General features: G+C 44.2%; 1 long non-coding RNA gene across 1 annotated transcript; it reads left to right on the top strand.

The window, feature by feature from the left end:
* Positions 1-60,000: 60,000 nt before the first annotated feature.
* On the top strand, positions 60,001-60,858 carry LOC143809744 (uncharacterized). Its single transcript, XR_013222431.1, has 3 exons — positions 60,001-60,148; positions 60,553-60,621; positions 60,729-60,858. It is a non-coding gene; the product is annotated as an uncharacterized LOC143809744 (long non-coding RNA).
* Positions 60,859-144,179: the final 83,321 nt, after the last annotated feature.

Raw genomic sequence — 144,179 nt, forward strand, 5'->3', positions numbered from 1 at the left:
ACCACTACCATCATTACCAGCTGACAATGAACGCCCACGACGACCTCTTGCACCAGACTTCCTCATTGTTTTAAAATCTTAACCAAAGTAACTTTATTTGTTGCTGTCAAACAACTTACACGGTGAGCTATAACTTCAGTATGATTTCAATATCCCTTAACAGGTTGGTGAGACCACAAGGAAAATCAGGCACAATGTTACACACTCTGTTTTCTGTGGCACCAAATTACAGAGATGACACACACGCAGGACTGTCACTCAAGCACTAATGTCAATATTAATCTCCCACCTAATTTATTTAATTTTTTTTTTCAGGGAGACTTTAGAAACCAAATAATATTAAAAAAAAACAAAAAAAAAGGCTTTCTATGGCCCACTGAATGAGAGATGGCACGCACAGGAGTGGCACACAAGCCCTGACTGAGGCCAATATTTTTCTCCCACTGATTGATGTAGTGTTTTTGTGTTGAGGTAGATTTTAGAACACAAATGAAGGAAAAAAATAAATAGGCTTTCTATGGCCCACAATTAGAGAGAGAGAGGTGGCACACCCAGGAGTCAAGACTGGCGCACAAGCTGAAAGGGCAATATTACTCTCCCACTGTTTTTTTATGTTTTTTTTTTTTTTTTTCAGGGAGACTTTAGAAACCAAATAATATTAAAAAAAAAAAAAAAAAAAAAGGCTTTCTATGGCCCACTGAATGAGAGATGACACGCACAGGAGTGGCACACAAGCCCTGACTGAGGCCAATATTTTTCTCCCACTGATTGATGTAGTGTTTTTGTGTTGAGGTAGATTTTAGAACACAAATGAAGGAAAAAAATAAATAGGCTTTCTATGGCCCACAATTAGAGAGAGAGAGGTGGCACACCCAGGAGTCAAGACTGGCACACAAGCTGAAAGGGCAATATTACTCTCCCACTGTTTTTTTAAGTTTTTTTTTTTTTATTTTCAGGGAGACTTTAGAAACCAAATAATATTAAAAAAAAAACAAAAAAAAAGGCTTTCTATGGCCCACTGAATGAGAGATGACACGCACAGGAGTGGCACACAAGCCCTGACTGAGGCCAATATTTTTCTCCCACTGATTGATGTAGTGTTTTTGTGTTGAGGTAGATTTTAAAACACAAATGAAGGAAAAAATAAATAGGCTTTCTATGGCCCACAATTAGAGAGAGAGAGGTGGCACACTCAGGAGTCAAGACTGGCGCACAAGCTGAAAGGGCAATATTACTCTCCCACTGTTTTTTTAATTTTTTTATTTTTTATTTTCAGGGAGACTTTAGAAACCAAATAATATTAAAAAAAAACAAAAAAAAAAGGCTTTCTATGGCCCACTGAATGAGAGATGACACGCACAGGAGTGGCACACAAGCCCTGACTGAGGCCAATATTTTTCTCCCACTGATTGATGTAGTGTTTTTGTGTTGAGGTAGATTTTAAAACACAAATGAAGGAAAAAAATAAATAGGCTTTCTATGGCCCACAATTAGAGAGAGAGAGGTGGCACACCCAGGAGTCAAGACTGGCGCACAAGCTGAAAGGGCAATATTACTCTCCCACTGTTTTTTTAAGTTTTTTTTTTTTTATTTTCAGGGAGACTTTAGAAACCAAATAATATTTAAAAAAAACAAAAAAAAAAGGCTTTCTATGGCCCACAGAATGAGAGATGACACGCACAGGAGTGGCACACAAGCCCTGACTGAGGCCAATATTTTTCTCCCACTGATTGATGTAGTGTTTTTGTGTTGAGGTAGATTTTAAAACACAAATGAAGGAAAAAAATAAATAGGCTTTCTATGGCCCACAATTAGAGAGAGAGAGGTGGCACACCCAGGAGTCAAGACTGGCGCACAAGCTGAAAGGGCAATATTACTCTCCCACTGTTTTTTTAAGTTTTTTTTTTTTATTTTCAGGGAGACTTTAGAAACCAAATAATATTAAAAAAAAAAAAAAAAAAAAGGCTTTCTATGGCCCACTGAATGAGAGATGACACGCACAGGAGTGGCACACAAGCCCTGACTGAGGCCAATATTTTTCTCCCACTGATTGATGTAGTGTTTTTGTGTTGAGGTAGATTTTAAAACACAAATGAAGGAAAAAAATAAATAGGCTTTCTATGGCCCACAATTACAGAGAGAGAGGTGGCACACCCAGGAGTCAAGACTGGCGCACAAGCTGAAAGGGCAATATTACTCTCCCACTGTTTTTTTATGTTTTTTTTTTTTTTTTTTCAGGGAGACTTTAGAAACCAAATAATATTAAAAAAAAACAAAAAAAAAGGCTTTCTATGGCCCACTGAATGAGAGATGGCACGCACAGAAGTGGGACACAAGCCCTGACTGAGGCCAATATTTTTCTCCCACTGATTGATGTAGTGTTTTTGTGTTGAGGTAGATTTTAGAACACAAATCAAGGACAAAAATAAATAGGCTTTCTATGGCCCACTCAGTGAGAGATGGCACACACAGGGATGGCACTGTAGCAGAAATGCCAATCTTAATCTCCCACAAAAAAAAAACAAAACAAAAAAAAACAGGGACTGTCCTACAATTACTATCTCCCTGCAGTAATCTAAGCCAGGTATGGCAGGCAGCAATAGGAGTGGACTGATGCACAAATTAAATAAAAAGTGTGGACAAACAAAAAAGATAGCTGTGCAGAAAGGAAGGAACAAGAGGATATGTGCTTTGAAAAAAGCAGTTGGTTTCCACAGTGGCATACACACAGCAATACAGCTATCACGGAGCCTTCTAGGGCAGCCCAATGAGCTACAGCGCTGAGGAAAAAAAAAAAAAAAATTGCTTTCACTGTCCCTGCACACCGAAGGTGGTGTTGGACAGTGGAAATCGCTACAGCACAAGCGGTTTGGTGGTTAGTGGACCCTGCCTAACGCTCTCCCTGCTTCTGACGAAGCGGCAGCAACCTCTCCCTAAGCTCAGAGCAGCAGCAGTAACATGGCGGTCGGCGGGAACGCCCCTTTATAGCCCCTGTGACGCCGCAGACAGCAAGCCAATCACTGCAATGCCCTTCTCTAAGATGGTGGGGACTGAGATCTATGTCATCACGCTGCCCACACTCTGCGTTCACCTTCATTGGCTGAGAAATGGCGCTTTTTGCGTCATTGAAACGCGACTTTGGCGCGAAAGTCGCGTACCGCATGGCCGACAAGCACAGGGGTCGGATCGGGTTTCATGAGACGCCGACTTAGCCAAAAGTCGGCGACTTTTGAAAATGAACGACCCGTTTCGCTCAACCCTAATGATCACAGCTATCTAACTGAGCAAAGCAAAGAGTGGTCATGCAGTCAGCATAGCACACAAATGATATGGAAATTTTTGGGTTGGATAAATTTATCCCTGTGTGTGCTGTGGCCGCTCCCAATAAGACTGAGTATTTTGAGCGCTCAAGGAATGAGACTGCACACCATGTTGTGTCAATAACATTCCATCAATACTGATACTTTATTGTACATACATAGTTTTTATGATAGCATATAGAAAGGAGTGGTTAGGGGTTGTTAGGGGTGGTTAGTTAATTACCATATTGTCTAGCTCCTCTGTCATTGGTTATCTAAACATATATGGAATATTGTGATTAATGCTCATATGACTGCTGACCAAGCAACTAGAATTGAGCTCTGTATCTAGGACAAAGTTGAGACATTTGATCAGCAGTTAATACATCTGACACTGTTCCGCTTTTGGGATGAAAAACCCCATACAATCTGTCTGGCTTATATTAGTTCATGTCAGCCATTTTAAACCATTGATTATAATGTATATATTAGCTGTGAGTATATGAGTATATATGATTATAGAGGAGTATACATGCAAGTGAGATCTACATGATATACATATTTCTATCACAAGCCCCCCCTTAGATATCACTTGCCCTAATCCTAGCCTCCTGTCCCAAAGCGCTGCAACTCTTTTGTGCTGTCGGTGAACTGACACAAGCCTAATGCCTGCGCCCCACTCCGTACAGACTTTTCGTAAATGGGCGGTCAGGAGATCTGTCCCTAATTGGGGTTCGTTGCAATCAGTCTCATAGTCAATAGCATGTGTAGTGAGCGATGTGTAGTCTTTATCAGGTAGGTCATCTCTTCGGTTAGGCAGGGCATCCACAACATCATTCTGGCTTGGGTGTCATCTTCTGGTAGGGGAGCTTTCTTGCAATGCGATGAGTGGATCCAAGTGGGTCTTCCCTCCAGTTTCACAGAGTTTGGTGTCATCAGCAGTACTTGAACAGGACCATCAAATCTGGGATCAAGTGGTGTTCTCCTTACAAACTTTTTTCACCAACTCCCAGTCTCCTGGCTTCTAGGAGTGCGTACCGGACACTGAATCTGGATCTGGCAATGAAGAAAAAAACTCGAGAATGGATGTTAGCAAGTTTCTTGGTGAGTTCAATTTACATAAGCAGACATAGTATCATATTGCATAATCAGCTGCTGAGGGAAAGGATACCCCTAACCTGGGACTAGACCCAAACAAAATTTCATATGGTAACAGCTTTTCTGGGCCTCTGGGAGTGTGCCTAACACTGAGTAGTGTGATTGGGAGTGTGTAGGCCTAAGTCTGACCCTACTGCTGAATAGATCTCTCCGTGTGAGATTTGCTGTGAATGCGGGTCCCTGGTCACTCACTATCACTTCTGGGCCCCCATAGCTGCATATCTCGTCTCTGAGAGTAGCTTCTTTGCAGTAGTCTTTGCTGACTGGTTTCTCACTGGGAAAGCTTCTGGCCATCCTGAGAACATGTCCACGACCACAAGGGCATATTCGAAACCTCCACTTGGCGGCATCTGGATGTGGTCTATCTGGATCCTCTGGAATGGGTACAGTGGTCTGGCAAGACAATGTGTGGGAACTCTCTCCATTCTTCCAGGGTTGCATTTGCCGCAGGTCAGGCAGCTGCTAGTGAACTTGGCTGTTAGGGTGGGGATCCCTGGGGCGAACCAGTAAGCACCAATCAGATCATTCATCTGTGTCTTTAATCTGTGTGTGGGCCCATGTGCCCACTGGACCACGATAAGGTACATGCTTCGGGGTAAACAGGGTTTGTAGTCCATTGAGTATACCCTTCCTTCTTCATGCGCTGCTCTCTTCTGCATCCAGCATTCCTTTTTGTCCTTTGGGGCTTGCTCTTGCAGCTTTTTGAGCAGATCACAGGATGTCATTTGGTCAGGTTTCTTGTATTCAGTCGTCATGTAGTAGCCGTCCGGCTCTACGACCTCTCCCACTTCTCCATATTGTCTTCCTTTGACTGCTTATTTGGCTGCCATATCCGCCATGTTGTTGCCTCGTGCCTCTACTGTGTTTAGTTTTCCATGCGCTTTGACTTTTAGTACTGCCACCACTTTTGGAAGTTGAAGTGCGTTCAGCAGGTCCTTAATGGCTCCATGATGCTTCACGGTTGTTCCGCTTGCTGTGATGAAGTCCCTTGCAGCCCAGATGGGTCCAAAGTCGTGTGCTATGCCACGCGAGTACCTCAAATCGGTATACATTTTCTCAGTCTTGTCTTCTGCCATCTGGTAGGCCTACATCAGCGCTATCAGTTCTGCTTCCTGGGCTGACAGACTGGGCGGCAGACTTCTGGACCACAGGATCTCTTGATTGCTGGTCACTGCACATCCCGTGTGGAATCTTCCTTCCTCATCTGCAAATCTGGAGCCATCCACATAGAGGATCAACTCTGGGTTGGTCAGTGGCTCTTCTGCAACCTCGGGTAGTCCTTCTGTTTCCTGTTGCTGATGATGCTGAAGCAATCATGGTCATCCGTCCTGAGCAAATTCAGATACCATGCAGACTTTTTATCTGAGGGTCCATATCTGTATCCCCCCTTGGGAGTGGGAGTAGAGTGGACGGGTTGAGGACTGTGCATCTGGAGATGGTGACATTGTCGGGCAGGAGTAGAGAGCACTGGAGGCGAAGATGCCTGGCGGTGGAGAGATGTTTTGGCTGGGTTTGGTTGAGGATTGCTGAGATGTCATGCAGAGCCAGGATTTCCAATGGTTTTTCCACTGATGTCAGTAGTCCTGTCCAGGAGGGCGTGTGCTGCAACTGCTGCTCTCAAGCGGGAGGAAGAGGCTCCCCTTGTAACTGGATCCAGGCGAGCTGAAAAGTAGTCCAAAAGTATCTGCTTTCCCCCCTGAAGCTGCGTCAGGACTCCAGTAGCAAGGTCTTCTTTTCTCATCAAGTAGAGATGGAATGGCTTCTCTGTCATGATCTCAATGGCAAGAGATCATAGCATCAGCATATATAGGAACTAGCTCTTGGAAGATGGAAACTGAGCTGACCATGAACTAAACCTAACGCACAACTAGCAGTGGCCGGGTAGCATGCCTACGTTGATTCTAGATGCCCAGCACCAGCCGGAGGACTAAATAAAGCTAGCAGAGGAAAATATTAGTCCTAGCTCACCTCTAGAGAAATACCCCGAAAGGAGACAGAGGCCCCCCACATGTATTGGCGGTGAATCAAGATGAAATAACAAACGTAGTATGAAAATAGGTTTAGCAAATTTGAGGTCCACTTACTACATAGCAGAAGACAGAAAGGACACTTTCATGGTCAGCTAAAAACCCTATCAAAACACCATCCAGAAATTACTTTAAAACTCTGGCATTAACTCATAACACCAGAGTGGCAATTCCTGTTCACAAGAGCTTTCCAGACACAGTAACGAAACTACAGCTGTGAACTGGAACAAAAATGCAAAAACAAACATGGACAAGAGTCCAACTTATCTAGTAGTTGTCTAGGAGCAGGAACAAGCACAGAGAGGCTTCTGATAACATTGTTGACTGGCAAGCAACTAACAGAGCAGCAAGGTTATATAGCGACTCCCACATCTTGATGGGAACAGGTGAACAGAGAAGATGAAGACACCAGTTCAATTCCACCAGTAGCCACCGGGGGAGCCCAGAATCCAAATTCACAACAGTACCCCCCCCTCAAGGAGGGGGCACCGAACCCTCACCAGAACCACCAGGGCGATCAGGATGGGCCCTATGAAAGGCACGAACCAGATCAGAGGCATGAACATCAGATGCATTCACCCAAGAATTATCCTCCTGGCCGTATCCCTTCCACTTGACCAGATACTGGAGTCTCCGTCTGGAAATACGAGAGTCTAAGATTTTCTCCACAACGTACTCCAACTCACCCTCAACCAACACCGGAGCAGGAGGCTCAACGGAAGGCACAACCGGTACCTCATACCTGCGCAATAATGACCGATGAAAAACGTTATGAATAGAAAAGGATGCAGGGAGGTCCAAACGGAAGGAAACAGGGTTAAGAATCTCCAATATCTTATACGGGCCGATGAACCGAGGCTTAAACTTAGGAGAAGAGACCCTCATAGGGACAAAACGAGAAGACAACCACACCAAGTCCCCAACACGAAGACGAGGACCAACACGACGACGGCGGTTAGCAAAAAGCTGAGTCTTCTCCTGGGACAACCTCAAATTGTCCACCACCTGCCCCCAGATCTGATGCAATCTCTCCACCACAGCATCCACTCCAGGACAATCCGAAGATTCCACCTGACCAGAGGAAAATCGAGGATGAAACCCCGAATTACAGAAAAACGGGGACACCAAAGTGGCAGAGCTGGCCCGATTATTGAGAGCGAACTCCGCCAATGGCAAAAAAGCAACCCAATCATCCTGGTCAGCAGACACAAAACACCTCAGATATGTCTCCAGGGTCTGATTAATCCGCTCAGTCTGGCCATTCGTCTGAGGATGGAAAGCGGACGAAAAAGATAAATCTATGCCCATCCTAGCACAGAATGCCCGCCAAAATCTAGACACGAATTGGGTCCCTCTGTCAGAAACGATATTCTCAGGAATACCATGCAAACGAACAACATTTTGAAAAAACAGAGGAACCAACTCGGAAGAAGAAGGCAACTTGGGCAGAGGAACCAAATGGACCATCTTAGAGAAACGGTCACACACCACCCAGATGACAGACATCTTCTGAGAAACAGGCAGATCTGAAATAAAATCCATCGAGATGTGCGTCCAAGGCCTCTTAGGAATAGGCAAGGGCAACAACAATCCACTAGCCCGAGAACAACAAGGCTTGGCCCGAGCACAAACGTCACAAGACTGCACAAAGCCTCGCACATCTCGTGACAGGGAAGGCCACCAGAAGGACCTTGCCACCAAATCCCTGGTACCAAAAATGCCAGGATGACCTGCCAACGCAGAAGAATGAACCTCAGAGATGACTCTACTGGTCCAATCATCAGGAACAAACAGTTTATCAGGTGGGCAACGATCAGGTCTATCCGCCTGAAACTCCTGCAAGGCCCGCCGCAGGTCTGGAGAAACGGCTGACAATACCACTCCATCCTTAAGGATACCTGTGGGCTCAGAGTTACCAGGCGAGTCAGGCTCAAAACTCCTAGAAAGGGCATCCGCCTTAACATTCTTAGAACCCGGTAGGTATGACACCACAAAATTAAACCGAGAGAAAAATAATGACCAGCGCGCCTGTCTAGGATTCAGGCGCCTGGCGGTCTCAAGATAAATCAAATTTTTGTGGTCAGTCAATACCACCACCTGATGTCTGGCCCCCTCAAGCCAATGGCGCCACTCCTCAAAAGCCCACTTCATGGCCAAAAGCTCCCGATTCCCAACATCATAATTCCGCTCAGCGGGCGAAAATTTACGGGAAAAGAAGGCACAAGGCCTCATCACGGAGCAGTCAGAACTTTTCTGCGACAACACTGCCCCAGCTCCGATCTCAGAAGCGTCGACCTCAACCTGAAAAGGTAGAGCAACATCAGGCTGACGCAACACAGGGGCAGAGGAAAAACGGCGCTTAAGCTCCCGAAAGGCCTCCACAGCATCAGGGGACCAATCAGCAACATCAGCACCCTTCTTAGTCAAATCGGTCAATGGCTTAGCAATATCCGAAAAACCAGCAATAAATCGACGATAAAAGTTAGCAAAGCCCAAAAATTTCTGAAGACTCTTAAGAGAAGAGGGCTGCGTCCAATCACAAATAGCTTGAACCTTGACAGGATCCATTTCAATGGAAGAGGGGGAAAAAATATATCCCAAAAAGGAAATCCTCTGTACCCCAAAAACACACTTAGAACCCTTCACACACAAAGAATTAGACCGCAAAACCTGAAAAACCCTCCTGACTTGCTGGACATGAGAGTCCCAGTCATCCGAAAAAATCAGAATATCATCCAGATACACAATCATAAATTTATCCAAATAATCGCGAAAAATATCATGCATAAAGGACTGGAAAACTGACGGAGCATTTGAAAGACCAAAAGGCATCACTAAATACTCAAAGTGGCCCTCGGGCGTATTAAATGCGGTTTTCCACTCATCCCCCTGCCTGATTCGCACCAAATTATACGCCCCACGAAGGTCAATCTTAGAGAACCATTTGGCCCCCTTTATGCGAGCAAACAAATCAGTCAGCAACGGCAATGGGTATTGATATTTAACAGTGATTTTATTCAAAAGCCGATAATCGATACATGGTCTCAAAGAGCCGTCTTTTTTTGACACAAAGAAAAAACCGGCTCCTAAGGGAGATGACGATGGACGAATATGTCCCTTTTCCAAGGACTCCTTTATATATTCACGCATAGCAGCATGTTCAGGCACAGACAGATTAAATAAACGACCCTTTGGGTATTTACTACCCGGGATTAAATCTATGGCACAATCGCACTCTCGGTGCGGAGGTAACGAACCAAGCTTGGATTCTTCAAAGACGTCACGATAGTCAGACAGGAACTCAGGAATTTCAGAGGGAATAGATGATGAAATGGAAACCACAGGTACATCCCCATGAGCCCCCTTACATCCCCAGCTTAACACAGACATAGCTTTCCAGTCGAGGACTGGGTTGTGAGATTGCAGCCAAGGCAATCCTAGCACCAAATCATCATGTAGATTATACAGCACCAGAAAGCGAATAATCTCCTGGTGATCCGGATTAATACGCATAGTTACTTGTGTCCAGTATTGTGGTTTATTATTAGCCAATGGGGTGGAGTCAATCCCCTTCAGAGGAATAGGAGTCTCCAAAGGCTCTAAATCATACCCACAGCGTTTGGCAAAGGACCAATCCATAAGACTCAAAGCGGCGCCAGAGTCGACATAGGCGTCCGTGGTAATAGATGACAAAGAGCAAATCAGGGTCACAGATAGAATAAACTTAGACGGTAAGGTGCAAATGGAAACAGATTTACCAAGCTTTTTAGTGCGCTTAGAGCATGCTGATATAACATGAGTAGAATCACCACAATAGAAACACAACCCATTTTTCCGTCTAAAATTCTGCCACTCGCTTCGGGACAGAATTCTATCACACTGCATACTCTCTGGCGATTTCTCAGTGGACACCGCCAGATGGTGCACTGGTTTGCGCTCCCGCAAACGCCTATCGATCTGAATAGCCATTGTCATGGACTCATTCAGACCCGCAGGCACAGGGAACCCCACCATAACATCCTTAATGGCATCAGAGAGACCCTCTCTGAAAGTCGCCGCCAGGGCGCACTCATTCCACTGAGTAAGCACAGACCATTTACGGAATCTTTGGCAGTAAATTTCCGCTTCATCTTGCCCCTGAGATAGGGACATCAAAGTTTTTTCTGCCTGAAGCTCCAAATGAGGTTCGTCATAAAGCAACCCCAAGGCCAGAAAAAACGCATCCACATTGAGCAACGCAGGATCCCCTGGTGTCAATGAAAAAGCCCAGTCTTGAGGGTCGCCCCGGAGCAAGGAAATCACAATCCTGACCTGCTGTGCAGGATCTCCGGCAGAGCGAGATTTCAGGGACAAAAATAATTTGCAATTATTTCGAAAATTCTGAAACCCAGATCTATTCCCCGAGAAAAATTCCGGCAAAGGAATTCTCGGCTCAGATACAGGTGCATGACAAACAAAATTTTGCAAATTTTGTACCTTCGTGGCGAGATTATTCAAACCTGCAGTTACACTCTGAAGATCCATTGCAAACAGGTGAACACAGAGCCATTCAAAGGAGAGAAAAAAAAAAAAAAAAAAAAAAAAAATTTCAGCAGACTACTTATTTCTCTCCTTTCTCAGCCAAGGATTTTAACCCTTTAGTGGGCCGGTCAAACTGTCATGATCTCAATGGCAAGAGATCATAGCATCAGCATATATAGGAACTAGCTCTTGGAAGATGGAAACTGAGCTGACCATGAACTAAACCTAACGCACAACTAGCAGTGGCCGGGTAGCATGCCTACGTTGATTCTAGATGCCCAGCACCAGCCGGAGGACTAAATAAAGCTAGCAGAGGAAAATATTAGTCCTAGCTCACCTCTAGAGAAATACCCCGAAAGGAGACAGAGGCCCCCCACATGTATTGGCGGTGAATCAAGATGAAATAACAAACGTAGTATGAAAATAGGTTTAGCAAATTTGAGGTCCACTTACTACATAGCAGAAGACAGAAAGGACACTTTCATGGTCAGCTAAAAACCCTATCAAAACACCATCCAGAAATTACTTTAAAACTCTGGCATTAACTCATAACACCAGAGTGGCAATTCCTGTTCACAAGAGCTTTCCAGACACAGTAACGAAACTACAGCTGTGAACTGGAACAAAAATGCAAAAACAAACATGGACAAGAGTCCAACTTATCTAGTAGTTGTCTAGGAGCAGGAACAAGCACAGAGAGGCTTCTGATAACATTGTTGACCGGCAAGCAACTAACAGAGCAGCAAGGTTATATAGCGACTCCCACATCTTGATGGGAACAGGTGAACAGAGAAGATGAAGACACCAGTTCAATTCCACCAGTAGCCACCGGGGGAGCCCAGAATCCAAATTCACAACACTTCTCGTAGTCAGATAGGCCTAGTGCTGGCGCTGAGACTACAGAGCCTTTTAACTTCTTGAACGAACTGAAAGCCACATCTGTCTGGAGAACGGGGTAACGCTGACGTATTCACACAGAGGCTGCATTAGGATGGAAGCATCAGGGATCCAGGCTCTGCAATACGAAACTAGACCAAGGAAGGCCTGTAGCACCTTTGGAGTTGTTGGAGGAACCATCTTCTCCACTGTGGTCTTCCGGTCATCTGTCAGGCGTTTCGCCAGGTGAGCAATACAGTGTCTCTGGAACGTAACTTGCTTCAGACACCACTGGACTTTGTTCTTTGAGATCTTGCAGTGCTGCTCCGCCAGGTAGAGTAGGAGATACAAGGAATGGGCTTTACACGTGTCAAAGTCAACTGCACAAAGGAGTAGATTGTCCATGATTGTAGCAGGGTTACTTCTGCATGTTCTGCGACCCAGTTGGTGAGGACTGTGGACATTGCTATGGTGAACTGTGAAGGGCTGTTCTGGGCCCACTGTGGCATCACTGTCCATGTGTGGTGTCCCCCCTGGTGCATTAAGGCAAACAGGAACTGGTCTTCCGGATGAAGGGGAACACTGGAGAAAGCATTAGCCAGGTCGGTCACTGTGAACACTTTTTCTGTGGCAGGCACATTTGAGAGCAGAGTGTGCGGATTTGGCACAATTGGAGTTTCAAACACCGTGACGTCATTCACAGCTCTCAGGTCATGTACCATTCTGAACTTGGCTGGCTCTCATTTTACAGTCTTTTTCTTGACCGGGAAAAGCGGGGTATTGCAAGGCAATGTGCAAGGAACAATGATTCCTATTTCCAGGTAGACCTTCAGTTGGTCAGGGGCAGCTTGACTCTAGGCCTGGCCTGGGCCTTACGAGGGTACAGGGTATCTGGGGCAACTTGAGGTTTTCTCACGTGCTGAGGTCCCTTAAACCATAGACTTTCTGGTACTACATCCAGTACCTCCTTGGGTAGGCCTCATCGGTTGTTTAATGTTCTTGTAGGGCCGCCAGCATGACTCTTCTTGGGTCAGGGAAGAAGAAAGTGTCACAGACCCATTTTCCTGGAACACTGTGGTTGCCTTCAGCTTCTGCAGTAGGTTCGCTCCCAACAGGTTGAGTGGAAGGTCCTTGACACCACAAACTGGGACAGGATAGAGTGTCCTGGCTGAGTGCACACGCTCAGTGACTTTGTAAGCTGAGAATGTCTGACTTAACCATCAATGCCCATGCGAGACACAGAGGATTCTGATAGGCAGGTGGGATCAGCGAGTTCCACAGGTGTCGTCACACTTCTGGCTGCACCACGTTGGATCTGACAACGCCATCCATTTTAAGGGTAATTTGAGGTATTGAATGATTTTATTAAGATGACATATACATAATAATACAATACTAAATATGGACAAAAATGGTGAAGGGAGGAAATGCCACTAATACCACCAGCAAAAAGAGATGTTGATGGGTTGCTGGGGGTGGACACAACACGTTCAGGCACCCTGACTCCACAACCACGCTGGGGAGTGCCCAAGAAAAAGACCAATGGCAGGCAGTGATATACCTAAATAGTTAAAACCTCCAAATGGATAAAGTGAAAATAGTTCAGGTTAAAATAACCCATAAATCCATGGAATGGATCCATTAAGGATGGTATACAACCATATGTGTAGTATTAAATGACAAAATCACTGCGCCAGGTCAAAGACAGGACAAGAAGATGTAACTAGCACCGGTAACTCCAAGTCTGAGGGAGAATGTATGCATGCTAAAGATGGTAAAGGACATTACCTTGAGACATGGTAGCAACCGGGCACCGGCGTGGTGTGGGCAGGAGGAGACCTCGACGTACGTTTCGCCTTAAGGGGCTTCGTCAGGAGGCGCCTCCTGACGAAGCCCCTTAAGGCGAAACGTACGTCGAGGTCTCCTCCTGCCCACACCACGCCGGTGCCCGGTTGCTACCATGTCTCAAGGTAATGTCCTTTACCATCTTTAGCATGCATACATTCTCCCTCAGACTTGGAGTTACCGGTGCTAGTTACATCTTCTTGTCCTGTCTTTGACCTGGCGCAGTGATTTTGTCATTTAATACTACACATATGGTTGTATACCATCCTTAATGGATCCATTCCATGGATTTATGGGTTATTTTAACCTGAACTATTTTCACTTTATCCATTTGGAGGTTTTAACTATTTAGGTATATCACTGCCTGCCATTGGTCTTTTTCTTGGGCACTCCCCAGCGTGGTTGTGGAGTCAGGGTGCCTGAACGTGTTGTGTCCACCCCCAGCAACCCATCAACATCTCTTTTTGCTGGTGGTATTAGTGGCATTTCCTCCCTTCACCATTTTTGTCCATATTTAGTATTGTATTATTATGTATATGTCATCTTAATAAAATCATTTTGTTCTTTGTTACCTCTTCTGTGTGGTTGTGAATTTTCATTCACATTTGGGTTTTTGATTTTGCAACCTAGCAGGTGTTTTTTATAGGTTTATATGTTGCGGCTTAGAGGTAGGCCCTCTGCTGGCTGAGAGGGCGTTTTCGGTTTAGGTAATTTGAGGTATTGGTCTTGCAGATGAAGTTTTACATGTCAGGAGCGTAGTGTCTTGCGGACCTGGCTTGCTTGCCTCTGTCCTATGGACGGGGTACTTCACTGCTTTCTGCACTTCCTCCTTGACCTGTTTCTCTGGACCAACTCTTGAGTTGCATGGGTCCAGTCTCTTCGGGGGCGTGGGTGCTATGCACTGGTTCTGGTAGTGGCCGAACTTGCCACAGATGTAACACTTGACACTTCTTCTGTCTTTGTAGGGTGGTTGCGCTTTCAGGTCAGTGGTCACCATGAGAGGGGCCGTCTTCTGCATCCCTGGTTGGGACTCAATCCCTTTGGCTACTGTGGACAACGGTATGATGGGTACTGTAGCGGCAGGAGGGTCCGGCCTGCTGATTGAAGCTGCGGTGGTAAGATGGGGCCTGCAGGTGCATTCGTGGCGAGGCCCGGGGGTGCCATGAGACCAGCGGCTGCATCCAACCCAAGGTCTTGGGGCATTACAGGGGCTGCGGCTGCATCTGCCATCACTTCTTACCCCTGGTCTGACATAGCTTCTCCCCTTTGCTAACCTTATTGAGGTCGGTGTCTCCTCTCCGGAGTCTGCAGCGGTTCTTCCGGTGTGTCGATCGGCACTTTGCAGCGTCTTCACCTCTGGCTCCCCTTCTGGCGTTCTCAGCAGCACGGCACCCATTTCCTTCTTCGCGCTCTTTGTGGTGCTATAATGGCGGCAGTTTTGGTGACAATCAGCAATAAACAGTCTCCTAGGCGCACATAAACCATTCTGCTGGGTCAGTCCACTGCTATTGACCTGTTCTTAGGCCTAGCCCCTATCAGTTGTTTCCTGATTGGTTCTCTCAGTCCATGCACAAAGGCCTTTGCCAACATTTGCCTGTGTATCTGGTCATGAATGGTGAAGCCCAAGTCTTGGAATACTTGCATTACTCCATTACTCTGCCATGAAACTTCTTTACAGACTCTGTCTTGTCTTGGCTCGTCATGTAAGCTGAGGGCCTGTCCGGCCAGCCTGCCTTTGGCCCACTCTCTGAGTTGTTCAATTAGCTGTGGCCCTGACTCCCAAGCGTGCACATCTAATTCTGCTGGAAGTTTGAATTGTTCCTTCATGATTGGCCAGAGTGCATCACCTGCTTCTATTTCCATTCATGGCCCAGAGATCATTCCAGGTGGCTGCATATGTTCGCTGGTTCTGCTACATTCTTTGGTAAAATGGCATGGGATGCATCTCTGGGTCTGGAAGATTGTCATCTGACTTGAAGTGCAGTGCTTTCTTGGTGCCTGTGGGTTTCTTTTTCTAGTACTGGACAGCATGTATGATGTTCCCTCTTCATCTTCATCAGAGGAATAGTTGTGATTAGGGTTGAGCGACTTTCATTTTTTTACGGTCGAGTCGGGTTTTGTGAAACCCGACTTTGTCCAGAGTCGAGTCGAGTGCAGTCGGCTGATTATCGGTAAAAGTCGGGGATCGACCGAAACACGAAACCCAATGCAAGTCAATGGGGAAGCATAGTCGGCAGTGAGTGGAGGCCAGTAAAACACCTACAGTGCCCATTTTAATGGCAAAAACATCCATTCTTGTTTCTGAAGCTTGTCAATCTTAATTGTATAATAATAGTTGGGCATTGGAAATTGGGGTCATTTGGCAAAAGTTGTGGGGGGTAGGGCTGGTTCAAGGTTTTAGTGGGCACAGGAAACGTGGACTACGTCACGGCGGTGGAGCAGTGAGAGGTAAGTATGTCAAGTTTGCAAGTGCTGTGATCCTAAGCAAGCAGGGGGGCACACTCGTTGGCATTGGCACTGGCACAGGGCCCCTCAAAGTACAGCGGTGTGTTTGCACGGCGGGGGCGCCTCCCACCGGCAGCGACACTTTTGCGTACTCTGAGGGGCCCTGTGCCAGTGACGTCGCCAACGAGTAGGCCCCCCCCACCTGATGAAGGAACCTGCACTTTCATCTGCACCTTCCTCTTTGTCCCTGTGTAAGGTGGTATAACATGCGGGAAGGGGAACCTTACTTTCAGCAGGGTCAGATTCTGGCTGTGTAGAGTGCAAGGGGAATGTAGTGGTCTAGGTCAATGTACCAGCAGACTCATCTAGCAGTGGCTGGGGAATGGGCAGGATGAGGAGGAAACAGATATAGGGCCAAAGAATAAAGTAGGCTAAATGCAGTTCAAAATTGGTAACAGGACTAAACAGGCGGCATTGCTTTGTTGAGTGGAGTAGCAAACCCAGGAGCAGCAGACACTGTTTTAAGGGCCCAAACACACTAATAGGCCAAATGCAGTTTAATATTTGCTACTGTAGGCCAAAAGCCAGAAGGTAGAAGCTCAGCTTTATTCAGTTGAGGACAACACCAGGCAGGGGCAGACACCGTTAGTAGGCGGGAACCACCAATTTTTTTAAAAACAGCAGTTAATCAGAGCCAGAAGGTAGAAGCTCAGCTTTATTCAGTTGAGGACAACACCAGGCAGGGGCAGACACCGTTAGTAGGCGGGAACCACCAATTTTTTTAAAAACAGCAGTTAATCAGAGCCAGAAGGTAGAAGCTCAGCTTTATTCAGTTGAGGACAACTTGAATTAGGGACTGCAGACAGACTTACCAGGCTGTCCCCTGAGTGGACCATGCATGCAATACATTAACCCATTGCGCCACAAAGGACACGTAACCTTCCGTGGCCATGCCTTCCGCTCCATGTGTCTGTTGTCAGGTGTACCTTTGGACTCACAGATTGACAGAATGAAAGGACAATGTGGTCTTTAACATGCTGGTGGAGGGGTGGGATGGCTTTTCTCGCAAAAGAATTGTCAACTGGGTAGCTCATAGCGTGGTACAGCGTAGTCCATCATGGCTTTATTAATATTAAATAAAATAAAACAATAGGCTCTATGCACTGTAAAATAGGTTCCAGGGGTACACGGGCAGCAGTGGTCTGGTGAGTGGAGGCCTAGTGGAAGGAGGGACCGCAGACAGGCTTCGAAGGCCTAACACAATAAAATGGGCTGGCTGTAGGCACTGTAAAATAGGTTCCAGGGGTACACGGGCAGCAGTGGTCTGGTGAGTGGAGGCCTAGTGGAAGGAGGGACCGCAGACAGGCTTCGAAGGCCTAACACAATAAAATGGGCTGGCTGTAGGCACTTTAAAATTGGTTCCAGGGGTACACGGGCAGCAGTGGTCTGGTGAGTGGAGGCCTAGTGGAAGGAGGGACCGCAGACAGGCTTCGAAGGCCTAACACAATAAAATGGGCTGGCTGTAGGCACTGTAAAATAGGTTCCAGGGGTACACGGGCAGCAGTGGTCTGGTGAGTGGAGGCCTAGTGGAAGGAGGGACCGCAGACAGGCTTCGAAGGCCTAACACAATAAAATGGGCTGGCTGTAGGCACTTTATAATTGGTTCCAGGGGTACATGGGCAGCAGTGGTCTGGTCAGTGGAGGCCTAGTGGAAGGAGGGACCGCAGACAGGCTTCGAAGGCCTAACACAATAAAATGGGCTGGCTGTAGGCACTGTAAAATAGGTTCCAGGGGTACACGGGCAGCAGTGGTCTGGTGAGTGGAGGCCTAGTGGAAGGAGGGACCGCAGACAGGCTTCGAAGGCCTAACACAATAAAATGGGCTGGCAGTAGGCACTTTATAATTGGTTACAGGGGTACACGGGCAGCAGTGGTCAGGTCAGTGGAGGCCTAGTGGAAGGAGGGACAGCAGACAGGCTTCGAAGGCCTAACACAACAAAATGGGCTGGCTGTAGGCACTGTAAAATAGGTTCCAGGGGTACACGGGCAGCAGTGGTCAGGTCAGTGGAGGCCTAGTGGAAGGAGGGACAGCAGACAGGCTTCGAAGGCCTAACACAACAAAATGGGCTGGCTGTAGGCACTGTAAAATAGGTTCCAGGGGTACACGGGCAGCAGTGGTCAGGTCAGTGGAGGCCTAGTGGAAGGAGGGACCGCAGACAGGCTTCGAAGGCCTAACATAATAAAATGGGCTGGCTGTAGGCACTGTAAAATAGGTTCCAGGGGTACACGGGCAGCAGTGGTCTGGTCAGTGGAGGCCTAGTGGAAGGAGGGACCACAGACAGGCTTCGAAGGCCTAACACAATAAAATGGGCTGGCTGTAGGCACTGTAAAATAGGTTCCAGGGGTACACGGGCAGCAGTGGTCTGGTGAGTGGAGGCCTAGTGGAAGGAGGGACCGCAGACAGGCTTCGAAGGCCTAACACAATAAAATGGGCTGGCTGTAGGCACTTTATAATTGGTTCCAGGGGTACACGGGCAGCAGTGGTCTGGTCAGTGGAGGCCGATTGTAATGAGTGTCTGCCAGTTCGTAGTCAAAAACAAAAAATAAATGTGAATGTCTCGCATTAAAACAAAACAAAAACACTAAAGGGTGCAATCGTTAGGTTCAGGGGTGGGATCCTCTGCGTTGTTTCAGACCTACTAATTTAGCGCAAAGTATTTACTGTGGTAAATAGAGGACACTGCCCCTGACTATGTTAAGTACCATCATACATGTCAACACAATGGTATTGTCAGTGGCAGGTATGGAAGGATGTCAGCGCATAGACTAAACATTGGTGGAAGTGTGAGAGATAACTATGGAAGTGGTAGAGCAATGTTTGACCTGGGGGTGGGTGAACTCTCTTGTGGCCGGCGGTACAGGCCCAGGGCCCCTCATGTTACAACAGTGTGTCTGACGTTGGGTGCGCACCACCACCGCCAGAGACACTTTATTGTACTATGAGGGACGCAGTAGCAATGCCGTCGACCAAAAGCGAGCACACCCACCTCTTCAGACACACAGCAGTCTCACGGGTGCTTGTGCCAAGTCGCGATACCACGGCCCCGTGTGGGGAGTTTGGCCATTTAGGGAGGTGTAAACATGTCGTATGCTGGACAATCAGCTGCAGCAAATTAGACATTAGAAAAGTAATTCACAGTAGTCCACAGGCAAGAGCTTTTCATAGGAAAGCTAGGTGTCGGCCGGGCAAGGTGGGGCAAAAGATTTCGAAATCCAGTTGTGGTTCATTTTAATGAATGTTAGATCATCAACATTTTGGGTAGCCAGACGAGTCCTTTTTTCGGTTAATATTGAACCTGCAGCACTGAATACTCTTTCTGATAGGACACTTGCTGCCGGGCAAGCAAGCTCCTGCAATGCATATTCTGCCAATTCTGGCCAGGTGTCTAATTTTGATGCCCAGTAATCAAATGGGAATGACGGTTGAGGGAGAACATCGATAAGGGATGAAAAATAGTTAGTAACCATACTGGACAAATGTTGTCTCCTGTCACTTTGAATAGATGCTGCAGTACCTGTCCTGTCTGCGGTCATAGCAAAATCACTCCACAACCTGGTCAGAAAACCCCTCTGTCCAACGCCACTTCTGATGTGTGCACCCCTAACACTCCTAGTCTGCTGCCCCCTGGAGCTCGTGTGAGAACGATCACGTGCGCTGTGTGCTGGGAATGCCTGAAGCAAACGGTCAACAAGAGTTGATTGTTTGGTTGCTAATATTAGTTCCAAGTTCTCATGTGGCATAATATTTTGCAATTTGCCTTTATAGCGTGGATCAAGGAGGCAGGCCAACCAGTAATCGTCATCGTTCATCATTTTCGTAATGCGTGTGTCCCTTTTTAGGATACGTAAGGCATAATCCGCCATGTGGGCCAAAGTTCCAGTTGTCAAATCTCCGGTTGTGATTGGTTGAGGGGCAGTTTCAGGCAAATCTACGTCACTTGTGTCCCTCAAAAAACCAGAACCCGGCCTTGCCACGCAACCAATTTCCAGTGCCCCCGGGAAAGCTTCCGCATTCAAAATATACTCATCCCCATCATCCTCCTCGTCCTCCACCTCCTCTTCGCCCGCTACCTCGTCCTGTACACTGCCCTGACCAGACAATGGCTGACTGTCATCAAGGCTTTCCTCTTCCTCTGGTGCAGACGCCTGATCCTTTATGTGCGTCAAACTTTGCATCAGCAGACGCATTAGGGGGATGCTCATGCTTATTATGGCGTTGTCTGCACTAACCAGCCGTGTGCATTCCTCAAAACACTCAAGGACTTGACACATGTCTTGTATCTTCGACCACTGCACACCTGACAACTCCATGTCTGCCATCCTACTGCCTGCCCGTGTATGTGTATCCTCCCACAAAAACATAACAGCCCGCCTCTGTTGGCACAGTCTCTGAAGCATGTGCAGTGTTGAGTTCCACCTTGTTGCAACGTCTATGATTAGGTGATGCTGGGGAAGGTTCAAAGACCGCTGATAGGTCTGCATACGGCTGGAGTGTACAGGCGAACGTCGGATATGTGAGCAAAGTCCACGCACTTTGAGGAGCAGGTCGGAGAACCCAGGATAAGTTTTCAATAAGCACTGCACCACCAGGTTTAAGGTGTGAGCCAGGCAAGGAATGTGTTTCAGTTGGGAAAGGGAGATGGCAGCCATGAAATTCCTTCCGTTATCACTCACTACCTTGCCTGCCTCAAGATCTACTGTGCCCAGCCACGACTGCGTTTCTTGTTGCAAGAACTCGGACAGAACTTCCGCGGTGTGTCTGTTGTCGCCCAAACACTTCATAGCCAATACAGCCTGCTGACGCTTGCCAGTAGCTGGCCCATAATGGGACAACTGGTGTGCAACAGTGTCATCTGCCGATGGAGTGGTTGGCCGACTGCGGTCTGTGGAAGAGCTGTAGCTTCTGCAGGAGGACGAGGAGGAGGAGGAGGGGGTGCGAACGCCTACAGCCAACTGTTTCCTAGACCGTGGGCTAGGCACAACTGTCCCGAAATTTATGTCCCCTGTGGACCCTGCATCCACCACATTCACCCAGTGTGCCGTGATGGACACATAACGTCCCTGGCCATGCCTACTGGTCCATGCATCTGTAGTCAGGTGCACCTTTGTACTCACAGATTGCCTGAGTGCATGGACGATGCGCTGTTTAACGTGCTGGTGCAGGGCTGGGATGGCTTTTCTGGAAAAAAAGTGTCGACTGGGTAGCTGGTATCGTGGTTCAGCGTACTCCATCAGGGCTTTGAAAGCTTCGCTTTCAACTAACCGGTAGGGCATCATCTCTAACGAGATTAGTCTAGCTATGTGGGCGTTAAAACCCTGTGTACGCGGATGTGAGGATAAGTACTTCCTTTTTCTAACCAGAGTCTCATGTAGGGTGAGCTGGACTGGAGAGCTGGAGATCAAGGAACTTTCGGGTGTGCCAGTGTACATGGCAGACTGAGAGACGGTTGGAGACGGTATTGTTTCCGCCGGTGACCTAGATGCAATATTTCCTCCTACAAAACTGGTGATTCCCTGACCCTGACTGCTTTTGGTTGGCAAAGAAACCTGCACAGATACTGCCGGTGGTGCGGAAAATGGTGGCCTTACAGTGACGGAAGGGATGTTGCGTTGCTGACTAGCTTCATTGGCCGAGGGTGCTACAACCTTAAGGGACGTTTGGTAGTTAGTCCAGGCTTGAAAATGCATGGTGGTTAAGTGTCTATGCATGCAACTAGTATTTAGACTTTTCAGATTCTGACCTCTGCTTAAGCTAGTTGAACATTTTTGACAGATGACTTTGCGCTGATCAATTGGATGTTGTTTAAAAAAATGCCAGACTGCACTCTTCCTAGACTCGGATCCCTTTTCAGGGATTGCAGACTGAGCTTTAACCGGATGGCCACGCTGTCCTCCAACAGGTTTTGGCTTTGACACGCGTTTTGGGCCAGATACGGGCCCGGCAGATGGAACCTGTTGCGATGTTGATGCCTGCTGCGGCCCCTCCTCCACCTCCGCTTCTGAACTACTGCCGCCTGCACCCTGTTCCCCCAATGGCTGCCAATCGGGGTCAACAACTGGGTCATCTATTACCTCCTCTTCGAGCTCGTGTGCAACTTCGTCTGTGTCACTGTGTCGGTCGGTGGTATAGCGTTCGTGGCGGGGCAACATAGTCTCATCAGGGTCTGATTGTGGATCAGTACCCAGAGAGGGCAATGTGGTGGTCTGAGTCAAAGGAGCAGCATAGTACTCTGGCTGTGGCTGTGCATCAGTGCACTCCATGTCAGAATCTACTTGTAATGGGCATGGCCTGTTAAGTGTTTCACTTTCTAAGCCAGGGATGGTATGTGTAAAGAGCTCCATGGAGTAACCCGTTGTGTCGCCTGCTGCATCCTTCTCTCTTGTTGTAGTCTTTGCTGAAGAGGACAAGGAAGCGACTTGTCCCTGACCGTGAACATCCACAAGTGACGCGCTGCTTTTACATTTACCAGTTTCAGAAGAGGAGGCAAAAGAGCTAGAGGCTGAGTCTGCAATGTAAGCCAAAACTTGCTGTTGCTGCTCCGCCTTTAAAAGCGGTTTTCCTACTCCCAGAAAAGAGAGCGTTCGAGGCCTTGTGTAGCCAGACGACGAAACTGGCTCCACAGCTCCAGACTTAGGTGGAATATTTTTATCCCCACGACCACCTGATGCTCCACTACCACTACCATCATTACCAGCTGACAATGAACGCCCACGGCCACGACGACCTCTTGCACCAGACTTCCTCATTGTTTTAAAAACTTAACCAAAGTAACTTTATTTGTTGCTGTCAAACAACTTACACGGTGAGCTATAACTTCAGTATGATTTCAATATCCCTTAACAGGTTGGTGAGACCACAAGGAAAATCAGGCACAATGTTACACACTCTGTTTTCTGTGGCACCAAATCACAGAGATGCCACACACGCAGGACTGTCACTCAAGCACAAATGTCAATATTAATCTCCCACTGTTTTTTTTTTTTTTTCTTTTTCAGGGAGACTTTAGAAACCAAATAATAAAAATAAATAGGCTTTCTATGGCCCACTGAGTGAGAGATGGCACACACAGGAGTCAGGAGTGGCACACAAGCCCTGAGGCCAATATTTTTCTCCCACTGATTGATGTAGTGATTTTTTTTCAGGTAGATTTTAGAACCCAAATCAAGCAAAAAAATAAATAGGCTTTCTATGGCCCACTGAGTGAGAGATGGCACACACAAGGATGGCACTCTAGCAGAAATGCCAATCTTAATCTCCCACAAAAAAATAAAAAAAAAAACAGGGACTGTCCTACAATTACTATCTCCCTGCAGTAATCTCAGCCAGGTATGGCAGGCAGCAATAAGGAGTGGACTGATGCACAAATTAAATAAAAAGTGTGGACAAACAAAAAAGATAGCTGTGCAGAAAGGAAGGAACAAGAGGATTTGTGCTTTGAAAAAAGCAGTTGGTTTGCACAGCGTCGTACACACACAGGCACAGCAACGCAGCTATCAGGGTCAGGGAGCCTTCTAGGGCAGCCCAATGAGCGACAGCGCTGAGGAAAAAAAAATTTAGCTTCCACTGTCCCTGCAAACAAAAGGTGGTGTTGGACAGTGGAAATCGCTACAGCACAAGCGGTTTGCAGCTTTATGTACCCTGCCTATCACTATCCCTGCTTCTGAAGAAGCGGCAGCAACCTCTCCCTACGCTCAGATCAGCAGCAGTAAGATGGCGGTCGGCGGGAACGCCCCTTTATAGCCCCTGTGACACCGCAGAAAGCAAGCCAATCACTGCAATGCCCTTCTCTAAGATGGTGGGGACTGAGATCTATGTCATCACGCTGCCCACACTCTGCGTTCACCTTCATTGGCTGAGAAATGGCGCTTTTCGCGTCATTGAAACGCGACTTTGGCGCGAAAGTTGCGTACCGCATGGCCGATGCAATGCTGGGATCGGCTCGGTTTCATGAGACGCCGACTTTGCCAAAAGTCGGCGACTTTTGAAAATGAACGACCTGTTTCGCTCAACCCTAGTTGTGATAGCTTGTACTTGGGTCATACACTGGCTGATTTTGGACTTAGAAGTTGCTTTTCTTTTTCTCTTTGTGTGTGGATGTCTCCCCCCTGAAGCTGTGATGGATTAGGCTTATAGTTTCATGTTGGTGTGAATGTAGGCAGCTCTGACCGGTGCTGAAGTTGTACATTATCAATACATGGTGATATCAGTCCTCCCCCCTCTGCACCCAGGGCTGAGCTGTCTGCTACCTGATGTGTCTGGGGGTTGCCTACTGCATTGTGTGTAGTAGGATTTTCACCTTCTTTCCCCGATATCACAATTGGCAATGGCTGGACTGTGCCAGGGGCATAGAAGGGAAACCTTGTGCTGTAAGCACCATATTGTTTGAATTGGGCGTTGGCCCAGCCGGCAACGAAGAGGAAGAAAGAGGAAGAAGAAGAAGAAGAAGGAGGGGTTGATTGAAGAAGGAGGAAAGAGGTGTGGAGAAAGAGAATGAGGAGATAGAGAGAGAGATAGAAAGGTGTGGTAAAGAGAAACGGGAAGAATCAGGGTGTGCAGAAGGAGGTGGAGAGAGGAGGAGGGATGGGTGTGGAGAAGGAAAAGAAGGAGGAGATAGGTGTGGTGGGGGAGTGGAGAAGGAGGAGAGAGAGAGAGAGGAAAAGAGAGGGAGGTGTGCAGGAGAGAAATAGAGAGGGAGAGAGAGAAGAGAAAAGTGTGGAGAAAGAGGAGAGCGGGAGAGAAGAATGAGGAGAGAAAAAGTGACAGAGAAAAAGGAGGATAGAGAAGAACAAGAATAATAGAGTGGAGCAATGATGCCTTCTCCCTGTAGGGAGAGACGAGGCGCACCACATACTGTGCAAAAATAACTACCTATACCATGGATTCTGCTAAAAGCAGACTGCACTGATCCGATATCTCCTGTCTTATACACACAAAAAAAACACTTCCTGGTTTGCTCACATAACTTTCTGTACCACCTAAACGATGTAAGCTCTGCTGCTACTTCATACCATGTATTAGTATTCAGCAATTTAACATCAGCTAACTTCCCTTATTTTCCTTTCTACGTCATGCCACTCCGCAGCTTGAAGTCTGCCATTCTTATGAATTTCACGTACTTTATACCTTCCAAAATTCTTCACATACTTAACACCTTCGTGTTCTGCCACTATCTGGGGGGCTGTTTTCTCATCAGGAAATAAAAAGACTCTCCTGTTGCTTGGCCACTTTGTTCCCCATGGCAAAAACAAAAAATGAAAAACACACAAAAAGGAAAAAGAAAACAACACTAAAAAAACCTCTAAAAATGAGTATATAAAACTCCAAAAAAAAGAACCAAAATGATCAAAAACTCAAAATTTTGATACAAAAGAAAAAACTTTAGAAAACTTTAATAAAAAAAACTATATGAAAAAAACAATAAAAAAACTATATATATATTTTTCTTCTCCCCTCTCTTTGCACTCAACGCAGTTAGAGACACACACTTCCCCTTTTCGTATGCTATTGCAATCAGTGTCACTAAAATCACGTATCTGAAAACACGTATGTCGCACCAAAAATGATAGATACAATTTGTTTCACTTCTTCACAAAAAGCTACACATAGCCAGCATTGCAGCTGAAAACAGTCAGGAAAAAAAAACAGATGTGACAGTGTGATTTACAATGCATCTCTGCTTCAGCAGCTGAAAAAGAGGAAGTTCATAAGAGAGAGAAGAGGAAAAAAAAACCAAAACTTTCTTTTACTATTTCATGCTTTTAAAGCAGCAATACTTGACAGACAGAAACAGATAGACAATCCAGGAGATGCCCTTTTTAATTCTGTGACACGTGCAGGCCGTTCTGGGAGCAGACAACTATCAATCGCACTGGCATGCATATGCCGGGTTCTACCACCCTCCGCTCCGGTCGTCCTGACTGGCCACCGGCTACGGGAATCTGTGGCAGCCCCCAAAGCTATCACCATCCGAGCCTGGATCATGGAACTGCTTGTCCCGAGACCTCCTGTCTCTCCTATTGCACGGGAATCTGTGATAGCTTATTCAGCGATTTGACCTCCTGCTGTCTGTTACCCAGCCACCACAAACAAAAGTCACTTTTCCTTCCCTCTCCTGGATCTTACACAAACACAGAACACATACACGGCACACAGCAGACATCTCTCAGGGTTTGGATTCAGGCTTCGGACTTTTTACACTACCTGGGAATTGGTGACCACACCTGACCGGCAAGAGGTATAGACCCGGACTGGGCACAGGGGACTTTGAGGTAAGATGATAACATTTTCTTACCTTACTTATGGAGCTGCGCAGTCTCGTCCCGTGAACCAAGGCCATGGCCAACACCTCCGTCTCTCCGGTCAGCAGTGGGTCCCCGTGTGCGTTTCGTCCCTTTGCCCCACGTTGGGCACCATTTGATATGGAAATTTTTGGGTTGGATAAATTTATCCCTGTGTGTGCTGTGGCCGCTCCCAATAAGACTGAGTATTTTGAGCGCTCAAGGAATGAGACTGCACACCATGTTGTGTCAATAACATTCCATCAATACTGATACTTTATTGTACATACATAGTTTTTATGATAGCATATAGAAAGGAGTGGTTAGGGGTTGTTAGGGGTGGTTAGTTAATTACAATATTGTCTAGCTCCTCTGTCATTGGTTATCTAAACATATATGGAATATTGTGATTAATGCTCATATGACTGCTGACCAAGCAGCTAGAATTGAGCTCTGTATCTAGGACAAAGTTGAGACATTTGATCAGCAGTTAATACATCTGACACTGTTCCGCTTTTGGGATGAAAAACCCCATACAATCTGTCTGGCTTATATTAGTTCATGTCAGCCATTTTAAACCATTGATTATAATGTATATATTAGCTGTGAGTATATGAGTATATATGATTATAGAGGAGTATACATGCAAGTAAGATCTACATGATATACATATTTCTATCACACAAACAACTCCTCACCAGATATGCTGGTATTCTAGGGGCTTATTTCAGCCGGGCCCTGAATCCAAACATACAAAACTCCTCTCTGGAGGTGCCGGTATTCTTGGGGCTTATTTCAGCCAACCCTGACCACATGCAGACATGACCACCAAGTAGCAAAGCTCATAACATAGGTTGATACTAGCGCATGGTCGTGCAGCCATGCGAACCTTATATAGCTGCAGCAGACAAGGACCTTCCTAGTGGTCAAACTGGAGCTGCTACAGGACCTGAGTGTGTGACCCCCGACCTCCAATGAGAGGTCCTCCCGTGGGCATGCTCAGTGTGTGCAAAGCAGGACTTAGTCCCAGAAAAGCCTGCTCGCCGCTGACCAGTGCTGGCTACAAAAACAGAGCCTGGAAAGGCAGCAGTAACCCTTTACACAGTATCAGGCTGAGCGAGACGCTGGGACCGACGTCTCCGCTGAGCAGGCTCTACTGCGGCTGATGCAGAATGGGAGATCGCAGCAGACATGGTTTGAGATTCCCACTGTACAGCGGCGGGAACTCGACCCCTAACACTGGGCTTGTATGCCATAAGTACAGTATAAATAATTAAGAAACTTTTAAAGGGGGTTTCTCATTAATGACATTCATTACCAATCCACAAGATTATAATTATCTGTCATTTGGGTGTATCACTGCTAGGACCCCAAAAGTCACGAGAATGGGTGGCAGACCTCTGTTCCTCTTCATTGTGCTCATGCTGCTGCTCCTTTCATATGTATGGGGTTGATGGAGGTAGCCAAGCACTGAACTGAGCTACCTTAGTTAGTCCTATGGGCACAGAACGAAGTGGTCATGTGTGACCATGCTACTATATATAATAAAGATTTTAATACCACTGTTCTTATGATTGACTAGCTGTTTCCAGCCAGCTAATGCTCGGCATGCTCATTGCTATCTATTTAATGCTGCTGGTGATTATGCAATTAAAGGTACGTTTACTTTGGCTGAAGTGGTTGAATTACATAGAAAGGAAGTGCTGCGTGTGGTAATGTGGGGGGAGGAGCCTCGTGTGGTAATGTGTGGAGACGGAGCCTCATGTGGTAATGTGTGGGGATGGAGCCGCGTGTGGTAATGTGTTGGGACGGAGCCTCATGTGGTAATGTGGGGGGAGGAGCTTCATGTGGTAATGTGTGGGGACGCAGCCTCGTGTGGTAATGTGTGGGGATGGAGCCTCGTGTGGTAATGTGTGAGGACGGAGCCTCGTGTGGTAATGTAGGGGGACAGAGCCTTGTGTGGTAATGTGTGGGGATGGAGCCTCGTGTGGTAATGTGTGAGGACGGAGCCTCGTGTGGTAATGTAGGGGGACAGAGTCTTGTGTGGTAATGTGTGGGGACGCAGCCTCATGTGGTAATGTGTGGGGACGGAGCCTCATGTGGCAATATGTGGGGATGGAGCCTTGTGTGGTAATGTGTGAGGATGGAGCCTCGTGTGGTAATGTGTGGGGATGCAGCCTCGTGTGGTAATGTGTGGGGAGGCAGCCTCGTGTGGTAATTTGTGGGGACACAGCCTCGTGTGGTAATATGGGGGGATGGAGCATCATGTGGTAATGTGCAGGGACGGAGCCTCGTGTGGTAATGTGCGGGGATGGAGCCTCGTGTGGTAATGTGTGGGGACGGAACCTCGTGTGGTAATGTGCGGGGACGGAGCCTCGTGTGGTAATGTGGGGGGCGCAGCCTAGTGCGGTAATATGTGTGGGACAGAGCCTTGTGTGGTAATGTGTGTGGACGGAGCATCGTGTGGTAATGTCTGGGGATGGAGCCTCTTGTGGTAATGTGGGGGGACGGAGCCTCGTGTGGTAATGTGGGGGGGGTGGGATTATGTGTGGTAATATGGTGGGGGGGCGGGATTATCTGTGGTAATGTGGTGGGGGGCAGGATTATGTGTGGTGATGTGGTGGGGGGCGGGATTATATGTGGTGATGTGGTGGGGGGTGGGATTATGTGTGGTGATGTGGTGGGGGGGCGGTATTATCTGTGGTAATGTCGTGGGGGCGGGATTATGTGTGGTGATGTAGGGGGGCGGGGTTATCTGTGATAATGTGGTGGGGGGCGGGATTATGTGTGGTGATGTGGTGGAGGAGCGGGATTATGTGTGGTGATGTGGTGGGGGGTGAGATTATGTGTGGTAATGTTATGGGGGGGTGGGATTATCTGTGGTAATGTGGTGGGGGGCGGGATTATCTGTGGTAATGTGGTGAAGGGGTGGGATTATGTGTGGTGATGTGGTGGAGGGGCAGGATTATGTATGGTGATATGGTGGGGGCGAGATTATGTGTGGTAATGTGGGGGAGCGGGATTATGTGTGGTAATATGGGGGGATTATCTGTGGTAATGTGGTGGGGGCGGGATTATGTGTGGTGATTTGGTGGAGGGGCAGGATTATGTGTGGTAATGTGGTGGGGGGCGGGATTATGTGTGATAATGTGGTGGGGGTGGGATTATCTGTGGTAATGTGGTGGGGGCGGGATTATGTGTGGTGAAGTGGTGGGAGGGCGGGATTGTGTGTGGTAATGCGGTGGGGGGCGGGATTATGTGTGGTGATGCAGTGGGGGGGCGGGATAATGTGTGGTGATGCCGTGGGGGGGCTCGATTATGTGTGGTGATTATTATGTGTGGTGATGTGGTGGGGGCGGGATTATGTGTGGTGATGTGGTGGTGGGCGGGATTATGTGTGGAGGTGTGGCAGGGGGCGGGATTATCTGTGGTAATGTCGTGGGGGGCGGGATTATGTGTGGTAATGCGGTGGGGGGCGGGATTATGTGTGGTGATGCAGTAGGGGGGCGGGATAATGTGTGGTGATGAAGTGGGGGGGCTCGATTATGTGTGGTGATTATTATGTGTGGTGATGTGGTGGGGGCGGGATTGTGTGTGGTGATGTGGTGGTGGGGGGCGGGATTATGTGTGGCGGGGGGCGGGATTATCTGTGGTAATGTCGTGGGGGGCGGGATTATGTGTGGTGATGTGGTGGGGGCAGGATTATGTGTGGTAATGTGGTGGGGGCGGGATTATCTGTGGTAATGTTGTGGGGGGTGGGATTATGTGTGGTAATGTGGTGGGGGGCAGGATTATGTGTGGTAATGTGGTGGGGGGCGGGATTATGTGTGGTGATGTGGTGGGGGGGCGGGATTTTGTGTGGTGATGTGATGGGGGGGCGGGATTATGTGTGGTGATGTGGTGGGGGGTGGGATTATGTGTGGTGATGTTGTGGGGGGGCCGGATTATGTGTGGTGATGTGGTGGGTGGGCGGGATTATCTGTGGTGATGTGGTGGGGGCGGGATTATCTGTGGTAATGTCATGGGGGGCGGGATTATGTGTAATGATGTGGTGGGGGGCGGGATTATGTGTGGTAATGTGGTAGGGGGCGGGATTATGTGTGATAATGCGGTGGGGGGGCGGGATTATGTGTGGTAATGTGGTGGGGGGCGGGATGATCTGTGGTGATGTGGTGGGAGTGGGATTATCTGTGGTGACGTGGTGGGGGCGGGATTATGTGTGTAATGTGGTGGGGGATGGGATTATCTGTGGTTATTTGGTGGGGGGTGGGATTATGTGTGGTGATGTGGTGGGGCGGGAGTATGTGTGGTGATGTGGTGGGGGGGCAGGGGGCAGGATTTTGTGTGGTAATGGGTGGGGGGGCGGGATTATGTGTGGTGATGTGTTGGGGCAGGATTATGTGTGGTGATGTGTTGGGGGGCGGGATTATGCGTGGTGATGTGTTGGGGGCAGGATTATGTGTGGTGATGTGGTGGGGATGGGATTATTTGTGGTGATATGGTGGGCGGGATTGTGTGTGGTGATGTGGTGGGGGGGTGGGATTATGCGTGGTGATGTGTTTGGTGGCGGGATTATGTGTGGTGATGTGGTGGGGGTGGGATTATGTATGGTGATGTGGTGGGCCGGCGGGATTATGTGTGGTGATGTGGTGGGGGGCAGGATTGTGTGTGGTGATGTGGTGCGGATTGTGTGTGGTAATGTGGTGGGGGGCGGGATTGTGTGTGGTAATGTGGTGGGGGGTGGGATTGTGTGTGGTAATGTGGTGGAGGTGGGATTGTGTGTGGTAATGGGGTGGGGGGTGGGATTGTGTGTGGTAATGGGGTGGGGGGTGGGATTATGTGTGGTGTTGTGGTGGGGGGTGGGATTATGTGTGGTAATGGGGTGGGGGCGGGATTATGTGTGGTAATGTGGTGGGGGGCGGGATTGTGTGTGGTAATGTGGTTGGGGCGGGATTGTGTGTGGTAATGGGGTGGGGGGCGGGATTCTGTGTGGTGATGAAGTGGGGAGCAGAGCTACTGTGCAGGGGGCGGGATTAGTGAGCAATCATGATGCCTCTTATATATATAGATGTGGTGGGGGGCGGTGTTGTGAATTCTGCTTTTGGGTTCCCTCCGGTGGTAGTGGGTGGTAATGCAGTTGTCCCTGGGTTGCAGTCCTGGTCAGGTGTGTCTGCTGATTGCAGTTCTGACTGGGGTATTTAGGTGTGCAGGATTCATTAGTCCTTGCCAGTTGTCAATTGTTGTTGGGAGGTGTTGGACCTCTACCTGGTTCCTCCTGCCTTTCTGCCAAATCAGCAAAGATAAGTGTCTGTTTTTTTTTTCCTGTGGCACAAATGCTGTGTGCTTCACAATTCAGTGCTCTTCTTTGTGTTTTCTTGTCCAGCTTAGACTGTGTCAGTATTTTCTCAGTCTTGTTGGATTCTCTGGAGTGGCAGATATACATTCCATGTCTGTAGTTAGATTGTGGAACTTTTTGTATTATCTGCTGTGGATATTTTTGGAAGGGTTTTAATACTGACCACCTAGTAATCAGTCCTATCCGTTCCTATTTAGCTAGAGTGGCCTCTTTTGCTAAATCCTGTTTTCTACCTGCGTGTGTCTATTTTTCTCCTACTCACAGTCATTATTCGTGGGGGGCTGCCTATCCTTTGGGGGTCTGCTCTAAGGCAAGATAGCATTCCTATTTCCATCCATAGGGGTATTTAGTCCTCCGGCTGTGTCGAGGTGTCTAGGGTTTGTTAGGCACACCCCACGGCTACTTCTAGTTGTGGTGTTAGTTCAGGATTTGCGGTCAGTACAGGTTCCACCGACTCCAGAGAAAGTTTTCATGCGGCTCCAAGGTCACCAGATCATAACAGGGCGGGATTGTATGTGGTAATGTGGTGGGGGGGGCGGGATTGTGTGGTAATGTGGTTGGGGCGGGATTGTGTGTGGTAATGGGGTGGGGGAGGGATTGTGTGTGGTAATGGGGTGGGGGGCGGAGCTGCTGTGCAGGGGGAGGGATTAGCGAGTAATCACGATGCCTCTTATATATATAGATGGTGATTCCAGCACTCAGACATTTATCTCTGATCTGGTAGATTGGTATTAAACAGCATTTTTTTACTAGAAAAGGACATTTTAGGTAATAAATTGCATTAAAATAATATTTTAGGATCCGCAAATCATTTACATACAGCATCACCCTGGGCTGCGAAGGGCCCACAAGTGACATTAATTCAGGGTGCCCATTTTTAAGTTATATGCATATATTACATTACTCTAATTTAGAAAATTGGTCTATGATACTGAAGAATATTAACCCCTTTCTGCCAACTGACGGAATAGTACGTCAGCTGGCAGATCCCCCGCTTTGAGGTGGGCTCCGGCGGTGAACCCACCTCAAAGCCGCGACATGTCAGCTGTTTTGTACAGCTGACATGTGCGCGCAATGAGCGCGAGCGGATCGCGATCCACCCGTGCCCATTAACTAGTTAAATGCTGCCGTCAAGCGCTGACAGCGGCATTTAACTAGCGCTCCCGGCCGCGCGGCCGGAGGTGCTCGCACCACTGACCCCTGTCACATGATCGGGGGTCAGCGGTGCATTGCCATAACAACCAGAGGTCTCCTTGAGACCTCTATGGTTGTTGATGGCCGATTGCTTTGAGCTTTGGTCGGCGCACAAAGTACACCACCATTTCTACTACATAGAGGTGATCTGTACTTCACCTCTATGTAGCAGAGGCGATCGTGTAGTGCATGCTTCTAGCCTCCTATGGAGGCTATTGAAGCATGCCAAAATAAAAAAAAAAAGTGTTTAAAAATATAAAAAAAATAAAAAAAATATAAAAGTTCAAATCACCCCCCTTTCGCCCCAATCAAAATAAAACAATAAAAAAAAAAATCAAACCTACACATATTTGGTATTGCCGCGTTCATAATCGCCCGATTTATCAATAAAAACAAAGCATTAACCTGATTGCTAAATGGCGTAGCGAGAAAAAAAATCAAAACGCCAAAATTACATTTTTTTGGTCACTGCGACATTGCATTAAAATGTAACAACGGGCGATCAAAAAAACGTTTCTGCACCAAAATGGTATCAATAAAAACCCCAGCTTGGCATGCAAAAAATAAGCCCTCATCCGACCCCAGATGACAAAAATTGGAGACACTACGGGTATCGGAAAATCGCGCAATTTTCTTTTTTTTTTTTTTAAGCAAAGTTTGGAATTTTTTTCACCACTTAGATAAAAAATAACCTAGACATGTTAGGTGTCTATGAACTCATAATGACCTGGAGAATCATAATGGCAGGTTAGTTTTAGCATTTGGTGAACCTAGCAAAAAAGCCAAACAAAAAACAAGTGTGAGATTGCACTTTTTTTGCAATTTCATCACACTTGGAATTTTTTTCCTGTTTTCTGTTACATGGCATGGTAAAACCAATGGTATTTTTCAAAAGTACATCTCGTCCCGCAAAAAATAAGCCCTCACATGGCCATATTGACGGAAAAATAAAAAAGTTATGGCTCTGGGAAGGAGGGGAGCAAAAACCAAAAATGAAAAAACGGAAAAAGCTTCGGGGGTGTTAAAATGGGTAGTTTCGTAACTGAATTATGAGACACTGCCCTTGCTTGTACATGCTGCACTAAGTGTGTGTAAACATTGCTCATATAGGGGTGGAGGGGCCCACCGGGAAGTCACCCGTTCTCTGGTGGACCAGTCCGAGCCTGATTACATGTAAAGTAAAAATTCAAAAAGATGACCTAGAGGCCCACCAGGAAGTCACCCATTCTCCAGTGGACCAGTTCGAGCCTGATTACATGTAAAGTAAAAATCCAAAATGCTGACCTAAATCATATGAGCAGAATTGGTTCACACAGTTGATACTCTAAAGAGTGTTCCTATCTCTCTAGTTTTCTTTTTTTAAGGACTGCCATATCTCCACTGGCTTAATAACCAAATAATCCGGGCACTGGCCCAACTTTAATATTACATCGATGTTATGTAATTAAATCTAAACACTATGATTAGACCGAGTTTTCTTTCTTTTATGAGCAAAATTGAATAAATAAGTAATACGGGAGGAATATATATATCGGGCATTAGTTTGTCTCGGCACATGGAAAAGAAGCATCTTTTTCTTTTGAAGCCCGACTGTTCTGCTACTTTCATGATTAGATTGGAGACGTGGAGAATCACAACTCATTCTATCTATTTGTTCTGCTCATCATATTAATAAAAGAGGACTATTTTTAGAGGGCTGCACACTCGTTCTGTTCTCTGTCCGCAGCGTGAAACTGATTGCTGATAATAAGCCAGTGGAGGTGGTCCTGTTTAATCTGGAAAACATTAGAAAATCTGATTGATTACAAATTTAAATGATGTCTCGGAAAAAAATAAAAAAGAAAAAAAAATTAAAAATTCAAGTGTGTTCTGTAGATATGGTGTATTATGTCTGTCCCTCAGATCCTCCGGCGGCTGGCTGTGCAAATGTGCATGCCTTCAATTCCAATTAACGCCAAGTGGAAAGAAATGACAAACTGGGGTACTTGAAGCTTTGGAAAGTTTGAGAACACCAATTCTATACATTCACGATTTATAACAGTTGCCAGGAGTATAAGATGTGAGAATTTACTGTTGGATGTGCACCTACAACTATAAAGCTATGGTACAGGCTATGGTCTACAGCTGCCTGATAATCCCTCTAAGGAGATTGTGCGGTACCAATGCAAAGTACAACTTTTATTAAAAAGGATAAGTAGGGCTCTGATATAGTATGAAGTCATAGTGATCATAAAATATTTATTATTAAAGAGTGACAAGGCTTTTATTTTTTTAATAATTTTGTCCAGCATGGAAAGTTTTGAAAGCTTTATTAGGGTGTTTTTCTTCATTCCTGCAAAAGAAAACACACTTAAGTGGCTTCCAAAAATATGATTTTCCCGTGTCTATTACTACCTTCAGCTGCATTGATATCAGAACACACTCATTTGGAGTACAGATGATGGCAGGGATGTTTCAGCCCCTGCCTCCTCCTCTAAAGGTACATTCACACTAAGCGACTTTGCAGCGAGAACGACGACGATCCGTGACGTTGCAGCGTCCTGGATAGCGATCTCGTTGTGTTTGACACGCAGCAGCGATCTGGATCCCGCTGTGATATCACTGGTCGGAGCTAGAAGTCCAGAACTTTATTTCGTCGCTGATCCCCCGCTGTCATCGCTGGATCGGCGTGTGTGACACCGATCCAGCGATGTGTTCACTTGTAACCAGGGTAAATATCGGGTTACTAAGCGCAGGGCCGCACTTAGTAACCCGATATTTACCCTGGTTACCATTGTAAAAGTAAAAAAAAAAACACTACATACTCACATTCTGATGTCTGTCACGTCCCCCGGCATCCACAGGGTTACGCGCTGCTGCCGAGACCTTTCTGCACTGACTGCGTCAGCGCCGGCCGTAAAGCAGAGCACAGCGGTGACGTCACCGCTGTGCTCTGCTTTACTGCCGGCGCTGACACATTCAGTGCAGGAAGCAAAGAGAGCAAGGAGGATGCATGAAGGCAAAGGCAGCAAGGAGGATGCATGAAGTACCCATGCTTTTTATGTGAATGGAACAGCTGAGATAGGACTCATCACTGGAGAAAAAAAGTTGGCCAGTGAGAACATCTTTGCAATCTGGACTCATGAACTTTGTTGCGGAAAATTTAGCTGATCTCACTAAAGTCTAAAGATCTCCTGCCACCTCTCCACATTAAGCTTGGACTGATAAAGCAGTTTGTTAAAGCTCTACCAAAAGGAGAGACTTTTAAGTACCTCTGTACCACGTTTCTGTCTCAAGCAAAACTGAAGAAAGGCATTTTTGTGGGTCCAGATATTTGGAATCTTATGAAGGATGACATTTTCGAAACAAAAATGAAAGTTGTTGAGAAAAAGTTTATCATGAAGAACATACTGAAACATTCCAAAGCCTTGGGCAGCCTAATGAATTTGAAGTTAGATTTTTTACATTCCCATTTGGACCAGTTTCATGAAAACATTGGTGATTTTAGCAAAGAGCAAGGAGAAAGATTTCATCAGGATATCAAGGAGATGGAATGACGATACCAAGGTAGATGGAATGTGAACAATATGGGGGTGTCAAGCACAGTGTAGGAAAGACTAAGTGCAAAATGAAGGGATAAGGGGATGGAAACCCAACACTATGGAGGGAACCTAACCCCTGCCTGACCCTGTTGATAAGCCCTGCATAGAGAAGGACAGGATGACACTAGTTAATCGCCACTACCACTAAAGACAGATGGGATACACAAACAAGGGGAACACTTAGCTTGAGTAGACTCAGAGAGAAACAGATATCCTTCAAACACCAAAGAGGAAGATTGCTGATTGTTATAGCTTCAAGCCTCAACAGGGAAATGTAAATGGAATTATCACCCGCAACTCCCAGCATCAAGCTGGGAGTTATAAACACTCTGGTCCAGGTGTGTCAACTAGAGCAGGGGGAAGGCTGCCACTGGGTCGTAGAATCAAAAAGACCAGGAAGAATTCTACAAAGCAAATTGCTGAGACCTTCTGCAGTTATATGCAGAGCGACGGTCTGCAGCCTCTGACACACCCATGACTTGGGGACTACTGGATGCTTCACAGAGAAGATCCACTGGCCTTCTATAAGAGAAAAGGTATCAAGAGAAGATTTGAATAGAAAAGGAAAAGGCGCAATAATCAATTTCCATTAAAGTTGCAAAATGAGTGTTCAATAAATTTTTATATATAATATTGTGTAAGTTTTTGGCTACAATAAAGATTTTTCTTGCTCATCTTGTAATTTCACAAGTGTTTGGTGCAAAATCCATATGTGATGGTTAAAAATAGAAGGGTTTGTTGAAATCAGGGCTTAAGAAAACATAAGAATCAGTCATTGGGTTTGAATCAATTTTCATAAACCCAAATTGCATACCTGCATGACTCCTGCAGTACAATGAAATGCAGAAGGGGCTGACCTTCAGTTTAGGGCACTGTTTCAGGACCGAGAGTGTTAGATCAACCCTCATCTCCATGGCTGTAATGTTCAGATGCAATGTACGGTCTCTCATTGATTCATATTAAAACAAATTTGTATATCAATTTTCACCAAATTTCTAGTTTTCTGCCCCTTTGAGCTCACTGGTCCAGTGTTAGCTCTCTTCCCACCTCCTGGTGCTAAGGGTACTAGTAACAAATAATCTCATATCTATACCATATTGGTGGTAACTGGAATAGAACTACAGAAAAAGACTATCCATGTAAACACATTGATGTGCATAAGAGCTGTATAGACAAAGCGGCAAGTCATTTTAAATCAAGTCTAATTAAGAAACTGCTTCTTTTTTATTTTAGACTTTTTCATGAAATAAAGAAGTCCTAAATATTATACTAATGCCAATTCGTGAGACCTACCTAGACCTGATGATGTGAGTGCAAAATCACGCCGTCTGTATATGAAGACATGAATGTTACCTTCATCTCCGCTCTCAATAAATGGATGCCAGAAGCATTTAATTGTGTCATTCCTTGTTAATGTTAGGAGAAGCAGATGCTACTTTGCAGATAAGAAATGGTTCATTCCTTTACGCTGTGAGCTTTGGCCTGTTCTTTTTTTGTTCCTAGTGAATAATCTGGTTCCCACTGGGATTAATTCAGTGATTAGACGATATGGAAAGCAAAGCACACATGAAAATACAATTTCATGAATAATCCTTAGTCTGCATACACACGTAGCATACTTGCTGAAGATTTTCCATGCTGATATGCAGCTAAAAAATAATTAACATTTATTTTATTTTGCTTTTACAGGCTCTTTGTTTGCACATTCAACTTTGATGTGGTCTGTGGTCACAAATCATCTGAGAGGAGGTAAAAAAATTAAAAAAGACAGAATGGGACCATCCCAAAAAGAGAACTGATGGATTCTCAGTTAACCCATTCTGCAGCAAAAATGCAACACAGAGGCTACAGAAGAGAACCCAATTACAAAAAAAAATGTCCAAAGTAGAGAACACTTTTGAGGGCAACTTTAATTTATGACTTTTTGATCACCTCATTAATTTCTTTCTCTGTAAAGCTGTAGGTTCACAACAACTTGGCTATTTAGGCTGAAAGCATTCTTTCATGTGTATAATTATAAATCAATGTTGAGGTAGGCTCTACAATATTTCCTATTTACTTTGCTTTACCGCACAGCTCTCAGCGTCAAGAAAGGCATAAATTTAATCTTAATTAGCATATTTTATCTTAAAAACTCTACACCGTGCGCTATAAAATGTTTCACATGCCAACAGCCTATGTAATCTCAGGCTATTTTTCTTATATAAAGCGTAAATTAAGCATGGTACAATGATTTCTAAAATGTGAAACGCATTTCTGTAATGTATTATAATGATGCATTATGTGTACATTGCAGTAATATCTCGGCAAAACTCTCAGATGTTTAGGATTACCTAACGCTGTTTGTTTTTTTTTTTTTCCATATGACAGCCAAATTGTTTAGCACTTTACGTTTTAGTCTTTAGTTCAGTAATACCAAAAGAAACACTTGATTGATTCTTCCCGTCGCAAAGATTTAATTATTTACAAGACTGAAATTTTTAGGTTTTTGCTATTTTTAAACTATCATTTGTGATACTTGATAGCGTCAAATAGTGTACATTTAATAGTGCCGAAATAATTCAACCATTCTCACCTTGTTATAAATTTATAATAACTTGCTAGGGAGTTTACAGCAGACTGTTTGGGATACGATAATACAAACCCTTAAACTAATGAAGGACCCAAAGCATTTTGCTATATTTAAGTACCAATTATTTATGATACTCAATAGGGTCACTTAGTGCACTTATAGTGCTGAAATAATTAATCCATTCACACCTTCTTATCAATTAGTAATAACTTGCCGGGGAGTTCAGAGCTGACTTTATAGGATACGATATTAGAGACCCTAAACTTATGAAGGTCCAAACGCTTTTTGCTATATTTAAATTATCATTTGTGATACTCGATATTGCCACATAGTGCACATATAATAGTGCCAAAATAGTTGAAACATTCTCACTTTGTTATAAATTTGCAATGACTTGCCAGGAAGTTTAGAGAAAACTATTTGGGATATGATAGTAAAGAACTCTAAACTGATGAAGGTGCAATAGTATTTTGCTATATTTAAATTATTATTTGTTATACTCGATAGTGTCACATAGTGCTGAAATAATTCAACTATTTTCACCTTGTTATAAATTCGCAATTACTTTCCAGGGAGCTTAGAGCAGACTGCTTGAGATACTGATGAAAGTCTCAAAGACTTTTGCTATAGTTAAATTATTATTTCTGATACTTGAAAGTGTCACATAGTGCACATCTAATAGTTCTGAAATATTTCATCCATTCCAACCTTCTTAAACTTGTAATCAGGCTTGGACTGGACCACAGGAAAACGGAAGAATCCTCTGGTGGGCCCCTATGCAAGAGCGGGCCACTATCCTCTTATATGAGCAGTACTTGGCACTATAAACCTGAATTACTATGTACAAAGGTGGCATCTCATTCATATAACAATCTACCTAGTTCATTGTTATCAAAATTTGTGATTGTGGAAAATGTCACATATGCATGTAGGTGAAAAGTGGGGCCCTGAGTTGGTTACCGATGGACCCTTGGCAGTCCAGTCCGTCTCTATTTGTAATGACTTGCTTGCTAGGGAGTTTAGGGCAACTATTTGGGATACGGTGGTAAAGACTAGTGATCACTCGGGTTTCCTGAGAATACTCGGATGGTCTCCGAGTATTTGTGACTGCTCTGAGATTTAGTTTTTATTGCCTCAGCTGCATGAATTACGGCTGATAGACAGCCTAAATACATGTGGGGATTCCCTAGCAACCAGGCAACCCCCACATGTACTCAGCCTGTCTAGCAGCTGTAAATCATGCAGCTGAGGCAACGAAAACTAAATCTCCGAACACTAACAAATACTCGGAGACCACCCGAGCGTGCTTGGGAAAACCCGAGCAACGAGTACACTCGCTCATCACTAGTAGAGACCTCTAAACTCATGAAGGTCCCAAAGCATTTTGGTCATGTTTTAATTTAGTAAGATAGCCAAACTGCAGTGTGGATTAACGCAGAGTGGGACATGGCAAAGATAAAACTGCTGCCCTGACACAGGAAGAAAAAAGCAGCACTGAAGTGGGCAGCTGCTGAGAGAGAGAGCTTACTAGTTCAGAGTTTTCCGAGTGTCTTGATGCTGCCCAATAGTATTCAACAGTTTGTAGGAAGTGGTGGTGGTTATTTATAAACACTGGTTTGGCACCATTTTGAGGAAAGTGGGACACAATCCAAGTTCCAAGTCAAGTGAATGCATTTCCCTGTTGGTGGTGTGCACCAGGAAAGGACTGCAACAAATAAATTAAGGTAGCCTGTGCATATGTGTGCAAAAGGAGCCAGAGTTGGCGGCAAGAATTTAGAGAGTCCGAGCAGGTTACTCATGTGGTAGATGTACATTCATAGCAAGTGTGGGAAGAATATGTGATGCATTGGAACAAGAGCCTCAAAACAGACACTGAAGAACATGAGTTCAGGAGAGATGGAGCAGCGGAAGCTGTGGAAAGTGATGTGACACTCAAGGAGAAGGTGCACCACAGAGAGCTTTGCTGGAAGCAGCAGAGACATAGCAGATACTACTACAGACAGATTGGCTTACAGAAAGAAAGAGATGAGCTACTGAGAGTCATAGCCTAAGGGTATGTGCACACGTCAGGATTTCTTGCAGAAATTTCCTGAAGAAAACCGGAAATTTTCTGCAAGAAATCTGCATTTTTTTTTTGCGTTTTTTTCCCGTTTTTTTCACGTCTTTTTTAGCATTTTGCAAGCGTAATTAGCTTGCAGAATGCTAAAGTTTTCCAAGGGATCTGTAGCATCGCTTGGAAAACTGACTGACAGGTTGGTCACACTTGTCAAACATAGTGTTTGACAAGTGTGACCAACTTTGTACTATAGATGCTGCTTATGCAGCATCTATAGTAAAAGATAGAATGTTTAAAAATAATAAAAAAATAAAAAAATGGTTATACTCACCCTCTGCAGACAGCCGATATCCTCAGCGGCGTCTGTTCCTAGATGGTGTGGTTCAGGACCTTCGATGACGTCGCGGTCACGTGAGTGGTCACATGACCGGTCTCGCGACCAATCACAAAACAGCGACGTCATCGCAGGTCCTGAACCACACCATCTATAGGAACCGAAGCGGCAGCATGCAGCGGTGAGAGGCAGGAACACTCCGGGGGCCATCGAAGGTGAGTACATGACTATTTTTTATTTTAATTCTTTTTTTTTTACCAATTATATGGTGCCCAGTCCGTGGAGGAGAGTCTCCTCTCCTCCACCCTGGGTACCAACCGCATATAATCTGCTTACTTCCCGCATGGTGCGCACAGCCCCGTGCAGGAAGTAAGCAGATCAATGCACTCCTAGGTGTGCGGAATCCCCGCAATTCCGCATTTTTAATGAACATGTTGCTTTTTATTCAAAATGCAACGTTTGCACAAAAAGTGCGGAATACACTGTAAATAATAGGAGGCATATGTTAGCGTTTTTTTCGCGTTTTTATCATGTTTTTATAGCGAAAAAACGCGAAAAAATGCGAAAAATACTGAACGTGTGCACATGGCCTCAAGGTCAAGGAACCTATTGCAAAATCTGCAACAGACCCCAGTCTACCATATAAAGTACTGATGTACTCGTGTTGAAGGACTTGTGGTCAATCTCAGTGACCAGGGCATGGGTGCTCCTACCACATCTGTCCTTCTTTTAATTATTAATCTATGATCATAGTATCACCAATATCGGCACAATTGGAATACTAATTGTACAAATATCGACATGGGACTTTAAAAGCAGGTAGTCATAGGAGACATAAGTAAAAATCTAAAAGCAAATTCATATACCTAGGATATTTTGAAGAAAGTGTCAAGAAATAAGAACTATAGAGGTATAGACATTAAGTTTTCTGGATCAGAGTTTCCTCAAGAATTGTGAAAAATTACATTTTCCTTATCATTTTTTATATATTATTACATCAACAGAGCAAAAATTATTTCTTTAAAAATTAAAAAAAAACTGTAAAAAAAATAAAGATCAATTAGGTCTCTGTCCTTCCAAACTTGAGATGTCCAGTTTAGAAAGCTTATTTTGAAATTCCCTATTAAGAAATATTGCATTAAAAGACTAGGATGATTCTTCATTCATTTAGGAAGGGTGTATCTACAAAAAGCACCTTTACTTCTGGAGGACCTTTCATGTCCATTGATTTGAGGGCTTTGTCCTGCGGTAGTGCTGCAGGGAAATTAAACACTTGCTGTCAAACTCTCTTACAGTTTCCATCTAGTCGCTGGGGGTTCAAGCACCAGGGAAACCTGTAAATAGTTTATTTTCAGGGGAAAATAGCAAAACAGAATTATGAAAAGCAGAAGACCTAAAACATTTTCTCTCTTTCATTCCCCTTTAAGAAACCGGTATAAAGCCGGTAGTAGATTTTGTGTTGAGAAGCTTTGTGGTTTTAAACGCTAATTAAATTCTATTCTAAACAGCGAAATTGAAACTGACACTGTAGCCTATAATCTCCAGGGGGTTAGGTTTTATATCTAGGAAACCAAGGAACATATATTTACTTTCCCACTCTACAGAATATCACCTAAGTACATCCACTGAATCAAACAGTTAGTGACTGAACCAATATTAATCTTCTGCGTTTTTTTTCCATATCTTCCCTTTCGTCGTAGCTGATCCCGGCTAATGATTTGTGAGAGGAGAAATGGAAGACTTGCATTAGCCCATGTTTCTGTTCAATTAAATTGTTTTAAAAGCTGCAGGAGACTTTTTCTTTTTTTTTTATCCTTAAGTTTTCCTATGTATCAGAAGAACCAGACCAGTTCTCTATTGATCAGCTGGTTATAAAGAATACATTGCCCTTCTTATATTATTACGTATGTACATTTTATCAGCCCTGAGAATATAATGATAGTGGATGGTTTTATTTGTATGTAGTTAAATCTGAATAAACGATATTGCATGTGTATTACGTTATTCCATTAGGTTATATTCATGACTTGGAGGAAAACTTTTTTTTATTTATTTCCAAATCAAGGGAATTTTGTAGAGTTGTGGACCTGAATTTTTTTTTTTTAGGCCTTGGAAGAATTTAAAAAATAAAAAATATTATGCTAAACTCAGCCCTCACTTGTCCTGGTGCCGTAGTTCTTGTCTCTGTTCTCTGTTGGTTCATCTTTTCTCTCTGGTTTCAGTCTTCTCTCTCATCGTCACGCTTTGGCTTTTCCAGCGTTGACTAAGATTCAATTGATGTTATGTCGTCATGGGATGACACACATCATGAAATTGTGTAAGGCCTAGTCAGTGCCGGAGGAGCCGAAGAGTGAAGAAGACTAAAGATGGAAGGGACTTGAGCCAGAGGACCTAACTGAACCAGTGGCGGACTCGACAGGTAGGGAAGCGGCCAGACATGTAAGTGGCGAGGTGAGTATCAAGGGCATGTCAGTAGAATCAACCATCCTAGCCTGATTGACAGTTCCTCAGCTTTCCAGACCCCAGAACATGATACACAGAGAGACTAAAAAACCCTCAAATTATTAAATGGCATCTGTCAGTAGTATCAACCCTTCTAAGCCGTCTTTATGGGCATGAAGATCATAGACAGTTGAAAAAATTATATCTTGATATCTGATGATGAATGATTCATGAGAAATCCATGTTTTTCAAATATGTAAACAAGCTGAAAAGATCTCTATGGGGGATCCTACTCTGGAACGGAGATCTTTTCAGCTCATCTTCATATTTCAAAAAGGTGAATTTCTCAGGAACCACTCAGCGGATTACAGATATCAAAGTATCATGTAATTCAACATTCAATGAACTGCATGCCCACATGGCTTAGGAGGATTGATCCTAAAGATAGATATCCTTTAATTTTTTTTATTTTTTAACCTCTGTGTTTATCATGTTCTTGCATCTGGAAATCTGAGAAACTGTCAATTAGGCTAGGTGTGCAGTTGTAGAGAGATGGACAAGAGAGACTGGGCAACCGTAAGCGAACACTGTTATCTGCAGGACAAAACTGAAAGTGAAAGTAAATAAATAAAGAATTGTGTTAGCAGGAACCAAGAAGGAAATATATGGTCCCATGGGAAAAGTTTAAAGGATGACACCAGGTCTCGTGTCACCTGCATAGGCGTGACTAAAAATAAAAGGCCTGGCCAGGCTGAGAAGAGGGAGCAGGTGCCAAAGGAAGTGACAATTAGTTATTCTGCAGCTCCAGCAGCCATTACAGTTTGTCCACAGCTTGTGTACCAGCAAAGCCCAGGCTCAGATGATGACGGTCAAGCACCGAAGAACCAAACAATGCCGGTCAAGGTTGCGGACCCAGAATAGCATCCTATGCAAGCCCTATCTGTGTGCATTTTTGCTACTAGGCAGCCAACCCCTCCATTATTTAGGTGAGTGGGTGGTTGTTCTTATCAGTAGCTTGCACCTGTGCTGCTCCAGCCTTTATCAGTGGGGGCCTGCTGCATCCTGCTAATGAATTTCTCATTTGACAAGGTTTTGGTGAGGTATTATTTACATTTTTTTTTCTGGACCCAGACGCCCCCAGTCAACATCCAAGGACAATCCCCCATCAACACAGACCAAGTGTACACTTATCTGTGGTCAAGTACCAAAGAAGCCCTGAGGATACCCATCCAGAAACCAGAACCTGGGCCAATCGACAAGGAGGATAAGTGTGGGACGGGCCTTTACTTTCAGCAAAGATTAATGGTACCAGGTGTGGGCAGGGTAGAGGCTGCAGATGAGATGGGGTCTGGCTGATGCTAATGCGGCCCAGAAAGCGTCTCTATGCGTACACTTCATGTTCGGTTCTCTGAGTGGGTGAGGATAAGTGGAGAGCTGGTCTGTGGTGGTGCAGTGGTGTGTTGTCCGCAAAGTAAAGAAGTCTCCTACCAATTATAGGTGTGATTCCTTTATTAGAAGATTCTTAAGACACACAAGCCAGTTTTTGGATCCGTGCCAGAACCTTCGTTAGATGAGTATTATCCACCACTGCATCCCCGAAGACCAGCTCTTCAATTAGGCTGCATGGTCAGAGATTGAGCTTAACCTTTCATAACACATTCTTCAGCCATCCTGGCATGCATTGTCAATGCAATTACCCCAGCTTCATCAGCTCTAAGAGAGTTATTTAGTAATGTATGCAGTTTGTAAGGAGAAAACTGATGACAAGTGTTACCAAATTTTTTCTTACAAAATAATGAAGTTCCTTTTGCGCTACCGCATATTATCTGCTCATCGTCATCCCATCCAAATGACAGCAGCCAGGTAGTCAAAGATCCAAGATGGCGCACATGCAATGTGAGGCATAGACCCATATTCCCCAAACTCAGGTGCAGAAAAAGAGTGTTCTACGACATACCCTATACAATTATGATGCATGATCAGTATGCTCTCTAGCACACTGTCTGCCAACTGAAATGCATGATTAACAACACAACCCCATTGTGCCACCCCTAGACCTTCCCTCTATAAGGCTGATTGATGTGGATGAACAGTTATTTCTTTACACTTTCCCGAAAGTGACCACCCAACTCTGGTCCATTTTGTGGATCAGACTCAAATTTACGGAAGTGACAAAAAAACAAAAAGCAAGACACACACAAAAGACATCCATCAGCCGTCCATTTTTACAAGGTTAATTTTTGCAAACCCAAAACTTTATAAAGATGTGTATGAAAGCAGTTTGTTAAAGGCTATGGTCAACTTTAAGCAGATTGTTAAAGGTTATGATCAATTTTGACTTTGTTCTCCAAGTAGCCATCTTAACAGTAAGTCTCTTGCTAAGAACAAATTTTGGGCATTGGAATTTCTGAATTATTGGATACAAGATTAAAGGAATGCTCCTTTTGGTAGGTATTGGAGTCTGGAATTTTTTGCTAAAAGCTACATACACTGCCGTTGATAAATAATAGACAAAGGTAAAAGAACTACTAACTTTGAGTGCATGTGTGACTATGTTTTGTAAGGATATTGAGCGTACACCTTAAGAAAACAACTGTCAAGATGCATTAGGAACAGCACTTAATCTCAGCTGACAGCGTCAATGTCACAACGGGAGCCAAAGCTTAGAGCAGAATCTAGGGAGAGTTTCTCAAAGTCGCTCCCTATAAAAAAAATAAGTAAGCAACCTAGCCCGTACTGTAAGGAATGTAATGATTTTCTTTGACAAGTCACCACAAGGACAAATATCCATGTGCCCAATGCCTAATTCCAAAATAGAAGTGTTAACATGGAGCACAGAGCTCGGCAGAGCCGTGTGCCGGGGTCTTTATTTATATGCAGATTGATGCTACTCATGTGAAAACTAAAAACAGATCCCAAACCTGCCACATGGAATAATTTTGGACTGAGGCCATATTTTTTTTTTTGCTATGGGCTGTATTATTTATTCTAGCATAAATTATTATGGATGCTCAAAAAAAAGAGAAAACTGTACAAATAATTTATGAAAAGCAACACATATTAAAAATTCAACCTTTAAGCCAAGCATTGTGGTGGCAAGGACTTTACGGTTACAGGGCTTGTTTGCGAAAGCAGATTGTTAAAGGCTATGGAAAACTTTGAATAAGGATATTCGCATGTGTTATGGGTTACCTTCAGTTAATAAAATTACAAAAATAAAGTTTCCTTCTGCAGTCATCATTCCTTCATTCATTCTCAGAGCTAATTCTAAACAGTTTGCAGCCTGATGCAGGTTTTTTTTTGTGGGAATGTCCATTGGGTCATCATTATGCCAGATCCCGGGCATACCATGGAAGATCCAATGGGGGGTAATTCGGGTGACCAACACTTTTGAGAACTCAATAGACTGGCCACAAGCTGAATGGTAACTTTTTGAACAGAGTTCTTCTTTACAGGTGTAGGGGAAACAAGATATCACCTATTCATAGGATAGGTAAAAACGTATTCATTGTTGGAGGTCCAACCACTTGGATCTGCACTGATCGGCAAAATGGAGCACCTTTATCTCCCTGAAGTGCTGTGCTCTACTTTTTTCAGAAGCCACATTGAGAATGAATGAAGAGGTGGTCGGGCATTTAATCTGTTGCTTAGCTCTGTAACAGGGATAAAAGTGCCCCATTCTGCAGATCGGTTCAGGTCCCAACAAATCAGTAAGTGGTCACGAGTGATGAGCAGATTAATTTGTGCATTCGTGGTCAAATCAGTGTTCTCTAGCCGTGAACAAGAGCTGCTCTACTCTAATTCCTTGAGTTTCCGGGTTACCCGGCGCAAAATTTGTTTATTTGCCTGGCAGGACATGATCTGTGCAGAGTGCAGAAGACAGGCGACGTCTCGCTAGCCCAACTATCCAATAGCCTATATATCTATTAAATGCTTTTACCATCCATTATGGGAATTTTTTTTGGGGGGGAGACCAAGGACACCCCCTCCTCCATCAACTTAGTGTCTCCAAGCAGCTGGCTCAGAGTCACCATATTGATACTGAGGACAGAGAAGACCCCTGATCCACATAGCACAGAATGGACCAGAACTGACAAGCTCAAGTGATCCCACAGCCCAAGCCTCCCGTGATAGCTAGGATTACAGGTGTGCACCACAGCACCCTGCAATTCAATCGCCGAGCCTTGAATTCCAGAGAGTAAGGAAATTCACAAAGTTCCTGTCCTTGGCCAGAGAACATTGACCTTGACCGTAGACCGAGGATGTACGAGGTGATCGGCTCATCTCTAGTTATCATCAATCTTGTGGATAGGTGATAACTTGTTTTCACTGGACAAACCATTTAGTTGTATAAACAGCTATACTGTATATCTAATGGTTAAAGTGCAGAAATAAAATATATTTAAGATGGGAAAGTGATATAAACATTCCAAAAGGTTGACTTGAACTGACATTAATATTTTCACCATTTAACCCCATTAGCTTACATTTATGTATGGCTCGTGTAAAAAAAATTATCATTGCATTGTTCATTTTTCTTTTGGTTTTGAAATAAGTGAGATGGGTATAATGTGTTTAGGAAGTAAGTGCGGCTAGAGGCAACGCGTGGTCCGCGCAGTCAGCGGTTGGCAGATAACACCAAGTAAAGTCATTACCATTTTCTATGTGAGTCAGTAAGCGGGGCAGTGGTGTTTGATTCAACTTCAGATGTCGCTCGGCTTTGTTTTCAGTTGCAGATTCCTCACAATTATTTTTCTGATTTTGGTATAAAGCTGCAAATCATCATTTTCATTTTAAGGGAAATAAGAGTAAAGTAAAAATGTGTTTGCAAATAGTGATCCAAAAACTATGGACACTTGGGGCAGTGAGTATTAGAAAGACATTGCTCTTAAAAGTGATGTATCATGTGCAGAATTACAAGTACGAAGATGAAAATTATGTTTTGGGAATTTTTTTATATGTTAAATCTTTTTATTTAATTTTTTTTAACATTCGTAGTGGCGGGCATGTTGGAAGCACACATATCCTTCTTCATTATGCACATACAGAGGGCACTATTTGTAGCCACCCTCTTACCAAACATGTTGCCATAATACTTGGCTGAATTGCCCCTCTTTGATATTTTTGTATATTTCCCTATTTCCAACATATTGGTGCTATGTTTGTTTGTTAGTTCAAGGAAAAAAGGGTCCAGTTTCCATATCCAATTGGAGATAAAATCGTGATTTTATTGTTAATCTATTAAAAACGATACATACATTGCAAAAATAAAATAAATTAAAGGGGAGACCTTCATGAAACCTACGCATTTCGAACGTCAGATGTTAATAATAGAGATGGACGAACCCGTGGATGTTCGGGTACGGCGGATTCGGCCAAACATTTTTAAAAACTTTGGTTCGGAAACTAGCACAGCTCCCAAATTCGAATCCGAACCCGGACCCCATTTAAATGAATGTGGGCCCGAATGTCCAGTAATTCCCATGCTGTCATCTGTGTGACACCGCGAAAAACAATGACTCTGATCGGTGGTAAGTTTGTTACCGCCAGTCAGAGCGCTGCAGAACCCACGTTCTCATACAGATGACAGCATGTGAGCCAGCAGCTATGACCGGAGGTAAAAAGGTTACCATAGGTCACATGTGTTGGCTAATGAGAGTACTACTCTCATCATCCTACACCTGGTCTCGCTGATAGCAGTAAGAGCAGGTATACGATGATAGGAGTATTCACCAGCTGGCGCTTGTGCAATAAATAAATAAAATCATGTGCGGTCCCCTCTATTTTGACAACCAGCGCAGGCAAAACCGACAGCCGTGGGCTTCAGGCATCACCTGTCAGCATTATCTTGGTTGGTTCTCAAAAATAGAAGGGTTACCACACCATTTTAAATTTTTTTTTTAAATAATTAAAAAAAAAAACAGCGTAGGATCTGCCTCATTTTTGACAACCAACCAAGCTAAAGCAGAAAGCTGGGGGCTGGTATTCTCAGACTGGTAAGGAGCCATGGATATTGGTACCCCTTGTTAGGGTTTGCGGATTGCACTAAATAGAATTAATGAGGAAATGCAATCGCAACCCGGGGTCCACCGTGCAGAGCTGTAAAACTGCAGCTTATGTGAACAATGGCAGAGAATGCAGTGAGCGATTGCTAGCTCACACGGAGTTTCACGTGACTCAGTGAGCAGTACAAGAGGTAGTGTCACTCGCATACAGTAATGAAGCTGATGCTCTGCAATAGAGCTGTGCCAATCGCACAAGTAATGAAGCAGATGCTCAGCAATAGAGCTGTGTCACTCGCACACAGCAACAAAAGATATGACACTAGACACGATCCCTGTTAACTTCACAGAAGATTGAAGCTCACTAACAGAGCAGATAGCAACAGTGGTCAGACAGTCAGCAACAGCACTCCAACAACTCCTCTCCGGAGGTGCTGAAATTCTAGCAGCATAACGCCAGCCCTGAATCCACACGAACAAACTCCTCTCTGGAGGTGCCAGAATTCTAATGGCTAGCAGACGACCCTGAGCACCTGCTGACACAGACCACACCACTGCAAAGTACATTCACACATGAAATTTTATACATATGGAGCGCCCCCACTGTCGCAGGGCCGAGGGGAACCCGGTACCGGGCCTCTCTGTCTCAGTTCTGGGGTCGTCACAGTGGCTAGACCCGGTGCGTGACCCTGCTAAGGGGCGTCCAATGAAAGTTGTGATGGTGCAGGTTGCAATGAATAACGAGGACACAGGGTTGCAGTCTCTCTACCTCTTTACTGAAGGTTTCGAGATACTCAATCCAGAGCACTGTTAACAGGGCTGGCTGAGACCGGCCGGTCCAAAGGCACATCCGGAGTTCCCTTAGCAGGTGGGAATTAGTGTCTACCTTCTAGGGCCTGTGTGTTGTAGTACTTCCCTGCTGAGCACCCCGGGATAGTCCTCACAACTGTTGTGTCTGTCTCTGATGTTCGTTCTCTCCGTCCCCCAGATGATATGGCTAGGATGCACCCGTATGACGGGGTAGGCCTGGAGTTCTTCCGGGACCCTAGAGTCGCCCCTCTCCCACAGCTGCCTCCGTTGTCTGCTTAGGTGTTTAAGTGAGACAGCCAACCTATAATTGGATGTCCTGCCGTGGTATGAAGTAATGCTTAGAGTCTCTTACTTTCTCGGCATTCCGGCTACCGACTTTGCGCCTCAGAAGTATGTTGCCTCGATCTTACAGCACGACTCCTTCTGGTCCTATCACCTCTTTGCTGTATTCCCGTTTCTCACTCCTTCACAATACCCCTCGCTTCTTGTCCTTTCTTAGGAGACTGCCGCTGTAAGCACAGGCACGGCTCCGTAACATTCTTTCCTGTTCACGAGGGCTCTGCCAGGATCCCACCCCTGACAGGTCCTCTCTCGAGCTCTTCCCAGCTCCTTTCTCCCTGACTTCCTGTCCAACCCCCAGTTTTACCCAAGTGTGAGGAGTGGCCTAATAGATAGAACCACCCCCCTGGTGGCCGGAGTGTGAAGTGTATTGTGGGTGTGTGTTACCTGGTCAGGTGAACTCCTTTAGTGCAATCAGACGTACCATCACTCCCCTTAGTGGCAGAGCAACAGTACTGCAACGACCAGGACATTGGGGTGCTGCACATACAGCTCAAGTCCAGTCAGACAGGACCTTGCCTGTGGACCAATCTGGAGCTGCCACATCACCAGAGCAGCTGATGACCAACCATCAATGAGACATCGCCACAACACAAGCATGCTCAGTAGGGTTATCTCTGGACTTAGTCTCCAGAATGGTCACTCGTTGCTGACTACTGCTGGTTATGATAGGCTTGGCTGAAGAGCCAGCAGTAACCAGATGAATAGCATGAGCCTGAGCAAGAGGCTGGGACCGACATCTATGCTCAGCAGCACCTGCAGCGATCAAAGCAGAATGGGAGATCGCAGATGCAGGCAAGGCTTGGGATCTACCCTGTGCAGCGGGAGAATCCTGGTGCCTAACACCCCTAGCCTAATAATAGCAGCTTGCAGTCGCCCCAGAAAAGGCACGTGATAGGGCTGGTGAAATGCACCAAATAATAATAAGGAAGATATAAAGTGCCGGGGTCCACCGTGCAGAGATGACACCTGCTGCTCGGTAATGGCGGACAGTATATGGTGGTATAATATGAACACACAAGGGTTAGCTTCACCCGGTATGTAAGGAGGCGAACCTTGTTGCGTCACAGGGCCACAATACCGCAGAGTGAGCACTAGTATTAGGTCACAGGACTCTGCCCCAAAGACAAGGGGTTAGAGTCCCGCTAGACCACTAGTGCTCGGCGCCGCAACTGTGGTGACAGGGAAAAACTAAATAAAGATTTACCACACTGAGTGCGTACAGCGCTGCTCTGGCGGATGCCACTAACCATCCTAACTAGGGCCTGGAGACCACACTAGTTGCGATTGGCGCCGCACTGGTGGTTGCTGCTAATAGATGCAGTATACTCGTGCCTAGTGCTGGATGGCATAGTCTGTCACTAGATAGCTCAATCACCCAAGTACATGCAACAATGTTAGGGATGGGTATGATTAAGGAGCTTTCACCAGATTCAATCACACGTCCACACACACACACGAGTTTAGTTTTATACTAGCGCATGGCCGAGGGGCCATGCAAGCCTTTTATACTGTAGATGTAGCCTTCCGGGACTTTCCTAGTGGTCCAATCGGAGCCGCTACAGGACCTGAGCATGTGACCTCTGACCTCCAAAGAGAGGTTGTCCCACGAGCATGCTCAGTAGACAAAAAGCAGGACTTAGTCCTTGGAATGTCTGCTCGCCGCTGATCAATGCTGGTTACAAAGGCTGAACCTGGGGTGGCAGCTGTAACCAGATGCACAGTATCAGCTTGAGCAAGATGCTGGGACCGACGTCTCTGCTGAGAAGACTCCACTACAGCTGGGGAAGAATGAGGGACCGCAGAGTACATGGTATAAGATTCCCCCTGTGCAGCAGCGCGAACTCGACACCTAACTAGCTGGACAGCAGGCCGCGAATGTCTTATCATCCAGCATCCCAGTGTGACTTTTTATTAGCCAGGGCAGGCGCAATGTCATCTATGCAGCCTGCTCATCTCTAGTTCGGTCCCATGGATTTATATTTTGTTCCTTCATTCACAGTCAGAATAGCCAGAATTTTTTTTAAGTAGCTTCACTTTATGACATCTGGTTTTTTTTGAGTCTGTAAAACCATGTTCATACTTGCAGAAATACTGTGTTTTTTTGTTTTCAGCAGGTGTCCGCACCAAAACTACACAATCACATTTTCTCTGCCGGTTATTGTATATTTTATGCATTTTTTTAGGCCTTTTCTATCTTACTTGATGCGTTTTTGGTGCAGATGTCTTTTATTTGTTTTTTCTTTATAGTAAAGAAAAGGTTTGATTCTGTATATAAAAAAGTAACTACAGTTCTTTACATGCGTTTTTTAGGACCACATAGAGGCCTCTAGAGAAAAAAAAACATCAAACCCGCTTCTTTAGACTCCTAGGGGGGGCAATTTTTATGAAATCACTTTCACTTTGCTTGGATAGTTAAACACAGCAGAATTTATTTGCAAAAAAAGCAGCAGAAAATATGCAGTGTAATAGAGAAAAATATCAATCAAGCCTTTTTTTTATGCCATTTACTTATCCCCATAAATAATCTTATCGCTGTGTTCTGTGTATCCTTATGATTACAGGGACAACAAATGTTCAGTTTTATTTGCTGATTTGTGATGTTGTCATTTTAAATGTTCTTTTTTAAAAAATAATAATTATTTTAATTGTTTTTAATTATTTTTTAGTAATTTTATAGAGAACAAAATATTTGTTATTCTCTCTCTAAAATGCAGAGACATATAGAAATACACTGCTATGTACAATGAAAGTATAATTTACCTGTGGAGTCAGAGCCTGCAAAACAGATGAAGTATACTGTATGCTGGCTGCATAACCACTGTGCCTATTTCCTGACTCCCTTACACACTATATCTGTCTGTTTTTGCTGGTATGTGGTTTCTTGCATGTTTATCTCCTCAATTTATTGATGCTAATACACAATTGCCTAGATCCCCCCCCCCCCACCCACGTGGCTCCTCCACCCTGCTCACACCTGGCCTATTCCATGAATATAAATAACATATATGTAAGGGTGCACACCACCTGGCCTATTCCATGTGCACCTAAAGCTTTATAAATTTAGAGTCCCAGGTGTTAGGACTGGCGGAACGCACCAAATAATAATTGGAGATGATATAAGGTGTGTTCGCAGGATAGTCGGGATAACGGGATAGTCTGGTGTGTAATTTGTGAGGGCAGTGTCGACACATTCACCACTCTTACGGTCACTGGTTTGGCTAGCATAACCAGGGGTATTGTGTGCCGTTGGGCGAAGGCTGTGGACATGAAATTTCCCTCCGCCCCAGAATCCACACAAAGCTCGAAAGTAAAAGAGGAAGGGCCAAAGCTAATTGTCCCCTTGAAGGACAATTTGGAGGAAAACGCCGCTGTCTAGTAAACCTCCTCCTACAGTTACTAGACGTGGTCGTTTCCCCTGCCGCTGTAGACATTTCTTGGTATAATGTCCTGACTGTTGGCAGACAATACAGACCATGGGTATTCGAGCTGCCCGAGACTTAGGACCCGCTCGAGAAACCTCCATGGCCTCATAGGGCTCGGACGCCTGCCCAACAACAGGGATACAATAAATCTCACCTTTGCCTGCTCCGTGGGAAAACGTGCAGCCAGAAGCTCAAGGTGTATGGCACACTGACTCACGAATCCCCGACACAGCTTATTGTCACCAGTAAAATTATCAGGTAGCGGGAGACGGGATTAGGTCAGAGTAGGGGTGGCAGTGGACAAACTGGCTGCAGCTACGCTAGCAGCCTGAACAGCGACCGCGGTAACATCCACAGCCGAGGTTGTACGCTCAAGAGCCGCCAACCTACCCTCCAGCTGCTGGATGTACCAGTGTAGACGCTGTTCGTCGGCCATTACAAGCCAGACCCTGGCTCTAGTGTAATGTTAGGACTGGTGGAACGCACCAAATAATAATTGGAGATTATATAAGGTGCGTATGCAGTCCGGGGTCCACAGTGCAGCTAAGACACCTGCTGCTTGGTAATGACGGACTATATGGCGGTATAATGTGAGGACACACACGGGTTAGCTTCACCCTGTATGAAGGAAGCGAACCCTGTTGCATCACAGGGCCGCGATACCGTACAGAGAGCACAAGCAAGGTGACACAGAACTCTGCCCCAAGACTCAGGGTAAGAGTCCCTCTAGATCTCTTGTGCTCGACATCGCTACTGCGGTGCCAGGGAAACTAAAGTAAATATTTACCGCACAGGAGTGCATGCAGCGCCGCTCTGGCGGACGCCACTAACCACCCTAACTAGGGCCAGGAAAGCGCACTATCTGTGCACGGGACCGCTCTGTTGGTCACTGCTAACTGGATTCAGCAACTTGTGCAATTGTGCAGGATAGCACTGCCTGAGCATGTGACCCCCGACCTCCAATGGGAGGTCATCCTGTGGGCATGCTCAGTGTGGTAAAAGCAGGACTTAGTCCCTGAAACACCTGCTCACTGCTGAACAGTGCTGGCTACAAAGGCAGAGCCTAGGTAGAAGTACCCAAGTGCACAGTATCAGCTTGAGCCAGGCACTGGGATCGATGTCTCTGCTGAGCAGGTTCCACTGCGGCTGGAGGAGAATGGGAGACCGCAGTGGACATGGTTTGTGATTCCCCCTGTGCAGCGGCGGGAACTCAACATCTAACACCAGGTCTGTCTTCTTGAAGTGTGGCTCTTTAAGTGTGCAACAGAAATATGCCAGAATTGACCAAATGTACTTAGATTTTCTTTTTCACCATACTTACTCTGTCATCATGCTTACATCTGCCCTTACTAGTGTTGAGCGATACCGTCCGATACTTGAAAGTATCGGTATCGGAAAGTATCGGCCGATACCGGCAAAGTATCGGATCTAATCCGATACCGATACCAATACAAGTCAATGGGACTCAAGTATCGGACGGTATCCCTGATGGTTCCCAGGGTCTGAAGGAGAGGAAACTCTCCTTCAGGCCCTGGGATCCATATTAATGTGTAAAATAAAGAATTAAAATAAAAAATATTGCTATACTCACCTCTCCGACGCAGCCTGGACCTCACCGAGGGAACCGGCAGCGTTCTTTGCTTAAAATGCGCGCTTTTACTTCCTTCCGTGACATCACGGCTTGTGATTGGTCGCGTGCCGCCCATGTGGCCGCGACGCGACCAATCACAGCAAGCCGTGACGTAATTTTCATGTCCTCAATGCCTAATTCTAGGCATTCAGGAATTTAAAATTACGTTCCGGCTTGTGATTGGTCGCGTCGCGGTCACATGGGCGACGTGACCAATCACAAGCCGTGATGTCACGGGAGGCAGGAGACGCGCGCATTTTTAAAATTACGTCACGGCTTGTGATTGGTTGCGTGCCGCCCATGTGACCGCGACGCGACCAATCACAGCAAGCCGTGACGTAATTTCAGGTCCTGATGCCTATTTCTGCATTGAGGACCTGAAATTACGTCACGGCTTGCTGTGATTGGTCGCATCGCGGTCACATGGGCGGCACGCAACCAATCACAAGCCGTGACGTAATTTTAAAAATGCGCGCGTCTCCTGCCTCCTGTGACGTCACGGCTTGTGATTGGTCGCGTCGCCCATGTGACCGCGACGCGACCAATCACAAGCCGGAACGTAATTTTAAATTCCTGAATGCCTAGAATTAGGCATTGAGGACCTGAAAATTACGTCACGGCTTGCTGTGATTGGTCACGTCGCGGCCACATGGGCGGCACGCGACCAATCACAAGCCGTGACGTCACGGAAGGAAGTAAAAGCGCGCATTTTAAGCAAAGAACGCTGCCGGTTCCCTCGGTGAGGTCCAGGCTGCGTCGGAGAGGTGAGTATAGCAATATTTTTTATTTTAATTCTTTATTTTACACATTAATGTTGTTTCGATACCGATACCCGATACCACAAAAGTATCGGATCTCGGTATCGGAATTCCGATACCCGCAAGTATCGGCCGATACCCGATACTTGCGGTATCGGAATGCTCAACACTAGCCCTTACATTTTTTACTCCACTAACCGTCACTCTCCTTTGCTATCCCCAAATCCCATCACTAGTTAATCATCTCTCCTTCCTTCTTACCTTCCCAACTGACCTCATTTGCCAATCTGCTCCTCAATTTCAGATCTTACTACTAAAACAGAAAACAAGCCGGTTATTCTCCTTCTCCCACCTGCTCTCCCTCTCTCTACTTCTTCTCGACTTATCTTCCAATCCTGGACCCCTCAACTAATAGTTCTCATTAATTCCCTCTTCTATCGCACCCAACCTAATATGAACGCCCACCCTCCTGCTCCCTCTTTCTGGAGTACTCTGAAATGCCTGCTCTGTCTGCAATAAGCTCCATGTGATTCACAACCTCTTTACCTCTCGCAATCCTTCCTTCCTGGGCATCATGGAAACATTGGTGACACCTTCTGACACAGCCTCCTCTGCTGCGCTGTTATGGTGGCCTTCACTTCACCTACACTCCTTGCTCTGGCAACAGACATAGTGGAGAAGTGGGTCTTCTCTTTTCTTACACCTGCACCTTCAACCCAATCCTACCTCTACCTTCCGTTATCCCCTCTCTTTTGAAGTCCACTATGTCCGCATCTACTGTCCTTCTAATCTCCACGTTGCCATCATATGCCGACCTCAAGGCCCATGCACTTCCTTTATTGACCAATTCTCCACCTGGCTTCTTCACTTTCTCACTGCTGACTTTCCCACCATCATCATGGGTGACTTCAACATCCCCATTGACACTTGCAAGTCAGCAGCTTCCAAACTCCTGTTGCTTACTTCTTCTTTTGGACTTACTCAGAAGTTCTCCTCAGCCACCCATACAGATGAACATACCTTATCTTCATCGGACTCTGCTCCCTATCTAACCTCACAACCTCCCCTCTACTCACATTCTCATCCTTGTCCTTCTCACTTGCCACCCATGTCCAGCAACTAGCGTACCCCCACAGAAATCTCACACATATAGACACTCAGTCACTCTCTGATTCTATTATTCAACTGGCATCCATACCTTTACTCCACAACAAAGACAGTGCCACTGCATTCTACAATGCCACTCTCACATCAGCTATTGATTTGGTCTCCCCTCTCATGCATGACAGAGTGCTATGAATCAATAGACAACCCTGGCACAATAGCCTCACTATAAAGCTTTGTCAAGTGTCCAGGGTTGCAGAGCAGCGTTGGAAGAAAACACATTCGCAAGATGAATTTAGCGCATTCCAACAAGCAACATTTGCATTCAAATCATCCCTCACCTCTGCTAAACAGGACTACTTTACATCCCTTGTATCTTCCTTATCCTACAACTCCAAACAGCTGTTCAAAACTTTTAACTCCCTCCTCTGCCCTCCACTGCTCCTCTGACCTCCCTAATGTCCCTAATCTCTGTTGACAACTTTGCCACACACTTCAAAAATAAGATCGACCAAACAAGGCAGGAGATGTGGCGCTCACACAGTAGTACATTACAACAGCACCATGAGACACTACTCTTAAGAAAGTCCCACTGTCCTGATAAAGGCCATGTTATTGGCCAAATCATCACTTTTTCCATACAGTAGATGAACCTGTATCAATACTGTCCTACAAAGCTCTCTATAACGTTTCTCCTTTGTACATCTCTGAACTAATCTTCCGATATCTTCCCTCACAAAATCTTCAGTCCTCCCAAGACCTCTTTCTCTTCTCCACACTTATTTGTTCCTCACCCAATCGCTTCCAAGACTTCTCCCTAATATCCCCCATCCACTGGAATTCTGTGCCCCAACATGTCCGGTTAGTCACCACATTCAGATCCTTCAGACAGAACCTGAAAAATCATCACTTCAAGAATGCTAACAACCTGCAATTACCATGCTGCCACAAAAACACCACCAGTGCCACTGCAACCCCCAACCTACTTTCTCCTTCCCCATCATCCTGTAGAATATAAGCCGTCAAGGGCAGAGTCCTCTTCTCTTTGTAACGGTCTACTGTTGTGAGTTTGTTTGCTGGAAGTGATATTTGTATTATGTATGTTACCCCTCATGTACAGCACCATGGAATCAATAGTGGTATATAACTGATATTATTATTATTATTATGAAATTCTTCCAGTGACATCTGCAGGGTCTGTGGCTCATTTGCTTTAGCTCCTGCCTGTAATGTTGAAGCTTGTGGGTTCCAGTGCGAGAGAGATTTACTCTTGGTTTAGTGTCCCCCAAATTAATGTTGGGTTCCCTTAATTCCTGTGATCTCTAATGGTACTGAGATGACTGTCATGTGATATCTACTTTGTCTCCCTGAATCCATGGATTTGCTGCATTCTGCACAAGATTGTTCTAATTTATTCAAGTGGAAATTAATTCTATCCAAATTTTACAAAAAATCTCTATTCTGTAAAAAGTTATTATTTTTTGTAATTTGCTTCATGCATATTCAGCTAAATGGTGGCCACCTGGCCATAGAAGGCAGCCAAAAGATTAAAAAACTGAAAAAAATATCCTAATACTCACTGCTCACATGTGCATTCCCCCTGCTGCTTGCTGCTATCGTCCAGTCCTCCGCTCCTCTTCTTTCCGCTACTGTGTGCTGCATCTCCAGCTTCAGTCTAAAATGGGACTTCTTGATGCAACCAGGTCTTGCAGGTTACTGCACTTTGTAAGGTTATGATGTACATCTTGACTTTGTGATGTCATTACATGCTTCGAATCAGCAGGGTGAGCATGGATCTCTGGGGCAAGGACTTGGAAGTCAGTGCTGCAACAAAACATCACAATGTATGTCGTAACATTGTGACGTCATGACGTGCTTCACATCAGCATGGTGCACAAGGACATCTAAGGCTTGGTCAAAGCCAGAAGTCCTGTTCTAAAGTGAAGAGTCTGGAGATATAGTGCTCAACGGAGGAAGGAAGAGGTGAGGCGAAGCAGACAGCGAGCAGCAAGCATGGCTGCACAGGTGAGCAATGAGGTAAGCATTCTATTATCCTCTACCTTTTTTTTTTTTTTACTTGTTGCGTTTATGCTTTTAGTTCTTTTTACTACCATCCACATTAATTTATATAACCATCATACGACTCTAGAATCTGTCAAAAATTCCAAAATGATGTTTCAACCAGGTAATCAGCGCATGTATGAAGAATATGAGAAATGGCTAAAACCCAAGATGGAAATGCTGTATCCATTAAATCCTTTTAAACATTTTATACCATTTTTGAAGCTTTGAGAAAATGGATAGTCATATTGTGACAGATTTATGCATTCCTTCCGAGCACCGTACACACATAATGCATTAGGTAATAGCGTTTTCTCAGAAACAACAATTTATAAAATGCTTTCAAGTGAAATTTTCTATATGATTTATTTTTGGAACAGAAACTACTAGCAAGTCAACATAAAGCTATCCGCGGCTGCTGAAATAAACTAAACAGACATATGAGAAAGGTCTTTTATTGTTTTTTGGTTTTACGCTACAGTGTTTTAGCCATATCCAGTCTTTAGACCTACCCTTAATATTCATGTATACGGTACATTGTTTTTTCACATTTTAGGACAGAATTTCTGACCTTGGTGGAGACACCAGAGCAACAGGAGTAGTAGCTGCTGTGAGGATCAATAGTCAAGGTGATCTACCCTCACTAATAGATTATGAAAGAAAATAGTAAAAGAGATTGAACCTAAACCTTGTTTCCCATCGTCTCTGTATCCACTTGCTATGGTCATCTCAACTAGCTTGTCTGTGCCAACCACCCCATATCTTCTCCAATGATAGCCATCTATCTGGGAAAATGTCCAGTCTGCTTCCCTTACAGTTGAAAATCAGCACAAAGTTATAGCACAAAATACATTTTTGTGTCTTGAACTCTTTTCTGCTCAAAGAGACCATAGGAGTGAGGGGGGTTTGTTTTAAGTTTTGCAGTAAGGCACAATTGTTGGTAATTATGCTCTTGGTTCCAAATAAGCAACCTTATTTTTAAGGGCCCACATACACAGAATTATGTCAGCAAAACCCACCGATATTTATGGGTCCGGTCAGCAATCTAATGCAAACGGTGGCACTGGTCAATGATGGTTGAGGAAGATGTCAATCGAACAAGACTGATTTCGGCCTGCTGATTGCATTGTTCTCCTGGAGATATGCGGCCAGCAGACATGTCAACTGGTGGCTTTCTCATAGAGAGCACACGAGCACTCAGCAGAAAGAGCATTCCTGTTAATGGGAGATTTAACTGAGATGACTGTTGGCCAAAAAATCAGCCCAAGCACCGTGCAGCCGACGGTTATCTAATATGTAAGAATGAAGATGCCCCAGCAATAAAGTAGACTCTTGATTCTGAAAGGGGATGTACCAAGAATACAAGTTATCATCTTACAGATGACTGGGAACCTCACTGATCTGGAGAATGGGGCTTTGATGTTCCCCTTTTGAATCAAGCAATGGTCCCACATGTGCACCACTGTTCCATTCATTGTCTATGGGACTATCTATGATAGCTAAGAGCTGGACTTGATTTTCTCTAACAGTGTCATAGACAACGAATAGAGTGGTGGTGATATTGCCCCATTTAAAAGAGAGCTTCTGTGCCCCCTTCTTTTAGGAATCATTAAATAAATGAATTTGCAAATGGGTGACCAGGTAATCCATGGTGAGTAAAAAGACACCAATGTAATCCATAGTTGCACCAAGTCCACTAGACCAGGATCTGCTTTCTCCAACAGTCTCATTGACAATGAATACAGTAGTGGTACTATTGCTCCATTTAAAAGGACACTTAAGTGCCCCCATCGTCTTGGGATCGGTAAATAACTGAATGGACAAATGGGTGTCTGAAGAATCCAAGAAGAATGAATAGACATTAATATAATCCATAGTTGCACTAAGTCTGCTAAACCAGGATCGGCGTTCTCCAGTACATTAGAACAGTATCATAGACAAATAATAGATTGGTGGTGCTACCACTTTAATCAAAAAGGCTCTTCTGCGCCCCATTCTTCCTGGGCTCAATAAATGAATGGGCAAATGGGTCACTCAGTGGTGAATGAAGACACCTATGTAGATCAGGAGCTCCATTAGACAAGGAGCTGATGTTTTCAATCCCCTCTTGTGACAACCATATAGACCAGTAGGGAATAATGCATGATGTGGACCAAGTAGTCAATTCTACAAATGGCTTAGGTAAAGTGGATACCTCAAGTCCTAGGTTAGCCTGTTTCTTTATATTGTCAAGATTTTGAGACTTTTAATACAATTTAAATTATTTTTGCTCTTTGAGGGTAGGATGAATCAAAAGATTGTTTTCGAATCATGAACAACATCATATTACAATTCTCCACTATGTATGATTATATGACCTATCATAGTAAATAAATTTACTAATGCGTTCCATCTCAACTTATCATTATTATCAATTCTTTAATCCTTGTAACATACAATTGTGTGAAAACGTTTTTGCCACCTTCCTGACTTCTTATTCTTTTGCATGTTTGTCACACTTAAATGTTTCAGATCACCAAACAAATTTAGCAAAAGATAACACAAGTAATCAAAAAATACAGTTTTCAAATTAAGGTCTTTATTATTAAGGGAAAAAGAAATCAAAACCTACAGGGCCCTGTGTGAAAAAGTGATTGCTTCCTTCCCCCTTAAAACATAAATTATCTGTGGTTTATCACATCTTTGGGAAGTGGAGTTAAAATTCCCTAGCCACACACAGGCCGATTACTGCCACACCTATGCACAATCAAGAGGTCACATAAATAAGACCTGCCTGACAAAATGAAGGAGATAAAAAGATCAGGAAGGGGGCAAACACTTTTTCACGCAGGGCCCTGTAGGTTTGGATTTCTTTTTCCCTTAATAATAAAGACTTTAATTTAAAAACTGCATTTTGTGTTTACTTGTGATAAACTTATCCATTTTCTATTCTTACCATGATACAAAAAGTTGCTAAACGTTGGCGGCCACCATGATGTCTCTTCTCGGTTGTCAAAATACATCTGTAAAATAAAATTAAATCCAGTCTTACACACTGCCCACTAACCCCCATGCACTTTAGTATACAGTTTTCAAATATTATTAAAATGATAGGGAAAGTAACATAATTGCAGTAAAATACAACATAAACACATGCCGGAGAATCGGTAATTAAGCATTCTCTTAATATCACAAGATTGTGAAGACTCCTCCAGTTCTTAAATACATTCTTGCCATCTGTCTCAGGCAATCAACAGGTAAACAGTGTTGCTGTGGGTTATTCACTATGAAATCCCAGTTGCCATGAACAGCTTGTCGTGTCTAACATCTTCTTCAGCTGGCGATGGAAGATTTAAGACATAAAGTTCAAGGAAATATGCTGCAACATGACTCGTTTTGATAGACATCAAGGAACAGAGGGAGAAGGATATTTTAGTAAAGGCTATAAGATGGTCCAAATGACATTAACATAATGTTTGAGGTTGAGTAGTTAAATTTCACTTGATGGCAGGGTTCAAAGAATATATGTGTATTTGAGATAATCTGCTCACATTTTCTTCCAGATGTCAAATTAGAGAGATTTAGACAAAGCAAAATTTGAGTAAATGGTTTTAAAATGAACCAAACAGTAGACAACTGTAAATTGAGTAATAAGCTGATTGAAATCAGAAATTAATTTTTTACACTTGTGAATTTCTACCAGATGTTATGTTACTGACAAAATATTCTAAAAATATATACATTTTCTGTACTATACTTCTTTAGCCTATAATATATACTTGTGTATGTACATATACATATGCAAAAAATAGGACACCACTGCAAAATTTTCAGTGTGTCTGATTTTTCTCTTTATAGGTATATTTTTGAGTAAAATGTAAATTGTTCTTTTATTCTATAAACTACTGACAACATGTCTCCAAAGTTCCAATCAATAAGTTTTGTATTCATTTTCTTAAAATGAAAAATGGTCAAAATAACAAAAAAATGCAGTGCTTGCAGACCTCAAATAATGCAATAAAAACACAAGTTCATAATCATTTAGAAACAACAATACTAATGTTTTAACTCAGAAATCAATATTTTGTGGAATAACCATGATTTTTAATCACAGCTTTTATGTGTCTTGGCATGCTGTCCACCAGTCTTTCACACTGCTTTTGGGTGACCTTATGCCACTCCTGGTACAAAAATGTAAGCAAGTTCTTCTTTGCTTGATGGCTTGTGAGTATCCATCATCCTCTTGATTACATTCCAGAGGTTTTCAATGAGGTTCGGGTCTGGAGATTGGGCTGGCCATGACAGGGATTTGATGTGGTGGTCCTTCATCCACACATTGATTGACCTAGCTGTGTGGCATGGCGCAGTCTCCTGCTGGAAAAACCAGCCCGCAGAGTTGGGGAACATTGCCTGAGCAGAAGGAATCAACTGTTTTTCCAGGATAACCTTGTATGCAGCTTGATTCATTCGTCCTTCGCAAAGGACAACCTGCCCAATTCCAGCCTTGCTGAAGCATCTCCAGATCATCACCAATCCTCCACCAAATTTCACAGTGGGTGCAAGACACAGTGGCTTGTACACCACTCCAGGTCTCCATCTCACCATTAGACGACAAGGTGTTAATCTGGGGATGCACTAGAGTTCAAGTCCTCTTCTTCTCTAAGCAATTGCAATTTGAATAGGTGTTTAAAACTCCTTAAAGTCTTCCATTCAACAGCAATCCAGATACAATCTGTTTTAGCTGGATGAAAAAGCAAAGTATGCAATTTTTTTTCTTGCTAATATATGGATAGCAACTGAATCCTAAGATGTTATACCAGTCCAGCTAAATAAAAAGAAAAGTAACAGATGCCAGGAAATAGGAGGCAGTTCTCAAGGTTTGTATCCAACATCCACAGACTACTTTACTGGCCACTGGACAGGGTTTGCAAATAGATCCTCACCAACTCTAGTCATCTATGTCTTCTGTTAACCAATTCACTTTTTAAGCACTACACAAGCCCAGTACACTAGAGACAGACTGAGACACACCAAACAGACATCAAAGTGTACATCCATTTTTTCTCCATTTGTAATTAATCTAATGTTAAAAAAAAGTTTGGGTTTAATTGGGGGTCACACCTCTTTGACCATGTGCCGCATACATTTAGGTTCCGATTTTATCTTTAGAGGAAGACTTGACAAATTCAAACATCCACTCTGGTCTGAAACTAATTAACTGTCAGCTTATTGTTGACTTGAGAGTAGGGTTGAGCGAAACAGATAGGCACTTTTCAAAAGTCGCCGACTTTTAGCAAAGTCGGGTTTCGTGAAACCCGACCCGATCCCACTCTGGGATCGGGTCGGCGGTACACGATCTGTAATCCAAAGTCGCGTTTCGTTTTTTATATATATATACATATATATATACAGTGGGGCAAAAAAGTATTTAGTCAGTCAGCAATAGTGCAAGTTCCACCACTTAAAAAGATGAGAGGCGTCTGTAATTTACATCATAGGTAGACCTCAACTATGGGAGACAAACTGTGAAAAAAAAATCCAGAAAATCACATTTTCTGTTTTTTTATCATTTTATTTGCATATTATGGTGGAAAATAAGTATTTGGTCAGAAACAAAATTTCATCTCAATACTTTGTAATATATCCTTTGTTGGCAATGACAGAGGTCAAACGTTTTCTGTAAGTCTTCACAAGGTTGCCACACACTGTTGTTGGCATGTTGGCCCATTCCTCCATGCAGATCTCCTCTAGAGCAATGATGTTTTTGGCTTTTCGCTTGGCAACACGGACTTTCAACTCCCTCCAAAGGTTTTCTATAGGGTTGAGATCTGGAGACTGGCTAGGCCACTCCAGGACCTTGAAATGCTTCTTACGAAGCCACTCCTTCATTGCCCTGGCGGTGTGCTTTGGATCATTGTCATGTTGAAAGACCCAGCCACGTTTCATCTTCAATGACCTTGCTGATGGAAGGAGGTTTGCACTCAAAATCTCACGATACATGGCCCATTCATTCTTTCATGTACCCGGATCAGTCGTCCTGGCCCCTTTGCAGAGAAACAGCCCCAAAGCATGATGTTTCCACCACCATGCTTTACAGTAGGTATGGTGTTTGATGGATGCAACTCAGTATTCTTTTTCCTCCAAACACGACAAGTTGTGTTTCTACCAAACAGTTCCAGTTTGGTTTCATCAGACCATAGGACATTCTCCCAAAACTCCTCTGGATCATCCAAATTATCTCTAGCAAACTTCAGACGGGCCCGGACATGTACTGGCTTAAGCAGTGGGACACGTCTGGCACTGCAGGATCTGAGTCCATGGTGGCGTAGTGTGTTACTTATGGTAGGCCTTGTTACATTGGTCCCAGCCCTCTGCAGTTCATTCACTTGGTCCCCCCGCGTGGTTCTGGGATTTTTGCTCACTTTCTTGTGATCATTCTGACCCCACGGGGTGGGATTTTGCGTGGAGCCCCAGATCGAGGGAGATTATCAGTGGTCTTGAATGTCTTCCATTTTCTAATTATTGCTCCCACTGTTGATTTCTTCACTCCAAGCTGGTTGGCTATTGCAGATTCAGTCTTCCCAGCCTGGTGCAGGGCTACAATTTTGTTTCTGGTGTCCTTTGACAGCTCTTTGGTCTTCACTAGGGTTGAGCGAAACGGGTCGATCATTTTCAAAAGTCGCCGACTTTTGGCTAAGTCGGCGTCTCATGAAACCCGATCCGACCCCTGTGCTTGTCGGCCATGCGGTACGCGACTTTCGCGCCAAAGTCGCGTTTCAATGACGCGAAAAGCGCCATTTCTCAGCCAATGAAGGTGAACGCAGAGTGTGGGCAGCGTGATGACATAGATCCTGGTCCCCACCATCTTAGAGAAGGGCATTGCAGTGATTGGCTTGCTGTCTGCGGCGTCACAGGGGCTATAAAGGGGCGTTCCCGCCGACCGCCATCTTACTGCTGCTGATCTGAGCTTAGGGAGAGGTTGCTGCCGCTTCGTCAGAAGCAGGGAGAGCGTTAGGCAGGGTCCACTAACCACCAAACCGCTTGTGCTGTAGCGATTTCCACTGTCCAACACCACCTTCGGTGTGCAGGAACAGTGGAAGCTATATATTTTTTTTTTTTTCCTCAGCGCTGTAGCTCATTGGGCTGCCCTAGAAGGCTCCGTGATAGCTGTATTGCTGTGTGTACGCCACTGTGGAAACCAACTGCTTTTTTCAAAGCACATATCCTCTTGTTCCTTTCTGCACAGCTATCTTTTTTGTTTGTCCACACTTTTTATTTAATTTGTGCATCAGTCCACTCCTATTGCTGCCTGCCATACCTGGCTTAGATTACTGCAGGGAGATAGTAATTGTAGGACAGTCCCTGTTTTTTTTTTGTTTTGTTTTTTTTGTGGGAGATTAAGATTGGCATTTCTGCTACAGTGCCATCCCTGTGTGTGCCATCTCTCACTGAGTGGGCCATAGAAAGCCTATTTATTTTTTCCGTGATTTGTGTTCTAAATTCTACCTCAACACAAAAACACTACATCAATCAGTGGTAGAAAAATATTGGCCTCAGTCAGGGCTTGTGTGCCACTGCTGTGTGTGCTATCTCTCATTCAGTGGGCTATAGAAAGCCTATTTATTTATTTATTTTTTTTCTTATTATTTGGTTTCTAAAGTCTCCCTGAAAAAAAAAAAAAAAAAAAAAACAGTGGGAGAGTAATATTGCCCTTTCAGCTTGTGTGCCAGTCTTGACTCCTGGGTGTGCCACCTCTCTCTCATTCAGTGGGCCATAGAAAGCCTATTTATTTTTTTGGTTTTTTTAATATTATTTGGTTTCTAAAGTCTCCCTGAAAAAAAAAAAAACATAAAAAAACAGTGGGAGAGTAATATTGCCCTTTCAGCTTGTGTGCCAGTCTTGACTCCTGGGTGTGCCACCTCTCTCATTCAGTGGGCCATAGAAAGCCTATTTATTTATTTTTTTAAATATTATTGGGTTTCTAAAGTCTCCCTTAAAAAACAAAAAATACATAAAAAAACAGTGGGAGAGTAATATTGCCCTTTCAGCTTGTGTGCCAGTCTTGACTCCTGGGTGTGCCACCTCTCTCATTCAGTGGGCCATAGAAAGCATTTTTTTTTTTCCTTGATTTGTGTTCTAAAATCTACCTCAACACAAAAACACTACATCAATCAGTGGTAGAAAAATATTGGCCTCAGTCAGGGCTTGTGTGCCACTGCTGTGTGTGCTATCTCTCATTCAGTGGGCTATAGAAAGCCTATTTATTTATTTATTTTTTTTCTTATTATTTGGTTTCTAAAGTCTCCCTGAAAAAAAAAAAAAAAAAAAAAAACAGTGGGAGAGTAATATTGCCCTTTCAGCTTGTGTGCCAGTCTTGACTCCTGGGTGTGCCACCTCTCTCTCATTCAGTGGGCCATAGAAAGCCTATTTATTTTTTTGGTTTTTTTAATATTATTTGGTTTCTAAAGTCTCCCTGAAAAAAAAAAAAACATAAAAAAACAGTGGGAGAGTAATATTGCCCTTTCAGCTTGTGTGCCAGTCTTGACTCCTGGGTGTGCCACCTCTCTCATTCAGTGGGCCATAGAAAGCCTATTTATTTATTTTTTTAAATATTATTGGGTTTCTAAAGTCTCCCTTAAAAAACAAAAAATACATAAAAAAACAGTGGGAGAGTAATATTGCCCTTTCAGCTTGTGTGCCAGTCTTGACTCCTGGGTGTGCCACCTCTCTCATTCAGTGGGCCATAGAAAGCATTTTTTTTTTCCTTGATTTGTGTTCTAAAATCTACCTCAACACAAAAACACTACATCAATCAGTGGGAGAAAAATATTGGCCTCAGTCAGGGCTTGTGTGCCACTGCTGTGTGTGCTATCTCTCATTCAGTGGGCTATAGAAAGCCTATTTATTTATTTATTTTTTTTCTTATTATTTGGTTTCTAAAGTCTCCCTGAAAAAAAAAAACAAAAAAAAAAACAGTGGGAGAGTAATATTGCCCTTTCAGCTTGTGTGCCAGTCTTGACTCCTGGGTGTGCCACCTCTCTCTCATTCAGTGGGCCATAGAAAGCCTATTTATTTTTTTGGTTTTTTTAATATTATTTGGTTTCTAAAGTCTCCCTGAAAAAAAAAAGACATAAAAAAACAGTGGGAGAGTAATATTGCCCTTTCAGCTTGTGTGCCAGTCTTGACTCCTGGGTGTGCCACCTCTCTCATTCAGTGGGCCATAGAAAGCCTATTTATTTATTTTTTTAAATATTATTGGGTTTCTAAAGTCTCCCTTAAAAAACAAAAAATACATAAAAAAACAGTGGGAGAGTAATATTGCCCTTTCAGCTTGTGTGCCAGTCTTGACTCCTGGGTGTGCCACCTCTCTCTCTCATTCAGTGGGCCATAGAAAGGCTATTTATTTTTTTGGTTTTTTTAATATTATTTGGTTTCTAAAGTCTCCCTGAAAATAAAAAAAAAAAAACTTAAAAAAACAGTGGGAGAGTAATATTGCCCTTTCAGCTTGTGTGCCAGTCTTGACTCCTGGGTGTGCCACCTCTCTCTCTCATTCAGTGGGCCATAGAAAGGCTATTTATTTTTTTGTTTTTTTTAATATTATTTGGTTTCTAAAGTCTCCCTGAAAAAAATAAATAAATAAATTAGGTGGGAGATTAATATTGACATTAGTGCTTGAGTGACAGTCCTGCGTGTGTGTCATCTCTGTGATTTTGTGCCACAGAAAACAGAGTGTGTAACATTGTGCCTGATTTTCCTTGTGGTCTCACCAACCTGTTAAGGGATATTGAAATCATACTGAAGTTATAGCTCACCGTGTAAGTTGTTTGACAGCAACAAATAAAGTTACTTTGGTTAAGATTTTAAAACAATGAGGAAGTCTGGTGCAAGAGGTCGTCGTGGGCGTTCATTGTCAGCTGGTAATGATGGTAGTGGTAGTGGAGCATCAGGTGGTCGTGGGGATAAAAATATTCCACCTAAGTCTGGAGCTGTGGAGCCAGTTTCGTCGTCAGGCTACACAAGGCCTCGAACGCTCTCTTTTCTGGGAGTAGGAAAACCGCTTTTAAAGGCGGAGCAGCAACAGCAAGTTTTGGCTTACATTGCAGACTCAGCCTCTAGCTCTTTTGCCTCCTCTTCCGAAACTGGTAAATGTAAAAGCAGCGCGTCGCTTGTGGATGTTCACGGTCAGGGACAAGTCGCTTCCTTGTCCTCCTCAGCAAAAACTACAACAAGAGAGAAGGATGCAGCAGGCGACACAACGGGTCACTCCATGGAGCTCTTTACACATACCGTCCCTGGCTTAGAAAGTGAAACATTTAACAGGCCATGCCCATTACAAGTATATTCTGACATGGAGTGCACTGATGCACAGCCACAGCCAGAGTACTATGCTGCTCCTTTGACTCAGACCACCACATTGCCCTCTCAGGGTACAGATCCACAATCAGACCCTGATGAGACTATGTTGCCCCGCCACGAACGCTATACCACCGACCGACACAGTGACACAGACGAAGTTGCACACGAGCTCGAAGAGGAGGTAATAGATGACCCAGTTATTGACCCCGATTGGCAGCCATTGGGGGAACAGGGTGCAGGCGGCAGTAGTTCAGAAGCGGAGGTGGAGGAGGGGCCGCAGCAGGCATCAACATCGCAACAGGTTCCATCTGCCGGGCCCGTATCTGGCCCAAAACGCGTGTCAAAGCCAAAACCTGTTGGAGGACAGCGTGGCCATCCGGTTAAAGCTCAGTCTGCAATCCCTGAAAAGGGATCCGAGTCTAGGAAGAGTGCAGTCTGGCATTTTTTTAAACAACATCCAACTGATCAGCGCAAAGTCATCTGTCAAAAATGTTCAACTAGCTTAAGCAGAGGTCAGAATCTGAAAAGTCTAAATACTAGTTGCATGCATAGACACTTAACCACCATGCATTTTCAAGCCTGGACTAACTACCAAACGTCCCTTAAGGTTGTAGCACCCTCGGCCAATGAAGCTAGTCAGCAACGCAACATCCCTTCCGTCACTGTAAGGCCACCATTTTCCGCACCACCGGCAGTATCTGTGCAGGTTTCTTTGCCAGCCAAAAGCAGTCAGGGTCAGGGAACCACCAGTTTTGTAGGAGGAAATATTGCATCTAGGGCACCGGCGGAAACAATACCGTCTCCAACCGTCTCTCAGTCTGCCATGTACACCGGCACACCCGAAAGTTCCACGATCTCCAGCTCGCCAGTCCAGCTCACCCTACATGAGACTCTGGTTAGAAAAAGGAAGTACTTATCCTCGCATCCGCGTACACAGGGTTTTAACGCCCACAAAGCTAGACTAATCTCGTTAGAGATGATGCCCTACCGGTTAGTTGAAAGCGAAGCTTTCAAAGCCCTGATGGAGTACGCTGAACCACGATACGAGCTACCCAGTCGACACTTTTTTTCCAGAAAAGCCATCCCAGCCCTGCACCAGCATGTTAAACAGCGCATCGTCCATGCACTCAGGCAATCTGTGAGTACAAAGGTGCACCTGACTACAGATGCATGGACCAGTAGGCATGGCCAGGGACGTTATGTGTCCATCACGGCACACTGGGTGAATGTGGTGGATGCAGGGTCCACAGGCGACATCAATTTAGGGACAGTTGTGCCTAGCCCACGGTCTAGGAAACAGTTGGCTGTAGGCGTTCGCACCCCCTCCTCCTCCTCCTCCTCGTCCTCCTACAGAAGCTACAGCTCTTCCACAGAACGCAGTCTGCCAACCACTCCATCGGCAGATGACACTGTTGCACACCAGTTGTCCCATTATGGGCCAGCTACTGCCAAGCGTCAGCAGGCTGTATTGGCTATGAAGTGTTTGGGCGACAACAGACACACCGCGGAAGTTCTATCCGAGTTCTTGCAACAAGAAACGCAGTCGTGGCTGGGCACAGTAGATCTTGAGGCAGGCAAGGTAGTGAGTGATAACGGAAGGAATTTCATGGCTGCCATCTCCCTTTCCCAACTGAAACACATTCCTTGCCTGGCTCACACCTTAAACCTGGTGGTGCAGTGCTTATTGAAAACTTATCCTGGGTTCTCCGACCTGCTCCTCAAAGTGCGTGCACTTTGCTCACATATCCGATGTTCGCCTGTACACGCCAGCCGTATGCAGACCTATCAGCGGTCTTTGAACCTTCCCCAGCATCGCCTAATCATAGACGTTGCAACAAGGTGGAACTCAACACTGCACATGCTTCAGAGACTGTGCGAACAGAGGCGTGCTGTTATTTATTTGTGGGAGGATACACGGGCAGGCAGTAGGATGGCAGACATGGAGTTGTCAGGTGTGCAGTGGTCTAAGATACAAGACATGTGTCAAGTCCTTCAGTGTTTTGAGGAATGCACACGGCTGGTTAGTGCAGACAACGCCGTAATAAGCATGAGCATCCCCCTAATGCGTCTGCTGATGCAAAGTTTGACGCACATAAAGGAGCAGGCGTCTGCACCAGAGGAAGAGGAAAGCCTTGATGACAGTCAGCCATTGTCTGGTCAGGGCAGTGTACAGGACGAGGTAGCGGGCGAAGAGGAGGTGGAGGACGAGGAGGATGATGGGGATGAGTATATTTTTAATGCCGAACCTTTCCCGGGGGCACAGGAAATTGGTTGCGTGTCACGGCCGGGTTCTGGTTTTTTGAGGGACACAAGTGACGTAGATTTGCCTGCAACTGCCCCTCAACCAATCACAACCGGAGATTTGACAACTGGAACTTTGGCCCACATGGCGGATTATGCCTTACGTATCCTAAAAAGGGACACACGCATTACGAAAATGATGAATGATGACGATTACTGGTTGGCCTGCCTCCTTGATCCACGCTATAAAGGCAAATTGCAAAATATTATGCCACATGAGAACTTGGAACTAATATTAGCAACCAAACAATCAACTCTTGTTGACCGTTTGCTTCAGGCATTCCCAGCACACAGCGCACGTGATCGTTCTCACACGAGCTCCAGGGGGCAGCAGACTAGGAGTGTTAGGGGTGCACACATCAGAAGTGGCGTTGGACAGAGGGGTTTTCTGACCAGGTTGTGGAGTGATTTTGCTATGACCGCAGACAGGACAGGTACTGCTGCATCAATTGAAAGTGACAGGAGACAACATTTGTCCAGTATGGTTACTAACTATTTTTCATCCCTTATCGATGCTCTCCCTCAACCGTCATTCCCATTTGATTACTGGGCCTCCAAATTAGACACCTGGCCAGAATTGGCAGAATATGCATTGCAGGAGCTTGCTTGCCCGGCAGCAAGTGTCCTATCAGAAAGAGTATTCAGTGCTGCAGGTTCAATATTAACCGAAAAAAGGACTCGTCTGGCTACCCAAAATGTTGACGATCTAACATTCATTAAAATGAACCACAACTGGATTTCGAAATCTTTTGCCCCACCTTGCCCGGCCGACACCTAGCTTTCCTATGAAAAGCTCTTGCCTGTGAATTACTTTTCTAATGTCTAATTTGCTGCAGCTGATTGTACAGCATACGACATGTTTACACCTCCCTAAATGGCAAAACTCCCCACACGGGGCCGTGGTATCGCGACTTGGCGCAAGCACCCGTGAGACTGCTGTTTGTCTGAAGAGGTGGGTGTGCTCGCTTTTGGTTGACGGCATTGCTACTGGGTCCCTCATAGTACAATGTAGTGTCTCTGGCGGTGGTGGTGCGCACCCAACGTCAGACACACCGTTGTAACATGAGGGGCCCTGGGGCGGTCCCGCCGGCCTCAAGAGAGTTCCCCCCTACCCCAGCTCAAAATGTGCTCTACCACGTGCAAAATTATGTCGCACAGCTCCACCAATCTTTAGTCTATTCGCTGACATCATTCAATGTCTGGCACTGACAATACAAATTTGTAGACATCTATGATGCAACTTAAAGTAGTCTGTGTCTGTGTCCTATATTGGCACCATTAAATAGTTACTGCCAAATTACTATGTCAGAAACTCAGTAGATGAGCCCACCCCTGTACCTAAGTATGCCACCTTTTTTTTTGTTTTGGTTGTTTTGCGAGACATTAACATCTATTTATATTTTGGGAGTACTGGGACAGACACTCCTTGCACTACTCCTCCACTCACCACCAAGCTGCCTGTGTATCCATGTAACCGCTGTAAAGCTGCCATGAGCCTATTGTTTGTTATTTTAGGCCTTTGATAGCCTGTCTGCGGTCCCTACTTTAAATACTCCTCCACTCATCACCAGCTGCCTGCCCGTGTATCCATGTAACCGCTGTAAAGCTGCCATGAGCCTATTGTTTGTTATTTTAGGCCTTTGATAGCCTGTCTGCGGTCCCTACTTTAAATACTCTTCCACTCACCACCAAGCTGCCTGTGTATCCATGTAACCGCTGTAAAGCTGCCATGAGCCTATTGTTTGTTATTTTAGGCCTTTGGTAGCCTGTCTGCGGTCCCTACTTTAAATACTCCTCCACTCACCACCAAGCTGCCTGTGTATCCATGTAACCGCTGTAAAGCTGCCATGAGCCTATTGTTTGTTATTTTAGGCCTTTGATAGCCTGTCTGTGGTCCCTACTTTAAATACTCCTCCACTGACCACCAAGCTGCCTGCCCGTGTATCCATGTAACCGCTGTAAAACTGCCATGAGCCTATTGTTTGTTATTTTAGGCCTTTGACAGCCTGTCTGCGGTCCCTACTTTAAATACTCCTCCACTCACCACCAAGCTGCCTGTGTATCCATGTAACCGCTGTAAAGCTGCCATGAGCCTATTGTTTGTTATTTTAGGCCTTTGATAGCCTGTCTGCGGTCCCTACTTTAAATACTCCTCCACTCATCACCAGCTGCCTGCCCGTGTATCCATGTAACCGCTGTAAAGCTGCCATGAGCCTATTGTTTGTTATTTTAGGCCTTTGATAGCCTGTCTGCGGTCCCTACTTTAAATACTCCTCCACTGACCACCAAGCTGCCTGCCCGTGTATCCATGTAACCGCTGTAAAACTGCCATAAGCCTATTGTTTGTTATTTTAGGCCTTTGATAGCCTGTCTGCGGTCCCTACTTTAAATACTCCTCCACTCACCACCAAGCTGCCTGTGTATCCATGTAACCGCTGTAAAGCTGCCATGAGCCTATTGTTTGTTATTTTAGGCCTTTGATAGCCTGTCTGCGGTCCCTACTTTAAATACTCCTCCACTCACCACCAAGCTGCCTGTGTATCCATGTAACCGCTGTAAAGCTGCCATGAGCCTATTGTTTGTTATTTTAGGCCTTTGATAGCCTGTCTGCGGTCCCTACTTTAAATACTCCTCCACTGACCACCAAGCTGCCTGCCCGTGTATCCATGTAACCGCTGTAAAACTGCCATGAGCCTATTGTTTGTTATTTTAGGCCTTTGATAGCCTGTCTGCGGTCCCTACTTTAAATACTCCTCCACTCACCACCAAGCTGCCTGTGTATCCATGTAACCGCTGTAAAGCTGCCATGAGCCTATTGTTTGTTATTTTAGGCCTTTGATAGCCTGTCTGCGGTCCCTACTTTAAATACTCCTCCACTCATCACCAGCTGCCTGCCCGTGTATCCATGTAACCGCTGTAAAGCTGCCATGAGCCTATTGTTTGTTATTTTAGGCCTTTGATAGCCTGTCTGCGGTCCCTACTTTAAATACTCCTCCACTGACCACCAAGCTGCCTGCCCGTGTATCCATGTAACCGCTGTAAAACTGCCATAAGCCTATTGTTTGTTATTTTAGGCCTTTGATAGCCTGTCTGCGGTCCCTACTTTAAATACTCCTCCACTCACCACCAAGCTGCCTGTGTATCCATGTAACCGCTGTAAAGCTGCCATGAGCCTATTGTTTGTTATTTTAGGCCTTTGATAGCCTGTCTGCGGTCCCTACTTTAAATACTCCTCCACTCACCACCAAGCTGCCTGTGTATCCATGTAACCGCTGTAAAGCTGCCATGAGCCTATTGTTTGTTATTTTAGGCCTTTGATAGCCTGTCTGCGGTCCCTACTTTAAATACTCCTCCACTGACCACCAAGCTGCCTGCCCGTGTATCCATGTAACCGCTGTAAAACTGCCATGAGCCTATTGTTTGTTATTTTAGGCCTTTGATAGCCTGTCTGCGGTCCCTACTTTAAATACTCCTCCACTGACCACCAAGCTGCCTGCCCGTGTATCCATGTAACCGCTGTAAAACTGCCATGAGCCTATTGTTTGTTATTTTAGGCCTTTGATAGCCTGTCTGCGGTCCCTACTTTAAATACTCCTCCACTGACCACCAAGCTGCCTGTGTATCCATGTAACCGCTGTAAAGCTGCCATGAGCCTATTGTTGGTTATTTTAGGCCTTTGATAGCCTGTCTGCGGTCCCTACTTTAAATACTCCTCCACTCACCACCAAGCTGCCTGTGTATCCATGTAACCGCTGTAAAGCTGCCATGAGCCTATTGTTTGTTATTTTAGGCCTTTGATAGCCTGTCTGCGGTCCCTACTTTAAATACTCCTCCACTCACCACCAAGCTGCCTGTGTATCCATGTAACCGCTGTAAAGCTGCCATGAGCCTATTGTTTGTTATTTTAGGCCTTTGATAGCCTGTCTGCGGTCCCTACTTTAAATACTCCTCCACTGACCACCAAGCTGCCTGCCCGTGTATCCATGTAACCGCTGTAAAACTGCCATGAGCCTATTGTTTGTTATTTTAGGCCTTTGATAGCCTGTCTGCGGTCCCTACTTTAAATACTCCTCCACTGACCACCAAGCTGCCTGCCCGTGTATCCATGTAACCGCTGTAAAACTGCCATGAGCCTATTGTTTGTTATTTTAGGCCTTTGATAGCCTGTCTGCGGTCCCTACTTTAAATACTCCTCCACTGACCACCAAGCTGCCTGCCCGTGTATCCATGTAACCGCTGTAAAACTGCCATGAGCCTATTGTTTGTTATTTTAGGCCTTTGATAGCCTGTCTGCGGTCCCTACTTTAAATACTCCTCCACTGACCACCAAGCTGCCTGCCCGTGTATCCATGTAACCGCTGTAAAACTGCCATAAGCCTATTGTTTGTTATTTTAGGCCTTTGATAGCCTGTCTGCGGTCCCTACTTTAAATACTCCTCCACTCACCACCAAGCTGCCTGTGTATCCATGTAACCGCTGTAAAGCTGCCATGAGCCTATTGTTTGTTATTTTAGGCCTTTGATAGCCTGTCTGCGGTCCCTACTTTAAATACTCCTCCACTCACCACCAAGCTGCCTGTGTATCCATGTAACCGATGTAAAACTGCAGTATTTTGCTTATAAAAAAGAAAATACTGGAGAGATATCAAATGCAGACATTTTAACATTAAAAACAAAAACACATACAACAAAAAACTTGTACAGTACAAAAATTGGCCACCAGCTACAAAAACTTTCTCCTGCAAGTAGTTAACTGAAAGGTTTTTTTCCATTGAAAACACAGATATGGCATCCACCGAGTGTTGTCCTGTCGCGTCTTCTTTATATTATTGCCAAGAAGCTGCAACTGAATAAAGCTGAGCTTCTACCTTCTGCCTCTTATTAACTGCTTTTTTTTAAAAAAATTGTCCACCAGCTACAAAAACTTGCTCCTGCAAGTAGTTAACTGAAAGGTTTTTTTCCATTGAAAAAACAGATATGGCATCCACCGAGTGTTGTCCTGTCGCGTCTTCTTTATATTATTGCCAAGAAGCTGCAACTGAATAAAGCTGAGCTTCTACCTTCTGCCTCTTATTAACTGCTTTTTTTATATAAAATTGGCTGTTACGGCCTACTAAAGGTGTCTGTCTGCCCCTGCCTGGTGTTGTCCTCAACTGAATAAAGCTGAGCTTCAACCTTCTGTTCCAAATTACCATTTTTAAAAATGCAATTGGCTGTTCCGGCCTACTAAAGGTGAATGTCTGCCCCTGCCTGGTGTTGTCCTCAACTGAATAAAGCTGAGCTTCTACCTTCTGTTCCAAATTACCATTTTTAAAAATGCAATTGGCTGTTCCGGCCTACTAAAGGTGAATGTCTGCCCCTGCCTGGTGTTGTCCTCAACTGAATAAAGCTGAGCTTCTACCTTCTGTTCCAAATTACCATTTCTAAAAATGCCATTGGCTGTTCCGGCCTACTAAAGGTGAATGTCTGCCCCTGCCTGGTGTTGTCCTCAACTGAATAAAGCTGAGCTTCAACCTTCAGTTCCAAATTACCATTTTTAAAAATGCAATTGGCTGTTCCGGCCTACTAAAGGTGTCTGTCTGCCCCTGCCTGGTGTTGTCCTCAACTGAATAAAGCTGAGCTTCTACCTTCTGCCTCTTACTAACTGCTGTTTTTTTAAAAAATTGGCTGTTCCGGCCTACTAAAGGTGTCTGACTGCCCCTGCCTGGTGTTGTCCTCAACTGAATAAAGCTGAGCTTCAACCTTCTGTTCCAAATTACCATTTTTAAAAATGCAATTGGCTGTTCCGGCCTACTAAAGGTGAATGTCTGCCCCTGCCTGGTGTTGTCCTCAACTGAATAAAGCTGAGCTTCTACCTTCTGTTCCAAATTACCATTTTTAAAAATGCAATTGGCTGTTCCGGCCTACTAAAGGTGAATGTCTGCCCCTGCCTGGTGTTGTCCTCAACTGAATAAAGCTGAGCTTCAACCTTCAGTTCCAAATTACCATTTTTAAAAATGCAATTGGCTGTTCCGGCCTACTAAAGGTGTCTGTCTGCCCCTGCCTGGTGTTGTCCTCAACTGAATAAAGCTGAGCTTCAACCTTCAGTTCCAAATTACCATTTTTAAAAATGCAATTGGCTGTTCCGGCCTACTAAAGGTGTCTGTCTGCCCCTGCCTGGTGTTGTCCTCAACTGAATAAAGCTGAGCTTCTACCTTCTGCCTCTTACTAACTGCTGTTTTTTTAAAAAATTGGCTGTTCCGGCCTACTAAAGGTGTCTGTCTGCCCCTGCCTGGTGTTGTCCTCAACTGAATAAAGCTGAGCTTCAACCTTCTGTTCCAAATTACCATTTTTAAAAATGCAATTGGCTGTTCCGGCCTACTAAAGGTGAATGTCTGCCCCTGCCTGGTGTTGTCCTCAACTGAATAAAGCTGAGCTTCTACCTTCTGCCTCTTACTAACTGCTGTTTTTTTTAAAAATTGGCTGTTCCGGCCTACTAAAGGTGTCTGTCTGCCCCTGCCTGGTGTTGTCCTCAACTGAATAAAGCTGAGCTTCTACCTTCTGTTCCAAATTACCATTTTTAAAAATGCAATTGGCTGTTCCGGCCTACTAAAGGTGTCTGTCTGCCCCTGCCTGGTGTTGTCCTCAACTGAATAAAGCTGAGCTTCAACCTTCTGTTCCAAATTACCATTTTTAAAAATGCAATTGGCTGTTCCGGCCTACTAAAGGTGAATGTCTGCCCCTGCCTGGTGTTGTCCTCAACTGAATAAAGCTGAGCTTCTACCTTCTGTTCCAAATTACCATTTTTAAAAATGCCATTGGCTGTTCCGGCCTACTAAAGGTGTCTGTCTGCCCCTGCCTGGTGTTGTCCTCAACTGAATAAAGCTGAGCTTCAACCTTCAGTTCCAAATTACCATTTTTAAAAATGCAATTGGCTGTTCCGGCCTACTAAAGGTGTCTGTCTGCCCCTGCCTGGTGTTGTCCTCAACTGAATAAAGCTGAGCTTCTACCTTCTGCCTCTTACTAACTGCTGTTTTTTTAAAAAATTGGCTGTTCCGGCCTACTAAAGGTGTCTGTCTGCCCCTGCCTGGTGTTGTCCTCAACTGAATAAAGCTGAGCTTCAACCTTCTGTTCCAAATTACCATTTTTAAAAATGCAATTGGCTGTTCCGGCCTACTAAAGGTGTCTGTCTGCCCCTGCCTGGTGTTGTCCTCAACTGAATAAAGCTGAGCTTCTACCTTCTGCCTCTTACTAACTGCTGTTTTTTTAAAAAATTGGCTGTTCCGGCCTACTAAAGGTGTCTGTCTGCCCCTGCCTGGTGTTGTCCTCAACTGAATAAAGCTGAGCTTCTACCTTCTGTTCCAAATTACCATTTTTAAAAATGCAATTGGCTGTTCCGGCCTACTAAAGGTGTCTGTCTGCCCCTGCCTGGTGTTGTCCTCAACTGAATAAAGCTGAGCTTCAACCTTCTGTTCCAAATTACCATTTTTAAAAATGCAATTGGCTGTTCCGGCCTACTAAAGGTGAATGTCTGCCCCTGCCTGGTGTTGTCCTCAACTGAATAAAGCTGAGCTTCTACCTTCTGTTCCAAATTACCATTTTTAAAAATGCAATTGGCTGTTCCGGCCTACTAAAGGTGAATGTCTGCCCCTGCCTGGTGTTGTCCTCAACTGAATAAAGCTGAGCTTCAACCTTCAGTTCCAAATTACCATTTTTAAAAATGCAATTGGTTGTTCCGGCCTACTAAAGGTGTCTGTCTGCCCCTGCCTGGTGTTGTCCTCAACTGAACAAAGCTGAGCTTCCACATTCTGGCTTTCGCCCTATACTATCAGATATTAAACTTCATTTGGCCTACTAGTGTGGTTATGCCCTTGAAACAGTGTCTGCTGCTCTTGGGTTTGCTACTCCACTGAACAAAGCAATGCCGCCTGTTTAGTCCTGTTACCAATTTTGAACTGCATTTAGCCTACTTTATTCTTTGGCCCTATATCTGTTTCCTCCTCATCCTGCCCATTGCCCAGCCACTGCTAGATGAGTCTGCTGGTACATTGACCTAGACCACTACATTCCCCTTATACTCTACACAGCCAGAATCTGACCCTGCTGAAAGTAAGGTTCCCCTTCCCGCATGTTATACCACCTTACACAGGGACAGAGAGGAAGGTGCAGATGAAAGTGCAGGTTCCTTCATCAGGTGGGGGGGCATACTCGTTGGCGACGTCACTGGCACAGGGCCCCTCAGAGTACGCAAAAGTGTCGCTGCTGGTGGGAGGCGCCCCCGCCATGCAAACACACATCGCTGTACTTTGAGGGGCCCTGTGCCAGTGCCAATGCGAACGAGTGGGCCCCCCCTGCTTGCTCAGGATCACAGCACTTGCAACGTTGAAATACTTACCTTTCCCTGCAACACCGCCGTGACGTAGTCCGCATTTCCTGGGCCCACGAAAAACTTGAGCCGGCCCTACTCCCCCCACAACTTTTGCCAAATGACCCCCAATTCCCTATGCCCAACTATTATTATAAAGTTAATTAAGATTGACAAGCTTCAGAAACAAGAATGGATGTTTTTGGCATTAAAATGGGCACTGTAGGTGTTTTCCTGGCCTCCACTCACTGCCGACTATGCTTCCCCATTGACTTGCATTGGGTTTCGTGTTTCGGTCGATCCCCGACTTTTAGCGATAATCGGCCGACTGCACTCGACTCGACTCTGGACAAAATCGGGTTTCACAAAACCCGACTCGATCTTAAAAAAATGAAAGTCGCTCAACTCTAGTCTTCACCATAGTGGAGTTTGGAGTCAGACTGTTTGAGGGTGTGCACAGGTGTCTTTTTATACTGAAAACAAGTTTAAACAGGTGCCATTACTACAGGTAATGAGTGGAGGAAAGAGGAGTCTCTTAAAGAAGAAGTTACAGTTCTGTGAGAGCCAGAAATCTTGATTGTTTGTTTCTGACCAAATACTTATTTTCCACCATAATATGCAAATAAAATGATAAAAAAACAGACAATGTGATTTTCTGGATTTTTTTTTCACAGTTTGTCTCCCATAGTTGAGGTCTACCTATGATGTAAATTACAGACGCCTCTCATCTTTTTAAGTGGTGGAACTTGCACTATTGCTGACTGACTAAATACTTTTTTGCCCCACTGTGTATATATATATATATATATATATATATATATATATATATATATGTCATAGAGACACATGTATATATATATTTATATTCAGCGCGATAATGTTGAAAAGCCGGTAATTCAATTGCCGGCTTTGCATTTCTCCTGCCTAAACCCGACATGATATGAGACATGGTTTACATACAGTAAACCATGTCATATCCCCCTTTTTTTTGCATATTCCACACTACTAATGTTAGTAGTGTGTATGTGCAAAATTTCGGCGCTGTAGCTATTAAATTTAAGGGTTAAATCGCGGAAAAAATTGGCGTGGGCTCCCGCGCAATTTTCTCCTCCAGAGTGGTAAAGCCAGTGACTGAGGGCAGATATTAATAGCCAGGAGAGGGTCCATAATTATTGGCCCCCCCGTGGCTAAAACCATCTGCCCCCAGCCACCCCAGAAAAGGCACATCTGGAAGATGCACCTATTCTGGCACTTGGCCACTCTCTTCCCACTCCCGTGTAGCGGTGGGATATGGGTTAATGAAGGGTTAATGCCACCTTGCTATTGTAAGGTGACATTAAGCCAGATTAATAATGGAGAGGCGTCAATTCTGACACCTATTCATTACTAATCCAATTGTATGAAAGGGTTAAAAAACACACACACACATGATTAAAAAGTATTTTAATGAAATAAACACACAGGTTGTTTTAATATTTTATTGCTCTCTCAATCCACCTGAAGACCCTCGCTTGGAAAAATAATAAACCAACAATATACATACCCTCTGATGAACTGTCACGTCCCACGAGGTAAATCCATCTGAAGGGGTTAAAATAGTTTACAGGCAGGAGCTCTGCTATAATGCAGCTGTGCTCGTGCCTGTAAACCCCGGCGAATGAAGGAAATGTAGGGCAATGACCTATAGTTACCTTCAGTCGCGGTGATGCGCCCCCTGGTGGATGTCCTCATATGACCTGGAGCGTGGGAAAAAGTTCCCAGGCTGCAGTTCATGAGGACATCCACCAGGGGGCGCATCACCGCGACTGAAACATAGTCTATGTAGGTTGAACTCGATGGACACAAGTCTTTATTCAGCTATAAACTTCTGTTCCCAAAGCTTTATTGTACTCCTAATCTTCGGTACTCTGACCCAATGGTTGTTTCAAAAATGCTACCGAACATTCTTCCAAGAATAAACTTGACAACCTTCAACTTACGACCACAGTAGATTGCACTGAGGGAATAGCTGGAAGGCTGGCCATACACATTAGATGGCTGTGGGATGATTGATAGGCTGCCCTCTCATACATGTGTTCGTTCTGTCAAGCGCTCTTGTGTTTTCTATGAGAACCCACCAGCTGATCCGTTGGCCAACGACTTATCTCTGGGAGAACAATGTGATTGGTAGTCCAAAATTTTACATGTCTGATCGACATCACTCCTGTCCATTATTTGGCCGGTGCCCCCATACACATTAGTATGTGTGCCGAAACCTGTCGATGTTGGCGGGTTCAGTCGACAAGAATCTATTAAAGAATGCAGTCCATAAAAATCAAGAAAAAAGCTGAATGGCACTAAGAAACAGGTGAGTACTCACTGTTTGAGCGGGTTTAGCGGAGTCCAGTAGGTTTATCTGAGTCAACAACCCCACCAGTCAGTAACCCACGGAATATTGCGTGCTTGCTTGAAGAAACATATGTGGAAATCCAAATAGGGAAGAAAGTAGCAGCACCACACAAATCTTCCGATAAAAAAACCTTTGTCCTTTATTTCAACAATGTGCTGTGGACATGGTTACAGAAGGCATGATAGTTGCAGAACAAGCTGGTTAGTAGAGATGAGCGGTGTTCGAGTCGAACTGTTCGCCAGTTTCAAATTCAAGCTGTTTTGGGCGGTGTTCGAGTCTTTCGATGAACCCGAACAATTTGCTTAATATTCCGCTGTTCGAGTCTCTGTTCGATAACTGTTCGTTCACCAAAAGCCCAGCTTGATTTACACATTAATACTGTTTATCATTGTTAATGGACTGTTTCAGCGTATAGTGGGCGGGGGGGGGGGGGGGGGATAGATCCGTGCTGAAATAACGCCGATCTCCATTTTTTTTTCTTTCCCGCATTTACAGAGGGGTGGTGCAGTCTCTCAGCCTATCAGCAATGCGCACACACACAGCAATGTGCATGTGATGCACACACACAAGGGCATGTATATAAGAACCAGCCATTTGCCCCGTCGCCACCATTTCCTCACTGCTGCAGCTTAGTGTTAGACGGCACTGCTGCTGCTGTGGGCGCTATACAGTCAAAGAGTCTTTTTTTGCCAGCGAATTTTCTGAGAGATAGGTTTAGGGAGTCGGGAGTTGGGACTAGTTGTAATATCAGCCCTTTTCAGGGTAGGTTACAGCAGTTCATAGCACTGTTTGCCAGGCAGGTCTGAGCCAGTGCTGTGCAAGTGTTAGTCACAGCATTTGGTGTAATCTAGCTCAGCCAATCCTTTTGGGCTAGTAGCATTGCCTGATAGTCATCTGAGTAGCCCGCCTGTGAAGCTAGCTACACCGCCTGTGTATCTCAATTTTTACAGCATCTAACCCAGTAAATCGTTTTGGGGTTTTGGGCTTAGTAGCAGTGTGTGCACGTCAGCAGAGTAGCCTGCCTGTGAAGCTAGCTACACCGCCTGTGTATCTCAATTTTTACTGCATCTAACCCAGGAAATCGTTTTGGGGTTTTGGGTTTAGTAACAGTGTCTGCACGTCAGCAGAGTAGCCCGCCTGTTGTGAATTTGGATTCTGGGCTCCCCCGGTGGCTACTGGTGGAATTGAACTGGTGTCTTCATCTTCTCTGTTCACCTGTTCCGCATCAAGATGTGGGAGTCGCTATATAACCTTGCTGCTCTGTTAGTTGCTTGCCGGTCATCAATGTTATCAGAAGCCTCTCTGTGCTTGTTCCTGCTCCTAGACAACTACTAGATAAGTTGGACTTTTGTCCATGTTTGTTTTTGCATTTTGTTCCAGTTCACAGCTGTAGTTTCGTTACTGTGTCTGGAAAGCTCTTGTGAACAGGAATTGCCACTCTGGTGTTATGAGTTAATGCCAGAGTTTTAAAGTAATTTCTGGATGGTGTTTTTGATAGGGTTTTCAGCTGACCATGAAAGTGTCCTTTCTGTCTTCTGCTATGTAGTAAGTGGACCTCAAATTTGCTAAACCTATTTTCATACTACGTTTGTTATTTCATCTCAACTCACCGCCAATACATGTGGGGGGCCTCTGTCTCCTTTCGGGGTATTTCTCTAGAGGTGAGCTAGGACTAATATTTTCCTCTGCTAGCTTTATTTAGTCCTCCGGCTGGTGCTGGGCATCTAGAATCAACGTAGGCATGCTACCCGGCCACTGCTAGTTGTGCGTTAGGTTTAGTTCATGGTCAGCTCGGTTCCCATCTTCCAAGAGCTAGTTCCTATATATGCTTATGCTATGTTCTCTTGCCATTGAGATCATGACAGTTTGACCGGCCCGCAAAGTGTTAATTGTTTGGGCTGAAGCAGGAGAAAAAGAAGTGTTGAAGGGAAATTTTTTTTTTTTCCCCTCAGAGTTTTGCTGCCTAGCCCTTAATTGCTGTCTAGCTGCTTCTTACCTCCTCTTAACCCTTGAATGGCTCTGTGTCCACCTGTTTGTAATGGATCTTCAGAGTGTAACTGCAGGTTTGAATAATCTCGCCACGAAGGTACAAAATTTGCAAGATTTTGTTTGTCATGCACCTGTATCTGAGCCGAGAATTCCTTTGCCGGAATTTTTCTCGGGGAATAGATCCGGGTTTCAGAATTTTCGAAATAATTGCAAATTATTTTTGTCTCTGAAATCTCGTTCTGCCGGAGACCCTGCACAGCAGGTCAGGATTGTGATTTCCTTGCTCCGGGGCGACCCTCAAGACTGGGCTTTTTCATTGACACCAGGGGATCCTGCGTTGCTCAATGTGGATGCGTTTTTTCTGGCCTTGGGGTTGCTTTATGACGAACCTCATTTGGAGCTTCAGGCAGAAAAAACTTTGATGTCCCTATCTCAGGGGCAAGATGAAGCGGAAATTTACTGCCAAAGATTCCGTAAATGGTCTGTGCTTACTCAGTGGAATGAGTGCGCCCTGGCGGCGACTTTCAGAGAGGGTCTCTCTGATGCCATTAAGGATGTTATGGTGGGGTTCCCTGTGCCTGCGGGTCTGAATGAGTCCATGACAATGGCTATTCAGATCGATAGGCGTTTGCGGGAGCGCAAACCAGTGCACCATCTGGCGGTGTCCACTGAGAAGTCGCCAGAGAGTATGCAGTGTGATAGAATTCTGTCCCGAAGCGAGCGGCAGAATTTTAGACGGAAAAATGGGTTGTGTTTCTATTGTGGTGATTCTACTCATGTTATATCAGCATGCTCTAAGCGCACTAAAAAGCTTGGTAAATCTGTTTCCATTTGCACCTTACCGTCTAAATTTATTCTATCTGTGACCCTGATTTGCTCTTTGTCATCTATTACCACGGACGCCTATGTCGACTCTGGCGCCGCTTTGAGTCTTATGGATTGGTCCTTTGCCAAACGCTGTGGGTATGATTTAGAGCCTTTGGAGACTCCTATTCCTCTGAAGGGGATTGACTCCACCCCATTGGCTAATAATAAACCACAATACTGGACACAAGTAACTATGCGTATTAATCCGGATCACCAGGAGATTATTCGCTTTCTGGTGCTGTATAATCTACATGATGATTTGGTGCTAGGATTGCCTTGGCTGCAATCTCACAACCCAGTCCTCGACTGGAGAGCTATGTCTGTGTTGAGCTGGGGATGTAAGGGGGCTCATGGGGATGTACCTGTGGTTTCCATTTCATCATCCATTCCCTCTGAAATTCCTGAGTTCCTGTCTGACTATCGTGACGTCTTTGAAGAATCCAAGCTTGGTTCGTTACCTCCGCACCGAGAGTGCGATTGTGCCATAGATTTAATCCCGGGTAGTAAATACCCAAAGGGTCGTTTATTTAATCTGTCTGTGCCTGAACATGCTGCTATGCGAGAATATATAAAGGAGTCCTTGGAAAAGGGACATATTCGTCCATCGTCATCTCCCTTAGGAGCCGGTTTTTTCTTTGTGTCAAAAAAAGACGGCTCTTTGAGACCATGTATTGATTATCGGCTTTTGAATAAAATCACTGTTAAATATCAATACCCATTGCCGTTGCTGACTGATTTGTTTGCTCGCATAAAGGGGGCCAAGTGGTTCTCTAAGATTGACCTTCGTGGGGCGTATAATTTGGTGCGAATCAGGCAGGGGGATGAGTGGAAAACCGCATTTAATACGCCCGAGGGCCACTTTGAGTATTTAGTGATGCCTTTTGGTCTTTCTAATGCTCCGTCAGTTTTCCAGTCCTTTATGCATGATATTTTTCGTAATTATTTGGATAAATTTATGATTGTGTATCTGGATGATATTCTAATTTTTTCGGATGACTGGGACTCTCATGTCCAGCAAGTCAGGAGGGTTTTTCAGGTTTTGCGGTCTAATTCTTTGTGTGTGAAGGGTTCTAAGTGTGTTTTTGGGGTACAGAGGATTTCCTTTTTGGGATATATTTTTTCCCCCTCTTCCATTGAAATGGATCCTGTCAAGGTTCAAGCTATTTGTGATTGGACGCAGCCCTCTTCTCTTAAGAGTCTTCAGAAATTTTTGGGCTTTGCTAACTTTTATCGTCGATTTATTGCTGGTTTTTCGGATATTGCTAAGCCATTGACCGATTTGACTAAGAAGGGTGCTGATGTTGCTGATTGGTCCCCTGATGCTGTGGAGGCCTTTCGGGAGCTTAAGCGCCGTTTTTCCTCTGCCCCTGTGTTGCGTCAGCCTGATGTTGCTCTACCTTTTCAGGTTGAGGTCGACGCTTCTGAGATCGGAGCTGGGGCAGTGTTGTCGCAGAAAAGTTCTGACTGCTCCGTGATGAGGCCTTGTGCCTTCTTTTCCCGTAAATTTTCGCCCGCTGAGCGGAATTATGATGTTGGGAATCGGGAGCTTTTGGCCATGAAGTGGGCTTTTGAGGAGTGGCGCCATTGGCTTGAGGGGGCCAGACATCAGGTGGTGGTATTGACTGACCACAAAAATTTGATTTATCTTGAGACCGCCAGGCGCCTGAATCCTAGACAGGCGCGCTGGTCATTATTTTTCTCTCGGTTTAATTTTGTGGTGTCATACCTACCGGGTTCTAAGAATGTTAAGGCGGATGCCCTTTCTAGGAGTTTTGAGCCTGACTCGCCTGGTAACTCTGAGCCCACAGGTATCCTTAAGGATGGAGTGGTATTGTCAGCCGTTTCTCCAGACCTGCGGCGGGCCTTGCAGGAGTTTCAGGCGGAGAGACCTGATCGTTGCCCACCTGATAAACTGTTTGTTCCTGATGATTGGACCAGTAGAGTCATCTCTGAGGTTCATTCTTCTGCGTTGGCAGGTCATCCTGGCATTTTTGGTACCAGGGATTTGGTGGCAAGGTCCTTCTGGTGGCCTTCCCTGTCACGAGATGTGCGAGGCTTTGTGCAGTCTTGTGACGTTTGTGCTCGGGCCAAGCCTTGTTGTTCTCGGGCTAGTGGATTATTGTTGCCCTTGCCTATTCCTAAGAGGCCTTGGACGCACATCTCGATGGATTTTATTTCAGATCTGCCTGTTTCTCAGAAGATGTCTGTCATCTGGGTGGTGTGTGACCGTTTTTCTAAGATGGTCCATTTGGTTCCTCTGCCCAAGTTACCTTCTTCTTCCGAGTTGGTTCCTCTGTTTTTTCAAAATGTTGTTCGTTTGCATGGTATTCCTGAGAATATCGTTTCTGACAGAGGGACCCAATTCGTGTCTAGATTTTGGCGGGCATTCTGTGCTAGGATGGGCATAGATTTATCTTTTTCGTCCGCTTTCCATCCTCAGACGAATGGCCAGACCGAGCGGATTAATCAGACCCTGGAGACATATCTGAGGTGTTTTGTGTCTGCTGACCAGGATGATTGGGTTGCTTTTTTGCCATTGGCGGAGTTCGCTCTCAATAATCGGGCCAGCTCTGCCACTTTGGTGTCCCCGTTTTTCTGTAATTCGGGGTTTCATCCTCGATTTTCCTCTGGTCAGGTGGAATCTTCGGATTGTCCTGGAGTGGATGCTGTGGTGGAGAGATTGCATCAGATCTGGGGGCAGGTGGTGGACAATTTGAGGTTGTCCCAGGAGAAGACTCAGCTTTTTGCCAACCGCCACCGTCGTGTTGGTCCTCGGCTTTGTGTTGGGGATTTGGTGTGGTTGTCTTCTCGTTTTGTCCCTATGAGGGTCTCTTCTCCTAAGTTTAAGCCTCGGTTCATCGGCCCGTATAAGATATTGGAGATTCTTAACCCTGTTTCCTTCCGTTTGGACCTCCCTGCATCCTTTTCTATTCATAACGTTTTTCATCGGTCATTATTGCGCAGGTATGAGGTACCGGTTGTGCCTTCCGTTGAGCCTCCTGCTCCGGTGTTGGTTGAGGGTGAGTTGGAGTACGTTGTGGAGAAAATCTTGGACTCTCGTGTTTCCAGACGGAGACTCCAGTATCTGGTCAAGTGGAAGGGATACGGCCAGGAGGATAATTCTTGGGTGAATGCATCTGATGTTCATGCCTCCGATCTGGTTCGTGCCTTTCATAGGGCCCATCCTGATCGCCCTGGTGGTTCTGGTGAGGGTTCGGTGCCCCCTCCTTGAGGGGGGGGTACTGTTGTGAATTTGGATTCTGGGCTCCCCCGGTGGCTACTGGTGGAATTGAACTGGTGTCTTCATCTTCTCTGTTCACCTGTTCCGCATCAAGATGTGGGAGTCGCTATATAACCTTGCTGCTCTGTTAGTTGCTTGCCGGTCATCAATGTTATCAGAAGCCTCTCTGTGCTTGTTCCTGCTCCTAGACAACTACTAGATAAGTTGGACTTTTGTCCATGTTTGTTTTTGCATTTTGTTCCAGTTCACAGCTGTAGTTTCGTTACTGTGTCTGGAAAGCTCTTGTGAACAGGAATTGCCACTCTGGTGTTATGAGTTAATGCCAGAGTTTTAAAGTAATTTCTGGATGGTGTTTTTGATAGGGTTTTCAGCTGACCATGAAAGTGTCCTTTCTGTCTTCTGCTATGTAGTAAGTGGACCTCAAATTTGCTAAACCTATTTTCATACTACGTTTGTTATTTCATCTCAACTCACCGCCAATACATGTGGGGGGCCTCTGTCTCCTTTCGGGGTATTTCTCTAGAGGTGAGCTAGGACTAATATTTTCCTCTGCTAGCTTTATTTAGTCCTCCGGCTGGTGCTGGGCATCTAGAATCAACGTAGGCATGCTACCCGGCCACTGCTAGTTGTGCGTTAGGTTTAGTTCATGGTCAGCTCGGTTCCCATCTTCCAAGAGCTAGTTCCTATATATGCTTATGCTATGTTCTCTTGCCATTGAGATCATGACACCCGCCTGTGAAACTAACTAACTACACCGTCTGTGTATCTCTATTTTCACTGCATCTAATCTAGTTAACAGTTTTGAGCCTAGGAGCAATGTCTGCACATCAGCAGAGTAGCCCACCTGTGAAACAAACTATACCGCCTGTGTATCTCAATTTTTACTGCATCTAATCCTGTTAATAGTTTTGGGCCTAGGAGCAGTGTCTGCATGTCAGCAGAGTAGCCCGCCTGTGAAACAAACTATACCGCCTGTGTATCTCAATTTTTACTGCATCTAATCCAGTTAATAGTGTTGGGGTTTTGGGCTTAGTAGCAGTGTTTGCACGTCAGCAGAGTAGCCCGCCTGTGAAACTAACTACACCGCCTGTGTATCTCTATTTTCACTGCATCTAATGCAGTTAATAGTTTTGGGCCTAGGAGCAGTGTCTGCATGTCAGCAGAGTAGCCCGCCTGTGAAACAAACTACCGCCTGTGTATCTAAATTTTTACTGCATCTAATCCAGGTAATAGTTTTGGGCCTAGGAGCAGTGTCTGCACGTCAGCAGAGTAGCCCGCCTGTGAAACACACTATACCGCCTGTGTATCTCAATTTTTACTGCATCTAATCCAGTTAATAGTTTTGGGGATTTGGGCTTAGTAGCAGTGTTTGCACGACAGCAGAGTAGCCCGCCTGTGAAACAAACTATACCGCCTGTGTATCTCAATTTTTACTGCATCTAATCCAGTTAACAGTATTGGGGTTTTGGGCTTAGTAGCAGTGTTTGCATGTCAGCAGAATAGCCCACCTGTGAAACTAACTACACCGCCTGTGTATCTCTATTTTCACTGCATCTAATCCAGTTAACAGTTTTGGGCCTAGGAGCAGTGTCTGCACATCAGCAGAGTAGCCCGCCTGTGAAACAAACTATACCGCCTGTGTATCTCAATTTTTACTGCATCTAATCCAGTTAATAGTTTTGGGGTTTTGGGCTTAGTAGCAGTGTTTGCATGTCAGCAGAGTAGCCCACCTGTGAAACTAACTACACCGCCTGTGTATCTCTATTTTCACTGCATCTAATCCAGTTAATAGTTTTGGGCCTAGGAGCAGTGTCTGCACGTCAGCAGAGTAGCCCGCCTGTGAAACACACTATACCGCCTGTGTATCTCAATTTTTACTGCATCTAATCCAGTTAATAGTTTTGGGGATTTGGGCTTAGTAGCAGTGTTTGCACGTCAGCAGAGTAGCCCGCCTGTGAAACTAACTACACCACCTGCGTATCTCTATTTTCACTGCATCTAATCCAGTTAACAGTTTTGGGCTTAGGAGCAGTGTCTGCATGTCAGCAGAGTAGCCCGCCTGTGAAACAAACTACCGCCTGTGTATCTAAATTTTTACTGCATCTAATCCAGGTAATAGTTTTGGGCCTAGGAGCAGTGTCTGCATGTCAGCAGAGTAGCCCGCCTGTGAAACAAACAATACTGCCTGTGTATCTCAATTTTTACTGCATCTAATCCAGTTAATAGTTTTGGGCCTAGTACCACAGTTTGGCCACTCAGTTCTTCTCGGTTTTCATCCATCGGTTATTGTGCCAACAACTACAGATACAGAGTTGCCAATTAGTTAATCATAATCACTAAAATGAGTGGCAAAAGGCCTGCTGCTGGTGGAATGGGGAATAGGCGTGTTGGAAAGGGAAAAAAAGGTTGTGTCCGTGGGGTAGGTGGTAAAGCAACAGTAACATCTGCAGAAGAAAGACCATCTTCCAGCCAAAGTAAGATGTCTACTTCTTTTCGTGGACAATCTGATATGATCCCTTTCTTGCGACCGTCGCTACAAGCATCGCCAAAAATTCCAGATGAGGCACAAAAACAGCAGGTGCTTGAACGGATATCAAGTGCTCGTTCAAGTGGGCTCTCCTCCATGTCAACTTCAAGATCACAACTACTCCAGTCCACAGAGTTGTCACCCCAATCGCACTTGCTTCCTCACAGCTCCCAAGTCTCCAGCTGCCTGTCTGAGCATGGGGTAACACACATGGTTGAGTCTGTAGAGCTGTTTATGCATACTATAGCCTGGGAATCAGAGGTCTGCTCCAGAGCTTCTGTGAATCCAGATGAGGAAATTATCTGCACTGATGCCCAGAATCTTTGTGAGTCCGACCCAGGCCCAGATGAAGAAGGTTCTGAGCATAATGTAGACCCTCATTCCCAAACTGTAACTCCTGTTGGTGGAGACAATGAGGAAGATGATGATGAGACTGAGATACCTGATTGGAATGAAAACTTGACTTTTCGGTCGGAGCAGGAAGAAGTTGGCTCTGAGGACGACGGGTGTGAGAACACACAGGATGATGATGATGAGATTGTAGACCCCACTTACTGTCAACCCCCAGTCCGCCAGTCCATGAGGTCAGCAGAGGAGGTGGATGAGGATGCTAGTGACAAGTCTGACAACGAGGTAATGGTGCGCCTTCCTGGACAGAGACGGAGTACTGGAAGCACGTCATCAACTGCATCCTCAACCCCAACTGTGCCTCAGACCAGAAATCGTGGTGCCTCTTCAGGTCGCACGGGCTCTAAGCCTTGCATAGCCTGGGCATTTTTTGACATTGCAAAGGATGACCCAGCTCATGTTGTCTGTAAGATTTGTCAACAAAATCTCAGTAGAGGCCAAAAAATCACTAGCTTGAGTACTTTATGCATGTACCGTCACATGGATATGAGGCATAAGTTGCAGTGGGAAGCTCACTGAGCTACAATGCGGCCTAGTGGGCCGGGTCAACCACTGTCTGCCCCATCAAGTGCATCCGTGTCCTCTTCATCCTCTGTGACTGTGGGGACAGCAGTCGCACTTGGTTTTGGATGCAGACCTTTCACCTCTTTACCCGCAACAGCCAGTGTGATTGGCAGGTCGTCAGGACATTTGCAAGTGGAAACACCTGCTGGTGTTGAGCGCTCTCCAACATCGACACGACATTTTGATCAAGGCAACATAACATCTCGGCCTGCACCTTCCTCACAGACCAGCAGTTTGCCGGGACACCCTACTCAACTCCATCTAAGCACGGCAGCCAGCCCTCAGTCCCTCAGATGTGGACAAGTAAAAGACCATTTCCTCCTAGTCATGACAAAGCTAAGAGGTTGAATTTCTCCATCTGCAAGCTGTTGGCTACAGAAATGCTGCCTTTCCACCTGGTGGACACAGAGGATTTTCGAGACCTTATGTCCATCGCAGTGCCCCAGTACCAGATGCCCAGTCGCCACTACTTCTCAAAGAAAGCTGTGCCTGCGCTACACCAGCATGTCGCACACAACATCACCGCTTCCTTGAGAAACTCTGTGTGTGACAGGGTGCATTTCACCACAGACACTTGGACGAGTAGACATGGACAGGGGCATTACATGTCGGTGACTGGGCACTGGGTAACTACGGCGACATCAGGAGAAGGGGCTACAGTCCAAGTCTTGCCATCCCAACGAGTTGCTCATCGATCCTCTACATCTAGAAGTTCCTCCACTGCTTCTGCCTCCTCAACTTCCTCTCGGTCCTCCACCTGCACCCAAAGCCTGTCTGGTAATGCCACCCGCGTTGTAACTGCGCAGAAGGAATCCAGCACACCTCCTCACTATGCAGTTACCGGGGCTCAATGGCATCAGGCAGTGTTTACATTGAAATGCCTGGGAAATGTGAGACACAGCTGAGGAGTTGTTGTCAGCTCTGGAGACCGAGTTCCATCAATGGTTGTCTCCACTCAACCTGCAGCCAGGGAAGGCTGTGTGCGACAATGCTGCAAACCTGGGTGCGGCCCTTCGCCAGGGCAATGTCACACACGTGCCTTGTATGGCTCACATTTTGAACCTGGTTGTCAGCAATTTTTATTCCACTATCCCGGACTAGATGGGCTTCTGCAGAGGGCACGGTCGCTGTGTGCTCACTTCCGCCGTTCGCATCCCGCAGCTCGACGACTTGCATCTCTACAGAAGTCGTTGGGCCTGCCAGTTCACCGGCTGAAGTGCGATGTGCCCACATGGTGGAATTCAACTCTGCACATGTTGCAGCGACTGTGGCAGCACCGACGAGCCCTGGTGCAATATGTTATGACGTATAGCCTGGGCTGAGATCAAGAGGTGGGGCAAATCACGTTGCAGGAGTGGTCTCAGATCAGGGACCTATGCACCCTTCTGCACAGTTTTGAAATAGCAACGAAGATGTTTAGTGCTGACGATGCCATTATTAGCATGACCATTCCGGTGATTTACATGCTGGAGCACACCTTACACAGTGTCTGGAGTCAGGTGGTGGAACAAGAAGAGGAGGAGGAGGAGGAACAGGAGGAGTCGTATGCGGAAGGGATCATATCTCCAAGGTCAAGAAGGTTGGCAGCACCAAGGCAGCTGGCATTGGAGGCTGGGGGAGAGGGATTACTGAGGGCGCATGGTAGCAGCCAAACTGTTGAGGAAGGTGCAGGAGGCGAGGAAGAAGTGGAGGACGAACTGGCGCTGGGCATGGAAGACTCATCAGATGAGTGAGACCTTGATCAAATTTCTGTTGTTCGAAGTTGGGGGGAGAGGGCAGATGAAGGAAGCATCATTCTCACCTCGCCAACACCAAGACAACAAGGACTTGGTCCTCCTGGATGCGCAAGATACATGACTGCCTTCTTGCTGCACTACCTGCAACATGACCCTCAGATTGTCAGAATCCGAAGTAATGCCGACTACTGGGTTGCCACACTCTTAGATTCCCGGTACAAAAGCAAATTTGGCAAAATAATTCCTGCTATAGAAAGGGATTCACGCATGCAGGAGTATCACCAGAGACTGTTACAGAATCTAACATCTGCTTTTCCACAAAACACCAGTGGTGCACGTAGTCAATCTCTGAGTTCTAACTTGCCAACCGTGGGACTATCGAGTCATCACTCTAACCATAACAGTAACATCGTATCTGGTGGTAACAGCAATTTTTTCCAATCGTTTCAAGATTTTTTAGACCATCCTTTGCAAGGCCACAGGAGACAAGAAGTCTGATGCACAGCCAACGCCTAGAGAGGATGGTACAAGAGTATCTGCAAGTTAACATCAATGCCATGACTGTGGAACTGGACCCTTGCTCATTTTGGGCTTCCAATCTTGAAAAATGGCCTGAGCTCGCCACTCACACCTTGGAGATCTTGTCGTGCCCCGCAGCCAGCGTTCTCTCTGAACGTGTGTTCAGCGCTGCTGGTGGTGTGCTGACAGATAAGCGCACGCGGCTGTCCAGTGACAATGTAGACAGACTGACGTTCATCAAGATGAACAAATCCTGGATCCGCAAGGACTTTTCTACCCCTGTGTCATCTTGGGGAGACTAAAAACTTGATGATTTTTGAAAATCACCTCACCAACCGTTTTAAAAAACTCTGGCGAAATTGATGCCACTTAAGTGGTGTCTGTGGCCAAATTTTTTAAAAAATGGAGACTCTTTTATTTAGTCCCCTTGCTGAGTTTTACATGACATTGCCATCGTCAATTCCAGGTGGGTGGGGTCATCTGCAGAGTTGTTTACTCATACTATGGCCTGGGATTCAGAGGTCTGCTCCAAAGCTTCAGTGTCTGCTAGTCAGCAGAGTAGCCCAGCCACCCACCGCCTGTTTACCTAAGTACTATTTTTAACGGCATCTGGCCCAGGAAATCGTTTTTGACCTAGTAGAATTTGGTGCTACTCAGCAGCGTACCCCACCCATGAAGCAAGCTACACCACCTGTTTACCTAACTACTATTTTTTAACGGCATCCTGCCCAGGGAATCCTTTTGGGCCTATTAGAATTTGGTGCTACTCAGCAGCGTACCCCACCCATGAAGCAAGCTACACCGCCTGTTTACCTAACTACTATTTTGTAACGGCATCTGGCCCAGAAAATCCTTTTTGGCCTAGTAGCAATTTCTGCTACTCAGCAGAGTACCCCACCCATGAAGCAAGCTACACCGCCTTCTTTCTTTCTCAATCTCATTCCCTCGGCTCTGGGGTATCCACTCTCCCTCCAGCTCTCTCCTTCTCACAGGTGGACTACCGCGTGTTTTCACACTGTGGCGAATCTTTTGGGCCCAGGCATAAGAAGTCATCGAGGTAATGGATAATATGTGCCGCATTACAAACGTCCATGACGACACATTCGAGGAAGCAACTAAACGCCTCAAATAGTGAGCAGGATATGGAGCACCCCATGGGCAAACAGCGATCTATGTAGTATGCTCCTTCACAGAAGCAGCCCAATGGGAGGACACTATTCGGAGGCACAGGTAGTAACTGGAATGCCCCCTCAATGTCTGTTTTGGCCATTAGGGTTCCCCTTACCAACTTCTTGACCTGCCTGATTGCCTCGTCAAAGGAGGTACAGTACATAGTACTGTACTTGTTTCCGCGTCGATGTTGTCATTTATTGACCTGCCCCTTGGATATGACAAATGGTGGATTAGTCTGAATGTATTGGGTTCATTTTTTGGCACAACTCCCAATGGGGGTACCACTACATCTTCTAAGGAAAGTGTTCTGAATGGACCCGCCGCCATTCTACCTAAAGATATTTCTTTTTTTATTTTTTTTGTCAAGATGTCTGGGTGTTGGTAGAGTGAGTTTACTCCAGCCTTTCTTGATTTTAGAAGGGCATGACATGCCTATATCTGTGTCTCCTCCTCCTTTTACTCCTCCACCTCTTTTCTTTTCACATGACTATATGTAGTTGTGACTTTTCCATGTGTTTGTTGTGTCTTCTGAGCAGTTTGTCAGCTTTTGGACACCTTTTAAGGTGTTTTCTATGTGTTTTCCATGTGTTTGTATGTGTTTGTGTTTGCCTGCCATTGGTTTCAATAGGGTTCGACGGTGTTCGTCGAACGTTCGACGAACAGTTCATCGAACAACTCCCTGTTCGACGAACCGAACCCGAACACTAGGGAGGTGGCTCATCTCTACTGGTTAGGTTAATGGACTATGGCCGTTTCGCGTGTTACACGCTTCAACGGGTCCAGAACTTATCTCTGGGAGAACAATGTGATTGGTAGTCCAAAATTTGACATGTCTGATCGACATCATTCCTGTCCATTATTTGCCCGGCACCCCCATAAACATTAGTATGTGTGCCGAAACCTGTCGATGTTGGCGGGTTCATCCGACATAAGTTGCATAAGCTCCAAGAATCTATTAAAGAATGCATAAAACTGTCACAACAGGACAGAACAAGAATCCAAGACACAAGATATTAATGTACCTACCTGTCTTACAGAAATATTCCTTAAAATATCCCAAGTGTTGTTTGACCTCTACACTCCTTGGTTGGGTAGTTATAACATAAAAAGTAAGTAGTAGTAAAAACAAATACAGTAGAAAATCACAAAGAATTTCTTTTTCGTGCATATTGGTGAAATGGATGTCTCCTTCAACATAAAGATCAATTCTTCCGAAACCTATAAAAATAAAATAAAAGTTAATAAACATTCCAAAATTTCTAAATTCTTTACACATCTTAATCTGTAAAACAGGAATGGTTGTTAAATGAGTCAGAAAATGGACAAGCTGCAGGTAGACAAAGAACGAGTGTCAGCAGATATCCATAATACAAGAAAACATCTGCCCAATTGTCGGAGAGATTTGTTTTCCAAGTGTATACATGTGATAAGTTACAAAAAGACAATGGCATGGTGACAGCTGTGAGAAATGGTACCTTCTGCCCACATCTGTGGAGTCCTAGAGGCCTGATGAATCGTCCCCTAGTGTGCAGAACAAATATTCTCCAGTCTCAATTTTTTTTGTTTTTCTTTTTTTTTTTGGTCGTTGTTTGTTTCCCTTTGGAATTGTTTACTTTCTTCTGATGGAAAATGAACGTATTCCATCAATGGAGAAACCCCAGAGTGAGAAAGTAATTTCCAACAGCTAAATCAGACTTCCTAAACTCACCTGTTTCTATCACTCATATCCAGTAGAAAGGTTCCTAGAAAGACATTAATAAAAATGACATATGACATATTTTCTCAAGTGGAAAACTGGGATTGTTTTATAACCTTAGCTTAGTTAATTCATGTTTCCAGTCATATTTGTTTTATTTCATTTATTTCTTTTTTTTATAACCACGACGAATAGTTAAGTCATATTTTATACTGTTGTAGATAATATTTATACAGTCCCTTACAGTGCATTCATAAAACTCAGGAAGGAAAGTATATCAAAGGAAGGCCGAGTGTTCATTGGGAAGAAAATATTTTCCTTCTGGAATCACACTTTGAAATATTGTAAGTAAGATAAAAGCATACATAGTAACTTCGGAAGTCACGGGGAGCAAAAATTTGCAAGAAATGTATTTTAAAGTATAAAAAGATAGTATTGACAGATTTATTTAAAAAAATTAGGAAATAATAAATTAAATTCTATCTACCTATCTATCTATCTATCTAAAATTAAGAATTTTAGCTACCCTTATTTACAGTATAATACACTTATTAAAATACTTGCAATTCTTAACATGCAAACTGTATCCACCCTCTACTTTAACCAAGAGAGGAGAATTTTGAACAGAGAACCCCATTTCTTTAAACTCATGATGATATATCTGTGTATGAATTAATGAACAGCAAGGATGAAGTATATGTAACAGAAAATCACTATTGTACTCCCTGTTCATACACTTGGTGGTTCAAAGGAGGTCCCCCAACAATTGCTTACAGTGCAAAAAGTATTGTTTAGTTACTATTCCAATTACTTCAGATTAAAGTTGACTGAACCCACTGATTTTCGTGGGAACAGTTGACCATTTCATATACATCTTTATATAAACAATACTGTGCAAAAGTTTTAGGCAGGTGTGGAAAAAAATTGCTAAAAATAAAAAAAAAATAACAGGTGATAATGATCATCATTTTCATATAAAGGTTGAAGCACAGATATTAACTGAAGCAAAAACAGCTGCGTATGACACTCTAAAGAGGGTGAGGAACTGCCAAACTCTGCTATAAAGGTAGAGTTGTAGAAGACAGTTTCATACTATTGTAAAACTGAGAAAAGCAACAAGACACTAGATAGTTATATTGCATCAGCAGGGTTTCTCCCAGGCAAAAAAAAAATCAAAGCAGACTGGGGTTTCAAAATGTGTTTTTCAAGCTCTTTTGAAAAATCAGCAAGATAAAAGGGCAACCTTGTAGACTGTAGACTCAGTGGTGACCAAGAAAACTAGAGCAACAGATGTAAAACACATCATGCTTACTTTTCTTTGAAATCGGAAGATGTCTCGCAGTGCCATCAGCTTAGAACTTGTAGTAACCAGTAGTACCCAGCTACATCCATCAACTGTTCTCAGAAGACTGTCGAGAAGTGGTCTTCATGGAAAAACTGTGGCCAAAAGCCATATCTTTGACATAGGAAAAAAGGCTAAGTGACTCAACTATGCCAGACCAGTCCATAAAAACAATGTACAGTTTAGATTCAGACCAACTGGTGAACAGGTGATTACAGGTTATACATTCTCTTCCTCCATCTTCCACACAATACACCGGCTCCATTCTCAGAGATATAGTCTGCACTTTGTTCTCGGCAACAGGTACCGCAGGGGGCATCGGAAGATGTTTGATTTGACTGCGCTGCCTTAGGGGTAAGATCATAGAGGTCTGCGACGTGTAAAGATATGATTGTGATACCTGGAACCTTTAGCTAAGACAGTCCCAGCGGGTGCTCTTTGAGACTAAGCTCCCTGTTTCTAGTTCTCACAGCAGTGCGTTACCTGTTCTTAAGGTCCCCCTCTTCTACTGGACTGTACTTATCTCTTTTCTCCTCAACGCACAGATCATCTTGGTAGTTCTCCTACCGATCAACCTGTTCTCCTTCTGTCACCTCCTCTCCAGCACACAGGCTACTCCACACTCTGCCTACTGAGCGCTGCTTAACTACTTCCTATATCCTTACAGCCTTCCCACTGGTTCCCCTACTAGATGTCCCCACCTTCCAGGGGATGGCCTTGAGGCTAACCCTCCAGGAACCTGACACACACGGCCATAAGAATTAAATACATATATAAAATATATATACGGTCATCAGTGCATAAAAGCAACTTTTAGCAATTTTCACCCACTTGACACAAGGTCTTCTTGAGGGAGATAGAGCTCCTGTCTTCCCTCTCACTAGCTCACCATCATCCAGTCTGTCTGGGATCATATGAAGAAACATAAGGATTTGCACAATCGACAGAAGATCTGTGGTGAGTTCTCCAAGATGTTTGGAAAAACCTTCCTGTTGATCTCCTTCAAAACCTATGTGCAAGTGACTAGCGAATCTAGAAGAATTGGTACTGTTTTGAAGTCAAAGGGCGGTCAAGATGAATATTGATGTGATTTAGATTTCTCTTTTGTTCATTCACCTTGTATTTTATTAATTGATAAAACATTGAAGTATTAGTAGTTTAAGTATTAACTATTTTTAATTTGCAGCATATTTTTACACACCTGCCTAAAAAATTTGTACCGTGCTGTGTATAATTAATATATATATATAGATAAGCACATAGCTAAATCTCAGTGATCAGTGCGTTAATCCGTAAGCAGGAGAGCTATACACTACACATAATGTACGGATGTCCTTGCTCTAGATAAGCACAAAACAAGTTTCGGTCATAAGTCAGATTCCTATCTGTCAGTACTCCTCTCATCATTAGGTGCTAGATCTTGGCAGGCAGTTGAACAATGGTTTAGATTAAGGAAAGAATAGAATTATCCAGCGCTGTTATGCCTTAATGGGTGATGTTAGGCAATGTCAATGTTATTGTCTCACACAGACGAGACGCTTCGAGGGTTATTTTGAGCAAGTAACTGTCATTTAGAAGAGGAAATTATACCAGATACACTTTCAGATCGTTCAGTAGTTTACTGACAAAGTGGAATTTGTAGGACATTGCAAGAATTAAAATTACATGGTTTCGTAACTTAGCAAATACACTGACTGAAAAAGATATACAGTACCGTAAGTCATCATCAAGCAAATGGTATTTTAATATGCTACAAACTCCAAATTTTTCAATATTTACTAAAAAATAGAATATTTTTTCTGATACGTTGGATGGAGAATGTTGGACAATTAGTAGGCAATACTGTAAATACCTTTGCACAGATTTTTTTTTTCATTGTTTATTTGCTTCCTAATAAAGAAGTGAAGCAACTTTCTAAATGTTCTTCATTAAATATTTTCTATAATTTTGCTGATGCGGTGTGTCTGTTAGTCCTTTGTCTAGCTGAGCTATTTGTAGTGACGTTACTAGAGTCCAATGGGTCCCGCTGCAAAATTTGAACCTGGGCCTCCACCTGCATGTTGGTCAGATGTCCCTTATCCTGGGCCCCTTCCTATAACAATGTCCTCAACCCTGGGCAACTTCGAGTAATAATGTCCCAATGTGAACCCTTCCAGTAATAATGACTCCTGTTTTGAACCCTTACAGTAATACTACCCCCCATTCTGGACCCCATCCTATAACAATGTCCCCTACCCTGGGCTCCTTTCTATAAAAATGTCCTTCATCCAGGGCTCCTTTCTATAATAATATATTTCCCCTTTATTTGATAATGTCCCGTATTCTGGGCACCTTCCTATAATAATGACCTCCATCCTGCTCAACTTCCAGTAATAATGTGCCAACATGGACCCTTCCAGTGATAATGTCCTCCGTCTTGGGCCCCTTCCTATAATAATGTACTTCCAGTTTATTTAATAATGTCCTCTATCCTGAGCCCCTCCCTAGTCCTCTACCCTTGGCAATTTCCAGTAATAATGTCCCAACCTGCACCCTTCCTGTAACAATATCTCCCATTGTGGGCCCCTTCATGGTATAATATCCCTCATCCTGGGTCCTACCTGGCACAATGCCCCCATCCTTGTATAAAGCTGTCCATCTTGGGCCCCATCGTTCTTTTCCAGCATATTTTAAAAAGAAACACACAATTATAGTTTAATTTCCCTGCTTCCACGACATACGGTGTCCTCCTCAATAACCGCCATAGAAGTCAGCAGCTGACTTCTGCATACCAGCATGGCAGTATATGACGTTGCTGCCAAGTGGCGCTCGTCACAGGCAAGCCAACGTCTGCTGTTGGCCTCTGATGGGTCTTCAGCATGTACTCCAGTGCAGTTAGCCTGCAAGTATCTTTGCCGCAATATATTTCAACTGAACGTGCATCCAAAAATGCACATCCAGGTGAAATTGACGCTGGCATCAACAGGCCCCCCTCTCACACACATCTGAATGTGGTCACAACTTTTGCGACCATGACCGTTACTCCCCTTCAGGGATCTGCCATGGAGAGTGAAGAAAGTATCTCATGGATGGAAGAGAAAACAAGCTTTAGATGTGGAAGAAAGCAATTGAAGAGGAAATATCTGCAGGACAGAAGCTGTGCTGATAAAAGAAAGAAAATGAAGACTGGATACCCACACATAACTCATATCCAGCCTAAATTACTGGGAGAGATGCTCCCACAAAAATAAAATCAGAAACTTGGATTAGGCTTCATGTTGCTTACCATGGTCTGAAAACGAGTGAAGGAATGAAGATTGCAGAGTGAAATTTATTGCAATTTTACTAACCACTAACCTATGTCTAAGGTGCCCATATTCTTTAAGTCTCATATATATGGTTATAATATGGTTTTGTTTTGTCTTCAGCCTTACAGTACACATAGAGAGACCTTTATTGTGTCTCTGCCATACACCTCCAACTTGATAAATAATATATAGCATAACCTAAATAGGATGCTGTATGTACAGCTCTATTCTAGCATTACTACTTTTTGTGTTGCCAGATTTCTTTTAAGTCTATTATAAAAAGTATATAGCCTCATGTTGTCTAGGAACCATATGCAGCCTTTGAAGATCTTTAGTACCAGTGAAGGGATATAAAAAAATGGTCCATCTTGGGTGAGTTTTATGTTTCTGATGCATTTCCTAAAGCGACTTTCAAGATTTTTTGAGGAATTTTGGCTGAGTTTTTCTTTATTATTGATTTTTGCAGACTACTATTTTCAGAGCAGATTCTAACAGGATCCGCTTCAAAGAAATTACACATTTCTTTTTTCTTTGAAAACTTCTTCTGGAAAGAAAATGTTAAAAAAAACTCAATGACCCAAAGAAAATGTATGCACATATAGAGCATGTATACAATCTTCACCAGGACTGCGGGAACTCAAGCCAACAGTACGGACCAGGGTGACATTTTCTGATCAGATTTCCGAATAAATGCACTATAGAGAAAAAAAAAATTACATGGTGACGAAAAGTCAATTTGTATACAATATTGATCCGATGAAGGGAAACAAATTTCCTGAAACGCGTTAGGGTTCTGAAAATACAATTAAAAGATATATATTATTATTTTCTCCCGAGAGTGTGTAATTTGCTCTCTCTTCAAGAATTGACAGCACCACATCGGACAAAGCATTACTCATTTGTATGTGCTAGAACAATATACTTTGTTAAACAGGAATCCTTTAAGTCTCCCAAATAACACTCGATGATGAAATTTAGCTAACTGAGAACATTATAAATCTTTGATAGTTGGTAGAAATTGAAATTGATTTATCGAAATTGATGTAAGAAGTGGATAGAATCAGAAAGGTTAACCATAATCAGATGACTTTCACTCAATCCAAAGATTGGCATCTTCATAATATACGCTCTTCTATAAAAATGTACAATTTTTGACATACTGTAGTTTCTTGTAAAGACAGAAATGTAATTTAGCCAGGCTCATATAATTTCACATTAAGCCCTTTCATACAACACAATGGACGGGTAATATATGGTGATATATTGTCCTTGATCTCCCCAATTCTTTCTTTCTATGTTTTCTAATATTTAGAAGACTCAAGGTGAAATTATGATACATTTTACTACCAGTGACAGAATCCAGATACCAAATGAACGGAATGACAATATAGGATATTGATGTATCCGAGTGGCTCCAATCTGATGAAGTTCTCATCTTAGTAATAGATTCCAATATTACACCTCTATGAACCATTCAAGTATTCTCATCGCTCTATTCTCAGTAATAATCTCCAAATTTCTTTCTTTCCATTTCATCTTTTCTTGTATAAATGCATTGTCATTTATTAGAAGTTCACAAAGAAGTTCCAAAACTCTTTACAATGGAGTTGTTGAACGAGAAAATGCAAATTAGTCAATTACCTACCTTGTATTTCCGAGTAATTGCTAAATGATTTCTACAGCACACCACATGGTTAGGTGTGGTATTGCAATTAAAATATAGTATTTAAGGTAGTTTTGTTGCATCTCTTGCACTTTTTTTGTTATTTTTATGAAGCACTACATTCATGCGGAACAGATGCAAAGATAGCAAATTCAGCTGATTAATATGGTTAAACACATCCTGGATTAGTGCAAACGCTTGGTGCTGTCTCAGGCATATGTTTAAAGGATTATTCCCAAAATAGTAGATAGTATTTTATGCCCTATCCATAGGTGATTACTGGGTATCCTAACATTGGAACCACCAGTGATCCCGAGTAGTGATGGATGAACCCGAACAGTAAAGTTCAGGATCCATACCGGACACCTAGTGTCCGTGCATGGACTCGAACACGGACTTCTAGCGAAAGTAATTGTTAAAATTGTTAAAGAACATTTTAATGATAATGCATTGGTTTTGTATACGTGAAGGGTGGGCTATTAGAATCAAGTCTTCAGGTGGGCCCAATGTTCTTCAGCTTGACACTGATTTGGGGCAATAAATATTAGTCTAGGTCAGAAAAAACATTTCAATGATAATGCATTGGTTTTGTATACATGAAAGGTGGGCCATCAGAATCAAGTCCTCTGGGGGGCCCAATGTTCTGCAGTTTGACACTGATTTGGGGCTATAAATATTAGTCTAGGTCAGAAAAACATTTTAGTGATAATGCATTTTTCTTTTACACGTGAAAAGTGGGCCATCAGAATCAAGTCCTCTGGTAGGCCCAGTGTTCTTCAGTTTGACACTGTTCTTTGGCTATAAATATTAGTCTAGGTCAGAAAAAAAACATTTTAATGACAAATGCATTGGTTTTGTATACGTGAAAGGTGGGCCATCAGAATCAACTTCTCTGGTGGGCCCAATGTTCTTCAGTTTACACTGATTTGGGGCAATAAATATTAGTCTAGGTCAGAAAAAACATTTTAATGATAATGCATTGGTTTTGTATACGTAAAAGGTTGTACCATCTGAATCAAGTCCTCTGGTGGGCCCAATGTTCTTCAGTCTACACTGAATGGGGTCCATAAATATTAGTCTAGGTCAGAAAAAAACATTTTAATGATAATGCATTGGTTTTGTGTACGCGAAAGGTGAGCCATCAGAATCAAGTCCTCTGGTGGGCCCAATGTTCTTCAGCTTGACACTGATTTGGGGCAATACATATTAGTCTAGGTCAGAAAAAAACATTTTAATGATAATTCATTGGTTTTGTATGTGTGAAAAGTGGGCCATCAGAATCAAGTCCTCAGTCTACACTGGTTAGGGGCCATAAATACTAGTCTAGGTCAGAAAAAACATTGTAATGATAATGCATTGATTTTTTACACAATCAGAATCAAGTCCTCTGGTGGACCCAATATTCTTCAGTTTGACACTGATTGGGGGCCTAAGTCTTTGCTGACTGATCACCATATGCAGCCACATACAGAAAACTGTAGGGCTGCATATGGATCCATTTGCTGCCCTAGAGCCTCTTGCACATGGATGTGTAGTATGTAGGAGGCCAAAACCCAATATTACTTTATCTTAATTAAAATGGCTTTGATGTTAAAAAGTCAGCCTCTCTCTCCTGTGGAATACATTAATACATATGATTTTTTTTTTACCAATTTATTAAGCAATTTAATTATTTTCTTTTGTTCTTATTATTCTTGAGTAGCAATGTTGTCATGAGTGTTCATCGAATGATCAGAATATTAAAGAAGGTATTGGGTTGAACTTTGTGAAAAATCACTTATTCTTAGGGATAAGACTTTTTAATGGACTGCAGGCATTAGAGAGACCTTGTATTAGGCTTTGAAATTAATGGGTCACCGAGCAACATTTTAGTCTTCAGAGCCAGATAAGATTAATGCTTGCTTATATAGCAAATTCAATGGCTCATTTAATTTCATATGAATGTTTAAAGTTAAATTGCTTTTGGATTAATTCTAAACTCATTACTCATTTTAACGTCTGAAAGAAGTTTCATTTTTCTTTTTCTTTTATTTAATCACGGCTTACATTTTTTCGAGCCGAGAATTAAATAAAAAACATAATGCCTTTGAAGAAAAAAATAAAAAAATAAATAAAAAATGTCAAAAAAATAACGTTTTTGTGATTCTACACATAATTTTTCTTTTTCTTGCTAATCATGACATCAAGTTGAGAAAAGTTTCAAAATAAGATAACTCTGGGAGGTAAGAAAAAAAAATCAAGACAAAAATAGTTAATTGCAGCTAAATAACAAAAACTATCGTTGTGTAGAAATCCAAGCTTCACACCCCAATTTTTTTTTTCTTTCCAATTTCAATAGCGTAGATAATTACTCCCTCTACAGGATAAATGATTAGCAGTCATTTACTTTGTGCGTAGATTATAATTTCTGACACCTGCAGCACTTGAAAAATGTACATACTGATTTTTTTATGTGCATTAAGTATATTAAGCAATTTCTCTCTGTCAGTTTCATGACTAAATCAACATTTTGGCTTGTCTTGTCCAAGTGATTTATTCATTAACTGAAGTTGCAAAAGAAGACAAAGTTTAAATTCAGTGCGTTAATTAAGAAAGAAAGATTAATTCTGACTTGAAGTGTATGAAACATTTTTTCTTAAGCAAGACTGAATTTTAGTTAGTTTTTTTAAGCAGGACTTATTTAGTATTGTTTTGTTGTAAAAATGATATCGAAATAATATAGCAGAGTAAGAATTCTTTAAAAAATAGACTTTTGGATAAAGGAAAAAAAAACGCGGATGGTCTGCTCTGCTGATGAGTAGATTTTAAAATCCAGGATACAGAAATATGTAATTACGGTTTTATTTATTGACGCGTTTCGAAGCTTACATGCTTTGTCCTCAGGAGATCAACACTTATTTGATGTGTGGTTATGCCCTGAGGAAGCAGCATGTAAGCTTCGAAACGCGCCAATAAATAAATCGGCAATTACACATTTGTGTATCCTGGATTGTATGACCTACTCATCAACAGCACGGACCATCCACTTTTTTTTCATTTATCCCTTATACCGGTCAGATGACCTGTGGACCTGCAGCAGCTGTAATCCTATGCTTTATACTGTTGTTTAAAACACAACTTTATCAGGTTAGCATAACCTTTTATATTTCTTTTATTTTATATCGGATAAGACTCTATTTGCGCTTTTTTCTCTCCAGCTCTTGTTAATGAACAGCATCAACTCTTCTAGGTACACTTGTACTTGTTCTTGCACACAGTGTTTGAAGAAACTCGACAGGAAGGTTGTTCCAAACTTCTTGGAGAACCAAACACTAATCTATAAACATTGTTTATATGTTTATTAATCCCTCATTCAAATGACAGTATGAGACAATATACACTGCTCAAAAAAATAAAGGGAACACTAAAATCCCACATCCTAAATATCACTGATAGAAATAATCCAGTTGTAAATCCTTATTCATTACAAAGTGGAATGTGTTGAGAACAATAAAACCTAAAAATTATCAACGTAAATCACAACTAATATCCCACAGAAGTCTGGAGTTGGAATGATGCTCAAAATCACAATGGAAAATGAAGCTACAGGCTTTTCCAACTTCAATGGAAATGCCTCAAGACAAGGAAATGATGCTCAGTTGCACGTACCTGTATGACCTCTCTACAATGCCTGGGCATGCTCCTGATGAGGCGGCGGATGGTCTCCTGAGGAATCTCCTCCCAGACCTGGACTAAAGCCTCCGCCAACACCTGGACAGTCTGTGGTGCAACATGACGGTGGTGGATGGGGCAAGACATGATGTCCCAGAAGTGTTCAATAGGATTCAGGTCTGGGGAATGGGCGGGCCACTCCATAGCTTCAATGCCTTCATCTTGTAGGAACTGCTGACACACTCCAGCCACATGAGGACTGGCATTGTCCTGCATTAGGAGGAACCCAGGGCCAACCACTCCAGCATATGGTCTGACAAGGGGTCTGAGGATCTCATCTTGGTACCTAGTTGCAGTCAGGCTACCTCTGGCGAGCACATGGAGGGCTGTGCGACCCTCCAAAGAAATGCCACACCACACCATCACTGACCCACTGCCTATCCGGTCATGCTGAAGGTTGTTGCAGGCAGCAGATCACTCTCCATGGCGTCTCCAGACTCTGTCATGTCTGTCACATGTGCTCAGTGTGAACCTGCTTCCTTTCATCTGTGAAGAGCACAGGATGCCAGTGGCGAATTTGCCAATCCTGGTGTTCTGTGGCAAATGCCAAGCGTCCTGTATGGTGTTGGGCTATGAGCACAACCCCCATCTGTGGACATTGGGCACTCAGACCATCCTCATGGAGTCGGTTTCTCCACCTTCTTCATTCCGTGAACATCAAACTGTACTCGAATGCCATCTGAACGCAGACCATTTTTTCCTGGACCCATAGACTTGCTTTGCCAATTTTTAACTCTATCCGCAGGGGCATGACTAAGTTTGTACCGGATAGTCACTACAGCCTCTGATGGTGAAGATAGGTTTAGCCACTGATAAACACCAGGTACCACTGTTGTCCCTAGGACTGCAGCAGCTGGCCGGAAGGTTGGAGACTTAAGTACGGGGTACAGGTGGGCGAGACAAAAGCATGATCAGATGGCCTGAGGTTGGGGCAGGCAGCACATGTTCAGAGTTAGCAGCTGAGGTCAGGAGGGAAGAGATCAGGATAAACAAGAAGGCAAGCCAGGACAATATCGGGTGAGACAAAACAGGAATAACCCAATACAGGAGATATAGACAGAGCTACTAAGAACCTAGATTCAGGCAAGGAATGGAGGGTGGAGTCCCCTAATACATCACCTGCTGGCTGGCCATAGGCTTGAGAGGCAGATCTATACAGAACTGAATAAAATACAAATTCCTTCAGACTATGACCGCTCCCCTATGACTCACAACAGTAGCGTTGGAAAAGGTACAGCAGGCAGCTCAGAGCGATGGTCAGGTATTGAGTGGAGCAGAGTGAAGCACATGGTGAGTAGGGTTGCGCTTAAGAGGTGTGCGAGTGGCCGGTGTAACACCAACATTCGGATCAAAATCGACCATGTCATAATTTTTTCTAAGGATCATTCGTTCGGAGGAAAAAATCGGATATGTTCACAGCCCCAAAGAACATCATAAGTACGAGTGGTAACCATGAAAACCACCGAGAAAGTCAGGTGTGTTCACGAGCCCTAAGACTGGAAATGCATGAATTATTTGTTATTTGTAATTTTCATTTTGTTTTCTTTTGAAAAACATTCTGTAGACATCAGCCATTTAGACTTGTTATTAATTGTTAATATATTAGGATGTTTTACGACATTACCTTAATGTAAAAATGAAGGAAAAAGTTAATTATAATTAGGTTTTTTTATATCTTAAAAGTTATTTTAATTTTATGAAAACAAATTACCGTATTTTCCGGCGTATAAGATGACTTTTTAACCCCTGGAAATCTTCTTAAAAGTCGGGGGTCGTCTTGTACGCCGGGTGCAGTTCTATGTGTATATGGTGGGTGGGGGGGAGTGGTCCCGATGACGAAGAGAGGGGGCGTCTCACAGGAAAGTGTGAGTGGAGTATCCCCCTATTACCTCATTGTAGCAGCGTGGGGTCTCTGTGCTGGGAAGCAGCGGCGGCTGCTCCTCTTTGTGCTGCGTGGGTTGTTGTGAAATTGGATTCTGGGCTCCCCCGGTGGCCACTTGTGGAATTGAACTTGTGTGCATCATCCCCTCTGTTCACCTGCTCCTATCAGGATGTGGGAGTCGCTATATAACCTTGCTCCTCTGTCAGTTTCTTGCCGGTCAACAATGTAATCAGAAGCCTTCTGTGCTTGTTCCTGCTACTAGACAACTCCCAGCTAAGTTGGACTTTTGTCCTTGTGTGTTTTTGCATTTTGTTCCTGTTCACAGCTGCTGTTTCGTTACTGTGTCTGGAAAGCTCTTGTGATCGGAAATTGCCACTCTGGTGTTATGAGTTAATGCTAGAGTCTTAAAGGAATTTCTGGATGGTGTTTTGATAGGGTTTTCTGCTGACCATGAAAGTGTCCTTTCTGTCTTCCTGCTATCTAGAAAGCGGACCTCGATTTTGCTAAACCTATTTTCATACTACGTTTGTCATTTCATCTAAAATCACCGCCAATATATGTGGGGGCCTCTGTCTGCCTTTTGGGAAAATTTCTCTAGAGGTGAGCCAGGACTGTCTTTTCCTCTGCTAGGATTAGGTAGTTCTCCGGCTGGCGCTGGGCATCTAGGGTTAAAAAACGTAGGCATGCTACCCGGCCACTTCTAGTTGTGCGGCAGGTTTAGTTCATGGTCAGTATAGTTTCCATCTTCCAAGAGCTAGTTCTCATATATGCTGGGCTATGTTCTCTCGCCATTGAGAATCATGACAGTTTGACCGGCCCAAAAAAGGGTTAAATTTCTGGCTGAGAAAGGAGAGAATAAAGAAGTCTGCTACAATTTTTTTTTTTTTTTTTTCCTCTAGTTCTGAGTGTGCTCTTAATTGAATCACTTGCTAGTCTGCCTATACTGCAGCCTTCCTCTCTTTCTCTCCTTCTAATCCTTGAATGGCTCTGTGTTCACCTGTTTCAAATGGATCTTCAGAGTGTAGCTGCAGGTTTGAATAATCTCGCCACAAAGGTACAAAATTTGCAAGATTTTGTTGTTCATGCACCTATGTCTGAGCCTAGAATTCCTTTGCCTGAATTCTTCTCGGGGAATAGATCTCACTTTCAAAATTTTAAAAATAATTGCAAATTGTTTTTGTCCCTGAAGTCTCGCTCTGCCGGAGACCCTGCACAGCAGGTCAGGATTGTAATTTCCTTGCTCCGGGGCGACCCTCAAGACTGGGCTTTTGCATTGGCACCAGGGGATCCTGCGTTGCTCAATGTGGATGCGTTTTTTCTGGCCTTGGGGTTGCTTTATGAGGAACCTCATTTAGAGCTTCAGGCGGAAAAGGCCTTGATGTCCTTGTCTCAGGGGCAAGATGAAGCTGAAATATACTGCCAAAAATTCCGCAAATGGTCTGTGCTTACTCAGTGGAATGAGTGCGCCCTGGCGGCGATTTTCAGAGAAGGTCTCTCTGATGCCATTAAGGATGTTATGGTGGGGTTCCCTGTGCCTGCGAGTCTGAATGAGTCCATGACGATGGCTATTCAGATCGATAGGCGTCTGCGGGAGCGCAAACCTGTGCACCATTTGGCGGTGTCTACTGAGAAAACGCCAGAAAATATGCAATGTGATAGAATTCTTCTGTCCAGAAGCGAGCGGCAGAATTTTAGACGAAAAAATGGGTTGTGCTTCTATTGTGGTGATTCAACTCATGTTATATCAGCATGCTTTAAGCGTACTAAGAAGCCTGACAAGTCTGTTTCAATTAGCACTTTACAGTCTAAGTTTATTCTATCTGTGACCCTGATTTGTTCTTTGTCATCTATTACCGCGGACGCCTATGTCGACTCTGGCGCTGCTTTGAGTCTTATGGATTGGTCCTTTGCCAAACGCTGTGGGTATGATTTGGAGCCACTGGAGGCTCCGATACCTCTGAAAGGGATTGACTCCACCCCATTGGCTAGTAATAAACCACAATACTGGACACAAGTGACTATGCGTGTTAATCCGGATCACCAGGAGGTTATTCGCTTTCTGGTGCTGTATAATCTACATGATGTTTTGGTGCTGGGATTGCCATGGCTGCAATCTCATAACCCAGTCCTCGACTGGAGAGCTATGTCTGTGTTAAGCTGGGGATGTAAAGGAACTCATGGGGACGTACCTTTGGTTTCCATTTCATCATCTATTCCCTCTGAGATTCCTGAATTCTTGTCTGACTTTCGTGACGTTTTTGAAGAACCCAAGGTTGGTTCACTACCTCCGCACCGGGAGTGCGATTGTGCCATAGACTTGATTCCGGGTAGTAAATACCCTAAGGGTCGTTTATTTAATCTGTCTGTGCCTGAACACGCTGCTATGCGAGAATATATAAAGGAGTCCTTGGAAAAGGGACATATTCGTCCTTCGTCATCTCCCTTAGGAGCCGGTTTTTTCTTTGTGTCTAAGAAAGACGGCTCTTTGAGGCCGTGTATTGATTATCGACTTTTGAATAAAATCACGGTTAAATATCAATATCCGTTACCACTGCTTACTGATTTGTTTGCTCGTATAAAGGGGGCCAAGTGGTTCTCTAAGATTGATCTCCGTGGGGCGTATAATTTGGTGCGAATCAAGCAGGGGGATGAGTGGAAAACCGCATTTAATACGCCCGAGGGCCATTTTGAGTATTTGGTGATGCCTTTTGGTCTTTCAAATGCCCCTTCAGTCTTCCAGTCCTTTATGCATGACATTTTCCGCGATTATTTGGATAAATTTATGATTGTGTATCTGGATGATATTCTGATTTTTTCGGATGACTGGGACTCTCATGTCCAGCAGGTCAGGAGGGTTTTTCAGGTTTTGCGGTCTAATTCCTTGTGTGTGAAGGGTTCTAAGTGTGTTTTTGGGGTTCAAAAGATTTCTTTCTTGGGATACATTTTTTCCCCCTCTTCCATCGAGATGGATCCTGTCAAGGTTCAGGCTATTGGTGATTGGACGCAACCCTCTTCTCTTAAGAGTCTTCAGAAATTTTTGGGCTTTGCTAACTTTTATCGTCGATTTATTGCTGGTTTTTCTGATGTTGTAAAACCATTGACTGATTTGACTAAGAAGGGTGCTGATGTTGCTGATTGGTCCCCTGATGCCGTGGAGGCCTTTCGGGAGCTCAAGCGCCGCTTTTCTTCCGCCCCAGTGTTGCGTCAGCCTGATGTTGCTCTTCCTTTTCAGGTTGAGGTCAACGCTTCTGAAATCGGAGCTGGGGCGGTGTTGTCGCAGAGAAGTTCCGACTGCTCCGTGATGAGACCTTGTGCTTTTTTTTCCCGTAAATTTTCGCCCGCCGAGCGGAATTATGATATTGGGAATCGGGAGCTTTTGGCCATGAAGTGGGCTTTTGAGGAGTGGCGTCACTGGCTTGAGGGGGCCAGACATCAGGTGGTGGTATTGACTGACCACAAAAATTTAATTTACCTTGAGTCTGCCAGGCGCCTGAATCCTAGACAGGCGCGCTGGTCATTGTTTTTCTCTCGGTTTAATTTTGTGGTGTCGTACCTACCGGGTTCTAAGAATGTTAAGGCGGATGCCCTTTCTAGGAGTTTTGAGCCTGACTCCCCTGGTAATTCTGAGCCCACAGGTATCCTTAAAGATGGAGTGATATTGTCTGCCGTTTCTCCAGACCTGCGGCGGGCCTTGCAGGAGTTTCAGGGGGATAGACCTGATCGTTGCCCACCTGGTAGACTGTTTGTTCCTGATGATTGGACCAGTAGAGTCATCTCTGAGGTTCATTCTTCTGCGTTGGCAGGTCATCCTGGAATCTTTGGTACCAGGGATTTGGTGGCAAGGTCCTTTTGGTGGCCTTCCCTGTCACGAGATGTGCGAGGCTTTGTGCAGTCTTGTGACGTTTGTGCTCGGGCCAAGCCTTGTTGTTCTCGGGCTAGTGGATTGTTGTTGCCCTTGCCTATCCCGAAGAGGCCTTGGACGCACATCTCGATGGATTTTATTTCGGATCTGCCTGTTTCTCAGAAGATGTCTGTCATCTGGGTGGTGTGTGACCGTTTCTCTAAGATGGTCCATCTGGTTCCCTTGCCTAAGTTGCCTTCTTCTTCCGAGTTGGTTCCTCTGTTTTTTCAAAATGTTGTTCGTTTGCATGGTATTCCTGAGAATATCGTTTCTGACAGAGGGACCCAATTCGTGTCTAGATTTTGGCGGGCATTCTGTGCTAGGATGGGCATAGATTTGTCTTTTTCGTCTGCTTTCCATCCTCAGACTAATGGCCAGACCGAGCGGACTAATCAGACCTTGGAGACATATTTGAGGTGTTTTGTGTCTGCGGATCAGGATGATTGGGTTGCTTTTTTGCCTTTGGCGGAGTTCGCCCTCAATAATCGGGCCAGCTCTGCCACCTTGGTGTCCCCGTTTTTCTGTAATTTGGGGTTTCATCCTCGATTTTCCTCCGGTCAAGTGGAATCTTCGGATTGTCCTGGAGTGGATGCTGTGGTGGAGAGGTTGCATCAGATTTGGGGGCAGGTGGTGGACAATTTGAAGTTGTCCCAGGAGAAGACTCAGCTTTTTGCCAACCGCCGTCGTCGTGTTGGTCCTCGGCTTTGTGTTGGGGACTTGGTGTGGTTGTCTTCTCGTTTTGTCCCTATGAGGGTTTCTTCTCCTAAGTTTAAGCCTCGGTTCATCGGCCCGTACAAGATATTGGAGATTCTTAACCCTGTGTCCTTCCGTTTGGACCTCCCTGCATCCTTTTCAATTCATAATGTTTTTCATCGGTCATTGTTGCGCAGGTATGAGGTACCGGTTGTGCCTTCCGTTGAGCCTCCTGCTCCGGTGTTGGTTGAGGGTGAGTTGGAGTACGTTGTGGAAAAGATCTTAGACTCTCGTGTTTCCAGACGGAGACTCCAGTATCTGGTCAAATGGAAGGGATACGGTCAGGAGGATAATTCTTGGGTCACTGCCTCTGATGTTCATGCCTCCGATCTTGTCCGTGCCTTTCATAGGGCTCATCCTGATCGCCCTGGTGGTTCTGGTGAGGGTTCGGTGCCCCCTCCTTGAGGGGGGGGTACTGTTGTGAAATTGGATTCTGGGCTCCCCCGGTGGCCACTTGTGGAATTGAACTTGTGTGCATCATCCCCTCTGTTCACCTGCTCCTATCAGGATGTGGGAGTCGCTATATAACCTTGCTCCTCTGTCAGTTTCTTGCCGGTCAACAATGTAATCAGAAGCCTTCTGTGCTTGTTCCTGCTACTAGACAACTCCCAGCTAAGTTGGACTTTTGTCCTTGTGTGTTTTTGCATTTTGTTCCTGTTCACAGCTGCTGTTTCGTTACTGTGTCTGGAAAGCTCTTGTGATCGGAAATTGCCACTCTGGTGTTATGAGTTAATGCTAGAGTCTTAAAGGAATTTCTGGATGGTGTTTTGATAGGGTTTTCTGCTGACCATGAAAGTGTCCTTTCTGTCTTCCTGCTATCTAGAAAGCGGACCTCGATTTTGCTAAACCTATTTTCATACTACGTTTGTCATTTCATCTAAAATCACCGCCAATATATGTGGGGGCCTCTGTCTGCCTTTTGGGAAAATTTCTCTAGAGGTGAGCCAGGACTGTCTTTTCCTCTGCTAGGATTAGGTAGTTCTCCGGCTGGCGCTGGGCATCTAGGGTTAAAAAACGTAGGCATGCTACCCGGCCACTTCTAGTTGTGCGGCAGGTTTAGTTCATGGTCAGTATAGTTTCCATCTTCCAAGAGCTAGTTCTCATATATGCTGGGCTATGTTCTCTCGCCATTGAGAATCATGACAGTGGGTGCTGTGCTGTGGGGCGGCTCCTCTTCATGCAGCGTCGGACCTCTGTGCTGTGGGGCGGCGGCGGCGTATCTTAGTGCAGAGTCGGGGCTCCTCCGGCATCTCCTCAAAGCCCGGAGGCACTGACACCTCCATAGCTGCGATGCGGTGGCCTCCGGGAAAATGGCCGCTGGGGACTGCGCATGGTCAGATTCAGATCTCATCTCCCGAGATCTCGGGACAAGATCTGAATCTGAGCATGCGCCGCCCCCAGCGGCCATTTTCCCGGAGGCCACCGCATGGCAGCAATGGAGCTGCTGGTGCCTCCGGGCTTTGAGGAGATGCCGGAGGAGCCCCGACTCTGCACTAAGATGCGGCGGCGGCGCCCCACAGCACAGAGGCCCAACGCTGCACGAAGAGGAGCCGTTCCACAGCACAGCACCCACGCGGCACAAAGAGGAGCAGCCGCCACCGCTCCCCAGCACAAGGACCCCACACTGCTACAATGAGGTAATAGGGGGATACTCCACTCACACTTTCCTGTGAGACGCCCCCTCTCTTCGTCATCGGGACCACTCCACCCCAAAAGGCACATTATTCACTGGCCCTATAAGACGACACATGGCATATAAGAAGACCCCCGACTTTTAAGAAAATTTTATATTTTAACTGGAAAAGTTGGGGGGTTGTCTTATACGCCCAGTCGTCTTATACGCCGGAAAATACGGTAAGTTGTATTTTTTATATAATATATATTACGTGAAAATAATTGCTACTATCAACCACTGAATGAGGACTTATAGTGAACACCACTGCCTTTCTGGGCTGATATGTCGCTTTCAGAGATCTTGACACTTTATCGATGCAATTGTTTTGCAGATTTATAAATCCCCCCCCAAATTACAATTGACATTGAGTGCATGTAAGCTACCATGGAAAATCTGCAGAAGCAGCACATTGCTTTCTAGTGCAGAGAACAATGTAAAAAACATGTTGACATCTACTTAACGGCGAAACAATCCAAAACTGCCCTCCATGTAAAGACGCAGGTACAATTCATATCAATCAGCTTGACAAGAGAGCATGTCAATTGCGCCCCGGGGTAATGTATTCACTGTATGCTAATCATCTCCTGTGTGCACCAAGAGACCTATCTGTCAAGGTTTCAACTCATAAAGCATTGCAAAACAGTACAAGTTTGTAAAGACTCTACAACTTTGCTGCAGATTCAGAGTCCGTCAATCAATTATTACTCGGGCAGCAGGCAATAAATAAAGTTTGTGATGCTGCGCTACAAGGTATAGGAGAATTTATTAAAGTCTGCAAATACTTTTGTCTTTTTGGAAAAAAAGGCCTAAGCGCACCAACAAATAACAATGTACTTACAGACACTTTTAGCTTCGAATTCCTATTTTAACACCTTAAGGACCAGGCAATTTTTTTTTCTGCGTTTTCAATTTTGTTTTTCCTCCCCCTTATTTGGACCTTTTTTATTTTTATGTCTACATAGCTATATGAAGGCTTGTTTTTATGTGGGACTTACAATTTTAAATTACACCATCTATTATATCATGTGTTGTACTACACCCCCACACCCCCTTCTATCTCCTGCACCGTGCACCCCCATGCACCTATCTCACGCAACCTGCATCACTTTATATCACGTACCCTGTAACCCCTCGCAACCCTCTATCGCACATAGCCTGTACTTTATGCACCCAGCTATTGCACTACTCTCAAAGTCTGCGCCCCTCTATCACTAGCTTAATCACCCTGGACCCCACTATCTCATACTCCTTGCACCCCCACATCCCACACACCCTGCACCCCTCTAACTCCCGCAGCCCTCTCACGCACCCTGCACCCCTTTATTTCACATACCCTGCACCCCATGTCCCATACACCCTGCACCTCTTTTCACTTATGAAGCACCGCCTCACACCCGACTATCTCACGCACCCTGCACCCCCTGGCATCCCTCTATCTCAGGCACCGTGCACCCCTATGCACCTCTCTATCTCACGCACTGTGTATTCCTTTATATCATGCACCCTGCAACCCCTCACACCCCTCTTTCGCACATAGCCTGTACCTTATGCACCCGTCTATCGCACATCATGAACCCCCATATCCTGCAAACACTATCTCACAGCCTGCACTCCCACGCACACCTTTCAAAGTCTGCACCTCTCTATCACTAACTTAATCACCCTGCACCCCTCTCTCATAGTCCCTGCACCACCATATCCCATACACCCTGCACCACTCTACCTCACTTAGCCCTCTCACGCACCCTGCACCCCTTTATCCCACAGATCCTGCACCCGTCTCATTGACGATGCATTCCCTCACATCCATCTATCTCACACACCCTGTACCCCCTTGCACCCCTTTATCTCCTGCACCCTGTATTCTCTTGCACCTCTCTATCTCACACAACCTGTACACCCTTGCCCCTTTCTATCTCATAAACCCTGTACCCCCGTGCACCCCTCTATCTCATGCATCCTGTACACCGTTTCCCCTTTCTTATCTCATTCACCATGTACCCCCTTACACCCATCTCACACACCCTGTATCCCTCTGTCATAGTCTGGACCCCTCTATTTCCCAAAGCCTGTACCCCCACAAACCCCTCTGTCAGCCTGCACCCACATAGCCTGCACCCCTCTATCACATCCAGCCTGCACTCCCCAGGTAGCCCTGCTCCCTCATTACTTCTCACAAGTGCTTCCATCTTCTCCTTCAATATACTGTTGCTTCCAGTTGGAAAAATTCTGTGGCTCCCCGCTTTGAGTCACATAATCAGAATGTCATCACATTTGCTGTACCATTCGGATATATTTTTTTCAGCTGAGGCAGGAAGCTGATTAGTGTTCCTCTGCCCCTGCTTCACGCTCGCATATCATATCCCCCCTCCCCTTTAAAAAATGCCGGTTAAGCTACTTGGACTGGCAATGGGGAAGGGGGTTTAAACCCCCCTCCCTACAACTTGCCGCCCTAGGTGCCTGTCCCCCACTGCTTAGTGGCTAATATGGCACTGGACACGCTGTGCATTATACCTCATACAGTGATGGTCAGTACCTGGGTAGTCAGAGATCATTCATTACCAATGGAGCACAGTCAGGCAAAGGACTGGGTGTTTGTACAGCAGAGTTGGTTTCTATCTTCCGATCCCATTCAGTAAGTAGAAATTTTATATCATATTGAAGTCTCTTATAAGATATTCTAATTTGGGGCAACATTTTTTGAAAATTTGGCAGATTCAAATGTAAAAAAATCTGCTCATTTCTAATGATGACTAGACGTGTGGCTCTAAACATCTACAGAATGGCTGGCCTTGTGGGATGTTCTTGGTAATCAGCAATGTGTTGATTGGTGGTCAGCAGTCAGCAGGAGAAACTTCATAAGCAGATAAAGTTAGCTGTTTTTATTTTAGTTGGGACCAAAGTGACTCCTCAAAGTGAGTAACTTGAGGGCAGATCATGGTAGCCTAAGTTGGCCAAATAGTTGGTGATGGAATCATATGGCCGGACACTTGCGATAGTGTAGACTGAAAGCACAGCCAAGGAAATAGGTGAGTATGAAATACATATAAGCGGTTGTACCCTGGAGCTGGGCAGCTCATAAAGATTCTTGTTGTCATGACTCTGGACAGGATGGTGCCACCTCCATCCTGGTTAGGGTTAATTTTAGTCCGCCTCTCTTTGGTTCTGGGGCGGCTATTTAATGTTGGCAGTTCCTGGATTGTGTGTCAGTGATACTTCCGTATACTCAGCTTGTGGTTTCTGACCCAGGTTCTCGTCCGTAAACGTTGTGCCTCTGTGCTAGTGTGCCTTGCTGTGTATGACTCAGTTTTGTTCTCTGACTTCTATCTTTGCATTCTACTTTGTGCTGCTCTGTCTCTCCGGGTTATCAGATCCCTTGGCTTGTCCATGTTTACTCTTTGACTTATCCCTAAGGTACTTCACTCCCTCCTGGCTTTGACCCTCAGCTCTATTTGACTACATTTTCTGTCTGTGCCCCACACACTGTGTGTTCAGTGTCATTCCCTACACTCACGTCATGTGGCTCTGCCCCCTGGTCACGTGATTGGTGTGCCAGGTCCTATGCCCACTGCATTAGAGTAAGGTCCTTGAGTTCGGCGTAACTTGTTTCTGCACTTACTATTATCAGGAACCAAGCTGCAGACTTACAGCAGGAGTCTGCACACGTGTTCTAAACGGACAGACAGTGTGTGCAGAGAGCTGTGGCAAGCTTACCTGCCGGTGTGCTGGACCTGAAACACGCGTCCACCAGGGAGTGGCCAGAGGCGGAGCCAGACACCAAGTGGTGGAGTTAGCTGTAGATGCCGGAGAGTAGTCAGAAAGTGCAAAAGTCAAGCCGGGAGGACAGCGTAGTACAAAAGGGTGAGACGTAAGGGTGACATGTAAGGGTGGTCAGGATGTAGCAAGAGGTTCAGATAGCCAGAGATACCGACGCAGTACAAATGGGACAGGTAGATCGGAAAAGAGAGCACCAAGCCAAGAGTCAGAGCCAGAAACTCGTAACAAGGACAGAGTCACTAGGCAAATGCACAGAAAAGAAAACAGACCAGATCATACACTAAAAGGCAAATGGACAAAACGGTATGCAACAAGGATCCCAGATGGAAGCGGGTAAATATAGCCCTCCCCAAACTAAAAGGAGGCCATGCAAAATTAACCCTGAGAGGGCAGGAAAGGGAATCCTGTCCGCAACCATGACAACTTTGTTTATTCGTGCCCCCCTGAAAGCGCCCCCCTAGGCAGCGCCAGTGACACCTTAGATGTCACGACACAGCTGAGGACTATTCAGACCAACATCTGCACTATTGGAAAACCCAGAAACCCACTTACAGCTAACAGTGCCATATAGAAGCATTGCCAAGCTGTCAACAATTTTATGGATTTATTTAATTAACAACCAGCAGAATTGTGAATGCAGCTCTGAAGCCTATACTTGGCTGTAACTCATGATTGACACAAGGCAATTAGAAAGTCACTCAAACTTTTATATTGATTATATCTACAAATGAAAAGAAGAAGGGCACACAACTTGAGAAGAAACGTCGCAGGAGCCCATATGGGCTAATAAACCACTATATTTTTTCTAAGAAGTGCTGTCTTCATCTTTTTTTGTACTACAAATAAAAAGAAAAATGAAGCGTGAAATATCTTGGTCTATGACATTTTCCAATGCTCCCTTTGAAGAATTATTTTTGTCGAAATGCAGAGGGTCAAATCTGCCGTGCAATGTTCCAATCAAATAAGAGATGTCTCTAAGATATTATGTTTTATTTTTATTTTTTTTGGCGGCAAAATTCATTTGTGTGTTATGCGGCTGAAATCATGCATATAAATACGGTAGCTTTGCAGACATTGAGTTAGGGCTTATCTCTGAACAAGACAAATTCAAGATCATTTTTTAAAAGTGCATGGAAAAATGCCAAGGGAGTCGATTTTTCAACGAGAACACATCAAGATGTCACTCATCCCATCGCTGGGCATCTGTGATTAAGAAAAATGTTTTGTTTAATAAAATCTGATATTTGAAAGGACTTTGACAAAATGAAGCCCCATCCTCTTCATCATTTACATTATGCCTTAGGGGTGTAATGCGGATTGAAGGAAGCTTGATTTGCAGGTAAGACTGAAGTCTTGTCCGGATAACTTCTCGGTATTCATACTTTAGTCACATAAAAATGTAGAATATGCATCAAGGGAAATATCTGACATATAAACAGATACTTCTGGGAGTTCTAGCTGCGTGTGACAGAAAGATAATTCTTAATGTCATAATAATAAATCATAAGGATAATTAAGGATAAAATTTCAAAACAGAGTATAGCCAATTTTTCTATCTAAAGTGCAGTACCCAAGCAAGAAATAATCAATCTAATAAAGAGAATCCGTCACCAGGTTTTTCGCACCTTATCTGAGACCTTTATTCCAGCCATATGTCACTTCTTGGGCTACTTGCTGTAGTTTTGATACAATCACTGTCTTATTAGCAGGAGATTATCACTAGGGGACCAGTAAACCTACCGCCATGTAGTCCAACCCCACCTCCACCACTGATTGGCAGCTTTCTACAGTGTGCACAAAAAGCTGCCAATCAGTGATGTGGGCGGGGTTATACAGAGCTCAGAATTCAGAGAACGGGTAGATTGTGCCATAGACTTTAGGATTGTGTGTTTTCCATGTGCTCCACATTTAAAAAGAATACGTCAGCAGATTTTACACATTAAACAATTCATATTTGCATTCACCTCTTTCAAAGACAAGTTCATCAATACTTTTACATGGTCAGTCCATTCTTCTGTTACTAGGAAATCAAAATTTGAATTAATATGCAAATGAAACTGAAGAACTATTTGCTGATTTGAAACCTCCATCATTCCACCTCTGTTCCCCAATTAGTGCTGCCTCATCCTGCTTGTCTGATTACTCCTTTGCCTGAAATCACACAGCATGGAGGCTGTCAATCATGCAGGAGGAGGCTGAGCCGTTCAGGGAATAGAGCTGTTGTGACAGAGGTTTTAGATCTACCATAGCTCTTCACAGTCTTATTTACATATCAATACAAACACCTATTTACCCAGAGACTCTAGTTCAAAACCCTAACCATGGCATTCAAAGCCATCCACAACCTGTCTCCTCCATACATCTGTGACCTCGTCTCCCAGTACCTACCAGCACGCAACCTCCAATCCTCACAAGATCTCCTTCTCGATTCCCCTCTTATCTCTTCTTCCCACAATCGCATACAAGATTTCCAACTATGAAGAAATGGGATGGCACTCAAGGTCCTAAAATTCAAACTTTATTATGACATAAAAGTCTTCAGCAGGGGAGCAATGTGAACAAAGAGCGAACGACGGCCATTTCATGCTACTACGTTCAACAGGTCCTAATGGCGAAAGGAAGAGGAGCGGCACCTATACCTGTACGGATCAAGGTTACCGCCCAGCGCCTGACGTCATCACATAACACATCCACCTAACAGAGTTTAAAAACTGTACAATTACATTAAAAACAATTGAACAATTCATGAAACATATACCAACCATTAAATTGCCTATAAGAACACTGACATATCAATCCTGTCGTTTAGACCCATTGGTCCCGTCGCACAAGTGTGCAGGATTCATCTAGCCTCTCTCCTAAGAAGAAGCCTCTGCAGGTCACCTCCCTGTTGCGGTAAGTTAACCCTCTCTAATCCTGCAAAATGAAGTGTTCTTGCATTACCCTCGTGGCATTCTCTTACATGGTTGAGGAGAGGGACCCCTTGGACTGGATGGAGTTGTAGTGCTCCCTAAACCTAACAAATAAAGGACAAATGGTCTTACCAATGTAAAAAAAAGCCACAAGGGCAAAAAATTACATAGACTACATATGTGGTTCTGCAGGAGATAAAGTCACAAATCTGATGGCAAATAGGACCAATACTGATCATATTGCCTGTTATCCGAAAAGAAAAAAATTACAGTGACCAGTGACCACACTTAAAATTACCTTTTGAAATCCCTGCCTTGAGCCAATTATCCTGGTCAATTCTCACTTGGTTATGAACTAAAAGATCTTTTAACCCCTTCCCGACATTTGACGTACTATCCCGTCGAGGTGGGGTGGGCCCGTATGACCGCCGACGGGATAGTACGTCATAGCCGATCGGCCGCGCTCACGGGGGGAGCGCGGCCGATCGCGGCCGGGTGTCGGCTGCATATCGCAGCTGACATCCGGCACTATGTGCCAGGAGCGGTCACGGACCGCCCCCGGCACATTAACCCCCGGCACACCGCGATCAAACATGATCGCGATGTGCCGGCGATGCAGGGAAGCATCGCGCAGGGAGAGGGCTCCCTGCGGGCTTCCCTGAGCCCCCCGCAGCAACGCGATGTGATCGCGTTGCTGCGAGGGTCTTACCTCCCTCCCTGCCTGCTCCAGACCCGGATCCAAGATGGCCGCGGATCCGGGTCCTGCAGGGAGGGAGGTGGCTTCACAGACGCCTGCTCAGAGCAGGCACTGTGAAGCAGCCTGCACTTCTCGCAGATCGGTGATCTGTCAGAGTGCTATGCAAACTGACAGATCACCGATCTGTATTGTCCCCCCCTGGGGCAAAGTAAAAAAGTAAAAAAAAAAATTTCCAAATGTGTAAAAAAAAATAAAAAAAAATATTCCAAAATAATGAAAAAAAAAAAAAAAATATTATTCCCATAAATACATTTCTTTATCTAAATTAAAAAAAAAAAAACAATAAAAGTACACATATTTAGTATCGCCACGTCCGTAACGACCCAACCTATAAAACTGCCACACTAGTTAACCCCTTCAGTAAACACCGTAAGAAAAAAAAAAAAAAAAACGAGGCAAAAAACAACGCTTTATTACCATACCGCCGAACAAAAAGTGGAATAACACGCGATCAAAAAAACTGATATAAATATCCATGGTACCGCTGAAAACGTCATCTTGTCCCGCAAAAAACAAGCCGCCATACAGCATCATCAGCAAAAAAATAAAAAAGTTATAGTCCTGAGAATAAAGCGATACCAAAATAATTATTTTTTCTATAAAATAGTTTTTATCGTATAAAAGCGCCAAAACATAAAAAAAATGATATAAATGAGATATCGCTGTAATCGTACTGACCCGACGAATAAAACTGCTTTATCAATTTTACCAAACCCGGAACGGTATAAACGCCTCTCCCAAAAGAAATTCATGAATAGCAGGTTTTTGGTCATTCTGCCTCACAAAAATCGGAATAAAAAGCGATCAAAAACGGTCACGTGTCCGAAAATGTTACCAATAAAAACGTCAACTCGTCCCGCAAAAAACAAGACCTCACATGACTCTGTGGAGCAAATGTGGAAAAATTATAGGTCTCAAAATGTGGAGACGCAAAAACTTTTTTGCTATAAAAAGCGTCGCTGGTTTCACACTTCCGTTTTTGTCTGCAGCGTTTTTTGCACAAAAAAACGCATGCGTTTTTTCCCTATATTTAACATTGAAAACGCATGCGGTTTTTTTGTACGCGTTTGGTCGCGTTTTCAAACGCATGCGTTTTTTTTCTGCATGCGTTCATTTTCAGAAATACAACCTGCAGTATTTTCTTGCGTTTTTAAGCACATGCGTTTGTTTGCGTTAAAAACGCATGCATTTTTATCGAAAAAAACAGAAAACACACTGAAAAGCCACCCACCACCATCAAGGTGATAAAGGGATCCAAACCCTAACCCTACCCCTAAACTCATCCCTAACCGTTTAATGAACATTTTCTGACAGTCATAGTGCCACGTATTTCAGTGCCACGTATTTCAGTGCCACGTATTTCAGTGCCACGTATTTCAGTGCCATGTATTTCAGTGCCACGTATCACGTATTTCAGTGCCACGTGTTTCAGTGCCACGTATTTCAGTGCCACGTATCACGTATTTTAGTGCCACGTATTTCAGTGCCACGTATTTCAGTGCCACGTATTTCAGTGCCACGTATCACGTATTTTAGTGCCACGTATTTCAGTGCCACGTATTTCAGTGCCACGTATTTCAGTGCCATGTATTTCAGTGCCACGTATCACGTATTTCAGTGCCACATATTTTAGTACCACGTATTTCAGTTGCACGTATTTTAGTGCCACGTATTTCAGTGCCACGTGTTTCAGTGCCACGTATTTCAGTGCCACGTATCACGTATTTTAGTGCCACGTATTTCAGTGCCACGTATTTCAGTGCCACGTATCACGTATTTCAGTGCCACGTATTTCAGTGCCACGTATCACGTATTTCAGTGTCACATATTTTAGTACCACGTATTTCAGTTGCACGTATTTCAGTGCCACGTATTTCAGTGCCACGTATTTCAGTGCCACGTATCACGTATTTCAGTGCCACGTGTTTCAGTGCCACGTATTTAAGTGCCACGTATCACATATTTCAGTGCCACGTATTTCAGTGCCACGTATTTCAGTGCCACATATTTCAGTGCCACGTATTTCAGTGCCACGTATTTCAGTGCCACGTATTTAAGTGCCACATATCACATATTTCAGTGCCACTTATTTAAGTGCCACTTATTTAAGTGCCACGTATTTCAGTGCCACGTATTTCAGTGCCACGTATTTCAGTGCCACGTATTTCAGTGCCACGTATTTCAGTGCCACGTATTTCAGTGCCACGTGTTTCAGTGCCACGTATTTAAGTGCCACGTATCACGTATTTCAGTGCCACGTATTTCAGTGCCACATATTTCAGTGCCACGTATTTCAGTGCCACGTATTTCAGTGCCACGTATTTCAGTCACGTTTAGGGTTAGGGTTAGGGGTAGGGTTAGGGTTAGGGCTAGGGTTGGAGGTAAAGTTAGGGTTGGGGCTAAAGTTAGGGTTGGGGCTAAAGTTAGGGTTAGGGTTTGGATTACATTTACGTTTGGATTAGGGTTGGGATTAGAATTATGGGTGTGTCAGGGCTAGGGGTGTGGTTAGGGTTACCGTTGGGATTAGGGTTAGGGGTGTGTTTGGGTTAGGGTTTCAGGTAGAATTGGGGGGTTTCCACTGTCCAGGCACATCAGGGGCTCTCCAAGCGCGACATGGCGTCCAATCTCAATTCCAGCCAATTCTGCGTTGAAAAAGTAAAACAGTGCTCCTTCCCTTCCGAGCTCTCCCGTGCGCCCAAAAAGGGGTTTACCCCAACATATGTGTTATCAGCGTACTCGGGACAAATTGAACAACAACTTCTGGGGTCCAAGTTCTCTTGTTATCCTTAGGAAAATAAAAATTTGGGGGGCTAAAAATCATTTTTGTGGGAAAAAAAAGATGTTTTATTTTCACGGCTCTGCATTATAAACTGTAGTGAAACACTTGGGGGTTCAAAGTTCTCACAACACATCTAGATAAGTTCCTTGGGAGGTCTAGTTTCCAATATGGGGTCACTTGTGGGGGGTTTGTACTGTTTGGGTACATCAGGGGCTCTGCAAATGCAACGTGACGCCTGCAGACCAATCCATTTAAGGCTGCATTCCAAATGGCGCTCCTTCCCTTCCGAGCTCTGTCATGCGCCCAAACAGTGGTTCCCCCCGACATATGGGGTATCAGCGTACTCAGGACAAATTGGACAACAACTTTTGGGGTCTAATTTATCCTGTTACCCTTGTGAAAATACAAAACTGGGGGCTAAAAAATCATTTTTGAGAAAAAAAAAAAAAATTATTTTCACGGCTCTGCGTTATAATCTGTAGTGAAACACTTGGGGGTTCAAAGCTCTCAAAACACATCTAGATAAGTTCCTTAGGGGGTCTACTTTCCAAAATGGTGTCACTTGTAGGGAGTTTCAATGTTTAGGCACATCAGGGGCTCTCCAAACGCAACATGGCGTCCCATCTCAATTCCAGTCAATTTTGCATTGAAAAGTCAAATGGCGCTCCTTCCCTTCCAAGCTCTGCCATGCGCCCAAACAATGGTTTACACCCACATATGGGGTATCAGCGTACTCAGGACAAATTGCACAACATTTTTTGGGGTCCAATTTCTTCTCTTACCCTTGGGAAAATAAAAAATTGGGGGCAAAAAGATCATTTTTGTGAAAAAAATATGATTTTTTATTTTTACGGCTCTGCATTATAAACTTCTGTGAAGCACTTGGTGGGTCAAAGTGCTCACCACACATCTAGATAAGTTCCTTAGGGGGTCTACTTTCCAAAATGGTGTCACTTGTAGGGAGTTTCAATGTTTAGGCACATCAGGGGCTCTCCAAACGCAACATGGCGTCCCATCTCAATTCCAGTCAATTTTGCATTGAAAAGTCAAATGGCGCTCCTTCCCTTCCAAGCTCTGCCATGCGCCCAAACAATGGTTTACACCCACATATGGGGTATCAGCGTACTCAGGACAAATTGCACAACATTTTTTGGGGTCCAATTTCTTCTCTTACCCTTGGGAAAATAAAAAATTGGGGGCGAAAAGATCATTTTTGTGAAAAAATATGATTTTTTATTTTTACGGCTCTGCATTATAAACTTCTGTGAAGCACTTGGTGGGTCAAAGTGCTCACCACACATCTAGATAAGTTCCTTAGGGGGTCTACTTTCCAAAATGGTGTCACTTGTAGGGAGTTTCAATGTTTAGGCACATCAGGGGCTCTCCAAACGCAACATGGCGTCCCATCTCAATTCCAGTCAATTTTGCATTGAAAAGTCAAATGGCGCTCCTTCCCTTCCAAGCTCTGCCATGCGCCCAAACAATGGTTTACACCCACATATGGGGTATCAGCGTACTCAGGACAAATTGCACAACATTTTTTGGGGTCCAATTTCTTCTCTTACCCTTGGGAAAATAAAAAATTGGGGGCGAAAAGATCATTTTTGTGAAAAAATATGATTTTTTATTTTTACGGCTCTGCATTATAAACTTCTGTGAAGCACTTGGTGGGTCAAAGTGCTCACCACACATCTAGATAAGTTCCTTAGGGGGTCTACTTTCCAAAATGGTGTCACTTGTAGGGAGTTTCAATGTTTAGGCACATCAGGGGCTCTCCAAACGCAACATGGCGTCCCATCTCAATTCCAGTCAATTTTGCATTGAAAAGTCAAATGGCGCTCCTTCCCTTCCAAGCTCTGCCATGCGCCTAAACAATGGTTTACACCCACATATGGGGTATCATCGTACTCAGGACAAATTGTACAACAACTTTGGGGGTCCATTTTCTCCTGTTACCCTTGGTAAAATAAAACAAATTTGAGCTGAAATAAATTTTGTGTGAAAAAAAGTTAAATGTTCATTTTTATTTAAACATTCCAAAAATTCCTGTGAAACACCTGAAGGGTTAATAAACTTCTTGAATGTGGTTTTGAGCACCTTGAGGGGTGCAGTTTTTAGAATGGTGTCACACTTGAGTATTTTCTATCATATAGACCCCTCAAAATGACTTCAAATGAGATGTGGTCCCTAAAAAAAAATGGTGTTGTAAAAATGAGAAATTGCTGGTCAACTTTTAACCCTTATAACTCCGTCACAAAAAAAAATTTTGGTTCCAAAATTGTACTGATGTAAAGTAGACATGTGGGAAATGTTACTTATTAAGTATTTTGCGTGACATATGTCTGTGATTTAAGGGCACAAAAATTCAAAGTTGGAAAATTGCAAAATTTTCAAAATTTTCGCCAAATTTCCATTTTTTTCACAAATAAACGCAAGTTATATCGAATAAATTTTACCTTTAACATGAAGTACAATATGTCACGAGAAAACAATGTCAGAATCGCCAAGATCCGTCAAAGCGTTCCAGAGTTATAGCCTCATAAAGGGACAGTGGTCAGAATTGTAAAAATTGGCCCGGTCATTAACGTGCAAACCACCCTTGGGGGTGAAGGGGTTAAATTTGTACTGCGGCGACAAGCAAACAAAGGGCCTCTACTGGCCACCTCCATCAAATCAGTATCTTTTTCTAAGATGTGCCAATTCATTCTGATTACCGACCTGATATAACCATCCATGGGACCAAACTTAAAGCAGAATACAAATCTTTTTTCTTTTACTTTAGAATCGTTCCTACCCGCAAGGGAAATTCCATCAGAACAAGTCTCAGCCTTTTTTAACGCTGCATCTAATACAGAATGAGGGTATCCATGGTTTTCAAATCTTCTGAAAAGATCCTACAATTGCCTTTTAAAGCCTGTAATACTGCTATTTACTCTTTTCACCCTCAGAAACTGGCTGTAAAGGAGAGAATGTTTTGTATACTGAGGGTGAGCACTACTATAATGTAATAAAGAGTTAGTAGATGATGGCTTACGAAAAACTTCTGTGTGAATGCCATCCTGTTCTACCCGCAATTTCACAACCAGGAACACTAACTCAAATCCACCGAAATGAGATGTGAATTTCATGTTCATGGTGTTGGATTGTCCCAGGTATTCCACAAATTGGGTGAAAACCTCCTGGGTACCATCCCACACCATGAAGATGTTATCAACATACCTGATGAACAATTTTATGTGCTTCAAAAATGGGTTCCTGATGGAGTATATGTATTTATTTTCAAAAACAGCAAGAAACAAATTTTCCAGGGTACAAGCTACTGGAGTGCCCATCACGGTACCTTCTATTTGCAGGTACCATACTGTGTCAAATTTAAAAGCATTTAGAATGTAAGTCAGGCTTTCACAGATAAAAACCACCGTGTTCATGTCCGTATGTGTATTACTTAGAACTTGTCTAACTGCTTCTACATCGGCATCATGTGGGATCTGAGTGTACAAACTCTCTAAGTCAATGGAGGTAATGGAAAAACCATCCTGCCATACAAATCCCTTCAAAACCTGTAGGAAATCCTTAGTATCCTTTACATATGACGGTATATCTTGCAATAACGGGTGAAGCATCCAATCTAAGTATCGGGAAAGGGGTTCTGTGAGCGACTTATTCCCTGACACAATGGGGCGACCTGGTGGCTGGGAAAAGGACTTGTGTACCTTTGGGATGTGATACCAACATGTTTTTTTAGTAAATTCGGGCAACAACTTTTCTGCATGTCTCTTAGTAAGAACACTACACTTCACTTGTTTCCTAAGGAGAGTATGCAACTTGTTTTTAAATTTAACCGTAAGGTCTGACTTTAACTTCAAATAGGTATTGCTCTCAGACAAGATTTCTCCCGTGCATCCCCCCTCCTCTGGAACTCTCTATCTCAACATATCGAACTCTCGCCTACTGTGAAAACCTTGAAAAGGAACCTGAAGACCTACCTCTTCCGACAATCCTATAACCTGCTGTAACCACCGATCCACCAAACCGCTACACGACCAGCTCTGCCCTCACCTATTGCATCCTCACCCATTTCTTGTAGATTGTGAGCCCTAGCGGGCAGGGTCCTCTCTCCTCCTGTACCAGTCATGACTTGTATTGATTTAGATTATTGTACTTGTCTTTTTTTATGTATACCCCTCCTCACATGTAAAGCACCTTGGAATAAATGGGGCGATAATAATAAATAATAATAATAATTTCTCACTGATGGAGGAACAGATTAGCCATGGAAAGATATTGCTGGACTTGTCTTTGAAAGTACTACATCTACACATATAAATAGTTTTGGTGGGTGAAATCCTGATGTACGCCAACACAACATCTTGTCCCCATCACATCACTTCCATCATGGGAAGTACACATTTTTTATTACAACATGGGGCTTCAGGCTTATTGGCAGCAATTGCAATTGTTTGGACTAGATGGTGATACATTTTCCCAGGTTTTATTTTTATTTGGGGCCATTTGTAATAGCTATATCCTTCAAGAAGACCTATTAGCTGCCACTTAGTGGTGAATGACTTTTCTATACCTGTAGTACTGTCTAGTTACAGCGTCATGTCCAATATAATGCACATTTTAAAACAAGGTGGCCGATCTCACAAATAATATACATTAAAACTGCGCTATATAGCATTTTGTGCCTGGACAAAAAAATCAATTTACTTGTAATGATTATGCTTGTGGTAAACAATGTTATCGACCTTCCATAGACAGTGGGGATGACATGAGAAATAAATAATGTGCTGGAGAAGGGAGGCGGAAATAAAAAGGATGAGGTCTGGTCTCCCGTTTTAAGTGTAAAAAAATCATTCAGAAAAATATCACTTTGGAAGAAAAGTGATATAAAGATGAAATTAGTACATTACCGGCTAAATCAGATGTACACTTCTCAAAAAATAAAGGGAACTCTTAAACAACACAATATAACTCCAAGTCAATCACACTTTTGAGAAATCAACCTCTCCAGTTATGAAGCAACACTGATTGAGAATCAATTTCTCGTGCTGTTGTGTAAATGGAACAGACAACAGATAGAAATAATGGGCAATTAGTACGACAACCCCATATAAAGGAGTGGTTCTGCAAAGGGTGACCACAGACCATTTCTGTGTTCTCATCCTTCTTGTCTGTTATTTTGGTTACTTTTGCATTTTTTCATTGCTCTCACCCCTAGAAATACTGTACAGTAGCATGGGGCGGTGTTTACAACCCACAGAAGTTGCTCAGGTAGTGCAGCTCATCCAGGAGGTCACCTCAATGTGAGATGTGGCAAGTAGGGTACCTGTGTCTGGCAGCACAGAGTCCAGTGCTTGGAGCAGATACAAGGAGACAGGTCAGTACACCAGGAGCCGTGGAGGGAGCTGTAGGAGGGCAACAACCCAGCAGCAGGACTTCCAGCAGGCCACTAACATCCATGTGTCTGCTCAAACTGTCAGAAACAGACTCCATAAGGGTGTTAAGAAGGTCAAGACGTCCAGACGTGGTCAGTGTGCTTACAGCCCAACACTGTGCAGGACGATTGGCATTTGCCAGAGAACACCAAGATTGACAGATTCGACATTGACTCTCTGTGCTAGGGTTGAGCGAAACGGATCATTCATTTTCATAAGTCGCCGACTTTTCTCAAAGTCGGCGTCTCATGAAACCCGACCCGATCCCTGTGTGGGGTCTGCCATGCGGTACGCGACTTTCGCGCCAAAGTCGCGTTTCAATGACGCTAAAAGCGCCATTTCTCAGCCAATGAAGGTGGACGCAGAGTATGGGCAGCGTGATGACATAGATCTCGGTCCCCACCATCTTAGAGAAGAGCACTGCAGTGATTGGCTTGCTTTCTGCCGCGTCACAGGGGCTATAAAGAGGCGTTCCCGCTGACTGCCATCTTACTGCTGCTGATCTGAGCGTAGGGAGAGGTGCCGCTTCGTCAGAAGCAGGGATAGACAATGTTAGGCAGGGTACATTCATCCCCAAACCGCTTGTGCTGTAGCGATTTCCACTGTCCAACACCACCTTTTGTTTGCAGGACAGTGGAAGCTACATTTTTTTTCCTCAGCGCTGTAGCTCATTGGGCTGCCCTAGAAGGCTCCCTGATAGCTGCGTTGCTGTGTGTGTACGCCGCTGTGCAAACCAACTGCTTTTTTCAAAGCACAAATCCTGTTGTTCCTTCCTTTCTGCACAGCTATCTTGTGTGTTTGTCCACACTTTTGTGTGCAGCAGTCCTTTTTATAGCTGCCTGCCATACTTTTCTGAGATTACTGCAGGGAGATAAAGATTAGCAAGTCTGCCTCTGTGCCATTGCTGTGTGTGGCATCTGTCTCTCATTGTGTGCCACCGAAAACCACTGTGTAATACTGGGCCATTTTTTTTTTTCTAAATTCTCCCTGTAAAAAAAAAATAATTAGTGGGAGATAAAGATTGGCAAGTCTGCCTCTGTGCCATTGCTGTGTGTGGCATCTGTCTCTCATTGTGTGCCACCGAAAACCACTGTGTAATACTGGGCCATTTTTTTTTCTTCTAAATTCTCCCTGTAAAAAAAAAAATAATTAGTGGGAGATAAAGGTTGGCAAGTCTGCCTCTGTGCCATTGCTGTGTGTGGCATCTGTCTCTCATTGTGTGCCACCGAAAACCACTGTGTAATACTGGGCCATTCTTTTTTTTTTCTAAATTCTCCCTGTAAAAAAAAAAGTAATTAGTGGGAGATAAAGATTGGCAAGTCTGCCTCTGTGCCATTGCTGTGTGTGGCATCTGTCTCATTGTGTGCCACCGAAAACCACTGTGTAATACTGGGCCATTTTTTTTTATTAAATTCTCCCTGAAAAAAAAATAATTAGTGGGAGATAAAGATTGGCAAGTCTGCCTCTGTGCCATTGCTGTGTGTGGCATCTGTCTCATTGTGTGCCACCGAAAACCACTGTGTAATACTGGGCCATTTTTTTTTCTAAATTCTCCCTGTAAAAAAAAAAATAATTAGTGGGAGATAAAGATTGGCAAGTCTGCCTCTGTGCCATTGCTGTGTGTGGCATCTGTCTCTCATTGTGTGCCACCGAAAACCACTGTGTAATACTGGGCCATTCTTTTTTTGGGGGGTAAATTCTCACTGTAAAAAAAAAAATTAATAGTGGGAGTCTGGGAGATAAAGATTGACAAGTCTGCCTCTGTGCCAGTGCTGTGTGTGGCATCTGTCTCTCATTGTGTGCCACCGAATGCCACTGTGTAATACTGGGCCATTCTTTTTTTGGGGGGTAAGTTCTCCCTGTAAAAAAAAAAATTAATAGTGGGAGTCTGGGAGATAAAGATTGGCAAGTCTGCCTCTGTGCCAGTCCTGTGTGTGGCATCTGTCTCTCATTGTGTGCCACCGAAAACCACTGTGTAATACTGGGCCATTTTTTTTTTTTCTAAATTCTCCCTGTAAAAAAAAAAAATAATTAGTGGGAGATAAAGATTGGCAAGTCTGCCTCTGTGCCATTGCTGTGTGTGGCATCTGTCTCTCATTGTGTGCCACCGAAAACCACTGTGTAATACTGGGCCATTTTTTTTTTTTTCTAAATTCTCCCTGTAAAAAAAAAGTAATAAGTGGGAGATAAAGATTGGCAAGTCTGCCTCTGTGCCATTGCTGTGTGTGGCATCTGTCTCATTGTGTGCCACCGAAAACCACTGTGTAATACTGGGCCATTCTTTTTTTGGGGGGTAAATTCTCCCTGTAAAACAAAAAATTAATAGTGGGAGTCTGAGAGATAAAGATTGGCAAGTCTGCCTCTGTGCCAGTGCTGTGTGTGGCATCTGTCTCTCATTGTGTGCCACCGAAAGCCACTGTGTAATACTGGGCCATTCTTTTTTTGGGGGGTAAATTCTCCCTGTAAAAAAAAAAATTAATAGTGGGAGTCTGGGAGATAAAGATTGGCAAGTCTGCCTCTGTGCCAGTCCTGTGTGTGGCATCTGTCTCTCATTGTGTGCCACCAAAAACCACTGTGTATACTGGGCCATTTTTTTTTTCTAAATTCTCCCTGTAAAAAAAAAAATAATTAGTGGGAGATAAAGATTGGCAAGTCTGCCTCTGTGCCATTGCTGTGTGTGGCATCTGTCTCTCATTGTGTGCCACCGAAAACCACTGTGTAATACTGGGCCATTCTTTTTTTTTTCTAAATTCTCCCTGTAAAAAAAAAAGTAATTAGTGGGAGATAAAGATTGGCAAGTCTGCCTCTGTGCCATTGCTGTGTGTGGCATCTGTCTCATTGTGTGCCACCGAAAACCACTGTGTAATACTGGGCCATTCTTTTTTTTTTCTAAATTCTCCCTGTAAAAAAAAAAGTAATTAGTGGGAGATAAAGATTGGCAAGTCTGCCTCTGTGCCATTGCTGTGTGTGGCATCTGTCTCATTGTGTGCCACCGAAAACCACTGTGTAATACTGGGCCATTCTTTTTTTTTTCTAAATTCTCCCTGTAAAAAAAAAAGTAATTAGTGGGAGATAAAGATTGGCAAGTCTGCCTCTGTGCCATTGCTGTGTGTGGCATCTGTCTCATTGTGTGCCACCGAAAACCACTGTGTAATACTGGGCCATTTTTTTTTGGGGGGTAAATTCTCCCTGTAAAAAAAAAAGTAATTAGTGGGAGATAAAGATTGGCAAGTCTGCCTCTGTGCCATTGCTGTGTGTGGCATCTGTCTCATTGTGTGCCACCGAAAACCACTGTGTAATACTGGGCCATTTTTTTTTTCTAAATTCTCCCTGTAAAAAAAATAATAATTAGTGGGAGATAAAGATTGGCAAGTCTGCCTCTGTGCCATTGCTGTGTGTGGCATCTGTCTCTCATTGTGTGCCACCGAAAACCACTGTGTAATACTGGGCAATTCTTTTTTTGGGTGGTAAATTCTCCCTGTAAAAAAAAAATTAATAGTGAGAGTCTGGGTGATAAAGATTGGCAAGTCTGCCTCTGTGCCAGTGCTGTGTGTGGCATCTGTCTCTCATTGTGTGCCACCAAAAACCACTGTGTAATACTGGGCCATTCTTTTTTTGGGGGGTAAATTCTCCCTGTAAAAAAAAAAATTAATAGTGGGAGTCTGGGAGATAAAGATTGGCAAGTCTGCCTCTGTGCCATTGCTGTGTGTGGCATCTGTCTCATTGTGTGCCACCGAAAACCACTGTGTAATACTGGGCCATTTTTTTTTTCTAAATTCTCCCTGTAAAAAAAAAATAATTAGTGGGAGATAAAGATTGGCAAGTCTGCCTCTGTGCCATTGCTGTGTGTGGCATCTGTCTCTCATTGTGTGCCACCGAAAACCACTGTGTAATACTGGGCCATTTTTTTTTTTTTTTCTAAATTCTCCCTGTAAAAAAAAAAACAATTAGTGGGAGATAAAGATTGGCAAGTCTGCCTCTGTGCCATTGCTGTGTGTGGCATCTGTCTCTCATTGTGTGCCACCGAAAACCACTGTGTAATACTGGGCCATTCTTTTTTTTTTCTAAATTCTCCCTGTAAAAAAAAAAGTAATTAGTGGGAGATAAAGATTGGCAAGTCTGCCTCTGTGCCATTGCTGTGTGTGGCATCTGTCTCTCATTGTGTGCCACCGAAAGCCACTGTGTAATACTGGGCCATTCTTTTTTTGGGTGGGTAAATTCTCCCTGTAAAAAAAAAAATTAATAGTGGGAGTCTGGGAGATAAAGATTGGCAAGTCTGCCTCTGTGCCAGTCCTGTGTGTGGCATCTGTCTCTCATTGTGTGCCACCGAAAACCACTGTGTATACTGGGCCATTTTTTTTTTTCTAAATTCTCCCTGTAAAAAAAATAATAATTAGTGGGAGATAAAGATTGGCAAGTCTGCCTCTGTGCCATTGCTGTGTGTGGCATCTGTCTCTCATTGTGTGCCACCGAAAACCACTGTGTAATACTGGGCCATTCTTTTTTTTTGGGTAAAGTCTCCCTGTAAAAAAAAAATTAATAGTGGGAGTCTGGGAGATAAAGATTGGCAAGTCTGCCTCTGTGCCAGTCCCGTGTGTGGCATCTGTCTCTCATTGTGTGCCACCGAAAACCACTGTGTAATACTGGGCCATTTTTTTTTTTTCTAAATTCTCCCTGTAAAAAAAAAAATAATTAGTGGGAGATAAAGGTTGGCAAGTCTGCCTCTGTGCCACTGCTGTGTGTGGCATCTGTCTCTCATTGTGTGCCACCGAAAACCACTGTGTAATACTGGGCCATTCTTTTTTTTTTCTAAATTCTCCCTGTAAAAAAAAAAATAATTAGTGGGAGATAAAGATTGGCAAGTCTGCCTCTGTGCCATTGCTGTGTGTGGCATCTGTCTCTCATTGTGTGCCACCGAAAACCACTGTGTAATACTGGGCCATTCTTTTTTTTTCTAAATTCTCCCTGTAAAAAAAAAGTAATTAGTGGGAGATAAAGATTGGCAAGTCTGCCTCTGTGCCATTGCTGTGTGTGGCATCTGTCTCATTGTGTGCCACCGAAAACCACTGTGTAATACTGGGCCATTCTTTTTTTTTGGGTAAAGTCTCCCTGTAAAAAAAAAATTAATAGTGGGAGTCTGGGAGATAAAGATTGGCAAGTCTGCCTCTGTGCCAGTCCCGTGTGTGGCATCTGTCTCTCATTGTGTGCCACCGAAAACCACTGTGTAATACTGGGCTTTTTTTTTTTTTTTCTAAATTCTCCCTGTAAAAAAAAAAATAATTAGTGGGAGATAAAGGTTGGCAAGTCTGCCTCTGTGCCATTGCTGTGTGTGGCATCTGTCTCTCATTGTGTGCCACCGAAAACCACTGTGTAATACTGGGCCATTCTTTTTTTTTTCTAAATTCTCCCTGTAAAAAAAAAAAAGTAATTAGTGGGAGATAAAGATTGGCAAGTCTGCCTCTGTGCCATTGCTGTGTGTGGCATCTGTCTCATTGTGTGCCACCGAAAACCACTGTGTAATACTGGGCCATTTTTTTTTTCTAAATTCTCCCTGTAAAAAAAATAATAATTAGTGGGGAGATAAAGATTGGCAAGTCTGCCTCTGTGCCATTGCTGTGTGTGGCATCTGTCTCTCATTGTGTGCCACCGAAAGCCACTGTGTAATACTGGGCCATTCTTTTTTTGGGGGGTAAATTCTCACTGTAAAAAAAAAAATTAATAGTGGGAGTCTGGGAGATAAAGATTGGTAAGTCTGCCTCTGTGCCAGTGCTTGGGTGGCATCTGTCTCTCATTGTGTGCCACCGAAAACCACTGTGTAATACTGGGCCATTCTTTTTTTTGGGGGTAAATTCTCCCTGTAAAACAAAAAATTAATAGTGGGAGTCTGGGAGATAAAGATTGGCAAGTCTGCCTCTGTGCCAGTCCTGTGTGTGGCATCTGTCTCTCATTGTGTGCCACCGAAAACCACTGTGTAATACTGGGCCATTTTTTTTTTTTCTAAATTCTCCCTGTAAAAAAAAAAATAATTAGTGGGAGATAAAGATTGGCAAGTCTGCCTCTGTGCCATTGCTGTGTGTGGCATCTGTCTCTCATTGTGTGCCACCGAAAACCACTGTGTAATACTGGGCCATTTTTTTTTTTCTAAATTCTCCCTGTAAAAAAAAATTAATTAGTGGGAGATAAAGATTGGCAAGTCTGCCTCTGTGCCATTGCTGTGTGTGGCATCTGTCTCATTGTGTGCCACCGAAAACCACTGTGTAATACTGGGCCATTCTTTTTTTGGGGGGTAAATTCTCCCTGTAAAACAAAAAATTAATAGTGGGAGTCTGGGAGATAAAGATTGGCAAGTCTGCCTCTGTGCCATTGCTGTGTGTGGCATCTGTCTCTCATTGTGTGCCACCGAAAGCCACTGTGTAATACTGGGCCATTCTTTTTTTGGGGGGTAAATTCTCCCTGTAAAAAAAAAAATTAATAGTGGGAGTCTGGGAGATAAAGATTGGCAAGTCTGCCTCTGTGCCAGTCCTGTGTGTGGCATCTGTCTCTCATTGTGTGCCACCAAAAACCACTGTGTATACTGGGCCATTTTTTTTTTTTCTAAATTCTCCCTGTAAAAAAAAAAATAATTAGTGGGAGATAAAGATTGGCAAGTCTGCCTCTGTGCCATTGCTGTGTGTGGCATCTGTCTCTCATTGTGTGCCACCGAAAACCACTGTGTAATACTGGGCCATTCTTTTTTTTTCTAAATTCTCCCTGTAAAAAAAAAAGTAATTAGTGGGAGATAAAGATTGGCAAGTCTGCCTCTGTGCCATTGCTGTGTGTGGCATCTGTCTCATTGTGTGCCACCGAAAACCACTGTGTAATACTGGGCCATTTTTTTTTTCTAAATTCTCCCTGTAAAAAAAAATTAATTAGTGGGAGATAAAGATTGGCAAGTCTGCCTCTGTGCCATTGCTGTGTGTGGCATCTGTCTCATTGTGTGCCACCGAAAACCACTGTGTAATACTGGGCCATTCTTTTTTTGGGTGGTAAATTCTCCCTGTAAAACAAAAAATTAATAGTGGGAGTCTGGGAGATAAAGATTGGCAAGTCTGCCTCTGTGCCATTGCTGTGTGTGGCATCTGTCTCTCATTGTGTGCCACCGAAAGCCACTGTGTAATACTGGGCCATTCTTTTTTTGGGGGGTAAATTCTCCCTGTAAAAAAAAAAATTAATAGTGGGAGTCTGGGAGATAAAGATTGGCAAGTCTGCCTCTGTGCCAGTCCTGTGTGTGGCATCTGTCTCTCATTGTGTGCCACCAAAAACCACTGTGTATACTGGGCCATTTTTTTTTTTCTAAATTCTCCCTGTAAAAAAAAAATAATTAGTGGGAGATAAAGATTGGCAAGTCTGCCTCTGTGCTATTGCTGTGTGTGGCATCTGTCTCTCATTGTGTGCCACCGAAAACCACTGTGTAATACTGGGCCATTCTTTTTTTTTCTAAATTCTCCCTGTAAAAAAAAAAGTAATTAGTGGGAGATAAAGATTGGCAAGTCTGCCTCTGTGCCATTGCTGTGTGTGGCATCTGTCTCATTGTGTGCCACCGAAAACCACTGTGTAATACTGGGCCATTTTTTTTTTCTAAATTCTCCCTGTAAAAAAAATAATAATTAGTGGGAGATAAAGATTGGCAAGTCTGCCTCTGTGCCATTGCTGTGTGTGGCATCTGTCTCTCATTGTGTGCCACCGAAAACCACTGTGTAATACTGGGCCATTCTTTTTTTGGGTGGTAAATTCTCCTTGTAAAAAAAAATTAATAGTGGGAGTCTGGGTGATAAAGATTGGCAAGTCTGCCTCTGTGCCAGTGCTGTGTGTGGCATATGTCTCTCATTGTGTGCCACCGAAAACCACTGTGTAATACTGGGCCATTCTTTTTTTTTGGGGTAAATTCTCCCTGTAGAACAAAAAATTAATAGTGGGAGTCTGGGAGATAAAGATTGGCAAGTCTGCCTCTGTGCCAGTGCTGTGTGTGGCATCTGTCTCTCATTGTGTGCCACCGAAAACCACTGTGTAATACTGGGCCATTCTTTTTTTGGGGGGTAAATTCTCCCTGTAAAAAAAAAAATTAATAGTGGGAGTCTGGGAGATAAAGATTGGCAAGTCTGCCTCTGTGCCATTGCTGTGTGTGGCATCTGTCTCATTGTGTGCCACCGAAAACCACTGTGTAATACTGGGCCATTTTTTTTTTCTAAATTCTCCCTGTAAAAAAAAAAATAATTAGTGGGAGATAAAGATTGGCAAGTCTGCCTCTGTGCCATTGCTGTGTGTGGCATCTGTCTCTCATTGTGTGCCACCGAAAACCACTGTGTAATACTGGGCCATTTTTTTTTTTTCTAAATTCTCCCTGTAAAAAAAAAACAATTAGTGGGAGATAAAGATTGGCAAGTCTGCCTCTGTGCCATTGCTGTGTGTGGCATCTGTCTCTCATTGTGTGCCACCGAAAACCACTGTGTAACACTGGGCCATTCTTTTTTTTTCTAAATTCTCCCTGTAAAAAAAAAAGTAATTAGTGGGAGATAAAGATTGGCAAGTCTGCCTCTGTGCCATTGCTGTGTGTGGCATCTGTCTCATTGTGTGCCACCGAAAACCACTGTGTAATACTGGGCCATTCTTTTTTTTGGGGTAAATTCTCCCTGTAAAACAAAAAATTAATAGTGGGAGTCTGGGAGATAAAGATTGGCAAGTCTGCCTCTGTGCCAGTGCTGTGTGTGGCATCTGTCTCTCATTGTGTGCCACCGAAAGCCACTGTGTAATACTGGGCCATTCTTTTTTTGGGGTGGTAAATTCTCCCTGTAAAAAAAAAAATTAATAGTGGGAGTCTGGGAGATAAAGATTGGCAAGTCTGCCTCTGTGCCAGTCCTGTGTGTGGCATCTGTCTCTCATTGTGTGCCACCGAAAACCACTGTGTATACTGGGCCATTTTTTTTTTTTCTAAATTCTCCCTGTAAAAAAAAAAATAATTAGTGGGAGATAAAGATTGGCAAGTCTGCCTCTGTGCCATTGCTGTGTGTGGCATCTGTCTCTCATTGTGTGCCACCGAAAACCACTGTGTAATACTGGGCCATTCTTTTTTTTTCCTAAATTCTCCCTGTAAAAAAAAAAGTAATTAGTGGGAGATAAAGATTGGCAAGTCTGCCTCTGTGCCATTGCTGTGTGTGGCATCTGTCTCATTGTGTGCCACCGAAAACCACTGTGTAATACTGGGCCATTCTTCTTTTTTTTGGGTAAAGTCTCCCTGTAAAAAAAAAATTAATAGTGGGAGTCTGGGAGATAAAGATTGGCAAGTCTGCCTCTGTGCCAGTCCTGTGTGTGGCATCTGTCTCTCATTGTGTGCCACCGAAAACCACTGTGTAATACTGGGCCATTCTTTTTTTTTTCTAAATTTTCCCTGTAAAAAAAAAAGTAATTAGTGGGAGATAAAGATTGGCAAGTCTGCCTCTGTGCCATTGCTGTGTGTGGCATCTGTCTCATTGTGTGCCACCGAAAACCACTGTGTAATACTGGGCCATTTTTTTTTTTTTCTAAATTCTCCCTGAAAAAAAAAATAATTAGTGGGAGATAAAGATTGGCAAGTCTGCCTCTGTGCCATTGCTGTGTGTGGCATCTGTCTCATTGTGTGCCACCAAAAACCACTGTGTAATACTGGGCCATTCTTTTTTTTGGGGTAAATTCTCCCTGTAAAACAAAAAATTAATAGTGGGAGTCTGGGAGATAAAGATTGGCAAGTCTGCCTCTGTGCCAGTGCTGTGTGTGGCATCTGTCTCTCATTGTGTGCCACCGAAAGCCACTGTGTAATACTGGGCCATTCTTTTTTTGGGGGGGTAAATTCTCCCTGTAAAAAAAAAATTAATAGTGGGAGTCTGGGAGATAAAGATTGGCAAGTCTGCCTCTGTGCCAGTCCTGTGTGTGGCATCTGTCTCTCATTGTGTGCCACCGAAAACCACTGTGTATACTGGGCCATTTTTTTTTTTTCTAAATTCTCCCTGTAAAAAAAAAAATAATTAGTGGGAGATAAAAATTGGCAAGTCTGCCTCTGTGCCATTGCTGTGTGTGGCATCTGTCTCTCATTGTGTGCCATCGAAAACCACTGTGTAATACTGGGCCATTCTTTTTTTTTTCTAAATTATCCCTGTAAAAAAAAAAGTAATTAGTGGGAGATAAAGATTGGCAAGTCTGCCTCTGTGCCATTGCTGTGTGTGGCATCTGTCTCATTGTGTGCCACCGAAAACCACTGTGTAATACTGGGCCATTCTTCTTTTTTTTTGGGTAAAGTCTCCCTGTAAAAAAAAAAACAATTAGTGGGAGATAAAGATTGGCAAGTCTGCCTCTGTGCCATTGCTGTGTGTGGCATCTGTCTCTCATTGTGTGCCACCGAAAACCACTGTGTAACACTGGGCCATTCTTTTTTTTTCTAAATTCTCCCTGTAAAAAAAAAAGTAATTAGTGGGAGATAAAGATTGGCAAGTCTGCCTCTGTTCCATTGCTGTGTGTGGCATCTGTCTCATTGTGTGCCACCGAAAACCACTGTGTAATACTGGGCCATTCTTTTTTTGGGGGTAAATTCTCCCTGTAAAACAAAAAATTAATAGTGGGAGTCTGGGAGATAAAGATTGGCAAGTCTGCCTCTGTGCCAGTGCTGTGTGTGGCATCTGTCTCTCATTGTGTGCCACCGAAAGCCACTGTGTAATACTGGGCCATTCTTTTTTTTGGGGGGTAAATTCTCCCTGTAAAAAAAAAAATTAATAGTGGGAGTCTGGGAGATAAAGATTGGCAAGTCTGCCTCTGTGCCAGTCCTGTGTGTGGCATCTGTCTCTCATTGTGTGCCACCGAAAACCACTGTGTATACTGGGCCATTTTTTTTTTTTTTCTAAATTCTCCCTGTAAAAAAAAAAATAATTAGTGGGAGATAAAGATTGGCAAGTCTGCCTCTGTGCCATTGCTGTGTGTGGCATCTGTCTCTCATTGTGTGCCACCGAAAACCACTGTGTAATACGGGGCCATTCTTTTTTTTTTCTAAATTCTCCCTGTAAAAAAAAAAGTAATTAGTGGGAGATAAAGATTGGCAAGTCTGCCTCTGTGCCATTGCTGTGTGTGGCATCTGTCTCATTGTGTGCCACCGAAAACCACTGTGTAATACTGGGCCATTTTTTTTTTTTTTCTAAATTCTCCCTGAAAAAAAAAATAATTAGTGGGAGATAAAGATTGGCAAGTCTGCCTCTGTGCCATTGCTGTGTGTGGCATCTGTCTCATTGTGTGCCACCGAAAACCACTGTGTAATACTGGGCCATTCTTTTTTTTGGGGTAAATTCTCCCTGTAAAACAAAAAATTAATAGTGGGAGTCTGGGAGATAAAGATTGGCAAGTCTGCCTCTGTGCCAGTGCTGTGTGTGGCATCTGTCTCTCATTGTGTGCCACCGAAAGCCACTGTGTAATACTGGGCCATTCTTTTTTTGGGGGGGTAAATTCTCCCTGTAAAAAAAAAAATTAATAGTGGGAGTCTGGGAGATAAAGATTGGCAAGTCTGCCTCTGTGCCAGTCCTGTGTGTGGCATCTGTCTCTCATTGTGTGCCACCGAAAACCACTGTGTATACTGGGCCATTTTTTTTTTTCTCTAAATTCTCCCTGTAAAAAGAAAAATAATTAGTGGGAGATAAAGATTGGCAAGTCTGCCTCTGTGCCATTGCTGTGTGTGGCATCTGTCTCTCATTGTGTGCCACCGAAAACCACTGTGTAATACTGGGCCATTCTTTTTTTTTCTAAATTCTCCCTGAAAAAAAAATAATTAGTGGGAGATAAAGATTGGCAAGTCTGCCTCTGTGCCATTGCTGTGTGTGGCATCTGTCTCATTGTGTGCCACCGAAAACCACTGTGTAATACTGGGCCATTCTTTTTTTGGGGGGAAAATTCTCACTGTAAAAAAAAAAAATTAATAGTGGGAGTCTGGGAGATAAAGATTGGCAACTCTGCCTCTGTGCCAGTGCTGTGTGTGGCATCTGTCTCTCA

This window comes from Ranitomeya variabilis, chromosome 2, assembly GCF_051348905.1.
Source record: "Ranitomeya variabilis isolate aRanVar5 chromosome 2, aRanVar5.hap1, whole genome shotgun sequence".
Lineage (NCBI taxonomy): Eukaryota > Metazoa > Chordata > Amphibia > Anura > Dendrobatidae > Ranitomeya > Ranitomeya variabilis.